This window comes from Podarcis muralis, chromosome Z (assembly GCF_964188315.1).
Source record: "Podarcis muralis chromosome Z, rPodMur119.hap1.1, whole genome shotgun sequence".
Lineage (NCBI taxonomy): Eukaryota > Metazoa > Chordata > Lepidosauria > Squamata > Lacertidae > Podarcis > Podarcis muralis.
In genome coordinates this window covers 33327513-33442185 of record NC_135673.1, presented here as the reverse complement: position 1 = coordinate 33442185, position 114673 = coordinate 33327513, and the positions used below count along the sequence as shown (strand labels likewise).

At 46.3% G+C, this 114673-nt stretch overlaps 4 protein-coding genes and 1 non-coding gene across 9 annotated transcripts; 2 read left to right on the top strand and 3 right to left on the bottom strand.

Moving 5' to 3' along the window:
• Positions 1-15610: 15610 nt before the first annotated feature.
• On the bottom strand, positions 15611-21013 carry RAB9B (RAB9B, member RAS oncogene family). 3 transcript variants are annotated; one of them, XM_028715500.2, is made up of 2 exons: positions 20853-21013; positions 15611-17896 (listed from the first exon to the last, which is right to left on the bottom strand). In XM_028715500.2, the coding sequence occupies exons 1-2, from the start codon at positions 20974-20976 to the stop codon at positions 17274-17276; spliced, it is 747 nt and encodes a 248-aa protein (XP_028571333.2). In that variant the 5' UTR covers positions 20977-21013; the 3' UTR covers positions 15611-17273. The 3 variants fall into 3 exon arrangements, with proteins under 3 accessions (XP_028571333.2, XP_028571335.2, XP_028571337.2); XM_028715502.2 differs by having other exon boundaries at positions 20822-20963; XM_028715504.2 differs by lacking the exon at positions 20853-21013 and adding an exon at positions 19793-19978.
• Positions 21014-37794: 16781 nt separating this feature from the next.
• On the top strand, positions 37795-60237 carry TNMD (tenomodulin). The gene is made up of 7 exons (XM_028715499.2): positions 37795-38109; positions 38274-38408; positions 50628-50768; positions 51907-52008; positions 53212-53365; positions 53906-54099; positions 55646-60237. Exons 1-7 carry the CDS (start codon positions 38062-38064, stop codon positions 55853-55855), a joined length of 984 nt encoding a protein of 327 aa, XP_028571332.2. The 5' UTR covers positions 37795-38061; the 3' UTR covers positions 55856-60237.
• Positions 60238-60759: 522 nt separating this feature from the next.
• On the bottom strand, positions 60760-80663 carry TSPAN6 (tetraspanin 6). Its single transcript, XM_028714741.2, has 8 exons — positions 80466-80663; positions 74821-75009; positions 73517-73591; positions 71831-71929; positions 69844-69999; positions 68322-68405; positions 64664-64766; positions 60760-62943 (listed from the first exon to the last, which is right to left on the bottom strand). Exons 1-7 carry the CDS (start codon positions 80550-80552, stop codon positions 64698-64700), a joined length of 759 nt encoding a protein of 252 aa, XP_028570574.1. The 5' UTR covers positions 80553-80663; the 3' UTR covers positions 60760-62943; positions 64664-64697.
• A 747-nt stretch (positions 80664-81410) lies between these two features.
• On the bottom strand, positions 81411-81533 carry LOC114589625 (U6atac minor spliceosomal RNA). Its single transcript, XR_003704724.1, has one exon. It is a non-coding gene; the product is annotated as a U6atac minor spliceosomal RNA (small nuclear RNA).
• Positions 81534-83009: 1476 nt separating this feature from the next.
• Positions 83010-113175, top strand: SRPX2 (sushi repeat containing protein X-linked 2). 3 transcript variants are annotated; one of them, XM_028714740.2, is made up of 11 exons: positions 83012-83257; positions 88039-88176; positions 96824-96907; positions 102971-103162; positions 104901-105077; positions 105751-105877; positions 106001-106122; positions 106954-107133; positions 110316-110449; positions 110551-110672; positions 112701-113175. In XM_028714740.2, exons 2-11 carry the CDS (start codon positions 88107-88109, stop codon positions 112879-112881), a joined length of 1389 nt encoding a protein of 462 aa, XP_028570573.2. In that variant the 5' UTR covers positions 83012-83257; positions 88039-88106; the 3' UTR covers positions 112882-113175. The 3 variants fall into 3 exon arrangements, with proteins under 3 accessions (XP_077778829.1, XP_028570573.2, XP_028570572.2); XM_028714739.2 differs by having other exon boundaries at positions 105748-105877; XM_077922703.1 differs by lacking the exon at positions 112701-113175 and having other exon boundaries at positions 83010-83257; positions 110551-110904.
• The last annotated feature ends 1498 nt before the right edge of the window (positions 113176-114673 follow it).

Sequence of the window (114673 nt, the reverse complement as noted above, 5' to 3'; positions counted from 1 at the left end):
TTCGGATTTGTTTGTGGGGAGGACAGATGACAAAGCAAGTGTGGTCCCACATAGTCCAGCACATTTTTCTGTCATATTCCTTATTGCAGGAAGTGTGGTATTGTTGGGGAGGTGGGTTTGTTGTGCAAGCCCTCCCAATCAACTATGATTGTGCAACCTGAATTTCCCTGTATGTGACCAAGTCCTATCCGAAAACAAAGCCCATACACTCCAACTGTCCCTATTTACTAGAGAAATGCCTTCTTTTCTGGTGCCTTTCACCTGTTTTTGCCCTTGGTACAAAACCAGGACCAGTCTAATATATTTTTGCTGTTTGGGGTGGAGTGGAAAATGCCCTCTAGGCTCCCATCAAGTCAAGGTGCACAGTACCCAACACTGATCAAATCATTTTGACAGCCAAGACAGAAAATCTCACAGGCTTCATTCCCATCTCTGGCAGCAAAAGTACAGTAAGAAGTGAAAATACAAATTAAATAGCTGACACCCAAAATCAGCTGCTGGTGATAGTAGGGCCAATAATAACATGTTATGGGTATGAGTTCCTAGAGATGTCATTCTTCAGGGTTCAACTCCCTCTAAGCTCCTTCTGCACTGAATATTTAAAGCAATCTCAAGCCACTTTAAATAGCCATTGCTTTTCTCCAAGAATTCTGGGAACTGAAGTTAGTTAAGGGTGTTTGGAGCTGTTATGAAACCCCAATTTTCCTACCAGGGCTACAATTCTCTTCCCTGGGAAGAGAGATGTATTGTTACACCATTCTGGGAATTCATGCTCTGTGAGAGGAAATGGGGAGTCTCCTAACAACTATGAGAACCCTTAACATATTACAGTCCCCAAGATTTTTTGCAGAAAGCCATGGCTGCTGTGGTATGATACTGCTTTAAATGTATATTGCAGATGGTGCCAAAGCCTTTAGAGATTAACCTGGTGGGTGGGGCTCTGGTGCATTTCATTTCTAGCAGGCAGCCATATATATACATGCCCACGTCCACAATGCCCCATGCCCCATGACATAACGCACCCGAGAGTTGCTGAACCAAAATGGAGAGGAGCACTTAATTTCTAAGATGGTCCTTAAGCCTTTCTTCCTTCTTCTAAGACTACAGAGAAGACATTTAAGCTTAAAGAACTCCTTGGCTGACATAATAAAACATGACCTATTATACGATGAGCTGGATATTTCTCATGGATGTTAACGAGCCTGTAAGATGAGAGCAGAGGAGCTAAAGTCATTAAAAAAGGAGGACTCTTTGGGTTTACTGCTCTGTTCCCATCCCCAACCTTTTATCGCTGCAGGGTTTTGTGTGTGTGTGTGTGTTTTGCCTCTGCTGCTTCTGGGACATTTACAATTTTGACATTTGAATCCCACCTCCAGCAACATTGTTGAACTGTCTTGCACTGAACACTCCTTTTAAAAAAACATGTTATTTATGAGATGTGCATTGTGAAACCGGAGATCTGCAGCCTGCATTCTGGCAGCTTTGCTGAAATCAGTGTGCAGATTTCGAGTGAGTGCACTCACACCACCTCTAGAGGTTCCCTGCATACATGGACCCCAACTAGCCAGTGTGATGTAATGTTAAGACTGTTCGACTAGACCCTAGAGCTGAGGGTTTGAATCCCCACTCGGCTATAAAGCTCATTGTTCGACCTTGGGCCAGTTACTTGGGCCAGTCTAACCTACAGCACCAGGTTGTTGTGGGGATCAAATAAGCAAGGGGGGAGGGAGAACCCTGTATGCCACCTTGAGCTCATTGGGGGCAGGGGGAGAGAAAGGTGGGAAATAATTACAATAATACATAAAGAAACCCAGCATCTCTAGGTCTTCAAACATCTTTTGCCTGCCCATGCCCTTCTTGCCTGCAAAACACAGCCCTTCCTGTGCCTGTGTGATGTTTACTTCTAGCTTAGAAGCAGAGAGCCTCTACAAACACCATAATTCCTGTTGCAGCAGTGAATAGAACACCACCAACTTGGAAAAGGAGGTGCCAACTTACGGAGGAAATCTTGATACTCAGTAAGAGCCAAGGAGTACCTGAAGTGGACCTTTGGAGCACAGGAACCATTCACTGATGAGGGTAGAGGTCATCACTGACCCTACCATTAGGCAGAGTGAAGCTCCCACCTCGGTGGGAACACTCTGTCATTCATCCTGAGTGCTCTAGTCATTCCCCTCTGTTGAAGGACAGAGCCTACTGTTCTCAGGTTTGTTGGTGCAACGATGGAGCCCATCCAATTGGCTTTTGTACATGGAATGGAGGAGGGGGCATCATATTGTTTTCCTCCACAGACAGCAAAATGAATTGGGCTAGCCCTGGCAAATATTCCGAGACTGTATTCCATGGGCCACAGTTTTGTACCATCTCCTACAACAATGCTTTGTTGGCAGCATGGTGGGATGTTAAAAATGGCTGCTAGACAAGCTGTCTGATGTTGTTAGGCCAACAATAACAAAATTAAAGGAGGAGCCTAGGAATCAGTGGTGGGCCCTGCCAGGGCTCTGGAATCTCAGAAGCTGCTCAAGAATTCCAAGTACTGGTGCCAGACTTGCCCAAGTGTACAAACAGATGCGGTGGATCTACAGACCGGGGGGGGGGAGGGGGGGACAACACACACTATAAATAAGCCCAAAATTAGATCAGTATAACAAAATAACGGTGTTCCATTGGGCCAGAAGTGGTTTGTCCTGCGGGCCACATGACCTAGAAAGCTGTCTGTGGACAAACACCGGCTCCCTCGGCCGAAAAACAGAGATGAGCACCCCATAGTCAAATTTGACTGGACTTAACCCTCCAGGGGTCCTTTACCTTTACTTTACTGAATATTATATGAATAGGTACCTCTCAAGAAACCCAAAAACAACTCTCCTTTTGATACTTAATCCTGAAGTTATTAATACTGATTTACAACTGATTACTACACTTCTAACAACAGCAAAACAGTGTATTGTACAAAAATGCAAAAATAAAGATCATAACTGGTTGGTTTAGGAAAACTTGGCAAACTATCTTAAAGATAAAACTTACATGCAAGGGAAACACAATATTTTATAATCAAGAATATAAATTTATTGAGAGATGGACCTTTTTTTTACATTTCTGGAATGATGAAGTAAATGACGGTGTTTTCCTTTTAATTTATTCGTGTTATTATAGAGTTTGAGTTATGTTGCCCCTCTCTATTCATATGTCATTTCCTTCCTTGCTTCTTTCTTTTCTTCTTTCTTTGAATGAGAAGCAAGGATGTCTGATGTGCAATGGTTTTTGCTTTATATTGTTACAACGTAATTTTTTAAAAAAATGATACCACTTTTAACAGTCGTTAATTAACATAAAATAAAAAAGGGAGACCACTTTTAACAGTTATGGTTTTCTCCAACAACTGCTGGGAGTTGTCATATGTTTCGGGGCTGAGTTGTTAGGAGGTCCCTATTCCCCTCACAAAACCACAATTCCCATAGTTCCCTGGAAAGAGGGATTGGTTGCTGAACCACTCTGAGATTTGTGAGCTTCCCCTAAGCATGCTTTAAAAGGTCTTATTGTACCACTTCACCCATTCCCCTAAATTCTGTTGCCTGAAGCAGCCAGCTTCACCTCGCTGAATTGTGGTGTGTACAGCCAACCTTTCCCTTTCCATTGACTAATCGTCCACATCCATTCTTCTAGGATGAGGGTGAATTAATTTCTGAGGCCAAGGGGCCAATCTGCAGGGTGGCAGGCACTCTTATGCCATTCTCGTAATTTCAGGACTCAATCCTTCTGCTGGGTTCACTGTGAAAGCACTTCCATGGCATGCCAATTTGTTTCATTTTTCCTCCAAAGGCTAAGGCATGCACTTACAAACTAGAAAAGTGCTCAAAACCTTTTTAAAGGGGTTTTTTTTTAAAAAAAAAATTTAAATTCTTAAAACGAGGTGCCCCAGAAAGAAATTCTGGACATCTGAAAAAACATTCACACTGTGGTGAGTGCTATTTGCCCCACAGTCAGATCATTCAACATCAGAGGAATGAAACTGTGGCAAAGATGGTTAACAATTTTGCCTGGAGACAATCAAAATCGCCTCACCCTGTACATCCATTTTTGCTTGGTTTTACTGTTGTTAAATCAAAGAAACAAACAAGCCCATTCCTGCAAATGAATAGCCCTTTCTCAGGATTGCATCCTATTCCTGATCGTTTATATTATGTACAAAGTACCTTCACATGTTTTACTCATTTGTCTTGTTAGAGTTGTAATTACTGTGCAGAAAGGTGACTACATTATGAGAAATAGGTTTGCTCACACTAGGTTGGGTGAAATTCGAACTCAAGCCTTTTCTAGACATGGTTCTTATGCTGTTGCATAATCGCCTACTGCACAACCACTACAGGCATATGCATCTATAACTTCCTCATTCTCACTAGCATACAAGTGAGCAAGAAAATGCACGTTTTCAAAGTAGTGTTATATCTGCCCCAAACATTTGGGGTACCAGGCATGGCATATCAATAAATGCAACTACTTAGCTGGAGACCCTAGGAATCCTTACCAGTGGGACTAAGAACCAGAGAAGTGGAGCTTGTCACTGTCTTTTGAGTTCTTTCCCCCAGTGGACCTGTCATTTGCATGAGATATTTATTGCTCTTTCCGCATAACAGGGTACTTAAAATTCAGCAGCATCTTCAACCAGCATTAGAAAGCAAAGATTTACCTCTGGCCATACATTAAGCATCAAAAGAAAAAGTATCATAAGGATGTAAAAGCGACTTCACATAACTCCTGTTATTATGACCCTTCTCATTTGCTGTGCTCAAAATGAGCCTCTGCACATCACAGACAAAGGGGTGGGTGGGGAATGAGACAAAGACAACGCACAGACAAACTTCTTATCTTGCCAGCAAAACCAGCAAGCACTTATGCACAATTGTGCCAGAAGGTGCAACTCACATAGCCTGCAATGTTTGAACTATTCCATCAGTGGCATACCTGTGTGATGCCAAATTTGGCACTCTCCCCTCCACAACTCTCACCTTCCGGTCTACTTCATAGTTGTGACATCCCCTGCAGTGCTCCGTAGCACTCCTCTAAATCAACCTCTGATTCTATTCCCACGCAAATGTCAGAAGACACTGAGGAGGGGGCAGGAAATCGCTCCAAGTTTTCTGAAGAGGAACATGTTCCCAAAACAATTCTGCAGCCTCAAAGAGAATTGAAAAACAAACGAATCTGTGTCACTTGCTTGTCGATTCCAGTAGCCGTTGGCCAACACGATGCGGCAGTTTGGCATCTGGTGTTAGGATGTGCACGTGCGCACGCACACACACACACTCTCACATGAGCATCTTCTTCGCTGACATCTCACTAAACTTTCCAGGGATTTGTGAAAGGTTCTGATAATAACAACAACTGGTTTTTGAAGTGAGGCAAAGCCAAGCCACCAGAACTGCTTCTCATGCATTCCTGATTGAAGCACTGAGATGAAATCAAACCGTTTAAGTCAGCTGTTTTGGCAGCTTTGGGGAACTCGGGCCAAATGCAATCAGGTAGAATATGGAAGCACTCAATCACAGCCTTGGACGCTTGGCTTCATCCACTGAGGCCAATGGCAGGTGCAAAAACTTATTTCTTTAATACTACTGCAGCTCTAGTAAAGGAGCAGGTGATTAACACAAGCTAACAGAGCCGTGCTGGCACCCCTCCCCCCACTTGGCTGCAGGGCAGTGGGACATCTCACAAACATTAGGAGGCTGCCTTAGATTAGTAGTACAGTGGTACCTCGGGTTAAGTACTTAATTCGTTCTGGAGGTCCGTTCTTAACCTGAAACTGTTCTTAACCTGAAGCACCACTTTAGCTAATGGGGCCTCCTGCTGCTGCCACACTGCCAGAGCACGATTTCTGTTCTCATCCTGAAGCAAAGTTCTTAACCTGAAGCACTATTTCTGGGTTAGCGGAGTCTGTAACCTGAAGCGTATGTAACCCAAGGTACCACTGTATTGTCTACTCTGGTTGGCAGCAGCTCTCCAGAATCTTTCCCAGAGGTTTTTAAACTGGTTCCTTGTTTTTAAAAAACTGGAAATGCTGGGGATTTAACCCAGGGCCTTCTGCACACAAGGCATTTGTTCTGCCACTGAGCTACAGTCCCTTCCAAAAAGAGGAGAGGAAGTTTTGGGGGGAAATCCCAGAAACCCAGTCCCAGTCTGCTGTATTTGCTGCGTGATATTGCACACAATAATGTGTGTACAACCTTCATCTTTCAACATGAGGCTCTCATTTTAACTGCTGGAATGTTTTAATGGGATGGGTTAATTGTGTATTTATGGATTTTTACATTCCAGTGTTCATTTAACTGGGTTTTTAAAAATACTTTTAAACTGCTTAGAAGCCTGTTTTATTATTTATGCATTTATTTTCTATTGACATTATGTGTTGTGTAAATCTATAATTAAATGTTCTGCACATACAGGTATATGCACAGAGAAAAGCACAGATTGATTCACATGGCTGGGTGTCATAGCTCTAGGGAGCTGACTCCCCATACTTCAGGGGAAGGGGACGAGGCCAAGAATTCGGAGTGGGAGAAGGGTTTTCCCTCCTACACAAGAATGCTGGTGCAATACAACCATGGTGTGCAAGGAACTATCCAACCCAAGACAGTCTCACCACTTCCCCTTAATTCCAAGTATTCCAGCCCAGATGCTCCTGTAGCACCATAACTTCCCCCATTCCATCAGAAACACTGACTATTAAAGCAGGCCTGTCAAAGTTCCACCAGGGACACGGATGGTGCTGTGGTCTAAAGTAAACCACTGAGCCTCTTGTTGATTGGAAGGTCGGTGGTTTGAATCCCCATGACAGGGTGAGCTCCCGTTGCTCCTGCTCCTGCCAACCCAGGAGTTCAGTGCCGTAAGCACCCCTGCCCCATTCCACCCCCATTCTCCCCCCTTCCGGGTCCAAAAGTACTCATGTGTCGGTGATTGTGCATCAATTGGGTGCACCTAAAATGGTCGCAACCTGTACCGGTATTACCTTCCCTTCATCATAAGGTCCCAAGGCAGGTTGCAGCTATTTAGATATACAGTATAATGTTAAAATCAGTTTGAAACAAATTACAGTAAAGGAAATAGGATGGGTCTCATATATCTATATGGGTCATATATATTTGTAATGATCGCAACCACCACCATGTTCTGTGTGACAGGAGTTGGGTCCTAAGCTACCCAAGACAAGGTCATTTGGGAAGAAGGCTGGGATATAAATGTAATAAATAACAATAAATAAAATATGAAGTGCTCTGGACTCGCAGGAGGCAATGGATAAATGCTATGCATTAAATCTGCATATTTATGACTAGGAGTTTCATTCTGAACATCCTCTAGTAAGCATCTAGCGCATTACAAAAGAGATGGAGGGGGAAGAGAGAGAACGGAGGGTTAAAAGGGGACACATTTCCTGTTATATAAAGCAGGGGAACACTTGAGGAAGAATCTTCCATGGGAAGTATTGAACCCTTCAACTTACATTATTGGCCGCCACTTGCGTGAATACATCCCATCTGTGTCTCTGAAAAAGTGGGTTTTGTTTGCCCTCTCTGGTCACACTGCGATAGCAACTAAGTGCTTCCCTCCCACCCCTTTACGGGGGGGGGGGGACATAAGTGTGTGTATGTGGGTGTACATGCACATGGGTGGGTGGGTGAGGGCATGCGATGTTCTGGTTGTGCAGGCTATGTTTTAACACTGTGGAGATTGCGATGAAACCAGATTCAGTGAAGCATCTCCTTAAAATAGGGAAGAAGCAAATGAGGGCAGTCTTTCATCAAAGGCTTGCACCTGGCTCAAAGTACTGGACTGGGGGAGATTGAAGGATAGAAAGAGAGAGGCCATGTACTCGTATCAACTCGATAAATATTGGAGGGTATTCCTCTTCTGCAGTTATGTTGGTTAAGGCCAATAAAGGTAAAAGGTAAAGTGACCCCTGACCATTAGGTCCAATAGTAACTGACTCTGGGGTTGTGGCGCTCATCTCGCTTTACTGGCCGAGGGAGCCAGCGTACAGCTTCCGGGTCATGTGGCCAGCATGACTAAGCCGCTTCTGGAGAACCAGAGCAGCGCACGGAAATGCCTTTTACCTTCCCGCCAGAGTGGTACCTATTTATCTACTTGCACTTTGACGTGCTTTCGAACTGCTAGGCTGACAGGAGCAGGGACCGAGCAACAGGAGCTCACCCCGTTGCGGGGATTCGAACCGCCGACCTTCTGATCAGCAAGTCCTAGGCTCTGTGGTTTAATCTACAGCACCACCCATAAGGAGAGCCTTGCAGCATCAGAGCAAAGGCACCATCAAAGGCCAGGACTTCAGGGCAGACTTCCAGGGCCTGTCGCCCACTAGCAACTAGCATTAAGTGACATCCTGCTTCCCAATGTGAAGTGTCATTAAAATACAGTGGTACCTCGGGTTAAGTACTTAATTCGTTCCAGAGGTCCTGAAACTGTTCTTAACCTGAAGCACCACTTTAGCTAATGGGGCCTCCTGCTGCTGCCACGCTGCCGGAGCACGATTTCTGTTCTGATTCTGAAGCAAAGTTCTTAACCCGAGGTAATATTTCTGGGTTAGCGGAGTCTGTAACCTGAAGCATATGTAACCCAAGGTACCACTGTACCTTTACCATCGCTGCTCTGATGACACAGTATTACATTATATATATATATATATATATATATATATATATATAGTATCAAACTGATGGTCTAGCATTATATTTTAAATAGTTTTAAATATTGCAAGCTGCCATGGGAAGATTTTGTTCTGAATGGTGATGAATGCATTCTTCAAACAAAACAAAACAAAAGACTAAAAACGAGTGGCGCAGGGTTTTGAGACTAGACAGCGGCGCCAGTAGAGCCTATTGCCAATGCATTCCCATGTGTGGCCCCATGTTCTAGTATTATGGGAGATAGGGGAAATATCTCTCTTTCCACAATTTTACCACAGCACACATAATTTTATAAACCTCTTTTTATATTCCCTGCTCAGCCAGTTTCCTTTTTTTCCAAGCTTAAAAGCGAGGAGGGAAGCACAACCCACACTCAAAACCCTCACAAATAGAAAGATCCCTGAATGAGATTTTAGGTGGGCAAACAATGCAGCTTAGGATATAGCAGCTTCCTGTGTTCAGTTTCCAAAGCTTTGGGCACAACAGGTGAGAGCTAATCAGAGGTGCATCCAAGCTTTTGTTTATGCTAAAGATAGACCCCTGCATCCTGGTTCTTGACAGCTACAATATTTTGTTGTTGTTTTTAAGACCCACCACTTTTGCAGAATTCATATCATTCTGTTCCATTCTGGAACGGTTTTACATGCTTTATAATCGTGGTGGTTTCATCTGTTTTCATTGTTGTACATTCCACTGTTGCAAGCAGCCCTGGGATCTTATCCTGAAGTGCAGGTAGGAAAAGTGACAAACAAACAAATAATCATATTGCTCTTTGCGCCACTTCAGAAGATCTTGCGTGAGGCATGATCCCTCCGGACAACTTTCCTAAAATGAGCATCCCAACAGCTCTCTCAGAAGCCCCATAGGGAACACTGATGGTTTGCCATGTGGTAAACATGATGCTTGGAAACACCTTCAGAAATTATTTCTAGATCCACTGGGCCTAATTACTCTGTTTATTGTATTCCATCCACCTTTAAAAGTAATAATCCCTGTAAATCCAGGATACTTCTCATTTGGATGAGCCAACATAATCATACAATGACCCAGATTTTGGGGGACGGGTGGGGGAACACATTTGTTGTTTTCTCAAAACTAACACCAATTTAGAAAGGTACCTTATACTTCCAAGGTACCTTTCTAAATTGGGCATGTTTGTGGATCGAGGGCCCGACCCCCGCTATGTGAAATAAATACACAAGGACACGTGATATAAGGTTAATGGGCAAGGAAAGGCCACAACTTTATTGATTACAGCAGTGAAAAGGTATTGGCTTAGGCATTGGATGACTATAGGAGGTGGGTTTATTCAACAGTAGGTGGAGCCTGTTGATGCCAATCCAACTATAGGCTCACCCCCTGATGTCACCGAGGGTCGTGCCATGGCCTCCCGCCAAGCAGGCATCGGACGGAATACACGACCGCCAGATTCCTTTAACGGAATAACCCACGGTAGATAGCATAGGCGATGGCCACACCTAGCCCTTGACACAGCACAACACATGAATCCAATGCCTAACCAACCCACCAATACCAAAAAAGTTGTGACGATTGCTACGAGGTAGGCGAAAAAACCAAAAAGCCTAATGCCAAATGGAAAAATTCCTACCAGGCCCCCAAGACAACCGGGGCGACCAACCTAAGGTCCATAGCAAGGCCAAAAACCTAGACCCTGAGCTAAATGGGAGTGGAGGGTGGGTGACTTGCTGAGGGACGACGACGAATGAGGAGGAGGCGGAGCTGGCGCCACAGCATTAAGCTGCTACACACGCCCCCCTGAGGCACCTGGTTGGCTGCCTCCAGTGGGCGTGGGCGCCAGCCAGGTAAGGAGGGGAGGGGGCTAAGGCCCCCTACCAGGGGCGGAGCTCGGTCTCCCGCCCACAACCACTCCCCTCTCTTCCAGGGAGGAGAGTCTTTGTGGATCGAGGGCCCGACCCCCGCTATGTGAAATAAATACACAAGGACACGTGATATAAGGTTAATGGGCAAGGAAAGGCCACAACTTTATTGATTACAGCAGTGAAAAGGTATTGGCTTAGGCATTGGATGACTATAGGAGGTGGGTTTATTCAACAGTAGGTGGAGCCTGTTGATGCCAATCCAACTATAGGCTCACCCCCTGATGTCACCGAGGGTCGTGCCATGGCCTCCCGCCAAGCAGGCATCGGACGGAATACACGACCGCCAGATTCCTTTAACGGAATAACCCACGGTAGATAGCATAGGCGATGGCCACACCTAGCCCTTGACACAGCACAACACATGAATCCAATGCCTAACCGCCACCCGAGCCACAAAGAGGCTCGCCGCCTTGTGTGTGCACATAGACATCGGATTGCATCCAACATTAGTCCTGCTCAGAATAGATGCACATGACAGGCATAAATCTATGAATTTCAGTGAGGCTAACATGTGTCTAACTTAGTGGGATACAACCCTTTAGTCAATCCATGAAAACTACTTCGTGATAAGTGCACATAGGCTTGCATTCCCGTGCTGCAATCCTACATGCACTTATCTAGGAGCAAAAGGCCAAAACTGGGTTTTGCTCCTGTAATATGTTTACCTCCATGGAAGGTATTTACCTTCTTCAAAGAATGAGGAGAGTCGACCTATTTGCTCTTCTGCAGACTTAGGACTCTTTCTTCCCTACAAAAGCTGGTTTTCCTTTATTGTCCTGAGCCTACAGTAATTTGAGTTTCTTTCTTTAAAAGCATCCTGCGCTCTGCATTAATACAGGAGCCTCTATTAGCGGCACTAAAGAGTGCTATGCTGTCCCACTGATGGCCCATCAACACCCGGAATCTCTTCCAATAATTACAGCTTCACGGCCTTGCAAAGTAAATACGATGCAAGCAGAGCCAAATAAATCATCGAGTCCTCTCCACTGCCACAAATAAAAGAGTCTCAACTCCGTGATCCTTTCCAGAATAGCTTACATTTGCCAGCAAGCAATCCCTCGCTGTAAAGGGTTCACTTCTTATAAACAGACAAACAAAACAAAAACACGCAGCTACTACAATTAGTTAGTCATCCAAGAACTGAGCCTTGCAGCCGACTTCAGTGTCGCTCGGTCCTTAACACTTTCAGTGCCTGCTCACGCTTTCTCACAGAAGACGAAAGGAAAGGTGAATGATGGGAGTTGTAGTCCAAAAACAGTTGGAGACCCAAGGTGGTAAATTGGCCATTCGGCTGAAGGGCACTTACCGGTAAATTCTTTCTGCGTATTGTCTCCAGAAAATCAAGGAAGTTCTCAGGTGATGAAACTGGATGTGAATATGTTGCTAGAAATAACTGAAAAAAATAATAATTATAGAATCATAAATGGTAGAAATTGAAGGGACCCCGCGGGTCATCTAGTCCAACCCACTGCAATGCAGGAATATTTTGCCCAACATGGGGCTTGGAAACTATAAGTCATAGGGCATTTTTATTCACCCCAGTGACTTGGACAGGTGAGATAATCCAGGACAGTCGTTTTAAATCAAAATATGAGTAGTAGGAGTTATTTTTTTAAAAACAAATGTGGTGATCTGCCATGGAACAACCCCATTGAAGAAGGTCACAGGGGTTACCAAGACTTCATTGCTGATTGCAAAGGGCCCCCCATAACAATTTGAGCTTCAGGGGCCCCCAAATGTAGGTCTGCTACTGAGCTGGTGAGCTACGCCATCCTGCAAACTCTACCCACTTTGGACTCTGCTCCCACCCATTGCATCCATCCAGCCCCCAAGAGATCCCCACCCAATGGAACATGTCCAGAGATTCCACCCACCCTGCCAGGCCCTAGCCTAGTTGGACCCTGGAATGAAACCCTTCCCAGGAATAAAGGCACAATGGTGCAAACTAGCTGAGTGACAGAGTGACTGCAATGCCTTTTTTACCTTTGGTCACTGTGCAGAATGAAGAGGGTTTAGCCAGGAAAAGAGGGTGAGAAGGAGCAGCTGGATGTCACCTTCCAGACGTGCATTTGCCCTTGAACTGTATTATAGAATCATAGAGGACTCGTATTGACCAAGAGCGCTCCCCTCAGGGCTTCAGGCTGCTAGTCCTTCTCCTTCTGGTTCCTCTCCCTGGGGGTGAAATCCGAAGTGATTTCTCCTTGATCTTATTAAGGCACAAATGCACCTGGAAACTCTTTAGCCCCAAGAGGCAAGATGGGTGACATAAGGAAAGGTAGCAGAATCTTAGGTGTTGCCAGTAAGACCTGTGTCACTTCTGATGGTTCTATAGCCTGCATGGCTCCTCAAGGCGGGTCTCAGTGAACCAAGCCCCCTCCTGTTAGAGGTCTCCGCACAGGGTTTCTAAACACCTGCTGGCAAATTCAAAGGCAGCTTTGCCACACTGCTTGTTTGTGTTAGAGACAAAATGGAAATGATCGTTCCTTTTATTAATACATCCATGTTTTATTGGCTTAAATACATGACAGTTTGGCCTCTTTACATTTCCTGATCCTTTGGAGTGCTGGAGGATCTGCACCAACAGAAGACTAAAGGATAACCAGTCAGGCAGTTGAAGCAAGTAGGTGGGAAGACTGCAAAGGGAAAACTCGCCCTTCGAGGAGGTAACCGACTGCGCTTTGAAATGAGTCATTGCCAGAAGTCTCCTTTTCATTTTTTTAAAAAAAATGCAGGTCCAACAAACAAAACATTGGCCTGTAACATAAATGTAAGCATCTAGTTCACTACAGGTGCTGCAAGATACATTTCAGGCTTTAAGTGGTGTCATTCTTATGCATCATCCAATTCACTTGGCATGAAGCTCATCTGCCTACATGCATTGACCTCCACCTCCAGGGTCTTCCCTGTGAGACTCAGAACAGCCCCACAGCTACTCATAGAATCATAGAGTTGGAAGGGACCCTGAGGATCATCTCATCCAACCCCCTGCAATGCAGGAATATGCAGCTGTCCAATACTGGAATTGAACCTGCAACCTTGGGGTTATTAGCACCACGCTCTGACCAACTGAGCTATCCAGGCTTGCTTCCTCCTTTTGCAGATGTAGCCTGGGGGCAGTGCATGTCAAGGGATAGCCCACACGGTCTATGCAAGAACATGCATGGGGTCCTTGCCACTTCAGGTGGCAGTTTTGCTGGCTGGCAGCTGTAAAACACCAACCGGCAGGAAAAGGCAGGCTACCAAGTAGAAAAGAAAGGCAGGTGGTCTTTCAGTGGCCTGCATTTCCCACTCACTACTGGAAGGCATCTGGGGGCTCAGCGCTGCCAGCCGAAACCCCACCCCACCCCAAAGTGGCAGCTTTGCCCTTGCAGGCATATTTTTCTGTGGAATGAAGGGTTCCCCTTCCCAGGAGTCCCTGCAGAGGTCACCCACCTATTGCTCCACATTTCATGGCAGAGTGGCATTAAGCATGGAGAACATCAGATTAACAGCTCTCAAGCGAGCACAGCCTATTAGCGCCTAGTGTGAAGTGACCATAACAAGGCCCTTCATGGCCTTAACCCTCAGCACTGAGCTGGGAACTCTGGTGGGAAAATGCTCCCCCCAGGACAGGAGCAGCAGGAAGACACGCATCGCTCTGCTCTGTGACAGCAGAATGGAGGAAATGGGAACTGACGGGAACCCAGCAATGTGCCAGGGGCAAAGTCTCAAGCTGGCTGATTTATGGGTCACAGTTTGGGTTTTGTGTGTGCGTGCATATGTGTGCATTTCTCCACCCTGTTCTACAACCTAACCAAGAGCAGCCCCCAGAAGTTCAAGTGTCGCAGCAGCAGCAGCAGCAGGCATTGGAGATTGCTTGTCTGTGCTCAGGGCAGGGGTATCCCTGTCTCTGGGTGACACAGATCTTGAGCCTTGCTCCAGCCAGAGACATGATTAGCATTTCTGATGCCACACAGTGCAGAGAAACTTGTGGCACCCTCTAAGTGCTCTGAGGCAGCTACTCAATGTCTTTTCCATTTGTGCATTTGTGATGATTTCGAAGAATTGTAGAATTGGAAGGGATCCTAAGGGTCATCAGGTCCAACCCCCTGCCATGCAACTTGTGCTCATGATAGTATGAAGGCAGTTATACATAAGCCCACTTTCAATACCCTTTGCACCTACAAAGGTTTTGAAGTAGACACACTGATTTGTTTCCAGTTTGTGCGTGGTCTCGTAACTTTCTGTTGGAACTGTGTCACTTTTTATATCCTATTTTGTCCCACTTTGGCTGCACTATAGTGCCCCTCCAGCAACAATATTGCCATGACATTAGGGAAGCATCGCAGAGGAGCTAATAAAGCAGGATTAGGTGTGGACATTCCAGAATATAGCCACCCCTAATGCACTATTGGGACGCGGGTGGCGCTGTGGGTAAAACCTCAGCGCCTAGGACTTGCCGATCGCATGGTCGACAGTTCGAATCCCCGCGGCGGGGTGAGCTCCCGTCGTTCGGTCCCAGCGCCTGCCAACCTAGCAGTTCGAAAGCACCCTTAAAAAGTGCAAGTAGATAAATAGGGACCGCTTTATAGCGGGAAGGTAAACGGCGTTCCGTGTGCTGCACTGGTGCTGGCTTACCAGAGCAGCGATGTCACACTGGCCACGTGACCCGGAAGTGTCTGCGGACAGCGCTGGCTCCCAGCCTATAGAGTGAGATGAGCGCACAACCCTAGAGTCTGGCAAGACTGGCCCGTACGGGCAGGGGTATCTTTACCTTAATGCACTATTATTGTGTCAAAAACATGTTGCAGAAGACAGTCCAGAGGGGCTGCAATGCCTCGTTTGCCATCAACACTTGATAGTCCACCCTGTGCAGGAACAGAATCGACAACAGAAGCTCCATCCAGTGTAGGGCTGCCATACGTCCGGATTTTCCCAGACATTAGTGGGATTTCAAAGGCGGAATTGACATCGGGGGGGGGGGCGGTTCTGAAAGGTGGCGCTTTGGGGTCTTCCTATAAAAAAAAGCCCAACAACTTTCAGGGTGTCCTGGTTTTTACTTTTTTGAAAAATGGCAACCCTAATGCAGTGTCAAAACCTAGGCTAGACACATGGCACAGCCGCAGCAAGAGATTGTAAGACACGCCTCTACATCTGGGAGCAACAGAGCGATCAAGCGAGGCTGCAGCATTTGCACCTGCAGCTGCACACAGTCCCCCTTGGGCCTTCTTCCTCTTCACGTGACTGCAGTGTGGCCACTTGGGCGTGGCTTGGAGCTAGTGAGCTTCTGTCACAGATGTCTCAGGGAGGGTGAGACACAGCGCTACTTCCCACAACAGGATGGAGAGCAAAAGCAATTGGTTTTCATGGGCAGACAAGAATCCCTGTTTGTGCAGGCTGGACGGTTCTGTTCTGTCTGCAAGCAACTCCCTGCTAACACTCACTTTGCTGCACTGCCAAGCAACAAGCAGGCGACCGTACTCACAGCTAAGTGTCGCCCCGCCCAGGCACTGATTCCAGCCCACGAGATTCCCCTCGCAGACCTCCAGCATGTCTTTCCCCCTCCGTCCCCCAAGCCTTTGCAGCCTCCTCCCCATCAAGGTCAGGGAGGGGTGGGTTCCTGCTCAGTAAACCTCCCACTCTCTTCTCAGCCCCACCACCACCACTTCGGCAGCCATATCCAGAAAGGGCAGCAAGAAGCCAACAGCTGCATTTCCCAGCTTATTGTGGACACCTTGCAACTTTTGCTGCAAACCTTCACTCTCCCTGGAAGCCCCAGCAACAAAGTGCTGAAATGAGGCTGCAGCTGCTTTGCAAGCAGAACTCTGCAGAGCAAAACAACTGGCAGCAGCATCTCCAGTTAAGCAGGTTCCAGGTAGCAATGGCCCCATCCTGGCCTGAGAACCAGGGAGAGCCAATATCGGGACAGAGAAGTATGGGTGCCTACTTTCCTCTAAACAAGGCTTTGGGGTTTGCTCATAGAATCATAGAGCTGGAAGGGACCCCATGGTTCATCTAGCCCAACCCCCTGCAATGCAAGAATCTCAACTAAAGCACCTGTGACAGACAGACAGCCAACCTCTGCTTAAAACACCTCCAAGGAAGTAGAATCCACAACCTCCTGAGGGAGACCGTTCCACTAATGAACAGCTCTTACTGTCAGGAAGTCCTTCCTGATGTTTAGCCAGAATCTCCTTTCTTGTAACTTGAAACCAATGGTTTGAGTCCTGCTCGCAGGAGCAGGAAAAAGCAAGCTTGCTCCATCTTCCATGTGTCAGCCCTTGGGATGTTTGAAGATGGCTATCATAACTCCTCTCAGTCTCCTCTTATCCAGGCTAAACATACCCAGTTCCCTCAACCGTTCCTCATAAGGCTTGGTTTCCAGACCCTTGACCATCTTGGTTGCCCTCCCCTACACACATTCCAGCTTGCCAATATCCTTCTTAAATTGTGATGCCCAGAACTGGATACAGTACTCCAGGTGTGGTCTGACTAAGGCAGAATAGAGTGGAACTATTACATCCCTTGATCTGGACACTGCTCAGTGGGTTAGGTATGCAATGATGCAGGAACGAGACCTTCCAGCTGTCCTCTTCTCAAAGCCCTCTGCCTCCCACTCTGACTGCAGCCTGAGGACCCCCACACCTGGCATCTACAGTTCCAGGATGCGCCCTTCCCCTCCCCTCCCCCTTGGTTTCTCTCAGCAGCAGGAAGAGCCTGCCTTGCTGCTGGTATGCAGGTCAACCGCGTGGTCCAGCACACAGTGCTCCAGCTGCTCCTCCATGGCCAACACCTGCCGCACAGCTTCCTCAAAGGCCACAGCCACGTTGGTGTCGTCTTTGGCACTCGTCTCCAGGTAGGGGTAGTTGCCGTGCTCCATGCACCAGGCCTGGGCCTCTTCAGAAGTCACCTGCCTCTCCAACTTGTCCACCTTGTTGCCCAGAACCACAAAGGGGAAGCGGTCAGGATCCTTCACATTGGCATAACAGATGAACTCCTTCTGCCAGTGGCCCAGGTTGTCGAAGCTCTGCCGGTCATCCACACTGAAGGTCAGCAGACAGCAGTCAGCCCCCCGGTAGAAAGGGGTCCGCAGGCTCTTGAAGCGTTCCTGCCCAGCTGTGTCCCAGATCTGGAGCGTCACAAAGCGCCCATCCACCTCCAGGTCCCGGTTGAGGAACTCAACCCCAATGGTGTGGAAGGCCTGCGAGTCAAACTTGTTGGTGACGTAGCGGTTCATGAGGGAGCTCTTTCCAACGCCGCCATCGCCCAGGAGGATCACCTTCAGCAGCAGTGACTTTCCACTCATAGCAGCAGAGGAAAGGTCTAGAGGGAAAAAGCACCTCCGTTAGTGAGAGGCCAGCTGTTAAGGAGCCCCTGTCTCTTCCACCACAGTATAGAGAGGAATCCTGCCTGCCACTCCTGTATTTCCAGTGCCTGCCAGGGGCAGAGGACCTTTTTCAGATTGAGGGCCACAATCCCTGCCAGGCAACGTTCCAAGGGCCACATGCAAATGATGGGTGGAGCCAAGGGGAAGAAGCTGGCAGAGCAACAGATGCAAATTTCACCTTTGTAAGGTGGGCCTGTTTCCACACACACACTCACACCTTGCTCTGCTCTCTGTCCTCCATCCATGGAAGAGCCAGAGGTCAAGGACACACTCCACACACTAGTGAGAATTCCAAGGGCCAGACAGAGAGGTACAGAGGGCTGCACCTGGGCTTGAGGTTCTCCACCTCTTTCATATGCATATTAATTTGTGGGACTCGTTTCCACAAAGGGTGGCAGCAGTTGCTGGCTTTGAAGAGGGATTCAATAAATCAAGGAGGATGTGAAAAAGGCCTTTCTATGGCTACCAGCCCATGTGACTGCATGCTGCCTGGAAGGTTTCCACAAGGATTCAGGGATGCCATGTTTCTGCATATCAGTCGTTGGGGGGGGGAGGGGCCATGGTGCTTGCATTCTGCTTGTGGATTTGTAGGAATGACTTAGACTGAGTCTGACCACTGACTGGTCCATTGAGTTCTGCCATGACTGGTAGCAATGGCTCTTCAGGCTTTCCGGCAGGAGACAATGCCCAGCCCTTCCTGGAGATGCCATCAGGGACAGGCCCTGGGGCCTTCTGCATGCCAAGCAGGTGCTCTGCTGCTGAGCTAAAATAAAAAAGCAAATCTGGCTCGCCACTATTCCAACAGAACGCTGAACCAGAAGACAAAAGGCCTCTGATCCAACAGGGCTCCTCCGATGTCCTCAGGGCAAGGGCTGATCTACTATGAAACTAACAAAGTTTAATCCCAGAGGGGCCCCAGAAGCGACCTTCGTCCACATTTGGCTTAAAAATTTGGGGTATAGTAGGCCAGATTTGAGTGACACGACTCAAATTGATTAATTTTCTGTTGCGTATATTTCAACAATCCCAAAGCTTGAGAGCTGTTAGCACAGATGTTTGTAAAGGTGTGGTGATCTATCATGGAACAACCCCATTGAAGAAGATAACAATAGTTAGAAGAAGAAGAAGAAGAAGAGTTTGGATTTGATATCCCGCCTTTCACTCCCTTTAAGGAGTCTCAAAGCGGCTAACATTCTCCTTTCCCTTCCTCCTCCACAACAAACACTCTGTGAGGTGAGTGGGGCTGAGAGACTTCAGAGAAGTGTGACTAGCCCAAGGTCAGCCAGCAGCTGCATGTGGAGGAGCGGAGACGCGAACCCGGTTCCCCAGATGACGAGACTCCCACTCTTAACCACTACACCATACTGGCTCTGGCCATACTGGTTATGCAGACCTCGCTGCTGCCTGTGAAGTTCAAGCTTCAGGGCCCTCAGAATGTAGGTCTGCCCCTGCTTCAGGGATGCGAATTTGATTAAAACATTGGAGGCAGGCAGGTAACTCCCAAGACATTTGAATTGCAACACCTATTCACTTTGGGGGGAGGGGCCAGCCCCCTCAAATATTTTATTTTATTGTGGGGGAGGGCTGAAGGGACCTCACTACCTAGGAGTTGGCCCCTAAGCTCAGGGCAGAGAGCTAAAGGGTGGCAGGCAGTGTGGTGTTCTCCTAACCGCTCCTTCAGTGTAGGCTTGTGGTTTGCAATTGCAGCTTTGGAAACTGGATGACTCTGAAGGGCAGACAGAGGCAGTCTGAAAGTAAGCTGGTTGCCCCATGCCGACAGGGAACACAGCAGTGAGGGTAGAGGGCTGGCTGAGTGCCCACCTGCAGCGTACCTGTACTGTGGAGAGAACAGTCCCACCTCCAGGGCAGCCTGGCCAATGCCACACCTGCGCCTCAGCAGCATCACTGAAAGGCAAGGCAGGTCACTCAGCTTGTTACCATGTGGGGTGGGAGGACAGTTCATGCGTAAGTGTCCCTTTCGCTCCCCACATTGTCTCTTGATGGGCAGACCTGCCACTTTGCAAAAGCCCCCACAAACAGCACAGCATTCTGCTCAGAGAATGAGCAAGCATTTGGTTTTCGGAAACCACAGGCCCTGACATCGCTCTGTCTGTGGGCATGGCTGGCACTGCCATTTTGCAGGCTACCCCCCCCCTCCCAAGGGAGAGGGGGCTAGCACTCCCTCCCCCTGCTCCACCCACTCAGAGTGATAGACCTTCTTTTCCCTAAGATGAGCCAGAAAGATTTACTTTATTGTCGTTTTATTTATCAAGGAACCTACCTCTACCTCTACCTGCTCTCCACTGGAAAGTGGCAGGGTGGGTCATGCTAAGAGCATGAAAATTAAGAGTCTGGATCAGGCCAAGGTCCCCACCCCGCGCAGTCCTGCATCCTGTCCTGGCGCAGAGGCCAAGCAGATGCCCTTTAGGAGAAACCAGCAAACAGGAGCGCTCAGCGGTGGTTTCCAGCAAACGGCATTCAGAAGCATCCCTGCCTCCGGGAGTTTAGATTTTAAAAGGGCGGATCCCTTTGCAAACAGGGCAGGTTGGAGGGGGCAATGGTGTACTCGGAAGCGTCTCGGTCATGCCCAATGGGCTAGACCCGAGGGCAGGGATCCCGGGACTCCCCACCGCCCCCCAGCAGAAGCAGCAAGAGGGTCCCGAACCCCCACATTTGGGAGGGAGGGAGGAAGGCGCATCCATCCTCCTCCCCGAAAACCGAACCATCAAACCACCCTCCCTCGGAGAAGACCACCAAGGAGGCCGGGATCTACCTGACCCGCCGGGATCCGCCCATTGCCCACCCCGTCCGGCCTCCCGCAGCAGTGCAAAGGGGGAACTGGATCCTGCCCAATGACACACCATCTCCCCACGAGGCCTCCACGCAGCGCACCTGCCCGCCGCCGGCCTCGGACGGGTCTCGAACACGCGGCCCGCGCTGACCGGGAGATCAAAGGCGCATCTGAAGTCGGGCGGGCCGGGCGATGGGGGGGGGGGTAGGGGACCCCACCGCGCATGCGCTCACTGCCTGCGGAGACCCGAGCGTCTTCCGCCAGCATCACTTCGCTGCTGTGGCCACCAATAGGAAGAAAGCCCGCCCGCCCTGCCCCCATGCCGCGACAGGTGTGAAGCAGGTGCGCCGCTGGGGACAACCGTTACCCGGCCGCAGGCAGGCAAAGAGCGCGGGCAAAGAGGCGGGGGGGGGGGCGCCCTCTTCTCTGACAGGTGGGAACAACAGGAAGGGAACACAGTGGCAACTACCTTACGCTAAGGCAGACCAAAAGCCCACCTTAGTTCTGTATCGTCTGTACGGACTAGCAGCAATGGTTCGCCAGAGTTTCAGACCCAGTTCTCCCTCGGAGCCACATCTGGAGGTGACATGTGGGGTGTAGCTACTACATCTCAGCTTTTGAATAAAATGGCTCTCCTGGATTATCTCACCTGTCCAAGTCACTGGAGTGAGTAAAAATGCCCTGTGCCTTATAGTTTTCAAGCCTCATATTGAGTAAAAGATTCCTGTATTCCAGGGGTTTGGCTAGATGACCTTAGAGCCCCTTCCAACTCTACAATTCTATTATTATTTTTCTGTTTTTTTTAAACAATGTACAGTACAGTGGTACCTTGGTTCTCAAACATAATCCTTTCCGGAAGTCTGTTCCAAAACCAAAGCATTCCCAAACCAAGGTGCGCTTGTAATGCAAAACAGATTACTCCGTTCCAGACTTTTTTGGGGGGGGACCCCAAAACAGCAATTTAGAATTTTACTATCTAATGAGACCATGGGACGCGGGTGGTGCTGTGGGTTAAAGTCTCAGCGCCTAGGACTTGCCGATCGAAATGTCGCCGGTTCGAATCCCCGCGGCGGGGTGCACTCCCGTTGCTCGGTCCCAGCGCCTGCCAACCTAGCAGTTCGAAAGCACTCCTGGGTGCAAGTAGATAAATAGGGACCGCTTACTAGCGGGAAGGTAAACGGCGTTCCGTGTGCTGCGCTGGCTCGCCAGATGCAGCTTGTCACGCTGGCCACGTGACCCGGAAGTGTCTGCGGACAGCGCTGGCCCCTGGCCTATAGAGTGAGATGGGCGCACAACCCTAGAGTCTGTCAAGACTGGCCCGTACGGGCAGGGGTACCTTTACCTTTTAATGAGACCATGGATCCATAAAATGAAAGCAACAATCATTGTACTGTACTATAAAATAAACAAGACAGTACTGTAGATGATAAAAAAAAAGTTCTTACTTGCACTGATGATCATTGTTTGGATGGGGGGCTTTTATCCATTTCTGCTGTCACACAATCAGCTGAACTGGGTTCCATACAGTCACAAAAACAAATTAACCGAAAAAGCCTCAGAAACAAAAATGCAAAATAAAGAGCAAAACAAAGCACCAGATACAGTGGTACCTTGGTTCTCGAACTTAATCTGTTCTGGAAGTCCGTTTGGCTTCCGAAATGTTGAAAAACCAAGGTGCGGCTTTTGATTGGTGCAAGTGCCCCAGAAACAATAGCCGACAGCTGTATCAGACATTCGGCTTTTGAAAAATGTTTGGAAACTGGAACACTTACTTCCAGGTTTTCGGTGTTTAGGAACCAAGGGGTTTGAGTACCAATGTAATGTAACAAGAACTAAGGTAAAAATGGATTTTTTAATTTAAAAAATGGAGAAACTATATGATGCAGTTGAAAAAAATTGACAATGGAGCCCATGAAGGGGTGGAGGGAAGTTAAAGACTCAGGGAATCCTATATGTTTATGTTTATGATTAGTATTTGAATATGAATATAAATGTAAATTGCAAAGCTGAATAAAAAATGGTTTGTTTTTTTAAAAAAAGACTCAACTTGACAAACATTGCACTGAATATCAAAGAATTTTGTTCAACACAAGAAGCCCATCCACCACATTAAAATACCCATATTGACTTTTCAGTTATATTTTTATTGCTTCTTTTATTTCTAAGTGCCTGCTGGAAAAATCCACAGAGTGGCTAGAAGAAGAAGAAGAAGAGTTTGGATTTGATATCCCAACTTTCACTCCCTTTAAGGAGTCTCAAAGCGGCTCACATTCTCCTTTCCCTTCCTCCCCCACAACAAACACTCTGTGAGGTGAGTGGGGCTGAGAGACTTCAAAGAAGTGTGACTGGCCCAAGGTCACCCAGCAGCTGCATGTGGAGGAGCGGAGACGCGAACCTGGTTCCCCAGATTACGAGACTCCCACTCTTAACCACTATACCACACTGCCTAGTGGATAAAGACATTCTGGCAGCAGAACAAGTGGGATTTAGACCCGGCAGGTCCACACTAGATCACTGCCTAACATTACAAGGACCTTATAGAAAAATATAAGTCAGGAGGGCAGCCCTCACTATATGCAGCCTTTCTTGATCTAAAAGCAGCCTTTGACACAGTTTCCAGAACGAGACTCTGGGACAAGCTTCGGGCCACTACCATCGATAGAAGGCTACTATATTTAATTCAGGTAGTACAGTGCATTCAAATACGGCCCTTAGAGTCAGGTGCAGCCGGCTAGGGCACTTAACAGATCCCATCAAAACAGAGTGGCTGGGGAAACTCAGCGAGATGGGCGGGGTATAAATAATAAATTATTATTCTTATTATAGGGTGTTGGGCCCCTTTATTATTTAATTTTTATTTAAATAACCTGGTAACCACTCTCCATAACCTCGACTTCCACCCTCCCAAGTTAGCAAACCGGCACATCACAGCTCTGCTTTACGCAGATGACGTGGTAATACTATCTAGAACCCCCATAGAGCTTAGAAGAGCACTAAGAAAATTAGCTGCCTATTGTGAGACGGAATGCCCCAAAATAAATATCAGAAGACCAAAATTCTTGCTTTTGGGAAAAAACCAAAGCTCAGAAACTGGAAACTTCAAGGCCAAAATTTAGAACAAACCCCCAACTGCTGCCACTGTTGACAGCCTGTTGCCCCTTCACTCTGCTTGAATGGGTTATGTCACAATCAGGTGTTTGTGAGCATGAAAATGCTGTTGGGAGTTTCAGCAATGAAGACTCAGGCATAACATACTGTTTGAAAGTCTGAACATTTCCTCTTTTTTTATTTAACAAAATTTATATACCACGTTTATAATTTATATACAAATTACTAGGAGAGTAAGTTAAACATATACTGTAGTTTATTCACTTATAGGCTAGTTTACATACTTTATTCCTTCTTATACTTCTATCCCACCTTTCCTCCGCAGAGTATACACACTTCAGCCTCCACCTTCTCCATTTTATCCTGACAGCAATATTGTGAGCTAGGGCCATAGCTCAGTGGTAGAACAACTGCTTAGCATGCAGAAGGCATCAGGTTCAGTCCCCAGCATCTCCTGGTGGGACTGGGAGCGCTCCCTCTGCGCTTCGGAGGCTTCGCGTTGCTATCGCTGAAGCCAAGGAGCCTGCATTTGCTCCATAGGACGCACACACCTTTCCCCTTAATTTTGGAGGGGGGAAAGTGCGTCCTATAGAGCAAAAAATGCTATATATCCAAAACCCATGTAAGGGTGAGAAAAACAAAAATTTTACAGCGTGTGACCTATTAAGGGAGAACTACAGAAAAATTCATCGTAGATGGTACTTAACTCCTGACAGATTGTCAAAAATGAATAAAATGAACAACAATAAATGCTGGAAATGTAATAGGCACGTTATACCACATGTGGTGGACTTGCATGACCAAAGGCACGTTATACCACATGTGGTGGACTTGCTCAAAGATTAAAACCTTTTGGGACATGATCCACAACGAGATAAAAAAATTGATAAGGGCATCACACAATAAAAAGGCAGAGGCATATCTACTAGGAATTCTTGATAAAGATATCCCAAAGGATAAAACTAACATATTCTTATACGTGACAAAACGTGTTCTCCCTAGCAGAGAGCACGTGTTGTGGTGGGGGATACAAGCCACCCCAGTGTTGCTGGGCGGATTTGCGGAGTGACCCAGGCAGTGAATTGGTTAATTGGGTCGCTGGGGTGAATTGCTTGTTGCCAATTTTGAAGGAGGGGTCAGAGGTTTTAAATATTGGACACCCAATTTTGGGCGTCCTTTTGGCTGCTTGCACTGGATCACATGGAGTACTTGGACTGTCTGGAGGACAGTGGAGCGGTTGGTTACATTTCTTTATTTCCCCCTTCTTTTTAATCCTCTCTAGTCCCTTAAATAATTTAATTCCCCTTTTTTCCTGTTTGATTTCCCACCCCACCCCTTACCCCTGCCCTTTGGGAAGATTCTCCCTGTATCTGTGGCTTGCCTTTCCCAATAGGGAGAGAGCCCCCATTAGGGGCTTTCTTTCACAAAAGTTTTCCCCATTTCACCTGTTTGTTAACTGGGCTGTTCCCAGCTTAGCTGGAATCACTTTCGTTTATAGTGTCCCCGAAGGTTGGCTTTATTTTGGGTGTGTGTGGCGCTGTTGGCCAAATTTTAATCTAGCCTTGGGCGGGAGCACTATTTTGAGTTCCTTTAATATTGCTATGAGACTAAGATTCTCAAGAGCAGAAGCAGGGAGGCCTATTCGGCCTGCACATAACATCCAAGCCTGTCTGCTACAGGTAGCAGTAAATTGTTAAGTCTCTGTGACACGTGACTCACTCTCTCTATTAAGAATGTATCTGCTTGCAGGCTCAGTTGCTGCTAATGTATATCTGAGGCAGACAGAGGGCGCCAGAGGCTCTCTGTGCCTCCAATGACTATGAGCACTCTTTGTATGCTCTTTAACTATGCTGTTTCTGAACAAGTTTATTTTCTTCAAGTTTGTTTTGCCCTAATAGTGGCGATTGCCATTTTAGAGACGAGCCATTATGGCTTAGTGGCTAGAGTGCAGGAGTAGGACCTGGGAGACAGGGTTCATCTCCCTCTTTCCCATTGTTATAACAAAACAAAACAAAACAAACTGCTACTTTTGGACTATTCCGTTGCTTGGTAGTTTGGCCCATTTGTGATTAAAGAACTTTGTGTTTCTTGAGGGGGTGCTTCGCTCTAAAAGGGCAAGCAGGGTTACCTGAACAAGCTGTGGGCTACCTCAACTCTGTTATTTCACTGGAAACATTTATGTCTGGCCTAGCAGGTGATCCTAGGGCTTTGCCCTAGAATTCGATGGCCTCTGGCAGCGTTTCCGGCCTGAATAGTGTCCCCATGTGGTGCACGAAGCATTGGTTTCACCGGTTCCTTACATTGTTGAGTTTTTTGCAGACTATGACAGGGCCTTTGCAGATGCCTCCAGAGCTTGCCTCTCCTGCAGAGGATGACTTACTGATGCCCCAGGTGCCTTCTTCACAGTATTGCTGTCAGGATAAAATGGAGAAGGTGGAGGCTGAAGTGTGTATGCTCTGCGGAGGAAAGGTGGGATAGAAGTATAAGAAGGAATAAAGTATGTTAACTAGCCTATAAGTGAATAAACTACAGTATATGTTTAACTTACTCTCCTAATAATTTGTATATAAATTATAAAAGCGGTATATAAATTTTGTTAAATAAAAAAAGAGGAAATGTTCAGACTTTCAAACAGTATGTTATGCCTGAGCCTTCATTGCTGAAAAGCCCAACAGCATTTTCATGCTCACAAACACCTTATGAAGGAACCATTGTGACATAACCCACTCAAGCAGAGTGAAGGGGCAACAGGCTGTCAACAGTGGCAGTAGTTGGGGGCTCCAATCTATTAAAAAGCCACAGAAAGTCTTTTCATACTTCCTGAGGAATTAATCCCTTATTTAACGTTCATAATTGCTGGATCGATTTAACAGGACTGGAGCTAACATTTGCTTGGATTTGGCACCATCCAAATCTGCTGCATCCTCTGCTTTGAAGTCACCCTGGTCTTTGGGCCTCCAGCACCTTCTTCAGTATGTCCAACCCATCTAAGAGGTGTATGATGTTGGTGTTCCACTGGGTTAGGAAGAAGCCCCTGACAGAGAAGCCGTGCTCTACCATCTCGGCCAGACCTTCTGCCTCTGCACCAGCTTGCAACACTCCTCACATTTCACCCTACTTCACAAGGAGCAAGACACAACCTGCTCCGCTCAGGAGGTCCAGCAGGCGCAAGGTGCTGCGATTACCGAATCTCACCGACCCCAAGTTTTAAAGATCTGTCATTGGCAGCGTTGGCCAGAAGAGAGCCCGCAGGCGTGGCAAGCAAAAGAAGACTCCAGCGGGTACAGGAAAATGGGTGAGGGCTAAGCTAGAGGCAAGAAGGCTCCAAAGCTATTTGCGGGGTGGGATTGCTTTGGAAGATGCCTTCTCACAATCTCTACCCTTGAACCACGTAAGGACATAAGAAGTGCCTGCTGGATGAGGCCACATTGGCCTGTCTAGTCCAGCATCCTGTTCTCACAGTGGCCAACCACAGTCCTGTGGAAACAAGAGCATTCTGTATTCCCTTCCTACATCTTCCAACAACTACTATTCACAAACGTTACTGCCAATGACTGTGGAGGTAGAGCATAGCCATTGTGCCTAGTGGCCATTGATAGCCTTTCCTGCATAAAACCATCCAAGTTTGTGGCCCTCACAGCTTTCTGTGGGATTGAGCTTCCAGACAGTAGCTGAGCATGCCTGCTGCAGGAAAAAACAGGCATTAAAAGCACATTTCTCCTAAAGAATCCTGGGAATTGCAGTTTGTAAAGGGTGCTACAAATTGTAGCTATGCGGTAGAAGGGTAATCTACAGTTTCCAGGATTCTTACAGGGGAGAAGCGATAATGCTTTTAATGTATGGTGTGTACACAGCCTCGAATTAGCTCCACCGGCTCTGTAATACTAGAGCAAAGATTATAATGCATATTGTTGTTGTTGTACTTTTATAAATATTATAAAACCCATTCCTGCAAGCCATGTAGTCTGGAATAAACTCAGTCACCCCTCCCATCATTAATTGTTTCTACTAGGTGGGGAGGGGTGTTGGATCTGCTTCCCTGCCTTGAAGAAAGGCGCAGGTCAGATGTGTGCCCAGACCTGGCCACGCTTAGCAAGAGAGGTGTGTTGGTTCAAGGTGGCCACGCTGCCTGCAACTTGCACTCCTTCCTGACGTGTCTTCCCCAAACCCCTTCTTCCAGAGGCTGTGTTGAAGTTTTCCATCACGTGGAATACAAACTCACGGAACTACCTCGAGGCGCAGGCAGTGGTGGAAACCCTCCTCAAGCATGAGACACCAGAGAGCCTCTTGCAATACAAAGGGATCAAAGCAGCTGTGGAGTCTCTCCTACCATACACGGCACTTCCAGAGGCTGGGCCGGTTACTGCAGGCCTCCATGTTCCTTGATTTCATGGGACAAAACATGAAATTGCCTGACGCCGCCAAGTGGGACAAGGAGATGGACATGTGATGAGCTTTATTTATTTATTATTAATTTTATTGAGTACAAATTAGAAAAAAATACAAATATACAAAAAAAATGTAACCAATAGAAAATTAGAAAACATTTTACCTCTTCTGATATTTACAATTATTTGCACCTCTACAAAACAATATTCACAATAAAGAAAAGAAATGAAAGGTAAAATATAAAAGAAAAGAACAAGAAGATAAAGAAAAGGAAGAATTAAGATCAAGAATGAGAATTTTAAAAGTAGATAAGTATTCACTATACACAGCCATTTCCAATCTATATTTATGCTCAATTATGTATTTTCATCATATCCTTATCTATCTTAATTAAAATATTTTTAAAAGACTTCCACCGTTTGCCTCACGCGTTTTTGGTAGTCCATTTGTCAAAACCTCTGTTCTTCATATTTTTCCTTTGGGTCTCCTTAATGTCTCACTTCTTATTTTTTATATTACAAGATTATTCTAAACACAACCAGATTTTAGTAGCCGAGCCCTGGTTTTGTAAGTAAATGACACTCCCATTGCTTCATGATCATAGTTTTAGGTTTTCTCCTTATTAAATCTGTCAATTTTGCTAGCTCCAGGTACTTGCAAAGTTTCCCCAGCCATTCCCTTTTTGTTGGAATGCTATCCTTTTTCCAATAGCTAGCAATCAAAACTCTTGCCGCTGTTGTCACGTATAAGAATATGTTAGTTTTATCCTTTGGGATATCTTTATCAAGAATTCCTAGTAGATATGCCTCTGCCTTTTTATTGTGTGATGCCCTTATCAATTTTTTTATCTCGTTGTGGATCATGTCCCAAAAGGTTTTAATCTTTGAGCAAGTCCACCACTTGTGGTATAACGTGCCTTTGGTCCTATTACATTTCCAGCATTTATTGTTGTTCATTTTATTCATTTTTGACAATTTGTCAGGAGTTAAGTACCATCTATGATGAATTTTTCTGTAGTTCTCCCTTAATAGGTCACACGCTGTAAAATTTTTGTTTTTCTCACCCTTACATGGGTTTTGGATATATAGCATTTTTTGCTCTATAGGACGCACTTTCCCCCCTCCAAAATTAAGGGGAAATGTGTGTGCGTCCTATGGAGCGAATGCAGGCTCCTTGGCTTCAGCGATACCAATGCAAAGCCTCCGAAACGCAGAGGGAGTGCTCCCTCCGCGCTCTGGAGGCTTCGCGTTGCTATCGCTGAAGCCTGGAGAGCGAGAGGGGTCACTGTACACCAACCCTTCTCGCTCTCCAGGCTTCAGGGATAGCCGCCTGAATCCTTTGGAGCGCAGAGCGAGTTCCCGCTGCGTTCTGGAGGCTTCAGGTTCCTTTCGCTGAAGCCAGGAGAGTCTTGCTCTACCGGCTTCAGCAAAAGGAACTCGAAGCCTGCGGAGCGCAACGGGAACTCGTGCTGCGCTCCAAAGGCTTCAGGGATAGCTGCCTGAAGCCTTCAGAGCACTGCGTGAATTCCCACTGCGCTCCAAAGGCTTCGGGTTTAGGAAAAGGAACCCAAAGCCTGCAGAGTGCAGCGGGAACTCGCTCTGCGCTCTGAAGGCTTCAGGGATCTTTGAGGCTGGCGGTGGGGGAATGCAGCACTCCCCCCCACTGCCAGCCCCACAAGCTTGGGGGGCAGCGGGAAGGCGGCGCATAGCCTTTGCGCTGCTCCCCGACCTGGTCTTTGAGGCTGGCGGTGGGGGAAAGCAGCACTCCCCCCCCCCCCCCGCCAGCCCCAAAGAGCAGGTCGAAAGGAACCCGAAGCCTCCGGAGACCAGCGGGAACCCACCGACCCCTCTCGCTCTCCAGGCTTCCAAGGTAGCCGCCTGAAGGCGGCTGAACGCACCTTGAACGGCACCTTGTTTTAGAGGGGGGAAACAAGGGAGGGAAATTCTCCCCCTCTCTGCGCCGCGCCTCCTGCCACTTCGCTGAAGGGGCGCTGGGCAGAGAGGGGAAGATTTTATTTCTTGTTCTCCCCCCTCTAAAACAAGGTGCGTCCTATGGTCGGGTGCGTCCTATAGAGCGAAAAATATGGTATCTCTATTTCCTCACATCCAGAAACGGAAGAAGGGCTTTCACTCTTGCTAGAAGCTCGGCCTTGCCCTCACCGGTTCTGGAAGGCTCCTATCGAAGAGTCCCTTACCCACAGAGACTTGGAGCCTGCCCATTAGGGGAAATAGGAAGCCCCGAACATATATTTTTTAGATGTCCTTATGCTGAGATTCATAGAGACACCATTGATCCTTTGCTGAAGAGGCTCGCCGATCTTTCAGAGAAGTCTAAACTTAATTCTCTCCTCTTAGGCAAAGATCACAAGACGACCTGGCTGGTAGCCAGATTCTGCGCCCAGATTTGTAGGCACAGATCATCCTCTAGAATAAAGTAGCTTACTAGGGAAAAGCTGAAGTCGCCCTTTGGGGCGCCTCAGGGTCAATTTTTATGGTAGCCCAAATCTCAGTTGTACGGGTGTATGTATATACTGTATCTCAATTTTAACTCATGAGCTATTGCTGCAATCTGCTCTAATTGTATATTTTATCTTAATGAACACTGTTTTTATTGTGTTATGTGAACTGGTCTTTGACTGTAATAAATTATCTATCTATTTCTAAGTGTATTTTAATCGTATTAAAATTTGAACTGCAGGTGATTTTTTAAATAAAAAAAATAAGTTGGCATCTAGCACTGCACATGACAGCTGCTAAACAACAGGCATTAAGTTCTCCTCCAAGGTCCTCAACAATTTCCAAGTGGTCCGGGGCAGTGAGGAATTTGGCAACCACCACCCTGGGTATTAATTTGGTTGTCCAGCATTTATCCCCCCCCCCCCGCCTGTCCTAACAAATTATTTCATACTATAATAATTTCACAACTTTTACTCCAATTCTTTCTGACAACTTATCAAAAGATGCCCTTCTTTCCTCACATATTCTTTTCCGCAGCGGCACCCTTTAAGCCAATTTATCCTCATTCCTTTTAGTATATATCTCTCTAAACTTCCCCATTAAATAAATGTTTTAAAAGGAAGACATTTTCTTTGGCACTTGCAACATCTATCTGCTTCATTTCAAACACTTAAGAGAGAGAGAGAGAGAGAAACTGATATTTATTGCCGGATTTGAGAACGTTCCTCTGCTTGTGTTTCAAGAAGATGGACTTTTTTCCATTTGCTCTGCTTCCTGCTCAGTTTGACCTGGTTCTCAGTTTTTAATGATGGGGCTCAAACAAGTTTCTGGCCACAGCAACCTTCACAGGATTTCTCTGGATCACTTCTCGTTTGATCATCGCTGCCCATATTAACAAGCCTGTCTGTTATCTCTGAATTCAGTTACACTGGCTTAGATCAGCTGTATGTCCTTCGGATCACCGTTTTTATTTTTATTACACTCAACAACTGAAGATGAGTTTGGAAATTGGCAATATTAACTCCAGAGATGCCAGCCTAGATTCTGCCAGCCTTTCACTTTGGTGATAGGGGCCTTTTGGTTTACGATGCTCTATAAAACATTGTATACAACGATAGTGGCACTTTTTAACAGCTCTGGCTGACCTTAGTATTAGGGTGATTTCGCTCCTTTACAAAGCAGTTTCTTGGAGACCAGTATATTAAAGGAAAGACAAAAAAAATAGCCAGTGATATAGAACTCAATCCTAAGCAAGTCTACTCAGAAGTAAGCCCCAAATGGGGCTTCCTCTCCAGAATGGGCGCATCCAGACTTCTGTTTCCCCCACTGCTTTCTCCCAGGAAAACCTGTGGTTCAGCCCTGAATTGGAACAAGCAGCAATAGGGTTTTGTGGTTTTTTGCGGATTGCGCTTTGTTCCAATATAGCACTTAATAGCGGGTTTTATGTGCGGAAGCTGTGCAAAGACAAAACTGCTTGGACCCATGCCTGACAAGCACAGGACAAACAGAAAACTGCTCAGACTTGTGTTTTCTAGGCACAAGACAAATGGAAGTGTGGGTGATCCCTAAGTTTATTTAGGATTTGCAGCCTTCATTTGCTTGTATTTTTTGACAGCCCAAAGAGGAGGGCTGTTTGGGATTTTCTGCACCCCAGAGGCTCAGTAAAGAACTACAAGAGTCAGAAGCCATTTGAATGCCACAAATACTGTTTGGGGTTTGCAAATCAGTCTGTCTCCAATTGCCTGACGTGCTCCTTAGCTTGGGGAGAACTACATTTGAAGGCAGGTAGTTGTTTTTCTCTTTGACATCTGGTGGGAGGGCATTCCACAGGGGCGGGTGCCACCACCGAGAAGGCCTTCTGCCTGGTTACCTGTAACTTGGCTTCTTGCAGTGAGGGAACTGCCAGAAGGCCCTCGGCACTGGACCTCAGTGTCCGGGCTGAACGATGGGGGTGGAGACGCTCTTTCAGGTGTTCAAGGGGACCTACTCCACTTGGGTTGGAGCCTTAGTTTCATATTATATACGTGGACATGTTTTATGTTTTTAGTATTTGATTTTCTGTTAAAACAATCAAAGTGGCTTGCAATAAAATAAGAAAACCCATCAGAATAAAAATGAGTCATTAACAGCAATATATTAGGTAAAGGTAAAGGGACCCCTGACCTTTAGGTCCAGTCATGGCCGACTCTGGGGTTGCAGTGCTCATCTCGCTTTATTGGCTGAGGGAGCCGGCGTACAGCTTCCAGGTCATGTGGCCAGCATGACTAAGCCGCTTCTGGAGAACCAGAGCAGCGCACTGAAACGTCGTTTACCTTCCGCCGGAGCGGTACCTATTTGCACTTTGACGTGCTTTCGAACTGTTAGGTTGGCAGGAGCTGCAACTGAGCAACAGGAGCTCACCCCGTCATGGGGATTTGAACCACCGACCTTCTGATTGGCAAGTGCTAGGCTCTGTGGTTTAACCCACAGTGCCATCCGTGTCCCAAGCAATATATTAGCAGCACATAAAATATTAATGGATAGCATTACAGAACTAAATGCTCATACAGATAGCATTAAAAGGGAAAAAAATACCCCTAATAGTGTGTTGTTGTTGTTAAAAACATATAACGACAATAGTATTAATTTCATTAACTTGCATTTCGTATAACACAGTTGTTAAAAGTTTTTAAAATGGCTGATTATATATTAAAAACTAACCTGGTTTTTTTTAAAAAAAAACCTTTGCTAACCTTTGCTAACCCACTAAAGAGGGGGCTTAGCAGATCTTACCTGGGAGGAAACTCCAGTCTTGGTGCCACAAGGAGGGGAGAGAGAGAGAAGGATGTAATCAAATCTATAATTATCATACAGAAAAATAACATCCTTCCAGCTGCCTTCTTCAGCTCAGCAGGCTTGCTGCAAAATTCATTATCGGATGTTGCATTCACAGTCACCTTTATTGTCTGCTGCATTTACAATAATTAGACCTATAAACACTGATTTATAAAAATGACAAACAAGAGTCCCCAGTAAGGAGGAAACATGAGTTCTCTTTATGGCTCAGCACTTCACAGAAGCCACACACACCAGGCCGAGAGCAGTCATGTTATTTTATGGTTAAATTAAAGGATCTCTCCTCCTGTGGCCTTTCATTCAGCTGCTGTCAGCCACTCTAAAGGGAGACCAGGCATCCCAGATAACAGGAAGTACTACCGTATTTTTCGCCCCATAGGACGCACCGGCCCATAGGATGCACCAAGTTTTTTGGGGGGGAAATAAAGGGGAAAAAATTATTTCCCCCCCCCCAGGTGCTTGCGGGGTTGGCAGCGGGGAGAAGTGCTCTTCTCCCTGCCGCCCGCCTGCAGACCAGGTCCGGGGACACCGGGAAGACGCACTGCGCCTCCCCGCTGTCCCTGGAGCTTGTGGGGCTGGCGTCGGGGAGAAGCACGCGTCTCCCCGTCGTCAGCCTCCAAACCACATTGGGAGACAGCGGGATGGCGGTGTTCCACCTCCCCGCTGTCCCCCGACCTTGTGGGACTGGCGCTGCGGCTCTCCTGAAGCCTGGAGAGCGAGAGGGTTTGGTGCGCACCGACCCCTCTCGCTCTCCAGGCTTCAGCGAAAGCCTGCATTCGCCCCATAGGACACACACACATTTCCCCTTCATTTTTGGAGGGGAAAAAGTGCGTCCTATAGGGCGAAAAATACGGTAATTCTGTGTTTCACATCTTAATTTCGCTCTCATGGATGCCTAAGTAAGAGGGATAGTAAAACAACAAGAGACCTAACATTACATGACCAGCCTCGTGTGAGGGGTGTTTCTGTGACCAAAGCAAAACTGTCATACTTCCTTGTTATTTTTGCAATTGCCAGGAGGTGTAATACTTGTAATGCAATCTCATTATATTTATCATACTGATTTTTCAATATATATGTTGTTATATTTGCTATTCAGTTGTTGCTTTATTATGTTATTATTACATTATTCTCATGACAGTTGCTTTTGATATGTATTCCTGCTTTCTTTGGCCTCCCCCACTTGAGATTTCCCCCACCCCCCAGACATAGAGACCTACTTAGTCATAAACCTGTTCTGTTGGTGAAATTTTTTGCACCAGTGGAACACTGCTGAGCAACAGAAGGCATGAGCAGGCTGTTGGTACCATTGCTGTGAAATAGATTGTGTCATCTGTGGCGCAATGGGTTTCTGCTAGTGCAGCTGTTGGATGGGATGCCTCTGTTGTTCAACATTAAAATTCACTTTCTGGTAGCGCAAGAAAGAGCCCATGTTCCAATGGATAGAGAAGGCTGGATACAGCCCATTGCCTCCTGCAGCTCTTCCTTATAAATAACTCAGTCCAGTCACATGTTTCATTAGTACTGGTAACACTTGTTAGGAAGGAGTAAAGTGGTTTGTTGCTGTTTCTTTGTCCTGGACTTATTTCCCCGCTGAGCTTATGCTTCTGGGGAAACAGGGGTCCCGGTTCAATGGCAGGGAACCTCCTCGAGTCGCAGGAAGATCCCCTACCAGTCATTGCCAATAATCCTGGGATAGATGAGCAAATAAGGGTGCTGTGGGTTAAACCAGTGAGCCTAGGACTTGCCGATCAGAAGGTCGGTGGTTTGAATCCCCGCAACGGGGTGAGCTCCCGTTGCTCAGTCCCTGCTCCTGCCAACCTAGCAGTTCGAAAGCACGTCCAAGTGCAAGTAGATAAATAGGTACCACTCCGGTGGGAAGGTAAACGGCGTTTTCGTGTGCTGCTCTGGTTTGCTTAGTCATGCTGGCCACATGACCCGGAAGCTGTATGCCGGCTCCCTCGACCAATAAAGCGAGATGAGCACCGCAACCCCAGAGTTGGTCATGACTGGACCTAATGGTCAGGGGTTCCCATTACCTTTTACCTAGATGAGCCACAGACCGTTCCCAAGAGCTCTTGCAAATGCTGCACCATATAATTCCACCTTGGAGCCAAAAGAGCGTCCTCCCTCCCCCCTCGCCCCCTCTGTTATTGCAATGTGTATTGATTCAACAAATGACAACACTGAACACCAACCAAGGAAGTACTGGAAGTGGTCAGGTGTTGTTTCATTCCTTTTATGATTACCCAATGCAGCATTCACCTGAAGAGAAAACACTTGCTTTCTCTTCCACTAGAGAACACTAGATGGCAGCATCATTGTTCCTGTCAGGCATTCTCCTGTCTTGTTCCCCTATTATTCCAGGATGCAGAAAAACAATACTGTAATCAATTTTAAAATGTCCCATCCTTTAGATAACCCCCAAGCCTCTGTTTATAAGGGATATCATTAACATGCTATTGCTTTCTTGAGATAATGGGTATTGATATCCCTTAATAAACACAAATTCAAAACCCACAGTGGATCACAGTGGAGCAATGCATTTATTAAAGTCAATCAAAAAGTCACAAAAAAGCAAGCAAGGTTTTGAGTTATTGGCCTAAAGGTGACACAATAGCAGAAAATAGACTGCGTATTGTAGCCATGTAAGCTGCATTTAGACTCAGTTCCAAGATATAGACCGAAGGCGTATTGGATTAGTCTCTGCTAAATTCTGTGGGTATCAAGTTACACCTCAGTATTCTGGGACAAAGCAGTGATCCCTGTTTCCAAAAACACAAAGCTGAATGGGATGGGCAAATCGGTCAATTTTGGCTCCTCTCAGTTTCTAATATTTCCAGCCTTTATTCCAGTACTCCACATTTCTGAATCAGTTTGCATTAAATAAATAAAAATATGTTTTTTTTTAAAAAAAAATGCATATTATATTTTGCATGCTGTTGCCACTATAAATCACATCAGAACTACTTCTGGCAGTGTAACGTGATGCATAAATTGAATAAACAATTGAACTTAATATTTTATTGTTTAAACAAATCATTGGGGAAAACCACCCCTTTAATTTCGTGTATATACTAACATTTCTGCCTCACTTTTCTTTCCAAACCAAGGGACTCAAAGCTGCTAACAGAAAAAAATAAAGCAACAATCCCCATATAAAAAGCAGTTCATACCAAATTAAAAATAGAATCATGGAATTATAGAACTGTAGATTTGGAAGGGAACCCCAAGGGTCATCTAATCCAACCCCCTGTTGAGGAAGGGAACCTCAACTAAATTATACAGGATAGAAGAACTTGGAATGGCATAGCAACAACTCCTAATTCAAACATCAACATAGTTAAAGGCTTGCGGAAAAAGAAAAATATTCAGACAATTGCGGAACACAAATAATAAAGAGGAAAATAACCAAGGAACCTGTGTGGCCCTCCAGATGTTGTTGGACTGCAACTCCCATCATCCTTGACATTGGCCATGCTGGCTGAGGCTGATGGGAGTTGGAGCCAACAGCATCGGGGAAGGCCCTGTCTCACTCATTCTCAGCTTAGGTTATCTTCTTCTTTCTTTCTTGTGTTCTGACATTGTTTGAATACTCTTCTTCCTCCAAAGAATCCTGGGAGTTTGTTAAGGGCGCTACGCCCAGGGAGGCGTAGCTCAGGGAGGGAACTGTAGCTCTGTGATTTGGGTGACTTTGTCCCATCCATATATTTGAGGGCTTTGTTTGAAGGAAACTCGGAGCGTTGTAATTAGCCTCAAATAGTTTTAGATAACTTCAAGGAGTTTTGGATGGCTTCAGCAGGATTTCAAAGCGGCTTTAGAAGAGCCTCAAAGGAAGGGAGGGTGTTTAAAATGCTGTCCGGTGACTCCTGGAGTCCTTATCTGGCTGGGATATAAGCTTGTTTTCCGGGAGTGTGTCTTTCCCCCTTATTAATTTTTAAAAGCTCCTACTCACTTTGCTGAGGCTCACAGCATCAGGCTCACTTGCATCAGGCGCCATCTTCTTTCGGACAAACTACAGCTCCCAGGATTCTTTTGGGGAAAACCATGTGCTGTAAATGAGCATGGTGTGTGTAGATGTGACTTCAGTCAGCACAGGAAAGAAACTAGCGGTCACCAAGGGAGGAGCAAAATGTTACCCATTTTCAGCAGGTGCATAAAGGGTACTTTTGCAAGCATTTCCAGTTCAGAGAGAAAACCAACGCATGGCCTCTGTGGTCTCAGTTTCAATGCGCAAGCCACACACACTCACACACACCCAACATACACTCTTAACCCTATGCCAGCATCAGCATGGGAACTCGCAGCCTTCGTGTACTCCCAACGCTCCCACCCTATGAGATTCCACACACTGGAAAAAGTACCATTTACTACGATCACTTTGAGCCAGGGAAAGAGGGAGTTATTCCTCCCCGACACACCCATGTGAGGCAAAGCATCGTGTGGCTCCACCTCAGCCCCAGAGGTCTCTCCATCTCTCTCTGCATGCAGAAGGAAATTTCACGCAGAGGGAGGAAACACCATGGCGAAAGATCCCCAGGAGATCTCTGAGGAATTCTACGTCCAAGATGTAGGTTGATTGCTTTGATATCCTTTTTACAGGGTGGGTTAGTGAATGCCTTCAATTACTTGCTAAGATCTGTCATTCTGTCTTTCAAAGCATGCATGCCCAGCACATTACAGTTTGCCTCGACAACTGACTTTTCTCTAACTTTCCCCTTTTCTATCTATTAGGCACAAACACCTAAAGCTACGAAAGAACTCTGCAAAAGATACAAGATCTGTGGGGTGTTGCTTTGCAGCCTAGTGCTCTCTGTCATCCTGACATTTCTTGGGGTCTATTATTTTTGGAATCCACCACCTAAAAAAGTAAGTTGCATTCTGTGCATTGAATTTAATATTTATTTTATTTTATTACTTATTTAAAATCTACCTGGTGTTTCTAAATATCCTCTTTTGTTATTATTTTAAGGACGCAGACCATTCAAGTAGATTTTACGCAAAGTTTTAGGTGCTTACCCTGCTTTGCTTTTTAATAATGGGATCCTTTCCACAGAGGCATTCCATCTCCTTCATAGTAGCAGTCACATACTGTAATAAATTTGTGAATAAGTGCTTTCATGTTGTTTCCATTAGCTTGCCAGAAACTGGTGGGAAACCCACTATGCCACCACTTTAAGGGAGAGGGAGCCAAATCTTGAGGGTGGCTGATTACTCTGTGCTGTTCCGTGCCTGCAGCATTAAGCAGCCAAAAAAGGACTCTGGAAGGGGGAAACCTGTTGTATTACATTTTCTTTTATTAACCTATTTTGCAGGACATTGGGCAGGGGCGGCTAGATCTCATTCATACACTTATATGGGAAGCTCCCCTATATCAAATCAGACCACTGCTCCATCTGGTTCAGTCCTGTTGGCTGACAGCAACTTTCTGAGGTTTCAGACAGTGGTCTGTTCCCTCCTTACCTGGGTATTTGCTTCTGAGTTGCAGCCCTTTTATTTTAAAAAATGCATGCATGTAAAAACACAGCATCCATAATCTGATGCCATACTATCATAGGACTGGCATTCTTACATGGTTTGTGACTAGGGGGTTGTGTATTCATACCCTGAAGAGAGAGAAAATCAGGGGATTGCATCATAATGTGTGGGTGGAGGGGCAAGGTGAAAGGTTTAGCCAAATGCATGGAGGATAAATTTATTATCAAGAACTATTAGTTGTGTTAGTTGGATGGTATCTCTATATCTCATGTCTCCCTGGACATCAAATGCAATGGTAGGGCTGCCATACATATGGGAATCAGGCTCTGAAAAAGGCGTCTGGGTGGGTTTTTTCAGAATCAGAAAAATGTCCGGGAAAACCTGGACATATGGCAAGCAGCGCAATTGAAAAATAATAATGCTTTAGAAATGCTTTGCCTCGATTTTCACTTTTGGCATTATGACAACCCTAAGCAACAGGCATAGGGGACTCGGGTGGCACTGTGGGTTAAACCACAGAGCCTAGGGCTTGCCGATCAGAAGGTCGGTGGTTCGAATCCCCGCAACAGGGTGAGCTCCCATTGCTCAGTCTCTGCTCCTGCCAACCTAGCAGTTCGAAAGCACATTAAAGTGCAAGTAGATAAATAGGTACCGCTCCAGTGGGAAGGTAAATGGCGTTTTCGTGCGCTGCTCTGGTTCGCCAGAAGCGGCTTAGTCATGCTGGCCACATGACCCGGAAGCTGTACGCTGGCTCCCTTGGCCAATAAAGCGAGATGAGCGCTGCAACCCCAGAGTCTGCCACGACCTAATGGTCAGGGGTCCTTTAAGCCAGTGTTTCCCAACCTTTTTTGGGCAAAGGCACACTTGTTTCATGAAAAAAATCTCGAGGCACACCACCATTACAGCCCCGTGACGTCAGCGCGCAGCGTCACGCCGGGAGGGACATGAATTGCTAGGAAATTACATAATCACCTCCTTGAGGGCTGGCTCATCTTCTCCGAAGGCAGAACCCCATTAATTAACAGCACAGACTCACACCATAGCCAAGACGAGGGGGGAAAACCTCAGTCATGCACAGTCATGCACATGTGGGGGCTAAATGAGGACGAAGACCGGGCAGAGAGCAGGGTTCAAATCACCCCACCTGGCCAGGACAATCCCTGGGTGCTCCCTTGGGCCACTCGCCTGACCCACCTCGCAGGGCTGTTGTTGCGAGGATAACACGGGGAGAACCACGCGCGCCCCCGGGAGCTCCTTGGAGGAGAAAGCGGGCGATGAATGCAATGCACGAAATATATGAGAGGCGACCAGGTTTTGCAGGTGAGGGGCCCCCGCCAGCCTCCGCTTCCAACACCCGGTGCAACGACGCCGAAGTTTCCCCCCGGGCTCGGCTCGGGGAGCAGCGCTGCTCCCCCCCGGCTCCCCTTCGCCCTCCCGGCTCTCTCTGCCGCCCACTGGGGACCCCCCTCACCTGCCAAGTCCGGAGCGCCGGTGGAAGTTGCATGCATGCATGCAGGGCGCCGCGTTGCCATTGCATTGCACTGCACTCCATGCAACGCCTGCACGCATGCATTGCCTTGCACGCCCGCCAAGGGGTCTCCCCGCGGTCCGATGCGTCCCCTCCGGCGCGGATGCAGCATTGCAAAAATAAAAACCCCCGACGCAGCCCTACCTGGGGGGCAGCCTCCGCCTCCGCCGCTCCGCCTCCGCGGGGATCCCCGGCCTCCATCCTGCCGCCCGATCTCCGCGGGGGCGCAGGCAGGCTGCGCGGGGTCTGCGTGGAAGAGCCCCTGCCCGCCCGGCCGCCGCCGCCGCGCTCATTCCATGGCCGGGAGAAGAGCGCTTCAAACAAAACGCCCGGCCCGCCAGGCCACGCTGGGAAACGTAGTTTGCGCACCCCGCGCGGGCGCGGAGCCCAAGGGCGAGGGGACTACGGATCCCGGCAGCCCCCGCGCCGGGGACGGAGGGGGAGAGGCCGGGTGCAGGGATGGAGGGACGGGTGGGCGAGCGAGTGAGTGAGTGGCAGCCGCCAAGCCTTGGCCGAGAGCCAGGAAGGGCCTCCCCGGAGGAGGAGGAGGAGGAGGAGGGAGGCGCAGAGCGGGAGGGAGGGAGGGAACCCCAGGGGTCATCTAGTGACGGCGCCCCAATCGAAAATTTGACTTTAAAAAAATAATAATCTTTCAATTTTTTAATTTTTCCCGCGGCACACCAGGCAACATCTCGCGGCACACTAGTGTGCCGCGGAACAGTGGTTGGGAAACACTGCTTTAAGCAACAGGCATAAGAGCATAAACCTAAAAATAACCTGTTGGATTAGGCTAGTGGCCCCTCTAGTCCAGCCCCTTGTTCTCACAGTGGCCATCCAGAATGCCTGTGGGAAAGCTGCAAGCAGAGCCCTAGCACTCTGCCCATTTGTGGGAGGGATTACCCTTCTGCAATCTAAGCTGAGGTTTCCCCATGCTTCTTACACGTGGGTGGTGCCATTAGTACATTTAATTTTGCTATGAGTGATTTCTTTCTTTGTCTGTTATTTATTTTTAAAATTTGTAGACCGCCCTTCATCCAAAGATCACAGGGCAGTTCATAACATATAAATACAAGATAAGAACACAAAAGACATAATACAAACAAAAACACACCAATAAGCCCCCCTCCACTCCCACAAAACACATTTAAAACGACATAGAATGCTAACCAGCCAAAGGCCTGGGAGAAGAGAAAGTACCTAAAGATATCTAATGAAGGTGCTTGGTGAGCCTCCCTGGGGAAAGCATTCCAAAAATGGGGAGCCACCACAGAAAAGGCCCATTCTCATGTTGCCACCCTCCAGAACTCTCATGGAGGGGGCACATGAAGAAGGGCCACAGGGTCCGGGTAGGTTCATATGGAAAGAGGCGGTCCTTGAGGTACTGCGGTCCTGAGCCGTTTAAGGATTTATAGGTCAATACCAGTACTTTGAATTGGACAACATACGCTCAAGCTCCTGGGCATGTCAAAAGGCCACCACCTACTATCACATTATTATTCCTCAGGAACTGCATCTTTGCCAACCATGTTGATTCTCTGCCATTTCTCTGGACCTCTGGGGAACATAGTGGGGCTCACAATGTCAAAGTGTGGTACTAAAGAGGCTTTGCAAAGGCTGGAATATTCACCTAACAGCTCCAGTGACAGTTTCAATTTACCCTGGCAATCCAAATTACATTAAGATGCAGAATCCACAGTCACACAAGCCTCAGTGTGCCCCTTAAGTATGTTGACGAAGGGGTCAGGCAACTGTCACCTAGAATTTTATGGATTTCTGTCCTCTGATAGGCACTTAATTCAGCATGATACTAAAAGTCTGCAGTGTCTTGTCTTTTGAAAAAGTTTCTGGCCCTTATGGCTTCAAATATACCTTCCCAGCCACTGCTATCCTGCTTCCTTAAGCAGTAAGAACGAGAACAGCACTACCTGGCTGTGGTTTACTTTGGACAAGACAGCACACTGGAAACTTACGATTTGGTGTTTTAGTTTGGCAAATAAAAACAAACATTACAAAATACAACCCCTCTTTCTTCACACTGCTGGCTGCTATTTTTCACACACCCACAGACTGCCCACTCTCCTTTCAGCTGGAGGGACGATGCTTTCTCCAAGCTGAGATGGACATGTCATCCTAAAAACACAGAGGTTTCATTACTCAGCACAAGGCCAAATCACACACAGTCACAGGGCATGTACAGAGTTCAAGATGAACTGGCCCACTCGGGAACACTCCTACACTGCCATCTCCAGGCCGGACTTGGAGAAACCTCTTCCAGAAACCCTGGAGACCAACTGCGAGTCAGTAGTCACATCCACTATATATTGAAAGCACATGGCTTTCCCCAAAATAATCCTGGGAACTGTGGTTTATACCTTGCAGAACTACAAGTCCCAGCAGCCTTAGCAAATGACAGGATTCTTAGTGAGAAGCCGTGTGCTTTAAATGTAGGGTGCAGATATGACCAATGTTGACAGTACTGAGCTGGACAGCTGTCTAATTCGACATAAAGCAACTTCCTATCTTCACTGGGCTTGCAAATACAGTGGTACCTCGGGTTACATACGCTTCAGGTTACAGACTCCGCTAACCCAGAAATAGGACCTCGGGTTAAGAACTTTGCTTCAGGATGAGAACAGAAATTGTGCTCTGGCGGCAGCAGGAGGCCCCATTAGCTAAAGTGATGCTTCAGGTTAAGAACAGTTTCAGGTTAAGAACGGACCTCTGGAACAAATTAAGCACTTAACCCGAGGTACCACTGTAGAGAGTTGACTGCAATAAGCCAAGTGTAACTGTTTGGTTACTTACAGTGTCATCCTCAGGCCCCGCACTCAGATGCATCCCAGAATGGTCTTTAAGTAGCATTCCTTTGTTTTAGTATACTGGCAGCAACCATTTTAGGCATGTCCAATACATGTCTGACCTCACACACGTGCATCGCGCCAAACCCAGAAATGACCCACAAATGTCACAAAAAGGGGTGCGGCAAGGTGTTTGCAGGCTTTTTCTGGAAGTACTGCAATACAGCCATACCTCGGGTTACAGATGCTCCAGGTTGCGTTTTTTCAGGTTACGGACGTGCCAGAACCCGGAAATACCAGAATGGGTTACTTCCGGGTTTCGGCAGTCGCGCATGCGCAGAAGTGCCAAATCACAACCTGCACATGCGCAGACGCGGCGCTGCAGGTTGCGAACGTTGCAGGTTGCGAACGTGCCTCCCACATGGATCATGTTCGCAACCCGAGCATCCACTGTACCAGGTTGATGCACAGAGTGGATGGAGCAAGCCCCTGTTCCACCACATCTTTTTCAATGGTGCCTTGGAACATAACCTTTGTGTTAATTGGGAGTTGTCTGCAATCACACCCTGCCTTTACTTTTAAATACTTAGGGAGATGGCAAGTGAAGTTTCTTTGCTAGCCACAATCTCGCAAGCAGCCCAACTCTGACAATGCTCTTAATGGAGGCTTCTGCCAGCCCGCCCGCTGCTTTCTTCATTGTCCGACATCTGCTTCCAATAAATAGCTGCTATTCAGAAGCTAGGTCTGCAGAAGACATTTTCATTCCAGACACATCAAAGCCCCAAAGTCTTTTGCCACGCAGCAGATACATATTAGAGCTCAGCTGAGAGCCCAGTTATTAGGGTCTGCTGCAAATTGACAGAGAGAGGCTGTTTTTTTTGGGGGGGGGGGTCGTCTTCTGCTTCTGATTAATCCTGGAAGATCTTTCAGGATCCAGAAACAGGGAAATAAGCTTGCATAAACAAGCCTGCATAAACATTCTCAAATTTTGCCTACAATCTTTTTATTCCATCAAGGTAATGGGCTTGCAGCCCAGGCTAGGGGCATTTGGAACTCTAGACCTGAATAAAGTATCTCCTGCAATCACACATTCCAGGCTATATGATTCCCCCCCCTCCCCTTTCATTCACATGAAACCTCACACAAACAAGCCTTTATTGCCACGCGGAGAGAGGAGGCAAGGACAGCAGGGCCCCATCAAATTAACCTCTTACATAGCAAAAAGCCGGGCTGTGCATGCCCCACCCCAATTCAAATCGTGGCCCCGATTTTAAACTCAAGATTGGTCTTGATTCATTCCGGACTGATCTGGACCCAATCCAACGTGCCCTGAATCCGAACTGTAATCCAGAAAATACAGATCTCCGGAAATCCCATTACTTTCCATCACAAATCCAGAACTGCCATAACTTCCTTGCCTTTTGACATCAGGGGATGTAATCTGGGGACATGGCTCCCCCACCAGACCCTCCAAATGTCTCTATTTTCCAGGGATGTCCCTGATTTAGAGAAGCCATTCCAGTTTCTGATTTGAACCCAGAAGGTCCTGCGTTTCCTTAGGATGTCCCTATTTTCATTGGAGAAATGTTGGAGGATATACCCCTGTAGAGGGAGCTAACACTGCCAATTTTTAGAGGGGTAGCCCCATGTGTTGTATTTTTTCAAAAGAAAGAAAGGTAATACTTTAAGGCAGGGGTCCTCAAACTACAGTCTGCGGGCAGATCCAGCCCACCAGGATCCTAAATCTGGCCTGCACAGCCATTTCATTTCAAAGTCTGAGACTGGACTTTGTACTGGGTTTACCTCAGTGCACAGGGACTGACTGAACGGGCGGTGAGGTCCTCAAGTCCGAGGCTGAAATGCCACGCCTCAGGCTCTGCCTCAAGCTCATTCCCCAACCCCCTCATTCTGTCTCCCCCTCTGTCCCTTTGTCGCCTCTTCCCGGCCGTGCGCTGCCTCGCTGCCGCCTCTCGGCGCGCAAGCATTTCACACAACACACATGTCCCACTTGAAGTCAGTGGCAAATGCCTCTATCGGTTTCCACGGGGTCCTGAGTTTGAGTTCCACATTGGGCAAATGATTCCTGCATTGCAGGAGGTTGGACTAGATGACCCTTGTGTCCCTTCCAACTCTACAGTTCTGTGATGCCACAAACAACAATTATTAGAAATAATGAGATAATGAAAGTATGTGCTATGAAACTAGGCTGTAGTCATGCTTGCTAGTTGGTGGCTGCTTAGCAAGCGGAAATAGTAACAGTGAGAAAAGCGCTATACAGTGGTACCTCAGGTTAAGAACTTAATTCATTCTGGAGGTCTGTTCTTAACCTGAAACTGCTCTTAACCTGAAGCACCACTTTAGCTAATGGGGCCTTCCCCTGCACCGCCGCTGAGCGATTTTTGTTCTCATCCTGAAGCAAAGTTCTTAACCCGAGGTACTATTTCTGGGTTAGCGGAGTCTGTAACCTGAAGCGTATGTAACCCGAGGTACCACTGTAATCATAATAATGTAGCAGACTGTACAATGTATTCACAAGACACACAGAAGGCCTAGCAGACACAGTGCTAAATAAACCTTAGAGCCAAAATGTGGGGAGTGGGAGAGAATACTAAGACACAGACAAGAAAACCTTTTTTTTTTAAAGGACAGGGCTGGGATTTATTGGGAAAGAATATTAAACAAACACAAGCTGAACAAATGCCACCTAACTCAACCGAATTCTTTCCACAGAGGCAGAACTTAACAAAAGAGCAGCATTTTAAGACTTCGCCACCCTCCCCCTCCTCAAGCAATGTAATTAATTGTTGTGGGCGGGCACAATAGCATTCTAGCCCCGCAGCTTTCATTAAGCAGCACTAATCAGCAATCCCACATGTGCATAATGTCACCAATAATTATACACCCTACAGCATTTTTAAAATGCATACAGATACATAGGGATGAGGTGTTTTAAATAACTACGGCGCACCTCTCTCCTCTCACTCCCCTCTGTCCCTGTGATATCAGGAAACAACTATTCGTCCAGCCATCCAAAGCAACTTCCAGGATAAACAAACTTGCACCAGGGCTGGATTTCTAATGCAATGCCAATTTTTGCAAACCCAAATAAAGACAAGAAGCAAAACATCTTGAAAAGAAAACAACTTCCATCCTTGTTTCAACAAGCAAGCATACATGAAAAGACCATAGCTGTCAAGCGTCCCTTATTTGGCGGGACAGTCCCTTATCCCAGCGCCATGTCCCACTGCTGTCCCTTATTGATGATGTCCCTTAAATAAGCTACTGAAGGTAATGGGGCCCTTTATATGTCCAGCTGTGCTTTGTCAACAACAAATTGTTGCTGTTTTTTTGTGTTGAATATATGCTATATGGTAATTTATGGACCTAATAGGTATCTAAAGCCATTTGCATGCAACAAAATATGTATTTTATCAAAGTAATTGTTCATCCCTTATTTTGGCTGCTGATCCCTTATTTTCAAGGCTGCTGGTCCCTTATTTTCAAATCTGTAAGTTGACAGCTATGGAAAACACCCTGGACTCTCTTTTGGGGGCCAAAAGCGCCCATGTTTGTCATTGCCCTGTTTGTCATAGCATCGTCTTAGCCTGCTGACAGAGCACAGACCTTTGATCTTTAACTCCAAGTTTACTTAAGATGCCAGTGGCACCATAAAGGTAGGGCTTGAGGGCAGATGTCTCAGCAAAACGAGCAGGAGGGCTCCCAAACAACAGCAGGGGCGTGCTTGGCAAATTCTGGAATAAGTGACTTGATGGTACTGTCTTGAAAGGGTTGCAGGTATAGTAGGACAACTGAGCCCAGAGTCCTATCTAATACCCTGTAGCTTCGTTCTCCCTCCAATATTTGTGCGGAAGGTGAACAACAACAGATCATAAATGGAAAGAGCTGCTATGAATCAGAGCATTCTGAAATGCAAGTGGCTCTCGCTTGCAGACTTGGTGGCGCCTGATCAATTGATGAGAACGAACAATGAGCTATTCCAAGTATCTGGAATAAGAGTCACAACACCCACCTGCCAGAATGAGAATTAGAGACTTCACCATACTCTTCTCAGCAACTGCTAAAAACATTTTTGTTGAGGCAAGCCTACCTAGACATGTAGAATGTTGATGCGGGTTTTACTCTGTGTTGTGTTTTTTTAGCTGACCGTTGATTTTAATGATTTTTGAATGTCTTAAATATTCGTTATGAACTTTTTTGACTGGGCATTTTACTTTTTTATTCTTTTTGTAAACTGCCTTGAGGATTTGTTTGTTTTTTACAATCAAGCGATGTATAATTTTTGTGAAATAGATAAAATAAACCAGATTTTTGATTGGAGGCTCAGCACAAGGGGAGCCAGAAGGCAACAGTTTAAGGAAATATGAGACCCAAGAAAATTTGGGAGATGGGTAAAGGCAGGTCAGGTGCCATTATGGATGTGGTGATGCCCCACCAACTCCAGTAAAACCTGCTCAACCTGAACATCTGTAAACAGAAACACACCACAAGAGCCTCTCTCTCTCTCTCTCTCTCTCTCTCTCTCTCTCTCCCTCTCCCTCTCCCTCTCCCTCTCCTCTAGAGGAAACTAACACCATAAATGAATTTCCTGTGGCATAGAGTAGGAAAAAGATGAAACGGTACCACAAGGGCTTTTTTTTCCAGAACATCTGAACCTTATTATAAGAGGACATTTATTGAAAAGGTAAAATGCAAATTTAACAAACCAACAAACAAATAATAAATGAGATTTTTGCTAACTACAGAGGAATAGCAATTTTAGGAGACTTGTAATCTCTTTGACATTTCTCATCATTAATCCTACCCTCTGATTTAGAACTTTGCATGAGGTCTCTCTCTCTCTCTTTAAGAAATAGCTTCAGATGTGGACACTGCCAAAGTCATTAAAAAAAAAAACATTCCATGTGTAAAGACTGGAATTTCAAGATCCTTTCCCAAATTTTCTTCAGATGCCACTGCAAGTAATCTGAAGCACAGCTTGTTCCTGGAGGATGCCTGGCACGTTCTTCCTTTCCAAGACCTCACCTTAAACTTTCCATACTGCAAAATCCATTTTCCTAATGTGCTCAGGTTAATATTGCTATGGTTTTGTCCAAAATAACTTTTGGTTTCCCACGAGAGAACCTTCGTGCTTACAGTGGTAACGGTCCTGCCACATGAATGGGCAAGTCACCTGCATGGTTGGTGTCTGAGATGAGTGCTTGGCACTTTCTGAGAGAGAAACAGTAGTTGCCAGTACGGATGGGGTAGAAACTCAACTTTGTCCACACCTGAATGCACTTTTCAAATCAACAGGCAAACTGAATCGCAATTATCCTTCGACATCAGCTACATGCTGAATTTGGTGTTGTAGTTCTCCAACCAAACAATATGTACAAAAATGCATACTTTTAAAAATCAACATACAACTGTGCATTATATTGAGGAAAACGGCTTGCAAAGATGTGTACATTGGTCAAATCTTCATACCCAAAAAGTGCCATATTGGAAGAAATAAGAAAACACTGATAATTTTCCTTGAGGAATTTTTTTTCCAATCCACAAATTGATGCAGAAATGTGGATAACAGAATTTAAGACTGGAAAAATGAGAAACTGACACTGAAATTGAAAATTCTGCCTATTCGTAGTTACCTCTTTGAGCATGGCTTTAGAAGTTGTCTTGGCTCTTTTACCGCATGCAGTTTCCCTCATTTAAACCTTCCATCTCCCAAAGCTGCTATTGTCTCCTGCTCCCAATGGGCTCAAGGTCTTTTCCCCAAGGTGCAGTGCAAAAGAACTATGACCTTGGAGAAGCATCCACCATTCTCCCATTGGTGTCCTACTCATACATTTGTAAACAGAATTGTTGCTGCTTTTGCTGTTGTTGCAAAGATATAACTAGATGCCCAAGTGCAAAAGAAAGCAGGGCAGAGCATCAGTACCAAATTCAATCTCCTTGCCATACCTGGCAATGCTGGGATGTCCCATGCCTAAATTATTGTACAGCCACTGCCAATCATTGTACACAACATTAAGGCAGATAGACCAATGACTTTGTATAAGGCCTATGTTCCTTCTTATGTTCCAGCATCTTTAATAGTTGTGCAGGTACAGCTTGCATAGGAAGTCACATCTGCTGAAACTCCCTTTTCTACACAACTATTAAAGGTGCAGAAACCCTGCCCTCTTTTGCAGTGGGGTATCCTTGCCGATTGGAAGGTCAGCAGTTTGAATCCCCGCGACGGGGTGAGCTCCCGTTGTTTGGTCCTAGCTCCTGCCAACCTAGCAGTTCGAAAACATACCAGTGCAAGTAGATAAATAGGTACCGCTCCAGTGGAAAGGTAAATGGCGTTCCTGTGCGCTGCTCTAGTTCGCCAGAAGCAGCTTAGTCATGCTGGCCACATGACCCGGAAGCTGTTTGCGGACGAACACCGGCTCCCTCGGCCTATAGAGCAAGATGAGCATGCAACCCCAGAGTTGTCCGCGACTGGACCTAACGGTCAAGGGTACCTTTACCTTTACCCTAACCGTAAGGCTCCAGTTTTCTCTCATCCAAAGGAAAAATAAACAGGGTATCTCTGCCTGCCCTGGAATATCTGAACACTGAGGACTAAGTGAGGGCTTGTAACAGGTTACATTGGCAGAGATATTTCAAGAACCAAACTAGCAAGCTGGCTAGCAGGAAATGTTCGCTTGTTTGCAAAGGACATCCTAGGTCAGGGGTCTGCAACCTTTAAGACAAAAAGAGCCACTTGGACCCGTTTCCGAAGGAAAAAAAACTGGGAGCCACAAAACTCGTCATTATAAAAATAACTTTTTTGTCACTTTTTTATTATTTCTTTGTTTGACCCCTCAGAATTACTCCTCCTCATAGAAATAAATGTTAAATTAACAAGTTACCTTTTTGTGTGTGTGTGTTCTTCACTCCCCTTCAAAACAGTGACCACCGTACATGCCCCCTTTCAATGCAGTGACCAGCGTACATGCCCCTTACAATGTAGCGGGCGGGCGGGCAGGAAGGTGACGTCGGGACGGTGCGTGACTAATGCACGCACCGCCCCATGCGATGTCACAGCCAGTACAGCGCCCGCCACAGTGGGGAGTGTTGGGACGCACAATGCGCCTCCTCCCCTCACTAGTATCCGCCCCGGAGCCGCGGCAAAGGTGTAAAAGAGCCACATGCGGCTCCGGAGCCGCGGGTTGCTGACCCCTGTCCTGGGTCTTTGGGAAACACAGCCATTACTCCCTCTGCATCTTCCTCCCTCTCCCCACTTTGTCATTACAGATCTATGACATGGAGCACACATTTTTCAGCGAAGGAGAGAAGCAGAAGATATTGATGAAGATAGATCCTCTAACCAGGACAGAGATCTTTCAAACTGGAAAGGGCAACAAGGAGGTTCTGGAAATACATGACTTCAAAAATGTATGTACTGTCATTTCTGCCCGATTGTGGTAGATCAAACATAACAGTGTACCGAGTGAGGCATTTTCACTTTCTGCGGCACCCGTTAGGGACATATTGTGGAGTTATTCCTGAAGTGTACATGTACCTCTAAAAAAACTCACTGGGTCTGCACACTGAAAGCCAATTGTTATAAACAGTTCAATGAACATCCCATGATTTAACGACTATGGTATACTGATAGTGAACTCACATGAATTGAGTGCCAACCAAAAATAAGGTAGTGAAGAATCACTCTGTATTAAGTACATATACAAGAGTGTGTGATTTATAAAAATAAAAGCCTGACAACCACATATGAGCTTTTAGGACCTAGAGAATGTTGAGGTATTGGAGGAGGGAGAAACTTGGGGAGGGAGGGGAGAGAATTGACCTGATCAAGCCCAGAAGAGCTTGTAGAGATGTGTGCCATGAGGTTTTTGTTAAATTCCCTTTCCTTCAGTATACAAGGATGCAGCCTCCCCAGGCTGAGACAAAAATATCACATTGTTGTACGTCCCACTTGCAGTAATAACGAAGCATTTATATAGAGTACTCGTTCGGAGTTTCCAAAGCACTTCACATATTTTCTAGAGACACATGTTTACCATTGCAAGACTGGGAAAACTTGAACTTTTGCACATGAACTATAAGCCTGTAAAGTAGTTGAGTATTGCAAGAGGGAGGAAGACTAGATCTGATTGTCAGACAAACCAATCAGTGAGATTACTGCATAAGTGGGATTTGAACCCAGGGCTTCCTGACTTCTAGCTCAGGAATCTTAGCCATTATGCAATGAAAGTTTGCAAAGGGGAAGGAGGTGCTCATCAGGATGTGCTATTGCCCTGTGAAAACATAGAATAGAAACCACACAATAAAAATATTCTTTGTTTCATATTGCTTTTATTTTTTATATATTCATTGCAGGGAAAGAACCACATACTATGGCCAGTATTTAAATGCTGCCTAGACTTTTGGCCCCATCAATAAAATCCAGCGCCCACCTTATTGAAATATCAAATGGTGTTTCTTACCCTGAATTAAACTATACCCATACAATGACTGCAGGACTTTATGCATTTAGTTCTCTTCACCAGCCTTTTTTTTCCTGCTCCACTAGGGAATAACAGGCATCTTTTTTGTGGGAGACCCAAAGTGCTTCATCCGAAACCAGATTAAAGGGATTCCTGAAACATCCAACGTGGACATGGAGGAGCTGGAAGTATGCAAAAATGAATAACTCCCTGAATTAAATAAGACCCAGGACAGCCAGAGATTTATAACAGCATGGAAAGTACAGACCGAGAGTAATCCCATTAGCTTTTAAATTTCTCACAGACCAGGCAGATATACTCACAGCATATGTTAAATGCCAAACAGGGGCCTAACTAAAGCAGTCCAGATGGAATTAGTTCCAGAGATGAAACTGGTCCAGCTAAACCAGTGGCAGAACTGAAGGGCTAAATGAAATATTTTAACCCGAAATTCCACAGCTTGTCAAAATAGTTAAGATGCATAGAAACAGAGGAATCTGCCTTATACTGAGTCAGAGCATTGGTCCATCTCACTCAGGGGTTGGCAACCTAAGGCCCATGGGCCACAAGCAGCCCACGGGGGTCGTTTAACCGAGCCGCTCCTGAGCCGAGCCCCCCGCTCAGTGAGTCCCCACATGCTGCACTAAACTGGCACAGCGCAGCGTGGGGACTCGCTTCCACGGTGCCAGAAATCATGTCTGCACAGACACCAGAAATCGCTGATGCACACGCTCACATGCGCGTGCAATCCGGCCCATGGAGGGCTCTCTGGTGGAGTGAACCAGCCCAGGTGAGGTAAACCTTGCCACCCCTGATTCTAGCTTATTTTTGTTGTCCCTGATTGGCAGCATCTCTCCAGGGTTTCAGGCAGCGTTCTTTCTTAGCCTTCTCAGGAGATTCCAAAGACTGAATCTGGGACCTTCTTCATGGGACCAGTTTGATTCCGAATGGTGTATTAAAGAAGCCCTCCTTTTAGGAGAGAGGCTACATTTTTAGCCGTGATGGGAATAATGAGGCCTCCAAGTAGGAAACATTGGATTTATAAGGTTTCCTGGAGGGATCTAGTTGCCCACTGTGGGATATAGATATGCATTTCATTCAGGCAGCTTCCTCTCATGCCCTTTATGTCTGGGCAAAGTGGAAGGCGGGACACTGAGTGGCAACTTTATCTGAGCAAGCTGCAAAGAGGATGCCAGTGCAGTATCTTGGACACAAATCAAGAAAACACCAATATGATAGCTGTTTTTTTAGTAAAGAGTGAGGTGTGCCTCCAGTTTTAGTCCCAAATAATAGTGCCCCGGATATGAAATGTATGGGAAATACAGCTCTATGAAATTGTTCCTCTAGGTTAACAAATGAAGAAAAAGACATTTTTTAAAAATTTCTCGCAGGATGAGGAAATTACAGATACCTATTTCGAGCAGTCTGTAGTCTGGATTCCAGGGGAGAAGCCTATTGAAAATAAAGATTTCCTGAAAGGTTCCAAGATCTTTGAGCTCTGCAAAAATGTGACTGTATACTGGATCCACCCGACTTTATTAAGAGGTAAGGCCACTTATTCTTCTCCTCTTTGTAGCATGTTGACGAACCTGCAGCCTACCAGTGCAGATAAAGACACCCTTCTTTGGCCCAGAGTAAAACTGAATTCAGACATACTGACGTCAACTGCAGTATGGTTGGTCATGTTTTTACCCCGTGCAAAGCTCACCTGTGTTTCCTTATCAGCTTCTGTGTGTTCCGGGGGGGGGGGGGGGGAGAAGAATCTTTCGCAACTTGAAAAGGAGACATCGCTGAAATACAGAGCTAGCTTATGGTTGCAGCATACTAGAGTCCTGTAGTGGTGGTGTTTTCTCTGATCTGGAACAGGCATTAAAATAGGTTCGCCATATATATTTTTTAAAAAGTAAAAATCCAGACACATAAGTTGCCATTTAAGCACAGTTCTGTATGATCTGTCAATGACAGTTTGTCAAGGTGCTCTTATGCATGAATTAGCACACAACTGGTTCCAGCGGTAAGCCATAAACCACTTTAATTTCCACCAGAAAAATAATTCATGGTGACTTGTTTGTCTCTGCCTCTTAGAGCCAGAACTTCTTGACTTTGAAAATGAAGGTCAGGAGGAGGAGGAGGAAGAGGATCCGATTCTGAGAGACAAGCAAGACTGGGCTAGACATCAGGAGGAAAAGGAAGAGCAACACTTGGCTAAGGATGCAAGACCAAGTACCAAACGTCAGGCCCGGCAGCTCACAGAAGAGGATTTCCCTGTGAATGATTACGTAAGTCAGGAGCAGCCAACCTTTTGAGGCTCATGGGCATATTTAGAATTTTAAGATAGTGCTGTGGGCAGCGGTCACAAAATGGCTGCCTGGGGAACACGTGGTATGAAGTAACACTAAATGGCTGCCACATCTATTTTATTTTTTTAAAAAAAATTATTACATTTTCAGTTACAAAGTCAGAAACATGTAAGACATATTAGAAAGAAAGAAAAACAAAAGAAAGAAGAAATAAAAAATCCAACTTTCAGAAACATTTTTACATTACCAACTGGACTTCCCCACATCCCCCTCACCCTGCGTTCCTTACAATAAACGTATCAGCAAATTATTCCCTTATTTCATATCATATTGGTATCTTTCAAATATCATACTTCGAAATTTAAAATACTTTTTGTCAATAACTTATACCCTAAAGTAGATATAATTTAGTTTAAATTTCAACCTTTTTTTTTACATATAACTTAGTTTCCTGATCACTGAGTCTAGTTGCTAAAGCTAAAATTTCCAAATCATGCAAATTCTTAACAATGGCTGCCACATCTAAATGAGAGGGAAGGGACAGGACCACAGTGGTCTCATCACCATTCTTTTTTTAGAGGCACCAATATTAGCCACCACAAAAGCTTGGTCACAGAAGGAAAGCTCTTTGCAGCTCTCTTCTGTCCAGAATGGAAAGAAGGGTGGGTGTCTAATCCCTGTATCCAATGATGAGGACATGTTCAATACAGGAGAGGCTGAGCCAGTGCAAACAGGAACTGAGCAGGAAGGACCAACCGTCCCTTGTGCGTTGTGGATTTTTGAGGGGGTGTTTACTGAGACCATTCAAGGGTGCCATAAGAAGTACTAGTGAGCACAATGGGTCTTGTTGGTGATCCCTGACATAAGCCTTTGGGATCAAGCCATTTTCATCACTGAGCTCTGGGACTGAACTTCTTGAGGAGGAAACATTGAGGAAGCAACTCAAGGATGGGGAACCTGTGTTATCCCAGGTGTTGCTAGACTATTGACTTATTAAATTTATATACAGCCACACAACATAGGTCTCTGTGCACTCTGCTTTACCAGAAACAAGGCATTAAATGCTATGGGTTAGGGATGGAGGAGAAATTAAACTCAATTTGCATTTAAAGGCAGACCTGCATAGTGGCACTTTTTGAACCAAAGCACAGCCCTCCTCTGAAATTTGCACCCCTTCAAATGTTGCAATTCAAATCTCCAGCCACATAATGTCTACAAAAATGTATATACTAGGGTAAAGTGTGCATGAAAATGCATATGTTAGCAAAAATAACAGTAAAGATGTGGTATGTATTGGGGATGGGTTTTCATTTGGCCTTTAAAAAAAAATTGCAAACAGATGTGGAAATGCGAAAAAACTGAATTTAAGATTGGAGAAATGAGGCACGGAATTTAAGAGACTTGCCCATCACTAACGATGGCCCCTTCCCAGATATGTCTGCCCTTTCTTCCTTCTGTACAAATGAGATTGATTTCCTGCCTTTTTGCCCTCCTTGTTTGCCCTCCTTTTTGCCCTCCCTTTCAGTCACAGAACGGACTGGAGTTCCATCCCCTGTGGGACGAGAGAGGATACTGCTGTGCCCAGTGCCGCCGTGCCCATCGATACTGCCAGAGGGTGTGTGAGCCTCTCCTAGGGTATTACCCCTACCCTTACTGTTACCAAGGAGGGAGGGTCATCTGCCGTGTAATCATGCCATGCAACTGGTGGGTAGCGCGGATGCTGGGGCGAGTGTAAGCACACCCAGCCCCCCAAAAGATAACTCCTGATATACTGCAGTGTCCAAGCGCCACCCAGGGAATTCCCTATGGGGTGTACTTGTGTACTACCAACACTCTATCTAGTTCAGGGGTCCCCAAACTATTGTCCAAGAGCTTCATCCAGGTAGTCCATGGCATGACTGTAAAAATACAACTAAAAATCATACAGCATTTGCATCATGCAACACAATGGCTGAAACAGGCAGAAGAATGATTAGGGTGTCCACAATAATTTTCAAAGTTGTTCATGGGGGTGGGGGGAGTTTGGGAAACACTGCTCTAGTTGCTATTACTGCAGTTCAGTAGGCACCTCTGAGACAGTCACCCTGAGACCAGTGGGCATTGGTAATGCCCATCATCAAAAGGCCACCACAAAATGTCCCAACTTTGCTGGTCGGACATCAAGGAGCAACTTGGGTAGCTAGTGTGGTGTGTGTGTGTGTGTGTGGATGGGGGGGGGGCTTCAAAATGTGTTAAGAAACCCATTTATTGAAGTACTTCTGAAAATGTATTGTCGCCAATTTGTTTCCAGTGAAGCAGACCTGCAGCTTATCTGGAGGTTAGTGCATAAAGCCAAAATTTAAAATAGTCAAGACCATGGGTAGGCAAACCAAGGCGTGTTTTTACATGAGTAGAATGTGCCCTTTTATTTAAAATGCACCTCTGGGTTATTTGTCAGGCCTGCCTGGTGTTTTTACATGAGTAGAATGTGTGCTTTTATTTAAAATCTGGGTTATTTGTGGGGCATAGGAATTCATTCATTCATTCATTAAATTAAATGGACTATATTTTTCAAAATATAGTCCAGCTCCCCCACGAGGTCTGAGGGACAGTAGACCAGCCCACTACTGAAAAAGTTTGCTGACCCCTGGTCAAGACCCATTGGGTGCAATGGTGGGTGGGATTGCCAAGGTTTCCACACACACACACACACACCACCCCCAGATGCCCGTCCCCTTTGCATTGTATTTTTTTTTTTTAAATTGCATAAAGCTGAATGCGCACAAATTAAATGTGCGTAAATTGTAGGTCTACTGTATAATCACCATCCTTGGAGCTGTGTAACTGTTCTTGCCACATCCAGGTTTCTAAAATATATATAATTACATAGCAGGACTCTGGGTTGTATCTGATGTCAGTTCTACTCATGTTAACTTAGGTTAACGTAGTGCCACTAATTTCAGTGGGTTTACTCTGAGTAGGATTGAGTTGGAGACAAACCACTGATTCTGCCCAACATTCTGGGGATCCAGTGAGAGTAGACCATGTTAGCCAACCTGTTGCCTTCCATATGTTACTGCACTCCAGCTCCCATCAGTCCCAGGTGGCCTGGCCTCCATGGGCGAGCATAATGGGAGATGGAGTCCCAACAACATCTGGAGAGCCGCAGGCTCCCCATCCCTGGAGTGGGCAGATAATCAGAGCCTGCTGTAAGGCAGATTTCTGTGTTCAGAGAAAATGATCATTTCCTATTGCCTGTAGGAGATAGTAAATGACTGTTACTTTGGATGAAGAGTGATGATATTTACACATTTCCCTGAGTGCTTCAGCAAAGAAGGTTTTTTCAGAGCCTTTGGAGTGGTTCACTTTTGGAATTGCTGTTTCCCTTATTTTATTTTGCTGTGCGGGGGCCAACATTCTTCTCTTCCCACACCAGAAACCCCGCCCACCAGAAACCTCTTGCACACATACCAATCAGCATCCTGTACGGTGTTTACTGGCAACAGGTTGAACCAATCCAGTGACTACTTCTTTTGCTTAGGCTGCAAAGTTGTCTCGTCTGAAGGCAGCTTTGTAGATGCACAGCCTATGTAACTTCCCTGCACACATTCATGTTCCAACTCTCTTCTCCCAGCTGATTGCCAAAGTGACTGGTGTAACTGTGCTAGGGCAGCACAGCCAAAGCCACCCTAAGTTGCCTCAGCTAGATGCCCCAAACCCTAGAGCAGAACTCTTTTCTGACCGGTTGCAAAATTTTACAGGAAAAGATAAATGTATTTTTTTAAATAAATAAGTAAAAAACCAATCACAATTAATTAGGCCCACTCCAGTTTTCCCAGCCTCTCACTTAGCTAGTGGTGTGGCTTCATGAAGGAGAAAACACAATCATTTTCCACTCTAGCAGCCTGCTAAACAGCCACACGAGGGCAGTCCTTTGAAAGAAATTTCTTGTCTATATCTAAATTATAGAATCATACAATTAGAGAGTTGGGAAGCACCCAAGGAGTCATCTAGTCCAATTCTTGGAATGCAGGTATGACAGCTAAATAGTCCCTGACAGATGGCCATCCAAACTCTGCTTAAAAAGCTCCAGGGAAGGAAAGTCCACCACAGTCTCACTGTCAAACAACTCTTGTTGCCAAAAAGTTCTTCCGCTTTCTTGTCATTTGAATCCACTGGTTCGAGTCCTGCCCTTTGGGGGCAGCAGTAAACAAGCTTGTGCCACGTGACAGCTCTTAAGATATAATTTCAGAAGCAAAGCAAGCCCAACCACATTATAGCTTTGGCTCAATCCTCCCACAAGTTCCTCATTGCAGTACAGTCCAGAGTTTGGAATGAACTAGTCCAGTTTAACAAAGTTCACCGAATTAGTCCAAGATTTCTCAACTGTACCTGAATGTAGTTCTCATAACTGCCAGGTAAACTACGGTAAATTTGTTTCCCAATGAAATTTCAGTTTCCAGTTCATCTCCTTACACTTTAGAATCTTTGGGCCTTTGAGCTTAAAGACTATAATTGTCGGTGGCGGGGGGGGGGGGGCAATTAAGCCATTCACATTCCACCATGTGTGTGCTTTGATGTTTTCTCAGTCTTCTTGAGTATATCTTACACTTCAGCATACCAGCTTCTAATATTCCAAATGTTGAAGAAATGTTGCTGAGGATCATTTGGATGAGTTTGAACTGTGAACTGGACACACGTGAACTGGAATTAGCTCCTGTGGGGACATGCCAAACTAGCTCTTTCATAATGTTTTCAGTCATTGGAACATAAATGAAAACGGATGTCTTTCTGCAGGATAGCATCAAGGCCATGCACCCCTTTAGAGATGGGGCATCAGATATGCAGCCCTCCATTATGGGGAAGGTGTCTCTGCATCTCTTATTTCTTAACCTACAGGGCTGCCCATTTTACTATTGCTTTTTTAAAGGAGTGGGTGGGTAATAGTCCAATTGAGAAGCTTCTTTTGATCTTTTCAGAAGCTCGTCTGCTTGCAACCTTAGGAGATGCATTTTAGTTGAATCCAGTCACTATCAACATGTGTGCGGGTGCTACATAAAGTTTATCTGAATTTCCAGCAGATATATGAGGAGAGATTTATTATTACAGTGGTACCTCTGGATGTAACATGCGACTGCGCGGGTCGCGTTTCGCCGCTTCCGCTCATGAAGTCATGTGCATGCGCGAGCAGCGAAACCCGGAAGTAACGCGCTCCGTTACTTCCAGGTCGCCGCGGAGCGCAACCCAAAAATGCTTAACTTGAAGTGTATTCATCCCGAGGTATGACTATTATTATTTTATTTGCCCCCATGGCTCATTGTAGAGGTGCAAGTCTCACTGTAAAGGCTAGATAGCACTGTGTCAGATTTCAGTTTGAGAAGTACCTCCAAATCATTTTGTTTTTAAAGGCCACTAGGTTAGGGTTGCCATATTCCCCAAAGTGAAAATCCAGCCAAAGTTGTTGAGCGTTCCCCACCCACCACCATTTTGCAGACGCCCAGACGCCATTTTGACAGTCCAATTCCTGGAAGTGTCCAGGGAAAAACCAGGTGCATGGCAGCCTCTACTAGGTGTAGAGTTGAGGAGAGGTGGGGTGGGGTGGGGGGCTGGTCATCATTTGTGTCACAAGCACTAACTGGCAGGATGCTTAAGACAGTTGAATAGTCACATTCCACCTATCACATTACCAGTTGTTTTGCTCACTGGGCAGGAGGTGGGGGGAAGAGTTGCTTCTCCCTAATGCTATATGTTGGCATTTTACACAAATGTGTGACTACCGGGGGGGGGGTGTCTTAAATAAATACATAAATAACTAAATGGTCTGTAAAGGCCCAACAAGATTTTCTGTGACTCCCCTTGAAGGCTAAGCAAGGAAGCTTATTGTACAACAAAAGTTATTTTAAGGTGCTGTTTTACTCTTGGTTCTATACAGACCTCAGATTACTGGCGCTACCTAGCTGCTCAGGTTTAGCCATTTTTTATTATTATTACTAACTCCCCGTTAGCTTGATTGCTACCATGTTAAGCCTTATTTTGATATGTTATTCTGTGTTTAGCTTCATCTATTGCTTACTTTTAGTTAACATGTAAAGAATATGACCGGTGACAGGAGGCAAATATTAAAATATCTGTTCTGGCTTTGTTTCTACTTTCATTATTGGATAATGTCTTCCAAGGTCAATGGAAGGAAGCTCTCTTATAGATTTTCAGGTGTCTGCATGCACCTACATACCCCAATGGTGGTAAAATACCCAAAGATGCCCCAAGCATTCTCTCTTCTCTCTCTCTCTCTCTCTCTCTCTCTCTCTCACACACACACACACACACACACACACACAGAGAGAGAGAGAGAGAGAGAGAGAGAGAGAGAGAGAGAGCACCATTCGGCTTTTCCAGATTTCCCACCAGCAATGTCCTTTGATGAAATGACTGCAAAGCGAGCCCAATTGTTGGGGTTTAGAAGCCACCTAATTCGGTTCTGATCAACCCACTCCCACCACACACAACCAGCTGCTCAGAAATGCCACTTCCCAGCCAACACACACACACACACACACACACACACACACACACACAGCTGATCAGTACAAGAGAAGCAAAACATTTACCAAGCGGAAACTGTTTCTCAAGAATCACCAGACCAAACTACGAAGACCAGAATGGAAGTATGCAATTGTTTATTCTGCTTTCAAGACAAGAAGGATTTCCCATTTAATACAAAAACAACAACATGTGTCCAAAGTGTCGTGTAATACTGATGATGGAAATCATACCGAACGCAGCAGGGCAGGGACTGCGAAGGCTAAAGATATCCTCCTGCAGAGCCTCGCAGTCCACCCATGCACACACACACACCAAAAAAAAAATCACTCTAGCCCAATTTTACAAAGCTTTAACAAAATACATTTTAAAAAAAATGCTGTATCAAAATCTCAAGTCAGGGAAAGAATAATTCAGGGTAGGATGAGGAGGTAGGCTGAAAAGGCTTGTGCTTATTTCAACAGGCACACACCCACACGCAATTCCCTTTTTTGTTGCTCCTGGCTCCAATTTCAGGGAAAGGGAGAGTGAGGCAGAGAAGAAGGTGAAGTGAACGAGCAAGGGCTGCTACCTTCGCCAAGGCATTTTATGTGCCTATAAAGCTAGGAGGCTGCTTTCCAAAGAAAGAAAGCAGTTGTGAAAAACCCTACCGAGAACTAGCACTCAGCAGAATAAGTTATTTTGGCCACGTTCACATGAGCAAACGAGGTACACCATTTGGAGATATTCGGGGAGGAACGGCTGGCAAGAAGCAGTCTTGGAAGAGGGGAAGAGTAGCTCCTTCCCTGGCAACCAAGAAAAACCACTGAAGGAGGACCAGGTGCTCCTTTTTCCAACAGATGCTTCTGCTCCCTCCTCACTTTTGATTCCCAGGAAAAATGCAGGACTTCAAGCATCTTTACACTGCAATTGTATGCTATGGCTCCTCAGAGGTTTAGCCCCACTGGGAACTGCTCCATGGTAAGGGAGTTTAGGAGTGCAGCCTTAAGAGTCAATTCATCTGAGCTGTGCAAATGTGGTCTTAGTGTTACATCAGCTGCTTTGCTTCACTACGACATCCAAAACCAAATGGCAGAGCCATGGGCTGACTGCGAGGCAAAGCACCCAGTGGACTTCTAGCCCATCCTATTTCCATCTTAAGAGTATCTAACCATGCACTCCTTATACCCTTTTCTGGACCATCAAAAGCTAGGATCTTGGAGAGGGCACTCAAGACCGCTTCCAATAAAATATTTATTAGGGTCAACCAACCGTTTCACAGCCTTTCCAGAAGACACACAGACTGGGGCTTTGGCAAATATCAAAGGGATAGAATTCAAACACTAAGAGCAGCTCTGTGCCCAGCACGGCCAACCTGATACAGTATGCAGTGTACTTAAGAGAACATTGCTGGTTGATCTTAAAAGGTAAGGTGGGGGTGATCTTAAAGAGCGGAGGGGAGGTAGTCTCTGATGTAAGCGAGGCTCAGGCTATTAGGGAATTAGTGTTCTTAACCAGCATCTTCTACTGGTCTCAGAAGCCAACAAGGAGCTAGCAAAGGCACTGAAGCACTGGTTATCGTGTGCTCTGCGTGAACAACCTCCTTCAGAAAGCAGGGTCTCAGCATTTTGCACTGACTGAAGCCTCTAAGTTGTCAGCAAGAGCAGCCTACCTAAACACATGACAGCAGTCCAGCCTTAAAATTAGGAAGACATAACTGGAGGGGCTGTGAAGTAATGGAAGATAGTGTTGTTTTTTTCTCAGGCTACTTTGGTTCTGGTTGTTTCTGCCGTAGGGAAATGAAACATGCTGAAGGACAGGGCACCTTTCTGAAATTCTAAGTTATCGCGCTTACATCACTAGGAGTTTTAAAATAATGCATATTTGAAGGAACAGAATTTTAAATGTGGATGACTAGGCAACTAAGCTTTCTTAACTCCATGGACAGCTCTACCAGAAACCCTCTCCCCCAACCCACCCTTTCTTAAAGCTAGTGTGCTCAAGAATTTGCAAGCTACAGAGGAAGACAAATTCCACAATGCACAGCCCAGCTGGGGCCATGCAGTCAGCCTGCCTGCCAGCCAGCACCCCTGCCTGGAGGAGCTGTGTTAACCATCTACCCTACACAAATTGTCCCTTTCAGCACTCCTTCAGAATAGCACAAACAACATCATCATAAAGCAGAGTAACACCTCTTGTGACATCTGGTCCTCTCCAGTGAACAGGTCGAGAGCAGTCTGATCAAACAGGATTTCAGTAGCTTGAGCCTGCCAAGGAGTGGGTTCCCAAAACTATGTATAATTTACTATAAAGTGTCCCAAAATTCTGAAAGCAAAGAATGGAAAGGGGGAAAAAAACAGATTAGAACTTGCAGGGTTGAGATTCCAGAGTTAAGTCTTTTGCAGTAAAAACAACAACATGGTACAGTCCTCTTCAAACTGGGGGTGGGTCATAGCTCATTAATAGAGTATCTTCATGCAGAAGGTCCCAGGTTCAAATCCCCGACATCTCTAGGTAGGGCTGGGAGAGACTCCTGTCCTAAATCCTGAAGAGCAGCTGCCAACCAGTGAAGACTACTGAGCTAGATAGGCCAACTGTGTGATAAGGCACCTTCCTATACTGTCATGGGTTGCATCCAGCTACATTCTACTCAGAGTAGAGCCAACTGAAATTAATGGACCTAAATGTGCCATGTTCATGCATCTTAATGGGTCTACTCTGAGTACAACATTGGATACAACCCAATCTTCCATGCATTTGCCTGAAAATGCACCACTTCTCATGGGGGTGAATCCCATAGTTTTAACCATGCACTGCGTAAATAAGTACTTCCACTGAATCCACAGTGATCATTTTCAATGGATATCCTCCAAGTTCTAGTATTGTAAGAGAACGAGAGAGAAAAGATCCTCTATCCACTTTCTCTATAAAGTAAAGGTAAAGGGACCCTGACCATTAGGTCCAGTCGTAGCCGACTCTGGGGTTGCGGCGCTCATCTCGCTTTATTGGCCGAGGGAACTGGCATACAGCTTCTGGGTCATGTGGCCAGCATGACTAAGCCGCTTCTGGTGAACCAGAGCAGCTCACAGAAATGCCGTTTACCTTCCCGCCAGAGTGGTACCTGTTTATCTACTTGCACTTGACGTGCTTTCAAACTGCTAGGCTGGCAAGAGCAGGGACCGAGCAACAGGAGCTCACCCCATCGTGGGGATTCGAACCGCTGACCTTCTGATCGGCAAGTCCTAGGCTCTGTTTAACCCACAGTGCTACCCGTGTCCCCACTTTCTCTTATACACAATGCATAATTCTATACACCTGTATCATCTCCCTTTTTTCTGAAGTTTAAAAAGTTCCAAAATTTGTAACCTTTCCTCATAGGAATGTTGCTCCAGCCCAATTATTTTGGTTGCTCTTTTTTTTTTTTTAACACTTCTGCCAGCTCTGCAATATGCTTTTTGAGATGCTGCAAGCGGAACTGCATTCTCAATGCGCAGCTGCACCACAGGTTTACACAGGGGCATTGCATTTGTGGAGCTTTGGCGAAGTGAAGCTGTGCAGTACTGAGTCTGAAAAACGCATTTCACTAAAGAAGGCCCTCCGTGGCACAGGAAGCCCATTGCACTGGGATCAGTAGTTTCACTTTGTATAAGGCTCCTCATATGCAGAGGGACTACCTAGGCTGTCCAGTGGGAACTTCAGCTACTGAACTGCTTAACCTACATATTCTCTTCTGCTGATTTAGGAGAGCACTAAAGACCCTATGAAACCTGGAGTCCTTAAACCTTTTGAAACCTGCCCAGCTCTCGGTCCTAGTTTTCACCAAGCATCACAACAGCAGTTTCTAGCCTAGCTTCACCCCCATAAGGACTAGAAACTTGCTTTAAACAAATTTAATGGAAGCTAAGGTTTTTGGGAGCACGCAATACTGTGTCAAAATCTACAGCTGCATGAACTCGCAAGATGCACACAGCACTGCAAGTAAAGTGCCAGGCAGCAAATAAGGCAAGATGCAGTGAGGATGGCATCACAGCAAAGAGGCTCATACCTTGTAGTGAGTTGCAAGCCTGCAGGCTTGCTGGTTAAACCATCTCGTACTGATTATTTGTGATGGACCGGGACAGGCAACAGGCAAGGACAATCCCCCCCAGCTGAAAACAGAAGGAAGAGGCAGAGTTAGCCGGACAGTGACAAGTTAAATGCTTGACATTCCACAGCTGAGAGCTCCAGCCCTCTGCCAGCTGCTGTGGCGAAAGCCCAAATCGAATGGAACCAGCAGCTGCTTGTATAAGCTAAAAGTGGGGTGAGGTTTCAAAAATGAAAGATGTCCCCAACAACCTATTTCGTTCAACCTTTGGTGTAGATAAGGGAAAATATCTTAATATGAACAGGAATTCTTGGTGTCCTCACTTGTCAGCCCACACACCATGCATAATCTACCGTTTCATGCATTTCACGGAGATTATATGGTTATCTTTGCCTGTTTATGTAATTGAACTTTCATGGCTGCAAGGAGCGTGGAAGCCAGATGCTAAGAGCTCTTCTGCACCTGGCACCATGGTAAGGGGGCAAAATCCTGGTATTTATTCCTTTATAGGAGGTGGGGAACCTGCGGTCTGTGTATTTCATTGGATTGCATCTCTTATCAGCATGTCAGGGACGATGAAAGCTGAAGTCCTGCAACACCTAGATGGCTGCAGTTTCCTGCACCCCTGATTCACATCCAGCTTTTCAGCCAACTCTGCTAACCTTAAGCAGTTTAAAACTACTAATGTACACCATAGCGATACAGTACAAGGTATTAAAAGAAACAAGAGGGAACAGGCGATGTTTACCAATGATAAAAATGCCAATTTCATCTATCGGCCAGTCCCCTGGAAGTTGATGACAGTAGCACATAAAAAAGATTGAAAGGGGGCAAGCCATGTTCTTGAAAACTCTCCTGTGTAAAAAAATATTGCCTAGCTCTAAAAAGCCAGCACACCATCGTTATTACTGCTATGATTTATTGCATCTGTTAGTTGCTTTATACCAAAGGTTGGATTCAAAGCTAAGGAGATTGCTCCATCAGGACAAGCCTGTCTGCTTGCTTGGTGGAATGGTCTCCCCTCTCCGCCCCCACCCTGCATATGGTTCTGGGGTTCTCCCGACCTCCCAGAGCTGATTTTGGGAGATTGAAGGGAGAGGAGAAGGGGGAAAGCCCCAGCATGCTAGCAGGACCTGTGCTGGCTCCCACTAGTGCAACTATTTAGATGACTCCAGCTTGATGTTTCAAAGTGGCTTAACAACAACAGAAAGTACAGGCAGATAAAATAAATTAAAAATGAACAATACAAAATTCCTAAAATGCTTGTCCAATAATGCACTAAGAAAAGCAAGTCCTACCTCCACTTCACCCAAACAATTAAAGGCACTTGAGGCTAAACAAGCACCAAAACGCTGGATAAATAAAGGTGTCTTAGCCTAGCATGTAAAAACTGATGATGGTGGTGCCAGGCATGTTTTCCTGGGGCAGCATTCATCAGACAGGAGCTACCACTGGGGAAGAAAAAACACTTCTCATGCAGGCCTCCTCCATAGCTCCCTTGGGTGAGGAACATGGAGACGTGTCTCTGATGAAGGTTGTACTCTGTCACATTGGGGACAAAGACTTTAAAAATAAAAAAACTTAGGGGAGCGTTTTGAAAAACAGCATCCCAGCTGAAGTAGAAAATTCTACCGCCTCATATGGACTGGCTCTGCCTGCTGCAATCTGAATCGAAATACCCTTAACACTGCAGGATGCACAAGAGCTAATTTCATTGGAGGGTTCCTCAAATATTAAAAAAAAAAACAACTTAAAATTGTATTTCGCTGATGATCCAAGTATATCCACTTGCATGGAAACAGAGGCACCTGAGCAGCTTTCTCTCAAGGTGACCTCTTCATTTCCTGACAGTGCAAAAGCAGTCAGACCAGAAGAGACAGACACTGTATTTTCTATATCTGTGCCCGAGGCAGAACCTTTTCTGAAACATTATAGAGGGGGAAAGGCCACACATTTATGGTATTGTGGCTTGTTAGCAATGTTGCCAAAGGCAATGGAAAAGGAACAGGAAAACAGGAAGTGTCCAATTGAGTCTTGGATTGAGAAAGATCCTTGGAAAAACTATAGTATCTGAACACTAAGAGCAGGCATGTCCAAAGTCCGTTTCGGGGGCCTAATCCGGCCTGTTGGTCGGTTTAATCTGGCCCCTGTGGCAGTTTATTTCCTGGGGTAAAATCCTAAAAAAACCCTCAACAACTTCAATCCTAAAAAAGGTTAACATCTTTGGTTGGCCCTCATGGCCCTTCACTTCATCAAATCTGGCCCTCCTTGAAAAAAGTTTGAACACCACTGACTAAGAGCAAACACAGATAAGTGGGTGCTAACAATGTTATAGCCAACATGGGACCACTGATAGAGAAGAATGTAGGCACAAAGGACCTGCTGCATCATCTAGTCCAGCTTCCTGTTCTCACAAAGGCTGACCAGATGCCTGCGGATAGCCTGCAACCAGGACCTGGGGACAACACTCTGCCCACTTGAGATTCCAAGCAACTGATATTCAAGGACATAATGCCTCTGACAGGGGAAGTGGAACAGAGCCATTCTGGCTATGCAGAAGCGATGCATCAACTCAAGGTTTGCCAAAGTTTAATCTTTCAGCAGAAGAAACCTGATGGGCAAAACCCAAATCCACTAAAACATGTGGACATCTGGGTAGGCATGACTGGCAGCCCTGCAGATACAATTTTGCAGTCATTTTGCACCCAAAGAGCAAAAGCTCCCCATAAATTACTTTCAGCCCATCTAAAGCAGAGAGAATAAACGTTGCAATGAGTCACACAGTTGCAATGATAGCACAGTAAGAGATGGTGCCCATAGTTTTTCATGGGCTCTTATCTTCTAATACTCTTTGCTGATGTGCCAGCTTAGTACCTAGCAAAGGAAGACGGGAAGAGTATCCAGCACCACTGATGCTAAGCAGGGCTGGACCACATCACTACATGAATGGCAGACCATTAAGAGTTTGACATCAGAGGCCTTTAGAGTTTGGCTAAGAGGCTTATTGGGGACTGTAGTTTGTTAAGGGTGCTGAGAGTTGTTAGGAGATGCCCATTCCCCTCACTGGGCTACAATTCCCAGAGGCATTTTATCTCTGTGATCCACTGCTTCACATAGGTGAAGAGCTGTGGCTCATTTCCTGCCATGCGAACTGTTTTAAGATGGACTATGCTAAGCCTGGGTTGCTTAAACTCTTGCTTATAGCTGCTCTAGACAGGTGTTTTTGAGTCCTAAGTAGCCAGGCTCCCAGCAGGATTTGGCAGCAAACAGCACCACTTAACACTGCTATTTTCATGTTGCCAGCATGTTGCAAAGATCAGGCTGGGGCATGCCACCAAGATGTCCATGCTGTGAGTGGCAACCTGGCCAAACGCAGTATGTTCCCTGGCATGGAGCGAACAGTCTGAGTTATGTGAAAGGGGGGGGGGGTGTAGAATGGAAGGTATTATCAGCTGGCTGCCTCCAGATTTGCCATCTGACTCCACACTTCTGAAGGGTGCTGTATGTATGCTTTATATAATGATAAGAAGGATCAAAAGGCCCAGCAGGGTGGGGAGAGAATGAATACAAGTCTATTAGGGCAGAAGAGGGTCAGCTGAACCACTTTCAAAAACTTTACCTGGAAGCAAGCAACGCCAAAGGAGATCCCTGCTACAATGCCCATTTTGGAGTCCATTGTCTGTATCACCAGCCTGAAACAACCCTATAAACGGGAGGGGGGGAGGGGGGGTAACATGGTTATTCAAGCTACCAGGCAACTCATGAAAAACAGGAAGCACTTACAGCCCCTCAAAGGACCCAAGCATCTTAAGTTAGCAAAGGATTCACAGCAGGATGTCCACTGATCTGACAGAGGCTGTGTCAATATTAATGTTTTTGACCTCAATACAGGTCCTTTATTGCGGTGTAATTTAAAACAAACTATTGCTCCCTGTTCACGACAGGAATACTATATCCCCTTATCAGCCATACCAAACAGTGGAACATCGTGGGGGAAGGGATTCAGAACAGCTCTGAAGGCCTTGAAATAACCTCAGCTGCTGCACCACACTGGCCTGCTTCTCGCTGTCACATCCCATAGGTCACAGACGTTAAGTCCGCAGTTTCTACTTAAGGGATGTGGAATTAAACACAATAATTAGCATGTGTGTTTCATTTCTTCCCCGCAAAGAGAAATGTGTGTCCGCAGGCAATTAGTTCCCTATTTCTTGTCTGCAGTCCTACACTATTACTAGAGAAGTCTGGGTTCTTCTTTTTCACCAGAGGCTAAAACTTCATAATTACAGCAGCTCCTCCTGGCCTGTTAATAATAATAATAATAATAATAATAATAATAATAATAATAATAATAATAATAATTTATTTACACCCCTCCCTCCCCAGCCAAGACTGGGGAGAGGGCGGCTAACAACCAATAATAAAAACAAGTTGATTAAAATACAACATTAAAACATTCGGATGCAGCCTCTTCACAGGAGGAGAAAGGAAAAAGAAAGAGGGGGAGGGAATCAAACTGATTCTAAGCCAAAGGCCAGATGGAACAACTCTTGTCTTACAGGCCCTGCAGAAAGAAATCAGATCCCGCAGGGCCCTGGTCTCATGAGACAGAGCGTTCCACCAGGCCGGAGCCAGTGTTGAGAAGGCCCTGGCTCTGGCTGAGGCTAATCTAACTTCCTTAGGGCCCGGGACCTCTAGGGTGTTGCTATTTATGGACCTTAAGGTCCTCCCCGTGGGGCATACCGGGAGAGGCGGTCCCGTAGGTACGAGGGTCCTAGGCCGTGAAGGGCTTTAAAGGTCAAAACCAGCACCTTAAATCTGACCCTGTACTCCACCGGGAGCCAGTGCAGCTGGAAAAGCACTGGGTGAATATGCTCCCATGGCAGAGACCCTGTTAGGAGCCTCGCTGCAGCATTCTGCACTCGCTGGAGTTTCTGGGACAGCTTCAAGGGCAGCCCCACGTAGAGCGAATTACAGTAGTCAAGCCTGGAGGTGACCATTGCATGGATCACTGTGGCCAGGAAAGGTAAGGGACCAACTGCAAAGGTGGAAAAATGTTGCCTTGGCTGTTGCCGTAACCTGTGCCTCCATGTAAGCCCCTTCATCCAAGCCACACGGAAGGGGACAGCTTTGTGTTGGCTTACGTGCTCATACACCTTCCCCTTTGCTATTGCTGGGTTCTTCAAATCGTCTATCGTGCAATTCCCCAGAGACTTGCAGCAGCTCATAGGAATCCCTTTCTGTTTATAATAGGCAGTTCGATTCCAGTCGGTGTAGTCCGAGACACCGCAGCAGTGCAACTGTATAGGACAAGAGAGATGGCAGATTATTATGATTATTTATGGGGGGGGGGTTATAACAAAAAGTAACTCAAAGCCTATTACAAACATACATTAAAGCCAACATAAATATAAAAGCTAAAAAACTCCCATATTTATTATTTTTTAAAAAGGCATGTCCAAGACATCCCACCCACAGGAGGAGGCCACATATAATGAATGACACCATTTGGCTAGCATACTCCAGTCCCGCATTCCTCTGAAATAAAACCAAAATACCCTTTCACCCCAATCTGCACAGCCACACAAACACACGTGACTGCTTTTGATGATCTCCACTTGTTCACCCACTAAACAAATGATTTGCCAGGGGGCAACTTTAGCAGACCACCTCCCCTAGACAGGCCAAGCTGATCTTTAAAATCTTCCCAGGAGACCCTCCCAGCTGGTTGTTCCACTCTGGAATGCATTCCCTCAAATAAGTCATGAAGTAGAGACAGTAAAGTCCTTTAACGCCTCTTAAAATTTTGTTTTGTCCTTGAGCCCTTTTGGACTCTTCAATTCATTCATTTTTATACTGTCTTACACTTGTGGGCTTTTTTAAACCTTGTTTTTAGAAAAGGTTATTGAATATAGTTGCATTTTTATTGTTTTAGCATAAATGGCTTAGATTTGCATTATGCTAAAGTGTATTGAACTTCTACAAATAAAATAATAACCATTTAAAAAAAAAATCCAGTCTGGTTGGAATTCTGCATCTTTCAGCAGTCTAACTCTTTTCTGCTCTGCTGTCTTTCACTTACACCCCATGCCGACATGCATTTCTTCGCGGGAAGAAATAAAATGTATAGCTTCAGGACAGAGGGACCTGTAACTCTCCAGATGTTGTGGACTCCATCTCCCATCAGCCCCTGCCACCACAATCAACCATCAGGGATGATGAGAGCTGGAAACAAGCAATATCTGGAGGTCTCCATCCCTGGTACAAATGGATAAACTATCTGTCTTTGGTCCTGATCCCACTGTGCAGCTCCAAACCCACAGCCTACTGTAATCCTGTGCATGAAAGGGAGGGAGATATATTTTCCTTCCTATGCAGCATGGAAGCCAAGAAAGAAAGAAAATGTAGCTCCGTTCTCTTTGGCTCTGGTCCCGTTCACTTCTGACTCCATCCCTCAAGAAATTGCACCTGCCAGGGCAGGGAAGCAGAAACTGTGATCCTTCCAGATGTTGCTGGACTCCAGCTCCCATCATCCCTGACTCCTAGCCATGCTGCTAGCCCTGGGGTTGATGGGAATCAAGAGCCCTACAACATCTGGAGGGATGCAAGTTCCCATTCTTTGTCCTAGGGAGTGTGGTCCTCAATGTAAAAAAAAAAAAAAAAAAGGTTCCTCAGCCCTGGCATAGAGAAGGGATGACTTCTTCAAGCAGGGCCGCAAAGAGGAGAACCAAACCCTCATTGGCCAAGTTGGGGAGGTGGTGGCAAACTCTACCCGAGCCATGATGTCACTACTGCTGCCCCAGTGCTTTGGCCACAGAGGGTTTGGGTTTTGTAAGCTGAAGCTTTGCCTTTCGTACAGAACACCTGCTGAGGCAGAAACAGCAACAGCTCCACCTCCAACTATGTTTAGGACATGGGATACCTCTTGCAAGCATGAGGGGGGACGTCAGGCAAAGGAAGATACCCCAGGGGGTCTCTGCGACAGGCATTTTTGTTCTCTTTCTTCCTCTGCACCTTTTTAACTGCTGGCACCTCCACAAAGAGAAGAGCACGCGTAATATACCAAGATTAGGCCAGTATACCGAATATGCCAGATTTAGGCCAGTTGAAAAAAGACAGGCGAATGCTCACTGTGCTCTGAATGGTATCAACCGCCTTGCTGCGTTCATCTTTGGTCCCATCGTAGGACTTCATGGCAGCTTCAAAGTTATTCTTAAAGCTGTCTTTAATCTGAGGAGAAAATGATAAATGATCATTGCTTGCAGAGAGAGAGGTCATTACCTAACTAAGGAAATATTAGTCCATCTGGTGTTCATTTTGCACAGGAATAAATCAATCAAGTTTTAAGTGAAAAAGCACACTTGTCTTTAGACATCCATTCATGTGCAGTGGTTGGAGACCCCAAAGAAGAGGCAGCTCCTCTTACATTTATATATCTATATCCCACTTTCCCTCCAAGGAGCTCAAGGTGGCACATATAGTTTCATCCTTTTCCCATTTTACCCTCATGTCAACCCTGGCTGAGTGGCAATTTTAACCCTGGTCTCCCAGGTTGCAGTCCAACACTCTACCCACCATTCCACACTGCACTAGAGAGGAGAGGTGCCTGTTCCGAGATGGCACTCCTCCAAAACTTGCACTATGGCAGATGTGGCAATCTTTGACCCTCCAGATGTTGCTAAGCTGCAGCGCCCCTCAGCCTCAACAGCCATGGCCAATGGTTCAGCAACCTCTTGATGAAGGGCCAGAGGTTCACCTGTGTTATGACATTTCGGGGACAGCACCTACATATCCATTTCCAAACGAAAAGCCTTATTCAAGGAACTCCAAAGTGGTCCTTGTTAGTCAGGCTTTGTTTTTTAAAAGAAGCACCTTCTGCTGTGTAATTCAGTTAAAATAGACTCCTTGCTCCATGGTTGAATGTTGTTCGTACTTGGAACATTTCTACAAATGTCATTCCTTAGGTACACAGAGCATCTTTCCCCAACCTAGTGCCCTCCAGGTGTTTTGGATGGCAATTCCCACTGGCCCCAGCCAATATGGCCAGTGGATAGGGATGAAAAGCATTTTGCAGGAGCAAGCCAGCAATAACTCACACGGTGTCAGAAAGTTAACTATCTTTATTCAAAGAAACAAAACACCTCAAGAGGCCAGGCCTAGTGAGCGCAGCAACTCTTCCTGGCAAATCTTGCCCCAAGGACACAGCTGAAAGGACTGAAGGTCCCTGCCTTCCCACAGCTCCCTAAGTCTCCTCTTCCCCAGGTTCCTTCCCAGGCAATCTGAGGCTCCTTCATCTTGCCTGTATTTTCTCCGCCCTCTTCACACCTCTGACCACTCATTCCCAGGCTCTGAGCCTTCTTCTCTTGGGCAGAAGGCAGGAAGCCCAACAGGAGATGGAGCCAGAGCCTACGACAGCAGAGTCAACCAATTCTATTCTTGACCCCATTCCTCTCCCGAGTTCTACAAGGACCACACTAAGACTAAAGACAAGGAAGCTGCCCCAGGCTGTGTCATCCCCCATCCCCTGGACTGGCTGTAAGTAAGAAGGCAGGAAGGTGGGGGAAGCTGAGGCCAGACTGAGCATCAGTAGGGCAGTGCCCCGGTTAACCCAATGAACCAGCCTCCACTGTCTAGAGGGCACAAGGCTGAGGAAGGCTGGTCTAGGGGGTTACACTGACCTCAATGGCAGAGCCCCTGTTTTCAGTTAAAGCAAGTTATGGTCACCGGCATGAAGCAAGAAGGGGGGGGGGGAAGTAATTCTGTATTGACCAATCCCACTGATAAGGAAAAAAACAAAACAAAGCAACACCAACTCACCTCATGTCGGAAGACGAAGCCCACAATGGCAGCCACAAGCACAACAAGGAAGATGAGAGTTAAGAACATGGCATACTGTGGACAGAAAGGAAGGATCAAGACCAGCAAAGTTACAACCCTGCTACTGCCATATGATTTACACAGAGAATCTACACAGAATGCACCACTGGTACGTGGCAAAATTGTGCGAGGAGTGTTCCGTAACTTCATATTTGGGTGGAAGGCTGCAGCAGAAGTCAAGAGTTTGTATTAAACTTCTCCTCTGTTTAGTTATCTAGATAAAGACAGCAGCTGGATTATCCTGAGTAAAAACAAAAATTGCATGAGGTGGTATACGTTATGGTAGCTGAAGCTGCTGGAATACTGATAAACCCAAGAAAGGCCATTTGGAACAGCCAGTCTCTAGTGGCTGGGCAAAGCAACAGTAGATGATGTTTGCAAAATGTGCTCTGCCATCGAGATTTACCGTATTTAATTTATTCATTGCATTTCTGCACTCAAGTGCCTCGGAGCGACTTACCCAGTAAAAAATAAAATGGCAAAGACATTAAAATCAGATTAAAAACAGCAGTCAATGAAAACACTCATCAGAGAGTATGTTTTAAAAGAACAAGTCCTACCCACCCCACTTAAAGGATCAGCACAATGAGGCTGTTAACATAACTACCTTCCCAGTTTAAAAAATATGCCCTGGTAAATAGGAATGTTAAAACAGACAGTGATAATACCTGAAGAGAGCATTTCACAAATGAGGAACTATCACTAGGGAAGGCCCATTCAGGTCCAGAGATGGTGACTTGGGTAGAATACAGAAAGGCATTTGGACAAAAATTCCCAGTAAGCCATGGAAATCTTTTGGAACACCTGTTCTTGACAGCAACAGCATCTCAATAAGAGGGATCATTCCCAGCCAAGATTTCATATGCCCTTCTGAAAGCAATGTAATTGCATATTAAGTTTTCAAATAGCATCCGCACTGGAGGACTGAGGAATCTACGTTTGTATATGTGACCAAAATAAAATAAGAGGATTGTTTTCATTCTGCTGACTACTATATGTAGAATGCCAACAGATACATCTGCTGGGACTTGAGCATAACAGCGCTCTTTCCTACCAGCAACTGGTATTCAGAGGTATAGGGCGTCCAATAGTGGAAACAGAAAACAGCCACAGAATGCAAACGCCATTAAAAAAATTCAAATGGGTGAATGGGGAGATACAGCAGTTATCACCACATGCCACAGTTGGAGGAATCCTGTGAGTTTCAAGGCAGGAGCTGCAACTTTGTGCCCCCTAATACTTACCAATTTCAGCATCCATGTGCTTCCCCGACATGTCGCGAAACAACCAAAGGTGCCTAGGAGGACGACAACTGTGCCGGTGCCAATGAGGACATAGGGGACGTTCGTAGCCTTCTCATTTAACAGGGAGAAATACACCTCCAGGCCTACCTTCCCCCAGATGCCGACTGCCAGAAGGACGATGCCAGAGAACTAGGAGGAGAGGGTGGGGGGAGGGAAGGACTCCATTAGCCACAATGAGCCACTTGTAAAAGGTTTCTGTAGACGCATTTTACTTTTTAACAGCCAGTTAACAAAGAACTGGCACTGCATGAAACAAAAGGTCCACACCTTTGCAATGTGCTAATTCATCCTAATGATCAGCGATACCAGGATTCATGCTAAGATCCCATCTGCACTATCCATTTAAAGCAGTACCGTACCACTTTAAATCCCCGGGACGCGGGTGGCGCTGTGGGTAAAAGCCTCAGCGCCTAGGGCTTGCCGATCGAAAGGTCGGCGGTTCGAATCCCCGCGGCGGGGTGCGCTCCCGTTGTTCGGTCCCAGCGCCTGCCAACCTAGCAGTTCGAAAGCACTCCCGGGTGCAAGTAGATAAATAGGGACCGCTTACTAGCGGGAAGGTAAACGGCGTTTCCGTGTGCGGCTCTGGCTCGCCAGAGCAGTGATGTCACGCTGGCCACGTGACCCGGAAGTGTCTCCGGACAGCGCTGGCCCCCGGCCTCTTGAGTGAGATGGGCGCACAACCCCAGAGTCTGTCAAGACTGGCCCGTACGGGCAGGGGTACCTTTACCTTTACCACTTTAAATGGCATGGCTTCCACCCAAATTGTTGTTTGTTAAGGGTGTTGAGATTTAGGGCATCTTCCATTCCCCTCAAAGAACTACAATTTCCAGAGTGGTTGAACAGTTCCCAGCAAACTTTGGGAACTGTAGCTCTGTGCAGGGAATAAGGGTCTTCCCTCTGTATCCTTAATGAATGACACTTCCAAGAATTCTTTGGGGGAAGCCGTGACTTGTTTACGGCGGTATGAAACTGCTTTAAATGCAGAGTGCAGGTGGGGCCTCAATGAATCCCCATTCTGCCCCATAAGCAGACACAGAAGAGCTAGGAAGAAATCTACCTTTCCCCCACCCTCAGCCCCTTCCTGTGATCTAAGCATGAAAATGAGCAACTAAATTCACATTAGCTTAACTAGGCAAGTCCCAGCCCTTGTCAATGTCCATGTCAACGTCCATCCCATTTTCCACAGTACAAGACTGGCATGTTCCCCCCCCACACTTGATGATGATGGCATGCAATAGGCAACATCACTAGGAAGAGACCCAGAAAGGAAACCTTATGTGTCCAGAATGTTCTCGACTACAACTCCCATAATCCCTGACCATTGGTTATGTTGGCTTGGGCTGATGGCTGAGTCCAACATCATCTGAAGGGTCACAGGTTTCTCATTCTTACCTTTTACCAAGCCAAACTATTTGGAAAACTAGGTAAAAAAAGGTAAAGGACCCCTGGACAGTTAAGTCCAGTCAAAGGCGACTATGGGGTGCGGCGCTCATCTCGCTTTCAGGCTGAGGGAGCTGGCATTTGTCCACAGACAGCTTTCCGGTCATGTGGCCAGCATGACTAAACTGCTTCTGGCGCAATGGGAACACCATGACAAGTGCCAGAGTGCACAGAAACGCCATTTACCTTCCCACTGCAGTGGTACCTATTTATCTACTTGCACTCCGACATGCTTTCGAACTGCTAGGTTGGCAGGAGCAGGGAAAGAGCAACATGAGCTCACCCCGTCGCGGGGATTCGAACCGCCAACCTTCCGATTGGAAAGGCCAAGAGGCTCAGTGGTTTAGACCACAGCGCCACCTGCATCCCTAAACTAGGTAAAAAAGGGTAAAGGACCCCTGGACGGTAAAGTCCAGTCAAAGGCGACTATGGGGTTGCAGCGCTCATCTCACTTTCAGGCCAAGGGAGCCGGCGTTTTTTCACCTATTTGGAAAACTATACTATCACTGGCATAGGTTTTCCAGCAGAGGCCTTTCAAGTCACCTGGAACCCAATCCTTTGTCCTAGCACCAGTTTTAAGAGCTTATTGATTGTCGCTTTATTTGAGGTGATGTTTTAGTTGGGATTTTGCCTTCTCTTTATTTCTTAAGTCTATTTGCTGGCTCTTATATAGTATTAGGGACGTGGCTGGCGCTGTGGGTTAAACCACAAAGCCTAGGCCTTGCCAATCAGAAGGTCGACGGTTCGAATCCCTGCGACGGGGTGAGCTCCCGTTGTGCGGTCCCTGCTCCTGCCAACCTAGCAGTTCGAAAGCACAAAGTGCAAGTAGATAAATAGGTACCACTCCAGCGGGAAGGTAAACGGCGTTTCCGTGTGCTGCTTTGGTTCGCCAGAAGCAGCTTAGTCATGCTGGCCACATGACCCGAAAGCTGTCTGCGGACAAACGCCGGCTCCCTCGGCCTATAGAGCAAGATGAGCATGCAACCCCAGAGTTGTCTGCGACTGGACCTAATGGTCAGGGGTCCCTTTACCTTTTTTATATAGTATTATTTATATGCTGTTACAGATAGTTTTATTCACATCTTTGTACGCAGCCTTGGAATCTTTAGATAAAGAGCATCTAATAAACATTTTAAACATTATTTGAATAAACTGGAGATGGTGGCAATTGAACCTGAGACTTTCTGTGTGAAAAGGATATGGTGAGTTACCACTGAGCTCTCTGTGGTCTCAGAAGAAAACAAAGCTACAAGTCTAGAAACACCTGTGTAAGCTGGTTCCTCTCAAGTCTTTCAAGCTCCCATAGCAATGGATAAACACAGACTGGATTCCAAAGGTATGTAACCTGAGGGAATTTGTTTTCCCTGTCATAAGGTTTTCTCCCATTGCCTGTTTTCTGAAGCAGCGAGGCAAACCGAGGACTGTTCCTCAGGCCACCGCAGGAAGATCATTTCATTTGCTCACTCAGAAATGATGTTAGAACATGGTTTTTATTTTGATCCATCCCTGGTATGTCAACATGAACCCTGCCCTCTATATCGTTTTCTCCACAGGATGTGCAGGAGTAAAAGAAAAATAGTAATTAACTTTGCAGCCCAAACTGTTAAAATTAGAAACTTGTTTTTATAAGAAGTTTTACAAAGGAAAAAAAGAAACACAGAGGGGGAAAGTGAAAGCCAAAACCCTCATCAGATCACATTCAGAATACATCTTAATTCAAGCATATAAATTGATGTAAGATATCCAAATGTCCAGATACACAAAATGGACTTTTATAAGCAGGATGTTCAAATATAGCCTGGGCTATGAGTCCTCAGACCACTGCATTATAGACAGTGGGTGGGTGTGTTTTTTCCCTTCCATGCAATTCCTGCATTGCAGGGGGTTGAACTAGATAACCCTTGGGGTCCCTTTCTAACTCTACAATTCTATGACTATGTGGGCTTGCAAAAGTCACTTTCGTTAAAACAGAAGCTTATCTAGTATTGTATCAGAACCATAGAGAATTGGTCTTGTTTTATCTTTTCTGCATTATTTACTTAAAAGTGTCTTTTTATTCCTTTGCACAAAAATAAAAACCTGTAATTATTTTTGAGAGAGGAGAGAGAGAGGGTACAGAACCTGCATGCCTCAAGGAGAAAAGTGGCTCTGCTCCTTGAGAAAACCACACTCACCTGATTCAGAAGCCTGAAGCAGCAGTGATGAAAGGAAAGGACAGGATTACAGAGTGCATTCCACATGTTATTTGCTACTAACCAAAAAAGGCCAACAAAGCAAAAAGGGCAAATTAAAAAAAATATGAGCAAAGGGAAAGAGAGAACCAATTGCCACAGGGTTTTCTGGCACAGAAAGGCACATCAGCACACATCATGCCATCTGTGCCACAGACACGGGTGCAATGCTCACACTGCTAAGCTGCCACCGCCACCAGGAGCAGAGCTGGAAAATTGGGATTTATTTTTATATCACTGAAGGATTACTGAGGCTCTTTCCTACAACGTGATGGTCATACTCCTGAAAGAAGCTGGGGGGTGCCATTTTCCCCACCCACCCACCCCCACCCCAACTAAGTCCATGCAGAGTTGACTTCTGCATAGTTCTTCTCGGTGGGCCCGGAGGGAGAGAACATTCCTGGGGTGACAAACCTTTCTAAGATGGGTTTTCCGTATTGTTCTTTATTGGATCACTAGAAACCAGAGTGAAGGCTGCGAAGAGTATGTCTCTTCCTACAGGTGAAGAGAGTCTGTGGGATGAGCTGAGATTGAAGCTATAGGGGACAGTGGCCCTGCCCCATTATTCTCTATGGAGTTATGAGATGCAGAGGGGGGGGGTGTCTCACTTCTCTTCCTACAGGTTCAGAGGCACTGTAAAGGAAAGGGAGGGGCCAGGTGTACAGTTATCAACTATAGGGAAGGTCATTGTTCAGAGGGGAGGATAAAATTACACAAATATACCTTAAAACCTTTATAGGGCTGGAACTGTGCCCCATTCTTCTCTACAACAGAGGTGACTAACCAGTGGTCCTCCAGGTGATGCTTGGACTCCAAATCCCATCAGCACCAGCCAGCAAAGCCAATGGTCAGAGAAGGTGGAAGTTGGAGAACAGCAATATCTGGAGAGCCACCCTTCATTTGGGGAGCTCTTGGAGAAATCAAGGAGTGTTGTATGTTGCTGCTCATATAAGGTTAGGGGAACCATAGGGGAAGGAGGAGAGAGCAATAGTTATTTCCAAAGAGAAACTGGGGGAGGTGTAAGAGAGAGTGAGGTGATATATTAAAAAAAGAATTATAGCAAAATGCTTTATACGTCTATAAGGGCTCTGTCCTCTTTGGGATAAAGATAAAGAGGTGCAAGGCAAGCATTTTCTGTCCTACAGTGTTCTAGGAAGAGAAAAATGTGGGGGAAATGTGGCTGGAGGCAGCTATGTATGGATAGACGGCTATCTATGGCCTTTGCAGAACGGAAGAGAAAACTCTATGCTCCCATTATACTCAATGCATAGGACAGGATTACATCATCCTTATTATCATCGCTATTCTTTAAATTTATTGCCCTCCCTTCACCCTAAGAGCCCAGAGCAGGTTAGAATAACTTTAAACCACAACGTTACAAAGTTTTCAAAACTTGCAATTACGCCGCCCCCCCCCCGGCCCATTCCGCCCTTACACAAATGCATATGGAACCAGCCTGCCCTGTGGTTGTCTATAAGGTTGCCAGGAGGAGGAGATACGGGGGGGCGGGGGGGCTGCCATCTGTTCTATAACACTGAATGGGACGGGAGAGATTGGAGTGCCGGGGGGGGGGTCATTGTTCTCTGTAGGGCCAGCAGGAGACGATACATCATGCTATACACAGGAACAGCAAGCGCGACATCTGTGGGGTCAGCAGCGAGGGGGTGGGCGGGTGAGTTTGAGGTTGTAGCGTGGGGGTGTCTCAGAAAGGAGAGCATTTACCCACCTGTTACCTATGGGAATAGGAAGGGGGCGTGTAAGATGCAGTGCTGCCCCCCAAGACAGGACGAGCAGCGTGCCCCATTGCTGTCTATGGGGTTAGAGAAGGCTGAGCTGCAGGGACCCATTGTTCAGTGGGGCGGCCAGTAGCGGGGTGGGCTTCGGGGTGGGGTTTTCCTCCCGAGAGGGGCTCACCCAGAACACGAAGCTGTAGATGAGCAAGATGCTCTTGAGGCAAGTGATGACCGGCTTGGTCTGCAGCCTCCGCGACGGGGACGCCATGACCGACCTAAATAGACCCGCAGACCTACGATGGCGCCGCTTCTTCGCTCGCTCAAACCCGCCACGCACAGCGGAGCAGCTGGACTCCGACTCTCTCTGACGCTTGCGCAGATGGAAATAGGCGAGCATTTCCGGAAGCTCCCGAATCCTCGTCGTGGATTGTGGGTGGGGTTATTAAGAAAACACGAGAGTCTTCAGCCCCGCCTTCTTTTCCTGAGTTCTCCGAAGCATGTCCGAGAAAAGCCGAAGATTGCCGAAACCTGGGAGAAGAAGCTTCGTTCGCTTTACAGTAGTCTTTTTCGGAGGAGGACCGGGAGTGCCTAATTCGTGCCGGCAGGTGGCGCCAGCTAGCTAGCAGCGAATGATTTCAGTATTTCGTGGCGTGGCAGCTGCAATGTCAGGCAGGAATTAAACAGGTGCAGCTTCTCCCTACCTCGCACGATGCCGCGCTGCATACACACCATGCATTTAAAGCACATTCCAACCCCCCCCGCAAGAATCCTGGGAACTGTAGTTTAAGGGTGTTGGGAATTGTAGAGCTGAGAGGTGTAAACTACAGCTCCCAAAAATCCTCGTTTCGGGGAGGTGCTTTACATGAACAGTGGGTACGCAGCCAGAGACAGTGATGGTGGGGCTTCATTCATTCATTTTGGTTGTATGCCTCTTTTCCACCAAAAAGGTGCTCCAAGCGACTTATAACAAAACAACAACAGGGATGCATTTCAAATAAAAGTCTCATAATAACATAGAAAAACAATAGCATGGTAATAATTTTGTTACAACATAGAAAAACAGAAATACAATAGCATACAAAAAAAACCCACATTTCAGTACTATACATGTAAAAAAACAAAAATTAAAAACCCTTGATTTGATGCCATGAAGTAAGAGGCAATGCCTTAATTGTATCTGTGTTTATAGGCCATTAGGTCGGACCTCTTCCATCCTTTATCAAGGAGAGTGCCAACTTTCACACAACACAAATTCACCTCTTGAATTTCTGCCTGTTAGGCAAGAATCCCATTTGTAGCTTTTTCACACTGGTGTGAGTCAGTACAGTGTAGGAGGGTTGGCCTTTGGAAAAGCGCTTGCCATCCCTGAGCACTAAGCCCGCGACTGAATTTTTTAAAGTATTTAATTTAATTTTTACATTGATATCCCACCATCCCTTTCAGGATGAGAGACGGTGACTGACCCAAAGTCACCCAGTGAGCTTCATGGCTGAGCAGGGCGGGGGTGGGGGAGTTCAAACAGCTTCTATCCCAGCACTCAAACCATTTGATGTTCAGTCTCAAGTGGCAACGTGCTTTGTCTCAGACCTGCCTGTTTCTACAAACCAAAAATCAAATTCCTCTGTGTGTGTGTGTGTGTTTATGTTACCCTTTCTCCAAAGAGCTCAAAGCGGCTTACAAGATCCCACCTTCCTTTATCCTCTCAAAAACCCTGTGAGGAAGGCTAGGCTGTGAGGGAGTCCACACAATGGTTTCACAACTGAATCTTGATATGAATCTGGCTCATCAAAGTCTTACTGTACAGTGGTACCTCGGGTTACATACGCTTCAGGTTGCATATGCTTCAGGTTACAGACTCCGCTAACCCAGAAATAGTACCTCGGGTTAAGAACTTTGCTTCAGGATGAGAACAGAAATTGTGCTCTGGCGGCAGCAGGAGGCCCCATTAGCTAAAGTAGTGCTTCAGGTTAAGAACAGTTTCAGGTTAAGAACAGACCTCCGGAATAAATTAAGTACTTAACTCGAGGTACCATTGTACAGTATTTGTCCAACACTGTAACTAACTATACTGGCTTTTGCATGACTGCCTCATAACTGCAGAGCTCTCTTTTTCCCCAAAGTTGTTCCCATTATGTGGTTGGGTTTTCTGCGGGTTGATTTTCAATTGAGTGCTAAAGAGCGGGTTTTCTCAGAGAAAGCTCCTGCGGGGGAGGGGGGAGACGTTCAGACACAGAGCTTTAAAGTACAGACTGTGTCTGGAAAGACTGGAGGAAAGGTAGGTGTGGGTAAAGCCATAGGAACAGTTTATTTTAAGAGTGGCACATTGGTATTTGAAGCACTTTATTGCTGAAGAATCCTGGGAACTGTAGTTCACCCCTCACAGAACTACAACTCCCAGCACACTCTTCACAAACTATCACTCCCAGAACTCTTTGGGGGGGAGGGCGCTTCAAATGCATGGTGTGTGCACAGCCACACAAGAACCGAAATCCTAAAATCCTAGCACATTGTCCTTGCCCTACAAATGTCTGGTGAGAAAACATGCTAGTGTCTTGGTTTACTGACTGCCTTCCTTTTAAACCATGAATTTATGATTCATGAAATCTGAAGTATCGTACAGGGGGCTGCTTATGTTGCTTTAACCCTGCTTTGGGGGGGGGGCGGTTTGCATGTTCTGCACTCAGTGAGTCATTGAGTAAGATTTCTTTCTAAGCAGCCTGGCTCTCTCTCTTCACCCCCCCCCCCTTCTTCCTTTCCTCATTGACTCTCTCTCTCTCTCTAGAGAGAGTACAGCTTTAAATAAACATCTGGCAACTGCAGGCTACCCCACATCTGGGCAGTGTTAGCTGAGTCTGGAAGCCGGTAAGAACAAGCCACTTGTTTTGAGAAAGTTAAAGAAGAGGACTCCTGTATGGACTGAGAGAGACAGAGAACCAGAAGGCACAATTGCACACCAATTCACGGGCAAGGCAGGTAAGAAAGATCCTGCTTCTGTCAGTCCTTTGCTTCTCTGTTTGCAACAGACAGAAAAGATACGAGGGAGATGAACAGCTTACTTATTTTACTTTATTCAATGAATTTATTAGCCGCTCTTGCGCTGAGATTCTCTAAGCGACTTACATAATGGGGGGGGGGGGGATATGGGCTGTATGCTACAATAGCCATGCTCAGAGTAGACCCCCTTGAAATTAATGAGCAGGACTAACATAAGCCCATTAATTTCAGTGGATATGCTGAACTTGGTTGGTTACAACCCTAAGGCTGCAATCCTATACGTACACACTTTTCTGGGGAGTTGGAACTTGCTTCTGAGTAGCCATACCTAGGACTGTGGCATAAATATTTATAAATCTACATCCGTTTTGCACAAATGGAAACTGATGACTTGTGTATCATTGGGGTGTGTGAGAGAGATGCTGAGTATATAGTGTTGCCTTTCTGCTTTAAGAAGTTGCATCAGATGATTGGCCCATCTATTTACAGTATTTAATTTATTTAAGAATTTGTACCCTGTTTTCCCCCGGACCAGCTTTCCAAAGTAGCTTATGATTAAAACGTAATATGACAACAGTAAAGAACAGTAAGCACCAGCATATGACAATAATAACACATAGTGGCTTTTATTTTATTTTTAAATGCTAGGTCGAAAAACAGTCGAAAAACATCAGGAATACATTCTGGATGGGGGGGGAATGAAATTTTCAATTTCTGTCTGAAACCAGATATTTTTATCCCAGAGTTGTCTACTTTTACTGGTATTCTAGCATTATAAAATTGGTATCATCTCTAAAGCATTGCTTTGCCTGTATAAAGATGTCAGGTGCAAGCCCTGATATCTCCTCTTACTTAATTGGGATCTCATAAATCAGGGCTTTATGCTTACAGTGGTACCTCGGGTTACATATGCTTCAGGTTATATACGCTTCAGGTTACAGACTCTGCTAACCCAGAAATAGTACCTCGGGTTAAGAACTTTGCTTCAGGATGAGAACAGAAATCGTGTGACGGCGGCGCGGCAGCAGCGGGAGGCCCCATTAACTGAAGTGGTGCTTCAGGTGAAGAACAGTTTCAGGTTAAGAACGGACCTCCAGAACGAATTAAGTACTTAACCAGAGGTACCACTGTACTTCAAAATGTAGCATGCCAGCCCGGATGTGTTTGGGGGTTCCTCTTGTTTATTCTGAGTGGCACCCTGGACTTCTACCCCGAAGACAAAAACCTCGTGTCTTCGTTTAGATACTGTGTCTTCCCTTGTCCCTCCTGGCCAGGGTCCTGTGACTTTTAATACCTATGTGACGGGCAGAAACTCAGCAGGGAAAGCTGCACATGTTGCATTTCCGTTTGGTAGAAGTTACTATGATCAAGACACAGTAATCCCATCAGGCAAGAGTGAGGGGAAGAAGGTGATAAAACTACACAGAGTTGAAGAAACAGCCAGAGATGAAGACAGGTGTTCCTGCCAGTCTTATAGCAGGGGTAGTCAGCATGGTGTCCTCAAGGTGTTGTGGAAGTACAACTCCCATCATCCCTGACCAATGGCCAGATTGACTGGGCTGATGGGAATTGCAGTCCACAGACCATGTTGGCTACCGCTGTCTCTTGCTCAGTAAAGTCATACCTTGGGTTACAGATGCTTCGGGTTGTGCGATTTCGGGTTGTGTACTGTGCCGAACCCAGAAGTACCGAAACGGGTTCCTTCCAGGTTTCGGTGCTTGCGCATGTGCAGAAATGCTAAACCGCACTTTGCGCATGCACAGAAGCGCGAATCACAACCCGCATGTGCGCAGATGCTGTGCTGCGGGTTGCAGATGCTGCAGGTTGTGAACGTGCTTCCTGCATGGATCACGTTCGCAACCTGAGCGTCCACTGTACATCATTCTAGTAGAAGGCAGGGGGCGGGATTTTGGTAGACACAAGACACAAAATTCCCTGCTAAACTCTTTCTACAAGTTGACCTCCTTCCTTATTTAATGCATTGGATAGTAGAATAGTCCTATCACCTTGAGATAGAATGGGGGAAGGAATATATGCTGCAAAACTTTTTAGCATGCTGCTCCTTCTGGTAAAGTGCTGAGTTCAAAGCTTACATTTTAATGGGATTAATCTCTGGCAAGTTACTACCTCTCAGCCTCAACTCCCTAGCTTTAAAATGGGAGAGCAAGCAAGTGGCTAGGGAGAAAAAAACCCTCTATCATAATACTGGAATCCCATATCATCCAATGAAACTGAGGAATAGGAAATTCACGTCAGGAAAAAGGAAGTACTTTTTTTTGCCCAGCACATAGTTGTAATGGTAGCATCAAACTTTGATGGCTTGCTTAGCTTATGTGTTCCTATATACATAAATATGTAAAACATCATAACATCTGAAGTTCATGTGGCCTTGCTAACTACAACATGAGGAATAGCAGGCTGCTTCAGGGGAGCTGTTTAACTGGGGGTGAGAGGTACTTCATATAGTGGTTTAGCAAAGTGTTGGAAGTTGATGGGACTGAGAGCCTACCATCCTCTGGAGGGCCACAAATTCCTTATCCCAATCCTGCCAGACCCGTCTGACCACAGTCAGAGCGCCAAGTACAGAAAAGTTACCTCCAGCTCAACAGGCTGCCCTGTGCTCTGTGATATTGAGGGAAGGGATGGCCCTTTAAAAAAAACCAGCCCTCTGCAAGACTAGTTAGTAAATATGAATTTATTGTTTTTTTATCCTTTAATGCAAAACAGGCATCAAGAAGGATGTGCCAGCTGAACTCACTGGATAGTTTTATTTTACCCACTGGACTCTCTAATTTGTTTTGATTTTATCAGGATATTCGTCAGTGAGCCTCCTTCTGTGTATTTGTCAAGGCATTTCTTACTCAATGTTTATTTGCTAATAATTCCTGCTTCCCGGCCAACCATGCACACACCCTTTCTTTCTTTCTTTCTTTCTTTCTTTCTTTCTTTCTTTCTTTCTTTCTTTCTTTCTCTGTCCCTTGTTTACATGTCCCCCACTGTTATCAGCAGTCCACACACACCCACCCCTCTGATGTACAAATTATATTCTCTTGGCACCTGGAGGCCACTTATCCCAATCTATAGTAAACCTTAAGGTTAGCATCTGTTTTGTTATGAGATACAAGACACTTCCAGACCTGTCACTATTTTCAGGGGAATTCAATCACATAACGGCAAATTCAGGTCTTGTAATAGTAGATTGTGAGGTCTTGTGTGACAAACCTGCTTCCTCAAAAGATTGGACTTTTTGCAGTGAGGAAAGTGATAGGGAAAGTATGGAATAACTCTTGCTTTGATGCAACACCATCTAACCTCCCTGCAAACAAATTGAGACAAATGCTCATTAAATAACCAATATCATCAAATCTCCCTGGAAACAGAGCAGGATGACTGGTCAATGCACAGGTCATCTGAAAGTGCCCATTGTCTGTTACTTAATATCACCAGTGCTGTTTATTAGGAAGCAAACTGAATGAATCTCATAAGATGATGATACAGAGCCTGAAGAAGCAATTCAAGCAACACAAATACATCTCTCTGTCCTTCTGCAGTGGGAAGCTTCTTCACCTTAAGATTGGCTTCTTTTGGTCTGCCGGTTATTAATTGGTAGTGCCTGTTGTGGGCCTCTCTGCCAAATACTTCCCCCCCCCTCTTGAGCCTCCAGCCTGTTCCTCCCCTGTTAACAGACGGACACTTTTGGCTCATGCGTAATATATGCAAACAACCAGTTGGAAGGGTCTATGTACGAATTACTGGCTTAAAATGCAGCTCGGCTGCTCTTTTCCTCAATTCGGATTGAAGCTGGTGTGGGAGAAAACACACCAAAATACAGTATTGCATAAGAAAAAAACAGGATAGATACCTTATATAGATACAGATTGTGAACACTGTGTGTACACTGGCTTCCCAAACTAACAAGGGGAGCACACTGGATGCAGAGCAAACAGGAATGTGTACACAGCCAGGTAGCGGCAAATAAAGTGCCGTCTGAATGGAGCCTAATATAAGGCAGAATGAATCCACCACAAATGCACTGTTATGGTGTAAAGGACATGCTGCTGAATACGTGAGCCTGGAGGGGTGTCAAACCAAGATGATCCTTGTACCTGCAGCCTATGCAGCACCAGTTGTTTCTGTGCAGGTGGTGGCGAGGGAACTAGGATTTGCCTGTGTCTACCAGCTATTTGCAAGTAGATTTTCACATGCAACCTGCTTCAGGTGCCCTAGGAATTCTGTATCGACACACATTCACTACTTTTTAAATCAAAACTCAAAAATGTCAAAATTTACAAAAAATTATGAGCGAGAGACCTGCACGTCAGGTGCCTCAATTGGTGGTTTCAGCAGGAAGAGCTGGCATTCTTAACATATATCCAATGTGATTTATTTGTATCTTGTGGTTTTCCTGCTCCTTATTGATTTGATTCTTCTGTTGTATTTACTGCATCTTTGTTGTATGTTTCTTCCTTATTGGAAAATATTTTTATTCGTCAGTTACTGTAATGAATGAGTTGCTTTAAGCTCAGCCTGGCCGTTGGCAAAGTGAAATACAAATATGAAACATATTTCAGTTTCAAGAAGAAAAATAGTTTTCGTTCTTTTGCATCTCTGCCCCTCAAACATTTAGGGTGCTAGCTTAGTTTTTAAAAAGAAAAATAAATATATAGAGTCTACGTGTGTATGCCTAAGCATTTGCAAGGGTTGGGGTTGGCCTTGCTGCTTTCGATTGTTGACGTCCTGCCTCTTATTCTGGCTTTCAGCTTGAATTCTCAGGCAGCTCTGCCTTCATCTTTACCCTGCCATCTGGAATCTCCATTCACATGCTAAGATGCCGCGAGGAGCATCCCCCCTCTTGCTGCTTCTCTGGGCCAAAATGGTCTCCTCCACATGGTATGAAGGTAAGCACTGACAAGTCAGTACCAAAGTCAGGCAGGGGGAGTGGGGATAACCATAAGAACAAAGGTGTTAAGACTTTTTGCATTTTCTCAAAGGCAGCCTTCCTTGGGTAGCAGGCCCTTAGGCAAGTGCCCTCAGGTAATAGCAGGCTACCTACAGGTGTGTGGCACATTCAGCTCCATTCCAAAGAGTGCAGCACCAGCACCATAGTGAAGGCACCACCACTGCTGCCTTCGCCGCCATGCAGCACTACTGGTAACAGGCCTAGGAAAGACCCCTGGCCTCAGAGATCTGGTTGCCACTTGGAGAGGACAGTAGAGTGGCAAATGGACCTATAGCCAGACTTGGCCTGAGACAGGCACGTCTATTTTTATACACATTGTAATTAGCTGTGGTCTCCTTTTGGCCACAGCTGCCATCCGAGCAAGACCACAGCCAGTCTGTACAATAGTTGGGTATCTTTGTCAAAGAAGCCCCCAAGGCATAGGCAATAGGAAGCGGGGAGGAGCACCCAGACATCCTGCAACTCTTTCGCCACAAAAGCATTGCAAATAATAACCCATCGTGGAACTAACTGTGGTTCCTGCTTTGCTGGGGGCAAGGGAGGGCAGATGGATACACATCTGGGGTTAGGACCATACCTAGATTGAAGTAAATATAGACCATACCTAGATTGAAGTAAATATAATTCTGCCCCCCTCCCCCTGCAATAGCAGGAGCTAAATTTTTCCATATGTCCTGTCTCTGGCTGATGAGGAGACCACTTGGCAAGCGATGGTTTGTCTGGAACAGTTTCAGACAGTAAGCAGTGGGGTTGGGGTGTCAACAGGGACTGGGGGGCTGGCAGTGAGTAAGCCTCTTTCCTTCCTCCACTAAGCTTCTGAGTTTCTTATGCCTCTTGGCTCTTATGTGTTCCGCTAAAAGTCCATCCATTGCCTGGTCACTGTTAGGCAAGCAAATAGCTTCAGGAGACACAGTTCTTTTTGCAGTCGTCTCTAAATGTTTCTGGGAAACCTTGCAACAGATGTGCTTTGCCACATGTGCATGAGGCTTAAAAGGCCCTGCCTGTACAAGCTTGGGCCCTTTTCCTGGGCCAGGCTGCTGTGGCTTTAATGGCAACAAGACAGAAAAGGATTTCAGCAGGCAATGTTTTCCCCACCCTCTCTAAAAAGCAACAACCCCGAAACAATTATGAACATAGGAAGAGTCCTGCTGGGTAAGTCCAGCATCCTGTTTTCATAGTGGCCAACCAGATGCCCACGGGAAGCACCAAAACAGGATCTGAGTGCAACAGCAGTCAATTAGCTCAGTTGGTCTGAGCTTGGTGCTGGCAATACCAAGGTTGCAGGTTCAATCCCTGTATGGGACAGCTGCATATTCCTGTCTTGCAGGGAGGCGGGTTGAACGAGATGACCCTCGGGGTCCCTCCCAACTCTTTTGTTGTTTAGTCATTTAGTCATGTCCAACTCTTCGTGATCCCCTGGACCAGAGCACGCCAGGCACTCCTGTCTTCCACTGCCTCCCGCAGCTTGGTCAAACTCATGCTGGTAGCTTTGAGAACACTATCCAACCATCTTGTCCTCTGTCGTCCCCTTCTCCTTGTGCCCTCCATCTTTCCCAGCATCAGGGTCTTTTCCAGGGAGTCTTCTCTTCTCATGAGGTGGCCAAAGTATTGAAGCCTCAGCTTCACGATCTGTCCTTCCAGTGAGCACTCAGGGCTGATTTCCTTCAGAATGGAGAGATTTGATCTTCTTGCAGTCCATGGGACTCTCAAGAGTCTCCTCCAGCTCCCAACTCTACCATTCTGTGATTCTATGATTCCCAGCAGCTGAAACAACCTACCTCTGACAGCACAGACAGCACGTGATTGCCAGTAGCCACTGGGTATGGTAGGCAAATTTGTTTCAGTGGCAGCTGAAATCTCCAGTTCTTGTGCCATGTGGATCTAAGATAACTCTGCCCACATTGCAGCACCAATGCTAGGTTTGGTTCAGACAAGGCTGGTCTATCTCTCAACCCCCAGCTATGAGCTGTGGTGAAAGAGTTGGTTTAGATTTCTTCATTTCCATCTTGGAAAAGTGTGGCCACATTTGTGATTGCTGGAGCTACAACCACTATGGGCTATGAAGGCTGACTCAGCCCTTTCCTTGCAAGGAGATGGTTAGACATACATCAGACTTTCCCTAGAGGCTGTTGGTGCAGGAACATGACATTGGAGAAGGACAATTTATGAGTGGGAAGGTAGTACCCCACAGGACGTCATTGTGTGTGGTGTGTACACATTCTCCATGGGGATGCTGTCTAGACTAGTATTCATCCTCTCCCTGCTCCTCTCTCCTGACTACTTCCCATTGCAAAACAATGGGAAGCTTGCTAGCCAGAAAGAGGCAGCGCTCCAAGCAGCTTGGTCTACACACCATTAAGATTCCCAACTTGAATCAAAATACTGGACCAAGGAAATAAATGTAACAGGGACCAGAGAAAGCATCAGTAAGTGGAGTCCTGGCAGCTGCCCCAGGATACCAGGTGCTGCAACTGGCCCTTGCCTCTGAGCATCATCCAAACCTGGAGAAGGTGAGCAAGAGCTGCTGCTGCTCCTTCCTCCTTACTTCCATCAGTGGTCACACACTGGGAGAGGTCAGACTGCACAAGCAACAACAGGAAGGAGCACAAATAAAAAGACTAGGAGTTCCAGGAACTGGCTTCAAGGACCCTGCTGGGCTAGGCTGCAGGCCTTGGCAGAAGCTCAATGGCACTGACTCCTGACACTGGCCTTTAGTGCTAGGTCGTCTCTCTTGAAACATACAAGGCAGCTGTGTCTCTGGGCATGTGCAGCATGCATCCCAGTCATCATTGCCAGTGGGAGTGGGTGGGTGGGTGAGGAGCAGCTTTTCTATCCTAGGTATTTTGCACTTAGCCAGCCTCAGGCGTCTTATAGACATGAAGCGATGCTCTCAAGCAGGGCAACGGAAACATCTGGTCTTTCGCTTAGCAGAGATGTGGTTTCAGAGCTAATGCAGAAGATGTTGTGCCTCGTTTCAAGCATGGGTGCTAAAATTAAGAGGTGGGTCCATTCACAAACAGGAACAGGAATGATTCATGAGAGTGCCTGGGTGATGGGAATGAACTGTGGCCTCTGGAATTAGAGGGAACCCAGTGGAAATGTGACCTAATTGTGTTGGAATGCCAGCAGACAGCTCTTATTCATTCATCTGGGATCCAAATTTATTCTGCTCCAATTCACTATAAAAGATATTTTTGTCTCCACATATGTCTTTCACTGATTTTTGTGGAAACGCTGGAAAGAAACACACACACACACACACACACACACACACTCCTGCATTTGTTTTGTCTAAAGCAAAAAAGGAAAGAGATGCTTGCAATCTATCCTTCTGGCATACATACACAGGAAAAGGCAGCCTTCAAAGTGATCCAACTATTACGGAGGGTTTGGTTAGCATGCATAGGCGTAGCCAGAGGGGCAGCTGCTCCCCCCTACACACTATCAAGAAAAACAAAAGAAATACTTAACTGACCAATCACATTGGTTCTGCCCCCCCCCCAAGAATCCTGGCCACGCCCATGTTAGCATCACCGTTCTTCCAAGGTCAATAATCCTACAAGTAGGATCCCAGATTTTTCTTAGAGGCTGCTGCTGAAAACTTACGCAGAACACCTCATTGCAAGGCCAGCTTTCCACATGTTGGATACCCAAAGGACCGTTTGGAAAAGGCATCCTGAGTCTGCCCAGCATTACATCATACTGAACACTTGAAACTTCCTTATCCTCGGTCAGGAGTATGAATAGGGCGATCCAGCAGATATTAGACGCTTGGAGATTCAATCAGCAAAGGCTCCTGAGAAGCTTAACAGTTATGGGATAAGGGAACAGGGGTCATCTTATGGATCAGTAACTGGTTATAGAGCAGCGAGCAGAAAGTAGGAATAATGGAGAGAAGGGAAAAGTAGCCCCCCCCCCGGAATCTGTGTTAGGATAGGAATAGGTTAGGGAGTTGTTCAGGTGCCCTACACGTTTTGGGCGAAGGCATGTTGGCCCCCTCAGACTCATGTGTGGATTGGAACTGTAGGTTGGTCTGCGTCTTTATAGAAAGGTTGCATAATGCCGTTTCTTAGAATAGCTGATTATAGCAGCTGAACTCCCCCAACAAAGAAAGCAATTTGAATCTATTTTTTTGTGAAACAAATGAGACATGTAACAAAATGTTGCAGCATCAAGTGCTGCTGATTCCAGTACTGTAGCTTCATTCTGTTCCTCCCAACTAAAAGCAACAGGCTGGCAGGATTCCAGGGACAGAGCATACTCAATCCTTATGAGCTGTTTCAGGAAGAGGGGTTCTCTATTAGGGTGATTTTTTTTTTTTAATTATTTTTAAAAATGTGCATCTGCAAACCTTGGGCATCCCCAAGCCTTCTGGTTCCAAGGGAGTGGATGATACAGTTTTCACTGCGTAAGAGCTTTACAGTCTAAACATCAGAAATAAGGCTCACCCACACTTCTGTTAGTCCCATGATTCATTCTGTTTGTCCCATAATTTCTAGGAATGGGTCTGAGCGTTTTTCCTTTTGCCCCACAACTTTCCCTGGAAAAACCCACTTTTTTTAACCACTGAATCAGAACAAAGGTCAATATGCAGAAAACCCAACTGATGTTCTCTGCAAACAGTGGGTTTTTCCTGTGGAAAGTGGCAGGACAAATGAAGACCCTCTCAAACCTGTACCTATAAATCGTGGGACAAGCCTAAGTGTGGATGAGCTCGTAGAGGGAATGGTTTAGGCAGCAGCCAGCGAATATTTCATCATCATCATCACCCTCGGAATTTTATTTCCTTGTATTTGTGAATCACTTCCCATGAGGCACCCCAAAGCGATTCACAAAATAATAAGCTATATAGAACAGGTACACATATAAAAGGTAAAGGTACCCCTGCCCGTACGGGCCAGTCTTGACAGACTCTAGGGTTGTGCGCCCATCTCACTCAAGAGGCCGGGGGCCAGCGCTGTCCGGAGACACTTCCGGGTCACGTGGCCAGCGTGACAAAGCTGCATCTGGCGAGCCAGAGCCGCACACGGAAACGCTGTTTACCTTCCCGCTAGTAAGCGGTCCCTATTTATCTACTTGCACCCGGGGGTGCTTTCGAACTGCTAGGTTGGCAGGCGCTGGGACCGAGCAACGGGAGCGCACCCCGCCGCGGGGATTCGAACCGCCGACCTTTCGATCGGCAAGCCTTAGGCGCTGAGGCTTTTACCCACAGCGCCACCCGTGTCACATATAAAAGCAGTTAAAACAATTGCAAACATAAAAACGATTATTAAAAATGATTGTAACTATAAAAAAAAGTTTAAGACAGCAGCATATAGATAAAATCAGTTCAGATTCAAGACAGATACCAAGTGGAATAAAGGTTTCAGAAGGCTTGTTTGAAAGTGAACATTTTTCGCAGGCAATACTGGGGGTGCCTGTCTGATATGCATTGGGAGGGAGTTCAGCCATGCAAAAGGTCCGATTCCATTATTGTGCAGAATAGACCTCCTAACAGGATGGTAAGTGCAGGGCATTGCGTGTCAAGGTCCCCAAGCCACCCCTAAATAAATTCACACTTCACACCATAATTTTTGTTTAAGGTTTTTGGCATAATTTTGGCCACAACTTTATTAAAATACAATGTGAGTGGTTGCTTAGGCATTGGTTATGACTATCTGTCCCCGCCTAGGGACAGAACTGACATCCGCAAGCCTGCGAAGTCAGTAAGGCAAAACATTTTATGGGGAGTAGATGGAGCTGGGTACGAGACCCTCACCTCTCCCCAAATGCTCCCAGGGGCTCTTGCGTGGCCCTATCCCCTTTTACAGGGGTGCGGACAAAAGCATGGTGAGCCGATGGATTCCTTTAACGGAATACCCTTGCAGCAGCAGCATTGGAGGGGCAGGCACAGCCAAACCATACCTCTCCACCAACCAATTTTCTAAAACCAAAGCCTAACCGCAACCTTACAAGTTGTGACGATTTGCTACGCAGGAGGCAAAAACCAAATGGCACCAGCCAATCAGCCAAATGGACAAAATTCCTACTGGGGCCGTGCTCCAAAAGCAGACGACCCCATGACAGGCATAGCAAGGTCAAACGCAACAAACACCCTAAAATTAGGGCGGGTGATCTGATGCGCGCAGCAAAAAGAGGAAGCTCAACGCTGCACTCAGGGAATATATTCAACTCAGGCTGTCACTCAAAATTGGCAACATCAAACTCTCTCCAGCAACCCTAGGAGTTCAATCATACTTTGGGCCAACCAAACCAACTTGCTCAGCAACAGGGGGTGTCTGGTTAACCCCACCGCAACCCATGCTCTCCATGAAGGAGAACACGCTCTCTCTCCTACAGAATGCAGTGATTGGTTGGGTATGTAGCAGCTGAGGTGGTCCTAGCACGTCCCAAGCCTATCTTGGTTCCAAGCTGTATATTGTTTTGTGCACTGATACGAGCACCTTGAACCTCGCCTTGTAGCTAGGTGCAAGTATTTCAGCAGCGAGGTAGTAAGATGGTGATATTCTACCCCAGTGAGCAGCTGAGCTGCCACATTTTGCACTAGCTGCAGCTTCTGGGTCAGCTTCAAGGGCAGCACCACACAGAGCATATTGCAGTAATCCAACCTGGAGGAGATTTTACCAGTGCATGGCTGACAGTGGTCAGGCAAGCCCAACCCAGAAATAGTTGCAGCTGCCTTACCAACTGAAGCTGGTATAAAGGCTTAATAGATTAAAGTTGCACTCTGGCAATCTCTTCTTCCATGCCATCTCCATGTTGCTTCCTGCATTTAACAGACCTGGCATAAAAAACTGTTTAGTCTGGTGGTTCATGCCAGCAGCCCTAACCAGGCTGCTCCTGGGAAGAAATATTTGTGCAAGAACTTTTTTTGGAGAGTATATGCTCTAATGATTGGTTTTGAGGTTGTGGAATCCAGTTCACAAATGTACATACCCTCCCCTCCCTTGACCTACTGAATTCAACACCAGATGCTATTCATAAAGGGATTTTAGCAGGCAGAGCCTCACCTTTCTAGGTGCCTTATTCACCAACTTCGATGCCCTTTCGAGGATATTTCAGAAGATGACAAGTTGCAACCAAGATTTGCAAGACCTGCATGATGGATCCCAACATAAAGCAACTTCTTAATGCCTCTCCTCAAGTACTATATAACTTTGGAGACATTTATAAGATCACTTTGCTTGTGAGGAAAAGGTGCTGGAAACTTGTGCTGTCTTAGTATAATTTTGATTTGCAAATGTACAGGCAGAACAGGCAGAACTCAAGTAGGCATAAGAAAAGTCCCAAAGCTTATTCTTATGACTGGGGCTTTTAAAAAATTATTCTTTCTCTCCCTCCACCAACCCCACCAGAGGTGGATTTTGAGCAGTGCATCCAGTTCAGTCACATTGAGCGTGGAGACTTGGGGGGTGGCGCAACTAGGATTTAGAATGGAGCATGAGAGGTGGGGGGGTGTTTTGCTGAATTTTGATGTCTCACACAGGGCACCACTGAAATTTGAGACCCCAAGATCCACTACAGACACCCTTTGTTTCTTTTTCTTACCATCCAGCTTAAAGAAGACCTTTGGAGGTCAAACGCATGTGACATTTCAGTCAGTCCTATTAAATACATTTTCCTGCATTTCTGGATTTTTGCCCCTGACCTGCCTCCCCTCCCACCCACCCAGGACAAACACAGCTACCTGCTGCAGTTTGTGCCTTGTGCATTTGTGTAATCAGTAGCAAAATTTCAAAAAAAATCCCCAACAGACAGATCAGGGACCAAGAGGATTTCTAGGGATGAGGAACCAAACTCAAGACTTCCCCTGGGCAATGGCATCATTGGCACAGATTTGGAACCAATTTGGCAGTCTGCATCATTGGGGGGGGGGGGTGATGTTACTCTGATTTGGGACAGAAACAAGCAGGGCTCCCCCCCCCATCCGGAACTCATTGGAACTCACCTCTCAGGTGGGTGCCATTGCCATTTTAAGAGAACAAGGGAGGTGTTCATGGTGAATTCCGGCACCTGTTTTCTAGAAAAAGAGCACTGGGAACAAGGATAATAATAATAATATTATAATAATTTATTATTTGTACCCCGCCCATTTGGCTGGGTTTCCCAAGCCACTCTGGGCGGCTTCCAACAAAGATTTAAAAAAAATTAAATGTCACACATTAAAAACTTTCCTGAACAGCCTTCAGATGTCTTCTAAATGTCAGGTATGTAGACCATGGGTAGGCCTGGGGGCCGGATCCAGCCCAATCGCCTTCTAAATCCAGCCAGCAGAAGGTCCAGGAATCAGTGTGCTTTTACATGAGTAGAAAGTGTCCTTTTATTTAAAATGCATCTCTGGGTTATCTGTGGGGCCTGCCTGGTGTTTTTACATGAGTAGAATGTGTGCTTTTATTTAAAATCTGGGTTATTTGTGGGGCATAGGAATTTGTTCATTTCCCCCCCCCCTCCAAAATATAGTCCGACCCCCCACAAGGTCTGAGGGACAGTGGACTGGCCCCCTGCTGAAAAAGTTTGCTGACTCCTGATGTAGACAATCTGGAGATGAGCATTGTCACTTTCTGTTTCTCCCTCCTTTGTGCCAGGATCTGGCTACTCCGCTGCAGAAAGGCAAACCAACGAGGTGTATGCTGAAGAAACCTCCCATGTTCTTGCTCCAGAATATCGAGGTAAGCATTTTCAGATTGGTAGAGCTAAATAATCTTAAAAAGTGCACTGCCATCCAAACAATGTTGGACTACGACTTCCATCAGCACTGACCATTGGCCAGGCTGAGTAGGGCTGATGGGAGTTGGGGGTCTAATGACATATGGAGGCCAGCCATTCTTAGTAATTTTCATGTGATCTCTTGGAAGGCCCAGCTGTGCCCATGTCACACATACATCATTCTCTGGGGGAGGGGGCAGTTTGGGGCATCTTTGGAAAGGCGCCATCTTTTTGGCTCTTCATCCCTCCTGCAGCCTGAGGGATGCAAGAGGCAAGCAGTAAGGGTGTCAGGAACCTACCTACACACATTGATTGGAGGTGTGAGAAGAGAATGGGACCTCAATTACTAGCCCCAGTGCAATCACCATACACCCACTAGCCATACTTCTCAGGGGCTGAACATAGAGCATTAGTGAGCAAGGACTGTAGGCATATAGGGGTCTTACATGGAACTGCCTCTAGGTTCCCAGTTGTGAGGAAGAGCCCTGTATGCTCAAACATTGGGTGAGCATATTCTCATTAATGGAATGCTTCACATGCTTGGTGTGTGGTGTCTATGCACTCCTAGGCCCCACTTGCATTTCAAGCATTATAATATTGCTGTAACAGTCGTGGCTTTCCCCAAAGAATATTGTTGTTGTTGTTGTTTAGTCGTTTAGTCGTGTCCGACTCTTCGTGACCCCATGGACCAGAGCACGCCAGGCACTCCTGTCTTCCACCGCCTCCCGCAGTTTGGTCAGGCTCATGTTTGTAGCTTCGAGAACACTATCCATCCATCTCATCCTCTGTCGTCCCCTTCTCCTTGTGCCCTCCATCTTTCCCAACATCAGGGTCTTTTCCAGGGAGTCTTCTCTTCTCATGAGGTGGCCAAAGTATTGGAGCCTCAACTTCACGATCTGTCCTTCCAGTGAGCACTCAGGTCTGATTTCCTTAAGAATGGATGCGTTTGATCTTCTTGCAGTCCATGGGACTCTCAAGAGTCTCCTCCAGCACCATAATTCAAAAGCATCAATTCTTCGGCGATCGGCCTTCTTTATGGTCCAGCTCTCACTTCCATACATCACTACTCGGAAAACCATGGCTTTAACTATACGGACCTTTGTTGGTAAGGTGATGTCTCTACTTTTTAAGATGTTGTCTAGATTTGCCATCGCCTTTCTCCCAAGGAGCAGGCGTCTTTTAATTTCGTGACTGCTGTCACCATCTGCAGTGATCATGGAGCCCAAGAACATAAAATCTCTCACTGCCTCCATTTCTTCCCCTTCTATTTGCCAGGAGGTGATGGGACCAGTGGCCATGATCTTCGTTTTTTTGATGTTGAGCTTCAGACCATATTTTGCGCTCTCCTCTTTCACCCTCATTAAAAGGTTCTTTAATTCCTCCTCACTTTCTGCCATCAAGGTTGTGTCATCTGCATATCTGAGGTTGTTGATATTTCTTCCGGCGATCTTAATTCCGGCTTGGGATTCATCCAGCCCAGCCTTTCGCATGATGAATTCTGCATATAAGTTAAATAAGCAGGGGGACAATATACAGCCTTGTTGTACTCTTTTCCCAATTTTGAACCAATCAGTTGTTCCATATCCAGTTCTAACTGTAGCTTCTTGTCCCACATAGAGATTTCTCAGGAGACAGATGAGGTGATCAGGCACTCCCATTTCTTTAAGAACTTGCCATAGTTTGCTGTGGTCGACACAGTCAAAGGCTTTTGCATAGTCAATGAAGCAGAAGTAGATGTCCTTCTGGAACTCTCTAGCTTTCTCCATAATCCAGCGCATGTTTGCAATTTGGTCTCTGGTTCCTCTGCCTCTTCTAAATCCAGCTTGCACTTCTGGGAGTTCTCGGTCCACATACTGCTTAAGCCTGCCTTGTAGAATTTTAAGCATAACCTTGCTAGCGTGTGAAATGAGTGCAATTGTGCGGTAGTTGGAGCATTCTTTGGCACTGCCCTTCTTTGGGATTGGGATGTAGACTGATCTTCTCCAATCCTCTGGCCACTGCTGAGTTTTCCAAATTTGCTGGCATATTGAGTGTAGCACCTTAACAGCATCATCTTTTAAAATTTTAAATAATTCAGCTGGAATATCATCACTTCCACTGGCCTTGTTATTAGCGATGCTTTCTAAGGCCCATTTGACTTCACTTTCCAGGATGTCTGGCTCAAGGTCAGCAACCACACTACCTGGGGCATACGAGACATCAATTTCTTTCTGGTATAGTTCCTCTGTGTATTCTTGCCACCTCTTCTTGATGTCTTCTGCTTCTGTTAGGTCCTTTCCACTTTTGTCTCTTATTATGGAAATCTTTGTACAAAATGTTCCTTTCATATCTCCAATTTTCTTGAACAGATCTCTGGTTTTTCCCATTCTATTGTTTTCCTCTATTTCTTTGCATTGCTCGTTTAAGAAGGCCTTCTTGTCTCTCCTTGCTATTTTTTGGAAATCTGCATTCAATTTCCTGTATCTTTCACTATCTCCCTCGCATTTTGCTTGCCTTCTCTCCCCCGCTATTTGTAAGGCCTCGTTGGACAGCCACTTTGCTTTCTTGCATTTCCTTTTCATTGGGATGGTTTTAGTTGCTGCCTCTTGTATAATGTTACGAGCCTCCATCCATAGTTCTTCAGGCACTCTGTCCACCAAATCTAAATCCTTAAACCTGTTCCTCACTTCCACTGTGTATTCATAAGGGATTTGACTTAGATTGTATCTTACCGGCCCAGTGGTTTTTCCTACTTTCTTCAGTTTAAGCTTGAATTTTGCTATAAGAAGCTGATGATCTGAGCCACAGTCAGCTCCAGGTCTTGTTTTTGCTGACTGTATAGAGCTTCTCCATCTTTGGCTGCAGAGAATATAATCAATCTGATTTCGATGCTGCCCATCTGGTGATGTCCATGTGTAGAGTCGTCTCTTGTGTTGTTGGAAAAGAGTGTTTGTGATGACCAGCTTGTTCTCTTGACAGAACTCTATTAGCCTTTGCCCTGCTTCGTTTTGAACTCCAAGGCCAAACTTGCCAGTTGTTCCTTTTATCTCTTGACTCCCTACTTTAGCATTCCAATCCCCTATTATGAGCAGAACATCCTTCTTTGGTGTCACTTCTATAAGGTCTTGTAAGTCTTCATAGAATTGGTCAATTTCAGTTTCTTCAGCACCAGTAGTTGGTGCATAAACTTGGATTACTGTGATGTTAAAAGGTCTGCCTTGGATTCGTATCGAGATCATTCTATCATTTTTGAGATTGCATCCCAGTACAGCTTTCACCACTCTTTTGTTGACTATGAGGGCCACTCCATTTCTTTTACGGGTTTCTTGTCCACAGTAGTAGATATGATAGTCATCCGAACTGAATTCGCCCATTCCCGTCCATTTTAGTTCACTGATGTCCTTCATGGATCACTGCCTTGCCGTGGCGAAGGGGCTTGAATAACTCAGAGAAGCTATGAGCTATGCCGTGCAGGGCCACCCAAGATGGACAGGTCATAGTGGAGAGTTTTGACCAAACGTGATCCACCTGGAGCAGGAACTGGCAAGCCACTCCAGTATCCCTGCCAAGAAAACTCCATGGACAAAGACAACAGGCAAAGAATATTGGGAACTGTCATTAGGACACCCCCTATTCCCCTCACAGAGCTACAATTCCCAGAGTTCCCTGGGAAAATGAATTGTTTGTTAAACCACTCTGGGAATTTTCCACTCTGTGAATAGGGGTCTCCTACACAACTCTAAGCGTGGGATGCTGTGGGTTAAACCACAGAGCCTAGGACTTGCCGATCAGAAGGTCGGCGGTTTGAATCCCTGCAACGGGGTGAGCTCCCGTTGCCTGATAAATAGGTACCGCTCCGGCGGGAAGGTAAATGGCGTTTCCGTGCGCTGCTCTGGTTTACCAGAAGTGGCTTAGTCATGCTGGCCACATGACCCGGAAGCTGTACGCCGGCTCCCTCGACCAATCAAGCGAGATGAGCGCCGCAACCCCAGAGTCGGTCACGACTGGACCTAATGATCAGGGATCCCTTTACCTTTAACAACTCTAAGCACCCTTAGCAAACCACAGTTCCCAGGTGGTATAAAGGTAAAGGTAAAGGTACCCCTGCCCGTACGGGCCAGTCTTGCCAGACTCTAGGGTTGTGCGCTCATCTCACTCTAGAGGCCGGGAGCCAGCGCTGTCCGCAGACACTTCCGGGTCACGTGGCCAGCGTGACAAGCTGCATCTGGCGAGCCAGCGCAGCACACGGAACGTCGTTTACCTTCCCACTGGTAAGCGGTCCCTATTTATCTACTTGCATCCGGAGGTGCTTTCGAACTGCTAGTTTGGCAGGCGCTGGGACCGAACGACGGGAGCGCACCCCGCCGCAGGGATTCGAACTGCCGACCGTGCGATCGGCAAGTCCTAGGCGCTGAGGTTTTACCCACAGCACCACCCGCGTCCCAGGTGGTATAAGAGTGCTAAATATATAGTTGTGGTCAGAGAGACTGAGGGGAGCCTTGTAGGCCATCTAGGTAATTTACCTGCTCAAATTGGAAAACTTAGAAACAGAAGAGCCCACCACAATGTTGGGTCCCTATCTGCACTATAAAGCAGTATCATAACACTTTAACAAGCCATGGCTTCCCCCAATGAATCCTGCGAACTGTAGTTTGTAAACAGTGCTAGGCAACCATTGTGGGCAGATATTTCTCTTTTGCCTTTCACACAACCGTCCTTTGACCTGCCTGGATAATGCTAGCCATGGGGTCCTATGGGGACAGCCAACAGCTGCTGTTTGGCTCTGTGGCTGGGTCAGCCCTGACTAAAATAATTGATGTAAGGGCAGGGAAACAGCTGGCACAAAATTAATTTACCACAGTTCCTGAATTCAGAAGTTTGCCTGAAATGTAAATTAGGGGCAGCTAGTTGGGGAAGCTCCAAGGCTGTGCTATTGTTCACCAGAGCTGGGCCCCTGGGTCTGGTTTTCAAAGCCTGGAGCTTGTTAAGGAACAATAACAAAGAAAATTCCACAGAGCACACACAGAGTGCTTTCTTCCATGGCCAAATAACTAACCATACTAGACAGACCTTATCCAGAGAACTCAGCCTGGTTCTGTGGGCCACACTTTTAAGGAGGATACAAATTGAAAGGAATTTAGTGGCACGTGGGGGATGAAGATTGTCTATGTGGTACAGAAAGCAAATCCTATGAGGAAAGTTTAAAGAAACTGGGGGTGTTTAGCCTTGGAAAGAGAAGTCAGAGGTGGACACGACAGAAATCTTCTTATTGCTGAAGAGATGTCGGATAGAAAAGGACAAAAACTCACTATCTGCTGTCCCAGAGTGGGCAGAAGTAGTGCTGATGGGATTATGCCACAGGAGCATTAAATTTCAGTTGAACTTTGGGACAAACTTATTTGGGGTAAATAAATGCCCGATAAATATGCAATGATAAATACCATGATGGTATTACATTTTCTGTGTTTCACAGAAGCCTCATCCTTTCACAACCACTCTGTTGTTGTTGTTGTTGTTTAGTCATTTAGTAATGTCCAACTCTGTGTGACCCCATGGACCAGAGCACGCCAGGCACTCCTGTCTTCCACTGCCTCCCGCAGCTTGGTCAAACTCATGCTGGTAGCTTTGAGAACACTGTCCAACCATCTCGTCCTCTGTCGTCCCCTTCTCCTTGTGCCCTCCATCTTTCCCAACATCAGGGTCTTTACCAGGGAGTCTTCTCTTCTCATGAGGTGGCCAAAGTATTGGAGCCTCAGCTTCACAACCTGTCCTTCCAGTGAGCACTCAGGGCTGATTTCCTTAAGAATGGATAGGTTCGATCTTCTTGCAGTCCATGGGCCACTCAAGAGTCTCCTCCAGCACCATAATTCACAACTACCCATCTTATTGCAAACAATGGGGGGCGCCCAGATCAAATTCCCCATGGTAGATCTGAACACATAAGCAGGTATATATGGGAGCTGGTGGTCCCTTGAGTTACGAAAGCTTTTGCTCTTTATAGCTAGAATACCTAGCTGAGGTTCTCTTTCTCTCTCTCTCTTTCTCAGTTCCCCAGTGGTGTCACCTGTTGAGCATTTATCATGGGGAGGCTACGTGCTATTCTCCCCGTGGAGGTAATTACCGCAGCAGCCTGGGGACGCGCTGCGAGCTTTCCTGCGACCGTGGATACCGCTTGATCGGCCAGAGGTCCGTACAGTGCCTGCTAAACCGTCGCTGGTCAGGACATGCCTACTGCAGACGTAAGTGTCACGCCAGTGTCCAGAGGCTGCTCCACATTACAGCCATCCTCAGGAAGCTCCATTAAAGTACTCAACATAGGGTGCCATCAACATAACCCAATATGAGCCTGCAGGATAGCTCAGTTGGTAGAGCAAGATACTCTTAATCTCAGGGTTGTGAGTTCAAGTCCCATGTGGGGGGGAAAGATTCCTGCATTGCAGAGAGTTGGACAAGATGACCCTTGTGGTCATGGGCATAGCCAGGATTTTTGTTAGGGGGGGCAGAACCTCCGTTAGCTATGTACAGTATTTTTAATGTTTTTTGTTGATGGGGGGGGGGCTGCTGGCCCTCCCTGCCCCCCTTCCAGCTGTGCCCATGCTTGTGGTCCTTATGATTCTATGTGTCAGAAGCAATTGCTGGCAGAGAACAGACATAAACATCTACTACGTATTTTGGAAAATTATCTGTTCACTTGTAGATTTTGGCACCTCTTAAGATATTGTCATAAAACTTTGCCTGCTCGTTGTTCCAGAGACCAATTTTTAATCTATGCTTCGATACAGCTGGGCATCATTTTTAATCAAGAAGACAGGCTGAACCTTTCAGAACTGTATTGATTTTCACCGCTGATTTCAAGAGTGCTTTATATCAAGGGCAAAAGGAGGTTGTGGGGGGACCGAGTATGAAGGACCAAGGGTTTCATAGAAAGGTCCAGGCATATTAATCCTGCACTATTAGAACAGCTCTCAGGCAGAGGAAGTGTCCGGCCTGATCCCTGCTATGCTGCAACACCAGAATTAGTTCTCTTAGCCAAGGCAGACCAGGCAACCTAAGGAGCCAATGGAGCTGTTGTTCGAGGTCTGCTTCCTTAGTAACCTGTCAACATAGCAAAGCTCTCCCTCTTTGGATCATGCTGGTTCCTGACACATATTGTTGAAGAATTGGACTTGCAGAGGGGAAGCAGGGAGCTGAATTCAGATTCCTGCTCAATTAGCTACTCTGTGACATGAATGAATGAATGAATGAATGAATGAATGAATGAATGAATCTTTATTTGCATCAGCCATTGGCCATAGCAATAAAACAACAATACGATATACAAAAAATAGAAATAAGAAGTCAATTATATAAAATACCTTTTAGGGTTTTGAATCAATAGTCAAATAGTGGATCTTATTCTGATTGCCCCAGCTAAAAACCTTGCAACCTTTGCTGTCACCTGTTCATCTTGATCTGTCAAGAGAAAAGACACTGTGGCAGTGGTTGGGCAACTCGGAATGGACAATAAAAGAGGGGTGATAATCTCATTCCTCAAGGCTTTATAAAGAGTGCAAGCCAGAAGGGCATGTGCCACCGATTCGGTACTGCCATCTCCACAGGGACATAAGTGTTTTTCGCATGGAATCTTTTGGAATTGTCCCTCGAGTACAGCCAAGGGCAATGCATTCAATCTTGTGAGAGTAGAAGCGCAACTCTGTGACATGCCATTATCTCTTATATTAACCTGCTGCACACAGGTGCATGGATCAGCTTCCCCCAAAGCACCCTCACAGTGCCACAATTCCCAGCACCTTTAACAAGCTACAGTTCCCAGGATGTTGTGTGTGGTTTTTTTAAAAAAATCTGCTTAAAATGCATGTTGCAGGCATGACCTTAGTATTTTTGCTACAAAGCTTGAAACCCTTTGAAGCTAGTATCCAGGGGGTTGTAACTCCATGAAGAGGCTGGGGAACTTTCAAGTTCTCTTTCTGTGCACAGAGATTCGGTGCCCTACGCTGCCGGCAATCTACCACGGATCGTACCAGTGTTCAGATGGAGTCAAGGTCGATTCTCACTGTGACTACACCTGCCGGCCTGGATACCACCGGGAAGGCGATCGCAGTCGTGTGTGCTTAGAAGACGGACATTGGAGTGGAAGCGAGCCAATTTGTGTAGGTAAATTCTTCCCGGAGCCAACCACACATATTGCATGGAAGAAGTTGCCATTGCCACTACCAGAAATGTCAGAGAATTCTGATGGAAACAGAAACGGGAGGGGAAATTGCCCATGTACATGTACTTGACATATTTAAACTGGCTTTCCATCTGTTGGGCTATCACGGCTCCCTGAGAACTCCCTAAGAATCTTCTGTGCAGAAATCTCTCTGGCCCCAACAATGGAACTACAGTTTCCAAAGACTGTTAAGGGAAATGGCCATTAAACCAGCTGGGGATATGTCTTTTGGACAGCTAGCTGCTCCACAATCATTCAAACCACAACCTAAAGTATTTATTTAAGAATACTTATATCATGCTTTATAGCCCTGAGGGGCTCCCATTTGCCTTAGTTTTATTCCAGAGTTTTATCCCAGAGTTTTTAGTGCATTTCCATGTCACCTTCCCATCTGCAAAAAGTCCATTTTTTTAAAAAAGTGGATTTGTTGAAAAAGAGCACTTTAATCCAGTTTAATGGCACAAACCAACATTTCCGGAATGCTCTTTAATCCCTCCTGCAAAATACTGACAATTTGGATGTGGCCAGTTATTTGTCATTCAGGCCCAAGGCGGAAACTTTCTTCCTAGTTGCTGCCTGTTTCCATGGAGTTCCTTTCTGATTCTACTCAAGCAGACATAGAGCCTCCGAAAATCCAATGTCCTGAGTCTCGAGAGCGAATGGCAGAACCCAACAAGCTGACAGCCACTGTGTACTGGGATCCACCTCGGGCAAAGGACTCCGCCGATGGTGTCATCAAACAGTAAGCTTGGGGGAGGCTGCACTGGGGTCTCAGCACCGTTTTAAGGATTCTTTTTGGAAGAAAAAGTTCAAACCCAGCCCTCATATTTACATCCTGACATATCTCTCTGTCTTTCGAGTCCAGGATGACACTCCGGGGCCCAGAACCAGGATCCGAGTTTTCTGAAGGAGAACACATTATCCGCTACACCGTCTATGACCAGGCATACAACCGAGCAAGCTGCAAGTTTTTTGTGCGCATCCAAGGTAAAGGATAGGACCTTCCATCATATCTCCAAGGCATTACACTAAATGTGAGGTTGCTGCTTTTACACCTTTGCCTCTTCTCTTAAATAGGAGCAGTGAGAGAGCCATGGTTTAGATTTCAACCATGGGTCGGTTTTACCCCTGTCTCCAGGCCATGGTCCCGTTGGAAATTCTCTCCTCTGAGAGATTTGTTTGCCAATAACAACATTCCAATTGGAGAGAATAGCAGCTTGGCAGGTGGAGGTGGGGTATTTTTGGCAAGAGCAGTCCCGATCCGCATCAACTCCAGCCCCATCCAGCCCCATTCCTCTATGACTCCTGCCAGGGGGTTGGAAGATACAAGTTCAAACCATTCATTTAAAACAGCATGTGGTTTGGCACCAAGGCCAGACCAGGACATTTTGTTACTTGCTACAAATGCCATGTTCTGATCCGAAGCCAGGTCTGATGGGGAATGGGGCAAGGCAGAGTTGCAGGACCTTGGATAGTTCTGAACGAGCAAGGTTGGGAGCAGCCTGAGGAGTTCTAAGCTTCTGTTGCCAGACTACCTCTTCTAGAATCCACTCCCTTGTGGGATAACTTTAGATTGTTCCCAGTTCCTTGGGAACAGGTGGTTAAACCACTCTGATAATTGTAGTTCTGAAAGGATTAGGAGTTTTATAACAACACTCAGCACTTTTAACAGATTAGTCCCTAGGATCCCCTAGAGGGGGTGCCATGCCTGTCAAAGTGGCGCCACAGTAGTTTAAATGCACAAGTGTGGATGTGACCTGTGTTGTGTTGGAGGCGAGGAAGACTTTGGGTTCTGATTCCTAACCTTCCCTTCCACAGTGAGTCGCTGTCCTGTTCTAAAACCACCAGAGCATGGTTATGTCAGCTGCACCTCAGCAGGGAACAACTACGGAGCTACCTGCGAGTACCACTGTGATGGAGGCTATGAACGCCAGGGTGCCCCCTTGAGGGTCTGTCAGTCCAGCCGCCAGTGGTCTGGCTCTCAGCCCACGTGCATTCGTAAGTGTCTGTTGGGGTTGAGGGAAGAAGAGCTAGGGTAAAGGGCAACAGTTGTACCCAAAATCAGTTCTACTCAGAGTACACCCTTTGAAATGAATAGGTGTGATTTAACGTAGGTCTGTTGATTTAAAAGGGGTCTTCTCTCGAGTAGAACTTAACTGCATGCAAGCTTATAAGCAGCCTCACAGGTTGCTGCTGAGGGGAAAGCAGGATATACCTTTAAAACTAAGCCATGCCTCTGAGATCACAGTGATGCTTTCACCATGACATCACTGCCCTGAGCTCTAACTGACATCATCTCGGTTATTGTTTTCCATTTCTAACAGCAGCTGCGTCAGTTGGGGAGAAACCAGATTGCAGAGAGCATTTTTGGGTCCATTGTTAGATTAGCTAGGCATTGTATTTGCAGACAAAGCAGGCAATTGTTTCAAAATTAGCCAGCTCTAAAAACTCTCTCCAACTCCACCTACAGCTCAGTTAGAAAAAAAACACATCAGAGCAGCCACTGCTTGGTGACATCAGCTTCAGCTCAGAGTATTGTTTTGCAATCAAGCATCACTGTGATCTTACGCAGTTAACGCAAGTATTTGTTTTAAATGTATTTGCCTCATTCCTGCTACAAGTGCGTGGAAGACACACACACACACAAAAAAAAACCACACTCTGCAACTAGTATAAATTAAGGATAAATTAAGATAGGCAGTAAGAAAATGACAGAAAAATAAGATACCGCAGAAGGGGAGGAAGTCACAGAAAATATTATTCAATTTGTGTAGATTTATATCCATTGTTGAATGCTATTAAATGGGAAAATGGGAAATAAAATACGGGGGTGGGGTGGCTCTGATCTCAGAGGGATGTCTTAGTTTTAAATGTATATCCCACTTCCTAGTGTTAGCCCTACATGAGGATTGAAGATGCTTAAGTATCAGCTTCTTTGCGGTCCAAACATTCTCAAAAATCCTGCCTAAGGTTACACAGAGTGAAGCTTCTCCTCCACTGCACTTTTATGACATAAATCAAACCTGAAATCATTGCTACAACATTTACAGTGTGGTATCCATTCAGTTCTCGTTTTGAATAGAGAAATAGAAACAAGGAGACGATTCAGGGCACACAGGCTATTCCAGATCTCAATGCTCCTTTGTGGTTCCACTGCTAAACATCTGAATGGGGTTTCTAAGCACATGCAACTGAATACACTTGAAACCTCTGCGCAATCAGGAGTCATGACTTATCTAGACAGGGCCTTGTACCCAAGGAAACCTTTGGTAAAGGTAAAGGTAAAGGTACCCCTGCCCGTACGGGCCAGTCTTGCCAGACTCTAGGGTTGTGCGCTCATCTCACTCTATAGGCCGGGAGCCAGCGCTGTCCGCAGACACTTCCGGGTCACGTGGCCAGCGTGACAAGCTGCATCTGGCAAGCCAGAGCCGCACACGGAAACGCCGTTTACCTTCCCGCTGGTAAGCGGTCCCTATTTATCTACTTGCACCCGGGGGTGCTTTCGAACTGCTAGGTTGGCAGGCGCTGGGACCGAATGACGGGAGCGCACCCCGACGCGGGGATTCGAACCGCCAACCTTTCGATCGGCAAGTCCTAGGCGCTAAGGCTTTAACCCACAGCGCCACCCACGTCCCCAAGGAAACCTTTGAGCCAGATGCAATTCAATGTCATCTCATAGAATCTATTGAATGCTTTTCTACACTTTCCTGGCCCTATAGATATATGATCTGGAGTTCTTTACAAGTGTTATGAAAATGTTACTGTTCTGATGGCAGAAAATTATTATAGATGTTGAAGGAAACAGCGGTGGTGGACTTTGGGCTCTCAAATTTCATTGGGCTTGTTCTGAACTTTGGTTCAGATAGCTCAGTTGGTTAGAGTGTGGTGTTGATAACGCCAAGGTTGCAGGTTTGATCCCCATGTGGGATGGCTGAAAATTCCTGCATTGTAGGGGGTTGGACTAGATGATCCTTGGGGTCCCTTCCAATGCCGCAAGTCTCTAATTCTGTGAACTGGAAACCCCATTTCAGCATTGTTAGAACATGGGAGAGGAACCTGTGCTCCTTCAAATGTTCCTGGACTCCAACTCCAATCATCCCTGACCATTGACTATTACGGCTAGGGCTGATGTGAACTGGAGTCCAATAGCTGGAGGACCAGTGTTTCCTCATTCTCAACTTAGAACCTGGAAGAAATGGCTGTTGGGGCAGTGATGAATAACATATTCTCCTACCATGGTCCTTCTGAGCATATTGTTGCATTGCCAGCTTAAGAGCAGTGATTAAGGTAAAGGTAAAGGGACCCCTGACCATTAGGTCCAGTCGTGACCGACTCTGGGGTTTTGGCGCTCATCTCTCTTTACTGGCAGAGGGAGCCGGCATACAGCTTCCGGGTCATGTGGCTAGCATGACTAAGCCACTTCTGGCGAACCAGAGCAGCGCATGGAAACGCCATTAACCTTCCCACTGGAGCGGTACCTATTTATCTACTTGCACTTTGACGCGCTTTCAGACCGCTAGGTTGGCAGGAGCAGGGACCGGGCAACGGGTGCTCACCCCGTTGCGGGGATTCGAACCGCCGATCTTTTGATCGGCAAGTCCTAGGCTCTGTGGTTTAACCCACAGCGCCACCCGCTGATTACAGGGAACCAAATCTTTTCACTAGCTGTAGGGCAACGCCCCTTAGTGTTCCTGAAGAGAGAGGACCGGAAGTGAAAGTGTGTGTGCTCAGCTCAGAGGACAAAGTGTAGACAAGATCCATTTGCACCATTGTGACCAACCATGTGAACCAATTTGGGTATCTGAGATGATATCCCTAGCAAAGGAGTGGGAGCAAGGAACCTATGGCCCTCCAGATGCTATTGAACTACAACTCCCATCAGCCCTGACTACTAGCTATACTGATTGGGACTCAGGTGAGTTGGAGTCCAACAGGTTCCCTTGACCTATTGTATGAGCAAGGTTAGTAATCTGGCTCCACTCCCCAGAAAAGTAATAGCGGTGATGACAGAAAGGGAGCATTTGGGGGGGACACTCAGAGATGTTCGTCAGTATCCATTCCTACAGTGTGGCAGGTGGCCCTGTTGCCGCTATTACTGCTCTCCATTCTTCATATTGCTACCCATCTAGCATGTAACTGCAGCCATGCTAAAACCCTGTGTCTTCTCATGCTACTGTTAGCCATGCAGATCAATGTGGATGTGAACTCTGCTGCCGGCCTTCTGGACCAGTTCTATGAAAAGCGTCGGCTGCTCATCATCTCGGCTCCTGATCCTTCTGACCGCTACTATAAGATGCAGAACAGCATGCTGCAGGTAAGCCCTTCCTCTTGAGTTTCCATCTGAGAACTCACACCCTTCCTTCCCTTCTCCAGCTACTGGGTTCCTCCAACCATTTGCTTCTCTCTTCGCTGCAGCAAGCCACATGTGGGCTGGACTTGCGCCACATCACCGTCATTGAGCTGGTGGGGCTGCCGCCTCACGAGGTGGGGAGGATCCGTGAGCACCGACTCTCAGAGAACATCATTGAAGGGCTCAGGTTAGTGGTGCAGAGTGGCTGGCAGAAGTTCAGGTTCAAATCCCTGCTCAGTGACGAATGTTACTGGCCTTGGGCGACCACTTGCTGGGATGTTACAAAGAGAAGAGTGTGCATGATAAGGCAAAACAAAATGAAGAGGGGATCTATTTTTTCAACATTTGTAATTTTTAATTTGAGCGGCTCAGCTACCACAAAATGTGGTGGTGACCACTTAGAATTTGACAATCTTTAAAGCCAACTATCAGCGAGTGTAGGGGACACGGGTGGCGCTGTGGGTAAAAGCCTCAGCGCCTAGGGCTTGCCGATTGAAAGGTCGGCGGTTCCCCCGCGGCGGGGTGTGCTCCCGTTGCTCGGTCCCAGTGCCTGCCAACCTAGCAGTTCAAAAGCACCCTCGGGTGCAAGTAGATAAATAGGGACTGCTTACTAGCGGGAAGGTAAACGGCGTTTCCGTGTGCGGCTCTGGCTCACCAGAGCAGTGATGTCACGCTGGCCACGTGACCCGGAAGTGTCTCCGGACAGCGCTGGCCCCTGGCCTCTTAAGTGAGATGGGCGCACAACCCTAGAGTCTGTCAAGACTGGCCCGTACGGGCAGGGGTACCTTTACCTATCAGTGAGTGTATTAACTTATGATCTGTGTGTGTGGTTTGCGAGCTGCACGGTCAGGGAAAAAAACAATGCTGTCCAGGGTTGTAAAGACTGCGGAGAGAATAATTGGGTGCACTCTTCCCACCTTGGATCAAATCTATGCTTCCAGGTGCCATAAGAAAGCTGCAGAGATAAAGCACAGGATAGTGTGCACCCTGGAAATGGTTTCTTTCAGCTTCTGCCTTCTGGAAGAAGGTACAGGGTTATAAAGACTAGGACTAGCCGCCTGAGAAACAGTTTCTACCCAAAAGCGATTTTTGTTTTAAACGCATTGTAAGGAGTCTGTATGGGGGTATATTGTATTTAAAAATGGGGTATCAGAGTTTTTAGGGGGCTAACCAGGTTGGGATAGCTGGGATAGCAGGCTTGTTGGGTTTTGAATGTTATATGTAGATTTTCAGTTTCGTTGTTCTGTATGGGACAATGACAATAAAGGTATCGTATCATATCGTACAAGCCAATATGGCTACATGCATCTTCCAGGTTCAGCAACAGTAGCTGTGGAACAATTAAAGGGCTGTTATTGTCTTCATGTCCTGCTTGTAAAATTGCAAGAAGCATTTGGGTGTCCGCTATTGGAAACAAGATGGTGGACTAAGTGGAGCTTTGATCTGATGCTGTGAAGATGGCACCAGATCCTTCATTCATCTCAGTGAACTGGCGTCTGGAATAAAATGTGGTGGACCTCGAGACGTATTTCCCTTTGCCTATATTGCTCCAGTTCTGACCCTGTTGTATCCACTGACTCACTCCATGATGCGGATAGATACCTTGGCTTTAGTTGCAGTGGAACAGCAAGCCAATAGCAAACTGGCAACTGGTGGCTTCTAGTAGTCTTGAGCCATGGGGAAGCCAGCAACAGAGACTCCCCCAAAGATTGCAGTGATCAGGCAGGGATTGAAGGGCTCAGACAGTCCTAGAGTTATCCTGCTCCCAATGGCCTTATAAAATAATGCAAAAACATTGAACCTGGCCTGGTAACACGTAAGCAGTCAATCAGTGCAAGCACTCAAGTTACATGCTGGCTCCCCAGGGCCTCTAGATATGGGGAAGCTGGGTATGGCCTTGCCCTTATTTGTCATCACATGGTGTCAGGAGCAGGAAAATTCAAGCTACTGCAAAGGAAGGTTTGGAGCACACTTAAAAGAGCTGAGGCTTGGTGTTTCCTACATCTCATGGGAAAGGCTTGGCGGAATAAAGGGTCAGGTGACCTGACAGGTGAGCAGCTGCAACTGCCTGTCAATGTGGCCGATGGAGGGTTAGCTAATTGTGGATCTGGCCCTCTGGGCAAAAGCAGTCCCCATCCCTGCTCTAAAACCACTACTCCATGAGCTCTTAGGGTCTCCAGCAAACTGGCAATCAGCCAACCTTCTGTTTCTATAGGCAGTTCCTGCATATCACCCGCTCCCGCTTCAACGTCGTGTTGGTCGACAAAGAAGGCGTGGACCGCGAGCGCTACATCCAGCCTCTGACACCGGACGAGCTCTTTTCCTTCGTGGATACCTACCTGCTGAGCAACCACGAAATGCTCCAGAGGGAACAGAACAGGGACACATGCGAGTGATAATGGGCTGCTCCATCTACAGGAGTCACAGTGGACACCTTTTGACCTCTAACATGCCCTGCCTGCTAAGGGAGAGCCAGGTCTTCCCTTTCAGCATTGAACTGGAGGTGAAACAGAAGGGAGGAAATTGCTGAAGTTGAAGAACCAACAAGGACAGCAGAACCTGCAGTGCCCCGGGCCACAGCCACATTAAGAAAGGGGAAATAATCATAACTATTCCTGTAGGGATTAACCAGGACGATGTCTTTTATTTTTTGCCTACCCTTTTCTAGACAAGAAGTACATTCCACAGCGTGTGTGTTTGTGTGTGTGTGTGTGTGTAAAGGTATCACAACCAGAGACAAGACACCAGAGCCCAGAATCAGAGCTCTTCTCTCTTTTTCCAAGAGCAAACCAGCAATCCATGTGGAGAAGGTCCTGCTCTGGTTACAGCTACATTAAGTGGAAGGCACCTTCTCTTCTTTAAAGAGTATACATGTTTCTGCTCACTCCTTATCTCCTTTTAGTCAGTGCAGTGCAGCAGTTAATATACTGAGAATTAAAAGCATACTGGTTGGAACGCCTAGGAATTTGGCACCTCTACAGCAGGCGGAATGAATATAAACCTTTTTTTATTTAGCAAAACCCCACCCATGTTTTACAGCTGAGGAACAGAACACGTGCCAAAAGGTAGTACTTTCTAAAGAGGTATTTTGCTACTTATGGACTCCCACAGCTGGGCTGGTGCTGGTGGGAGAAGCAGTCCAAAAAACATCTCTGGGGAGGACCAGGTTGGCAAAGGCTGTCCTGGAATACCTGAACCCCATCAGCCTTAAAATAATGGGCTGTGTGATGCTCAAATCAATGGGGGGGGGGGAGACATGGTCCTGCATCACCAGCAGGTCTCCACTCCCCCTGTACCTCTATAGTGCTCTACCACATTTATATACCAATAATTGCTAGGCACATTCAGCCAGTGATCAGCTTAGTATTGAGAGTCCTATTGACTTGGTCTGCTCAGAGAGCATCAAGGCAAAGGTACTAGGCTACCTCCTTGCTATGCTGGTTTCCCAGCACAGAGGGTGGTTATTATGGGGAGCATTAAAGAAATACCCAAATCCCCTGCACAAAATTTAAACTGCATTATCTGTTCTCCTGTTCTCAGGACTTCTCACGAAGGAGTGTAGATCTTCTAGTCCTAGTTCCCACTGTGGTGATAAATATGCGCTCTGGATTCTAACCTTTCCAAGCTAGGGGTAAAAGGCTCACATAGCTGAATGTTCTTCCATAAACACACACACACACACACACACACACACACACACACACACACACACACAACCTGCCCCCAAACAAAAGACACTCTCTATATAACAAGCGAAAGGGTTCTTATCTAATTTCTTCTTAATATTGCACCTTCAAGAATCTGAAGGGCTGTTACACAGAAGATGGAACAAATTTACTCTCTTTTGCTCAGGAATGAAGGCCTAGAGCTAATGGGTAGACACTACAAGGAAAACAGACTTTGGCTAAGCGTTACAAGAATGTAGGAAGCTGCCTTATACCTAGTCACGGTCCATCTAGCCCAGCATTTGTCTACACCAGGCATGGCCAAACTTGGCCCTCCAGCTGTTTTGGGACTACAATTCCCATCATCCCTGACCACTGGTCCTGTTAGCTAGGGAGGGTGGGAGTTGTAGTCCCTAAACAGCTGGAGGGCCAAGTTTAGGGATGCCTGGTCTACACTGTCTGGCAGCAGCTCTCTAGGTTTTTAGATAACGGAGTATGTATCTCACAACTTTACCTGGAGATG

Excerpts from the sequence above, each read along its gene's own strand:
- RAB9B (XM_028715500.2), bottom strand. The coding sequence starts at position 20,976 with ATGCGCGGTGGGGTCCCCTACCCCCCCCCCCATCGCCCGGCCCGCCCG. Across the intron at positions 17,897-20,852 it reads CCGAGGCCGGCGGCGGGCAG|ACCTTTCCTCTGCTGCTATG; the intron begins GTGCGCTGCGTG and ends TTTTCCCTCTAG.
- TNMD (XM_028715499.2), top strand. The coding sequence starts at position 38,062 with ATGGCGAAAGATCCCCAGGAGATCTCTGAGGAATTCTACGTCCAAGAT. Across the intron at positions 50,769-51,906 it reads AAATACATGACTTCAAAAAT|GGAATAACAGGCATCTTTTT; the intron begins GTATGTACTGTC and ends CTGCTCCACTAG. Across the intron at positions 54,100-55,645 it reads ATTTCCCTGTGAATGATTAC|TCACAGAACGGACTGGAGTT; the intron begins GTAAGTCAGGAG and ends CCTCCCTTTCAG.
- TSPAN6 (XM_028714741.2), bottom strand. The coding sequence starts at position 80,552 with ATGGCGTCCCCGTCGCGGAGGCTGCAGACCAAGCCGGTCATCACTTGC. Across the intron at positions 70,000-71,830 it reads TTGATACCATTCAGAGCACA|TTGCACTGCTGCGGTGTCTC; the intron begins GTGAGCATTCGC and ends TGTCCTATACAG. Across the intron at positions 64,767-68,321 it reads TTGGCGTTGCTTGCTTCCAG|CTGGGGGGGATTGTCCTTGC; the intron begins GTAAAGTTTTTG and ends TTCTGTTTTCAG.
- SRPX2 (XM_077922703.1), top strand. The coding sequence starts at position 88,107 with ATGCCGCGAGGAGCATCCCCCCTCTTGCTGCTTCTCTGGGCCAAAATG. Across the intron at positions 103,163-104,900 it reads AGGACATGCCTACTGCAGAC|AGATTCGGTGCCCTACGCTG; the intron begins GTAAGTGTCACG and ends TTCTGTGCACAG. Across the intron at positions 106,123-106,953 it reads GTTTTTTGTGCGCATCCAAG|TGAGTCGCTGTCCTGTTCTA; the intron begins GTAAAGGATAGG and ends TCCCTTCCACAG.